Source organism: Ailuropoda melanoleuca, chromosome 6 (genome assembly GCF_002007445.2).
Source record: "Ailuropoda melanoleuca isolate Jingjing chromosome 6, ASM200744v2, whole genome shotgun sequence".
In the NCBI taxonomy this organism is placed as follows: Eukaryota; Metazoa; Chordata; class Mammalia; order Carnivora; family Ursidae; genus Ailuropoda; species Ailuropoda melanoleuca.
The window spans coordinates 96,363,743-96,467,372 of NC_048223.1; the positions used below are offsets into that span (position 1 = coordinate 96,363,743).

Genomic DNA, 103,630 nt, shown 5'->3' on the forward strand with positions numbered 1-103,630 from the left:
AGGACTTCTAGTACATGCTGAATAGCAGTGGTGATAGTACACATCCCTGCCCTGTTCCTGATCTTAGGGGAAAAGCTCTCAGTTTTCCCCATTGAGAATGATATTTGTTGTGGGCTTTTCATAGATGGCTCTTATGATATTGAGGTCTGTTCCCTCTATCCCTGCACTGTGAAAAGTTTTAATCAAGAAAGCATGCTGTACTTTGTCAGATGCTTTCCTGCATCTATCAAGAGGATCATATGGTTCTTGTTCTTTCTTTCATTAACGTAGTGTATCACATTGATTGATTTGCTGATGTTGAACCCACCTTGCAGCCCAGGAATAAATCTAACTTGGTCATGGTGAATAATCCTTTTAATGTACTATTGGATCCTATTGGCTAGTTTTTTGGTGAGAATTTTTGCATCATGTTCATCAGGGATATTGGTTTGTAATTCTCCTTTTTGACGGGTTCTTTGTTTGGTTTTAGGATCAAGGTAATGCTGGCCTCATAAAATGAGTTTGGAAGTTTTCCCTCCATTTCTATTTTTTGGAACAGTTTCAGAAGAATAGGTGTTAATTCTTCTTTAAATGTTTGATAGAATTCCCCTGGGAAGCTATCTGGTCCTGGGCTCTTTGTTGGGAGATTTTTGGTTACTGCTGCAATTTCCTTGCCAGTTATGGGTCCGTTCAGGTTTCCTGTTTCTTCCTGGTTCAGTTTTGGTGATTTATATGTCTCTAGGAATGCATCCATTTCTTCCAGATTGTCCGATTTGTTGGCATATAGTTGCTCATAATATTGTTTGTATTTCTTTGGTGTTGGTTTTGATCACTCCTCTTTCATTCATGCTTTTATTTATTTGGGCCCTTTCTCTTTCTTTTTGATAAGTCTGGCCAAGGGTTTATCAATCTTATGAATTCTTTCTAAAAACAAGCTTCTAGTTTTATTGATCTGTTCTACTATTCTTTTGGTTTCTATTTCATTGATTTCTGCTCTGATCTTTACTATTTGTCTTCTCCTGCTGGGTTTAGGCTTTACTTGCTGTACTTTCTCCAGCTCCATTAGGTGCAGTGTTAGGTTGTGTATTTGAGACTTTTCTTGTTTCTTGAGAAAGGCTTGTATTGCTATGTATCTTCCTCTTAGGACTGCCTTTGCTGCATCCCAAAGATTTTAACAGATGTGTTTTCATTTACACTTGTTTACATGAATTTTTAAAATTCTTCTTTAATTTCCTGGTTGACCCATTCATTCTTTAGTAGAATGCTCTTTAGCCTCCAAGTATTTGAGTTCTTTCCAACTTTCCTCTTGTGATTGAGTTTCAAAGCACTGTGGTCTGAAAATATGCAGGGAATGATCCCAATCTTTTGGTACCTGATTTATAATCCAGGATGTGATCTATTCTGGACAATGTTCCATGTGCACTCAAGAAGAATGTGTATTCCATTGCTTTAGGATGGAATGTTCTGAATATATCTGTGCGGTCCATCTGGTCCAGTGTGTCATTTAAAGCCCTTGTTTCCTTGTTGATCTTTTGCTTAGATGATCTGTCCATTTCAGTGAGGGAGGTGTTAAAGTCCCCTACTATTACTGTATTATTGTCAATGTGTTTCTTTGATTTTGTTATTAACTGGCTTATATAATTGGCAGCTCCCACATTAGGTGCATAAATATTTACAATTGTTAGATCTTCTTGGTGGATAGAACCTTTAAGTATGATACAGTGTCCTTCCTCATCTTTTATTATAGTCTTTGGTTTAAATCTCATTTGTCTGATATAAGGATTGCCACCTGAGCTTTCTTTTGATGTCCATTAGCATGGTAAATGGTTTTCCACCCCCTCACTTTAAATCTGGAGGTGTCTTTGGGTCTAAAATGAGTCTCTTGCATACAGCATATTGATGGGTCTTGTTTTTTTGTCCAATCTGATACCCCATGTCTTTTGATTGGGGCATTTAACCCATTTACATTCAGGGTAACTATTGAAAGATATGAATTTAGTGCCACTGTATTGCTTGTAAGGTGACTCTTACTGTATATTGTCTCTGTTCCTTTCTGGTCTATGTTACTTTTAGGCTCTCTCTTTGCTTAGAGGACCCCTTTCAATATTTCTTGTAGGGCTTGTTTAGTGATCCCAAATTCTGTTAGTTTCTGTTTGTCCTGGAAGCTTTTTACCTCTCCTTCTATTTTCAATGACAGCCTAGCTGGATATAGTATTCTTGACTGCATATTTTTCTCATTTAGTGCCTTTATAGATCATGCCAGTCCTTTCTGGCCTGCCAGGTCTCTGTGGATAGGTCTGCTGCCAATCAAATGTTTCTACTGTTGTAGGTTACAGACTTCCTGTCCTGAGCTGCTTTCAGGATTCTCTCTTTGTCTCCAGGATGTGCAAGTTTTACTATTAGATGTCAGGGTGTTTTCCTATTTTTATTGATTTTTAGGGGGGGTTCTCCGTGCCTCCTGGATTTTGATGCCTGTTTCCTTCCCCAAATTAGGAAGTTCTCCACTATAATTTGCTCTAATATACCTTCTTCACCTCTCTCTTTTTCTTCTTCTTCTGGGATCCCAATTACTCTAATATTGTTTCGCTTTATGGTATCACTTATCTCTCGAAATCTCCCCTCATGACCCACTAGTTGTTAATCTCTCTTTTTCTCAGCTTCTTTATTCTCCAACATTTGGTCTTCTATATCACTAATTCTCTCTTCTGCCTCATTTATCCTAGCACTTAGAGCCTCCTTTTTTTATTACAACTCATTAAAAGCCTTTTTGATTTCTACTTGGTTTGATTTTATTTCTCCAGAAAGGGATTCTCTAGTATCTTCTATGCTTTTTTCAAGCCCAGCTAGTATCTTTATAATAGTCATTCTGAACTCTAATTCAAATATCTTACTAATGTCCATGTTGATTAGATCCCTGGCAGTAAGTGCTGACTTTTGTTCTTTTTTTGAGGTGAGTTTTTCCGTTTTGTCATTTTGTCCCAAGAAGAATAGATGAATAAGAGAATAAAATGCTCAAAGGGTAACAACAACCCCAGAAAAATATACACTAAACAAATCAGAAGAGACCTGAAACCAGGGGGAAAGGAAAAAAAAAAAAAAGAATATGATCAGGCTGGTGAATAGCACAGAGGCACACACTAGATTTTGGGTGTATTTTGGTCTGTTAGAAGAAACTGCCTCCCAAAATTTTAGAGAAAGAAAAACATATATATACACACAAAAATAAGGGTAAATACAGTGTAAGGATGGAATATGACTGTAAAAATGAAAATTAAAAAAGATTTTAAAAAAAGAATTGATAAGAAGTTGGTTGAAAGGGGGGAGAAGAAAAATTAAAAAAAAGAAATAGAAAAAGAACGAAATAAAGAAAATTTAAAAAATTAACTTTGAAAGACTGAAGAATCATGGGGGAAAAGCCATGAATTCTATGTGCTATTCCCCTAGCGCTGGAGTTCAGCAGTTCTCATTGATCAGCAAACTTGGTCTTGGCTGGATGTCCTTGCTGATCTTCTGGGGAAGGGACCTGTTGCATGGATTCTGAAATGTCTTTGCCCCATGAGGAATTGCACCACCCTTGCAGATGGCCAGGCTAAGTAAGCTGCTCGGGTTTGCTCCCTGTGGCTTTGGTTCCCTGAAGGCTTTCTGCGCAGCTGTAGAGCATGAGAATAAAAAGGGTGGCCTCCCAATCTGTGGCCCTGGAGCTGAGAGCTAAGGTCCCCACGTCTCAGTGCGCCCTCAGAGAAAGGCGGCCAGTCACTCCTGTCTCCCTGGTCTCCAGCCACTCTCCATGTTCACCTGGTCTGTGACCCAACATTTCTAACTCTGGCACATGACCCTGTTTGGAGTCTCCAAACCCAGTAGATTCCTGCTCCACTCCTCCTGGGGAAAGAAGGGGAGTCTCCCCAGATCTGCCACTTATCGGGTCCCTGCTCAGAGAGTGAACCCGAGAGTACTGAGACCACACTGTCCCAGCAAAGGTCCCACCCCCCACTTAGCCACCAGCACGGACTTCTCAAAGTTCCGATTTTATGCTCCGCGGCTCTAGCACTTGCCAGCTGATGGTGACTCCCCCCTCTGCGGTCTATCTTCCCATGTATCGCCTCACATTCACTTCTCCCCACGTCTTACCTTGCAGAAAGTGGTCGCTTTTCTGTTCATAGAGTTGCTGCTATTCTTTTCTTCATTCTCTAGTTGAGTTCATAGGTGTTCGGAGTGGCTTGATAGCTCTCTGGCTGAATTCCTGGGGCCAGACGAACTTCAGGCTTGATAGCTCTCTGGCTGAATTCCTGGGGCCAGACGAACTTCAGGTCTCCTGCTCCTCCGCCATCTTGCTAGCCCTCTGCCTTCAGAAGTAATGTTTAGTAAACACTGGCTTTTGGTTTGTCCCAAATGAAACCCTATTTTGGGAGACAGAGCTGAGAAACTGCTCTAATAGGTTTCTCCTCTAGAAAAGCCTAGAAAGGAGATTAAGGGCAATGCACCAGAGTGGTCCCCGCCTCCCACATCCAGGTGATCATGCCTGTCAGGAGCCCCACAGGCCTGACAATGGGAGGCAAAACTATGGGTGGAGAATGACTCCCGGGTTTCCTCTTCAGCTTCTGGTGATGTTCATATGCTGCCTGTGTTTGCACGTGCCCTGCCCTGCCCTGGGGCACTTATGTCTGTCACTCAGTGTTTCTCTGTTGAATGACCAACCAGCTCCTCTGTGAATTCTGCTTGAGCCCCCAAGAGAGGCAGCTACTAACCCCAGTTATCTCCCACAACATTCTAAGAACCCTGTGAGTTACTCAGTGGTTTTAGATTTATCCGTGTTTTGTGAGTTTCCTTTTAGGACAAAGAAAACATATCATTTGGCAGAGTGTTTTTGAGTGGAAAGAAGGAAAAATGGATGGAATGATGAATGGATGGATGGGATGATGGATGGATGGATGGACCAACAGATGGACACCTGAGCTTTGAGGGACAATGGTTGCTGAAGCCAAATGCCACAAGGGGGCAGTGTGGAGCAGCTTCACAAGGTCTCCCCAGACTTCCACCAGACCCTGGCTGGTGAGGTTTCTAGAGCTTATTTCTTTCAATATTTTCATTTGAGAGAAGAAGTTGAGACCCGAGAGGGCGAAAGCTGTGCCCAGGGACACACAGCTCCTGAGCTGGGCTCCTGAGTGAGTCCAGCAGCTTCCTGTTACAGTAAGCCCATGCACCCAGCTCTCTGGGCTCCAATCGCCCCGATGCTGCTAAGCCTGTCGCAGCAGCTCTAGTTACCCTGCAGTCCTTGCCGGAACTGCCCATCGGCCGGCTGCTGCTGGTGACCCTGTGCCACATGGAGGAGACTTACCACTGAGTGCGCCATTCAGGGAGGGCCTACGGTGTCTTCCGGCCCTGCAGCGGGGCCCCTAATAAATACCCTCTTTCCTTGACATGTCTCTTTTGTCCTTTTGGACCTACATCACCTGGGCTTATATTTTCCAAGAAAGGAAGGTCCCCGTGCTCAGAACATGTCCTACACCATGGTTCTCCTCTCAAAATGTACGTCTTTTGTGTACCATGTCCTCTAGCCGCACTGCTTAATTTCCTCTATCTCTGGGGGTGGGGGAGGGGTTAGGTGTTGGGAAGAATGCTAGTATGGTGATAAAGCTCCCTCCCTCCCCTTCTGGCCATCCACACATTGTCACAGCAGGCTCCTGAGGTCCGTGCCTTAGATGGCAGAGGGAGATACCCAGAGTGCACACGAAACCTCAAATTTTCCTTTCTATTCATTCATTCATTCATTCATACATCTATTTAATTACTCAATTATTAAAAATATTTTTAAGCATCCACTCTGTCAGGTGCCGAAAAGAAACTCAATCTCACATTTATTATGCCCTTGGGCACTTATGTGCCAGGCACTGTGCTGAAGGCCTGACATTCACTATCTTTATACAAGCCTGTGAGGGAGATTATTATTATCCCCATTTTGCAGATGAGGAAACAGAGCTCTAGAGAAATGATGTCACTTGCCCAAGTGAGCTGCAGAGCCAGGAGTCAAGCCTTGGATTCTGCCACCCAAAGGGTCAGGCATTTCCGTTGAAGTTTCCTGTTGGGCTTGTGGTTTCTCATGCCCAGGACTCTCCCAGAGCCCACCCACAGCTCTGAAGGATTCTGTCATTATATATTAATACTCTGTGTGGGACCCAGGAGCACCTCAAAGCTGTGGCTTAGAGTAGAGCCCCTCCAGGGTCACTGGGATGGGAGTCAAAAACCTGAGTCTGGGGCGCCTGGGTGGCTCAGTCGTTGAGCGTCTGCCTTCAGCTCAGGGCGTGATCCTGGCGTTATGGGATCGAGCCCCGCATCAGGCTCCTCTGCTGGGAGCCTGCTTCTTCCTCTCCCACTCCCCCTGCTTGTGTTCCCTCTCTCTCTGGCTGTTTCTCTGTCAAATAAATAAAAATAAAATCTTTAAAAAAACAAAAAAAACCTGGGTCTGCTTGACTGGGGCCTAACAAGCCATGTGACCTGGACCCTCTCCTGTTGCCACACTGGGCCCTTTTCCTGCTTCATCTGTAAAATGGGGGACTGTATACCCCATGCAAACTATAGCATGTGCCCCAGAGAGCTGTGCTCAAGGTGAGATAAGAGCATGCACATGAAAGGAGGTCTTTTCTTGTACAATCCTGGTGTCCTTATTATCGCCTGGAGCTGGGCTGCTGCGCTTTGACTAGAGCGGTATTTCCTGGTTTTGGGGGCTGCACAGGTCAGGGTATTTTTTTGTTATAAATCTCCATAAGTCCCATAGGTTTGTTTCTTTTTTAAAATGACTGCCATAAACACTCTGTTCTAAAAGAAAAAGAAGTTTAACAAAAAGTAGGCAGGATATAACCTCCAATAAAAAGTGGATGTATTTAGCCTTGCAAAAGAAACTACGTGGTCTCTATTTTTCTCATTTCACTTTAGATCAGAAGAAACTGAAGCAAGGACTGGCCCCTGGGAGCCGTTGCCGGAGAGCATGCATGGTTTATAGGGGTGTCCTTCGGCCTTCCCAGGGCAGCGAGAGGCGCACTAACTACGTCATGGGGCAGTCATGTGCGTTGGGGAGCTGAAGGACAGAATAGAAGAATAATGTTCCAGGATATTTTTTAACGTGTAGTACAAAATAGCATGTGCAGCAGGGCCCCCAATTTGTAAAGTGCCTCTGTGCCTGCCCACAGCCTCAAATGCACAGGGAAAAAACCACCAGAAGACTATAGAGCAAAATCCCATGGGGTTGTCTCTGCATAGAAGAATAATGGCTGGGTTTATTTTCCCTGAGTGATTTCTTGCATTTTCCAAATCTTACTGTTTTGTAATCAGAAACATAAAGTAGCCAAAGGGGAAAAATGTGAGGCAAGACAAATTATGCCACATGCTGTGTGAGACGCTGGCCTCCTTGGAACCTGGAGAGTTTCAGCGAAGCCACATCCTGGACTGTAGGCCCTTCTGGACTTGCACTGGCACCGCTCACCTCCTGTCTTTGCTTCTCTCGGGCCTGGAGTCTGGCTTGCGGTAAGCGCCCCATCTGTGTGAGCTGAGCGGACCTCTTTCCTTACCAGGCTGGCCAGGGTGGCTCCTAGCCAAGAGGGGCCACGGAGGAAAGCTGCCACTTAAGTGGAGATGGGCCGTTCCTAAGCTGCTTTCCTTTCTGAGTTCAAACATTTGTGTTTGAAGCCTTTGATGGCAGCTCTCCTCAGAAGGCTGGAACAAGGTAACAACCAACATTCCTTTTAGGAGTGTAAGCTCCTATCTGAGAGGCAATCTGGCTGCCATTAAAATAAAGACAGGGTTGGAGGAGGATGGGCCTCTTCCCCTTGATTAGGTTTCTTGCTGACGAGCGACAGGAGTTACTTCTGGCTAATTTAAGCAAGCAAGAAATGCATTGGAAAGGCTTCTGGTAACTTCCACTTTGGACAGGAAGACTAGAGCCCACTGATAAAATGGGCAGGACCCAAGCCATTGGGACCACTGCTGAGGCCCCTGAGCCCTGTATCCTATACAGGCCTCAGTCTTATGATTCTGAGTCCAGACAGGTTCACTGTTGGGGTTCAGAGCGCAGGCCCTAGAGCCAGGCTGCCTGGTCTCAGATCACATTTACCAGGCCCTAAAGCAAATTCCATGACTTTTCTATGCTTCCGTTTCCACATCTGTAAGTTAGAGATAACAAAAGAACCAGCTGGCATTCGTTATCTTTTGCTGTGGAACAAATTACCCCCAAACCTAGTGGCTTATAACAATAAACATTTATTGCCTCAGTTTCTGTGGGTCAGGTATTCAAGAGCAGCTTAGCTGGGTGACAGCAGCTTAGCTGTCACACATTCTCCTGAGGCTCAGTCGCATGTAGGTTGGGGCCATAGTATCTGAAGGCTCACCTGGGGCTGGAAGATCTGTTTCCAAGAGGGCTCGCTCACGCGGCTGGCAAGTTGGTGCTAGCTGTTGGCAGGAGGCTTTACTTTCTCCCGAACTGGACTGCTCGAGGTTTCTCACAACGTGGTGGGTGCCTCCCCCCAGAGCAAGCGATACTGGAGAGAGAGCTGGACAGAAGGTATGTCCTCTGTACGACCTCACCCATGAAGTCACGTCACATTACTTCTGCTCTTGTCACTCATTAGATGAAAGTAAGTCCAGCCAGTGTGTGAAGGGAGGAAAAAGAGGCCCCACTTTTTGAAGGGAGCTGTATGAAAAGGCTGTAGCCATATTATAACCACCACAGTACCACATAGGATTGTTATGAGGATGAAATGAGTTAATTCTAGCAAGTGTTTAAAATAGTGCCTGGAATATGGTAATTACCACATAGGTGTTTGTACTACTACTCCTAGTAGTAGCGGTAGTGTTAGTATTCTCCCCTGCCCAGCCTGCCAGTCTGCCTGTCCTCATGGTCCTCCTTCAAAGTTACCTCAGAAGCGGAGGTGATCCTCCTGGCCTTATTGGCTCCCAAGTTCCCCTCAGGGAAGCAGGGCCTGCTTTAGAACTGGTCCCACCCTCTTCATCTGCCTCGGGAAGCAGTCGCCCTGGGACGCCAACAGTAGTGGTCCGGCCTCGCTGGTTAGCACAGTTGCCAACCCTCGCTTTCAGCTCCTCGGTTCTTCATGGGAGACACCGCAACAGGGGGCTTGCGGAAGTTCTCCAGGCAAATGATCAGCTCGGTGAGACACACACAGGGGGCCGTGTCCAGTTGGTCATAGGGGAGAGGGTGGCCTTCGAGGGCTTGGACGGAAACCACCAACAAGTGGGCAGGAAGGGCCAGCCAGAAGGACCCTTGCTGCCACAAAGCCCAGAGACGATGAGGCAGAGCCACAGCGAATTAACATGCGGGTGGTCCCCTGCACAGGATGCCCACCGGAGGGGCGTGTGTGAGGGCGGAAACCCCTGGTGCTGCTTGCCAAGCCCAGAGCCATGGCTGCATCGGCCCTGAGGCAGGGGCGCCTTTTCCTAACTGCTCAGAGCAGGCACTTCTCCTAATTTACATGCAGCACTGCACGTGCTGTGGTCAGGCCCCCAAACCTTGTGAAGGATCCCTGCCCTGGGCTCCAGTATGTGAAGAATTCACCACCGGGGGCTGAGGACTTGTCCCTCTTGGGTTTGGTGTTTTCACTTTCCGGTCTTTACTTGGACTTCCTTCTTTTGTCTGACAGGACCGACAGTGGAGAGGACGACAGGCCTGAGGCGCACAAAAGCAGCCGGCCTTTCCCAGGTGTGGCTTGCTCTCTGATGCCACCCCCCACCATTCCCTCCCCTGCCGTGCCCAGTGCCTTGTCTCCCTGGGAACTCCTGGGCCTCCTGGAAAAAGGAGCAGGAAGAGCCTTTCTCAGAGCACGAGGGGGCTTCCCTCCCCCTCCACCACAAACCCCCCCCACCCCCCGCCCCCGCCCGCCTGACTGAGGCTATCACTCAGTTGTGAATGTTCAGGGCAATTGGGTCTGGGGTGTGAACAACAGAGGCTGGAGGAAGACTTACATTTACACGGGGATAAATGCCCTTTGAATTCTGCTCTGGGGTAGATCCTACTTTTGCAGGAGCTACCCTGAGCTCTGCAAGGATTTGTGTCTCCCACCGGATATAGACAGGTAAACAGGCAGGTGACAGATGGTGGATAGACTACTCACAGGGAGGTTTGCAGAGGAAGCCATGGGCCAGTAAGCATTTTTAGGCAAACTTTATAAAATTTTTCCAAAGGAAAATTTAAAAAACCACATGCTGAAAAAGTCCTCTCCTCCTGTCTGGTTAAAAATATAAAATAAACAGGCACAGAAGTCATCCCTCCATGCGGTCTTCCCTTTAGCTCAAAAACTAGACTGTTTGTATTTACACTTGGTGGATCCTTGTCTCCCTTTCTATCATTTTATCTAGAGTGGAAGAAGCAAAGGAGCATGATAATAATAGTATTTTTTTAGCCTAAAACTCATTTTATTTTATTTTTTGAATTAAAGTAATATTGACTTATAACATGATATTAGCTTCAGGTGTCCAACATAATGGTTTGATATTTGCATACTTGGCCAAATGATCACCACTGTAAGTCTAGTTAACATCCATCAACCATACAGTTACAATCTTTTTTTCTTGTGATGGGAACTTTCAAGATCTGCTCTCTTAGCGACTTTCAAATATGCAATACAATATTGGTGACTCTAGTCACCATGTTGTACATGATATCCCTATGACTTACTTATTTTATAACTGGAAGCGTGTACTCTTGACTTCCTTCACTCATTTTACTCACTCCCCAAACCCCCTCCCCTCTGGTAACCACCAGTCTGTTCTCTGTGAGTTTTGTTTTGTTTTGCTCAGTTGTTTTGTTTTTTAGCGTCCACATATAAGTGAACTCATATGGTATTTGTCTTTCTCTGTCTGACTAATTTCACTTAGCATAATGCTCTCAAGTTCCATCCATGTTGTTGCAAATGTAAGATTTCATTCTTTATGGCTGAGAATTACTCCAGTGTGTGTGTGTGTGTGTCACATCTTCTTAATCGATTCATTCATTAATGGACACTTAGAATGTTTTCATATCTTGGCTATTATAAATGATGCTGCAGTGAACATAGGGGTGTATATATCTTTTCAAATTAGCATTTTAATTTTCTTCAGATAAATACTCAGAAGTGGAATTGCCAGATTACATGGTAGCTAGACTCACTAAGAAAAAAAGAGAGAGGGCTCAAAGAAATAAAACCAGAAACGAAAGAGAAGTGACAATTGATATCAAAAAAATACAAAGGATCATAGGAGACTACTATAAATGATTATATGTCAATGCATTGGACAACCTAGAAGAAATGGATAAATTCCTAGAAATACGCAGTTGTCTAAGACTGATTCATGAAGGAGTAGAAAATCTGAATAGACCAGTTACTAGTCAGGAGCTTGAATCAGTAATCAAAACCCACCTAACAAACAAAAGTCCAGGAACAGAAAGCTTCACCGGTGAATTCTACCAAACATTCAAAGATTTAATACCTATCTTTCTCAAACTCTTCCAAAAAATTGAAGAGGGAGGGAAAGCTTCCAAACTCATTTTACAAGGCCAGCATTATCCTGATACCAAAACCAGAGGAGGACACCACAAAAAAAGAAAATTGCAGGACATCATTCCTGAAGAACATAGATGCAAAAATCCTCAATAAAATATTAGCAAACCAAATTCAACAATAAATTAAAGGGATCATTCACCATGATCAAGTGGGATTTATTCCAGGGTTACAAGGATGGGTCAACATCCATAAATCAACCAATATGATTCACCACGTTAACAAAGCAAAGGATAAACATTATATGATCAGCTCAATGGACGCAGAAAAAGCACTTGACAAAATTCAACATCCATTTATGATTAAAAAAAAAAACTCTCAACAAAGTGGGTCTAGAGAGAATGTTCCTCAACATCATAAAAGCCATATATGACAAGCCCACAGCTAACATCATCCTCAATGGTGAAGAGCTGAAAGCTTTTCCTGTAATATCAGGAACGAGACAAGGATGCTCCCTCTTGCCACTTTTATTCAACATAGTATTGGAAGCCCTAGCCAGAAAAAAAGAAATAAAAGGCATCCAAATTGAAAAGAAGTAAAACTGTCACTACTTGCGGATGGCATTATTTTATACATAGAAAACCCTAAAGACTTCACCAAAAATGAGTGATAAAACTAATAAACAAATCCAATGAATTTGTGGGATACAAAATCAATAAAAAATAATCTCTTGTGTTTTTATGTACTAACAATGAAATATCAGAAGAGAAATTAAGAAAATAATCCCATTAACAATTACATCAAAAAGAATAAATTTTCTAGGAATAAATTTAACCAAGGAGATGAAAAACCTATATACACTGAAAACTATCAGACATTCATGAAGTAAATTGAAGAAGACAGAAATAAATGGAAAGGTAGTCATGCTCATGGATTGGAAGAATTACTATTGTTAAAATGTCCATATTACTCAAAGCAATCTACAGATTCAATATAATCTCTATCAAAATTCCAATGGCACATTTCAGAGAAATAGGACAAACAATCCTGAAATTTATATGGAACCACAAAAGACCCAAATAGCTAAAGCAATCTTGAGAAAAAAGGACAAAACTGGAGTCATCATGATTTCAAACTATATTACAAAGTTATAGTAATAATAGTAATTAACAACCATGAGCAATAAATACCGCTCTGACAATGAGGGCTCGGCCTGTAGCTGCCGACTGTTTTGATTATGAGGAACTTGTGAGGTCAATCCACCCTGACGACTTCACATCCTGTCGCGTGAACCAAGGGTACTTTATGGATGTCCACACCTGGGGCCAGAGCTCCAAGCAGAGTCTCACCCGTGGATTGGTTAAAGGGATTACACAGTCTTCGGAAAAAACCCCTACCAGGAAAATAATACCATTTCTGGCTTTTGCCACTAGATGGGACTTGACAACAGGTATCAATCAACAGGAAGAGGTACAGCCTGCTGGGCCCCTTCTGCCGCAGGGATCTTTAACCTCAACACTATTGGCATTTTGGGGCTGGACGACTCTCCGTTGTGTAACGTCCAGCAGCAGCCCTGGCCTCTGCCCTACCGACTGAATGCCAATGGCAACCCCCAAGTTGTGACCAGAAACGTCTCCCAATGTCTCTGCAGCCGCAGGGCGTGTGTGTGTGTGTGTGTGTGTGTGTGTGTGTGTGTGTGTGTGTGTGTGTGTGTGGTGGTGGTTAAGAGCAGGGGCCCTGGAGTCAGACCACTTAAATTTAACTCCCAGTGCTGGTGGCGACTTGATGAGCACCCAGCGATAAACAGAAAGGTAGGATGGCCACAGAATTTAACCTCCAAACCAGGGCATTTTGAGAGGGAAAGATAGTTTCCCTAATAATTTATAACCACTGTCTCAGCAAACAGTGGTGGGTGGTCAGTCCTTAAGTCCATAAACAGTGTTGAGCCCTGGACAACTAGTGTGCTAAGTGCTTTACGTGTAGGAACTTTGTTTAATCCCCTCAAGATCTGAGGAAACCAGTACTATTATTATACCCTTTTTTGTATATGGGAAGACTGAGACACTAGAAGCTATATATAGTCAGTATTCTTTTTTTTAAAAAAGATTTTATTTATTTATTTATTTATTTATTTATTTATTTATTTATTTTAATTTAAGAGAGAATGAGAGAGCATGAGCAGGGGGAAGGGCAGAGGGAGAGGGAGAAGCCAACTCCCGCTGAGCAGGGAGCCAGACCCCAGGACCCTGGGATCAGGACCTGAGCCGAAGGCAGACGCTTAATCGACTGAGTCACCCAGGTGCCCCAGTCAGGATTCTGATCTTGGCAGGCGACTTTCCAAGCCTATGTTCTTAGCCACGTGCCCACATGTCCTTGGGTGTCCAGGGAAACACAGGACTACTCAACATCCACTGGACTCCACATGAACCACTAGCTCTAGGTCGTTCAGTTTCAACCTGAAGCCCCCTTAAAAAGTTCAGTTTTCAGGGGTTACTGTGATAAAAAGCAGACACACATGAAAATCACTGTGGAGCAGGAAATGAGAGTAGCAGTGTCCAGTCTGATTCCCAGCTTTGTGGAGCTCAACAGGTGCACCCATCCCATTAGGTCACTACGTCTATTTAAGAATGAAACAGGGGCGCCTGGGTGGCACAGCGGTTAAGCGTCTGCCTTCGGCTTAGGGCGTGATCCCGGCGTTGTGGGATCGAGCCACATCAGGCTCCTCCACTGGGAGCCTGCTTCTTCCTCTCCCACTCCCCCTGCTTGTGTTCCCTCTCTCTCTGGCTGTCTCTATCTCTGTCAAAATAAATAAATAAAATTAAAAAAATTTAAAAAAAAAAAAAAAAAAGAATGAAACAAAACATTTTTTCATTCATATGTATTGTTCTTCCCAGATGGCTACTAAGCTCTTAGGACATAAAGTCTTACTAAGTCATTTGGACCCACCTGCTTGATAAATGAAACTGTCAGGGATTTCTTTTGGCCTGGGGGTGCCATGAAGGCAATGCAGAAGTAGAAAATTCGGGAAACTTTGCACTCACTGTTTTGCCATTGGAAGAACCTGGAGGGTAATGATGGAGAAGGATTTCCACCCCTGCCACCCCACCCTGCTCGCCCACTCTGGGAAAACCTATCCTGTCCCCATGACACACTAGCCATGCTAATGGAACCCACTCCCCTATCTCCACCAACCCTCTCTCTCTCCCTCCCATACACCCAGCTCTTTTCCCTCACACAAAGAATGGATATACTCTGACCCCAGACAGTTGCCAAATCCCATATGAGTTCCTTTCTTTCAGTCTCTTACCCCTTTTCAACAGTGTCAGGAAGCAAACTGGTTCTGTTTTACAACTTGAATTTCCTCAAGTTTCCAGTTGAACATCTTCCATGGACATGCAATCTACTCCTCAGGTCAGAGGTCACACTGTCAACCCATGACATAGTGATAAGCAGGCTGCATCTCCTGCCCAGACAGCACCTCAGGCTGGTGTGCCAAATCCCGAATAAATACACAGACAGAATGGGCCACTGGGAGAGGCCTAGGAGTATGGCAAAGGGGAGGGGGGTGGCGGGGGACGTGGCTGGCCAGGGAAGTAGTCACTGGGTCTAGGGCCACAATCACGTTTTTCATTCTCTAACTGCCTAATTGACTGTAACAGAAAACTAGACACTGTGGGGGTGGTAGAAAGATATGGAGCAGGGGACCTGGCTGTTATTACTAACCAGGTGCCACCTTGGACACATCACTTCTTGCTATGCCTCAGTTTCCTTATCTATAAAGGACTGGATTGCCCAGTGCTTCTCAAATTGGAGGGTCTGAAATACATTCACAGCCTGTGTGTCTGCCTCAAAATCTTGGAGTGCCTGTCTTTCTGGGGTGTCAAGCTTATTCAAGATTTTTGGGACCCCAGTCTTTTTACATGAAAGCATTTTTGCATCCTTGCTGGTTGCTCAGAATGCAAAATATACATACATTTTAATTATAGTAACTAATAACTGATGGCATTTCAGGAGCAATTACTATGTGCCAAGTGTTCATCTCTTTCTAGATCCTCACAATTACCCAATGAGGTATTTTAGTCCCATTTTATAGGTGAAAAAAACCTGGGGAATGGAGAAATAAAATAATCTAGCCAAGGTCACTTGTTACTAAGCAATGATAAAACAAAATATTCCCTCTCCCCTAGAAAGATCTGGGCCCATTGCAAAGTGCTTTGGAATCTACCCCCAGACCCATAGGACTTCTTTGATAAGCCTGAACAACACAGATCTCCAAAATGATCTCTGAAGTCCAGCTCGGACACTCCTAAATCAATTTTACTTAAATGGATGGATATGGGGCAACATACAGGATGCCCCTGGAGGATGGCAGAAGCTGGAGAAGCCCTGCAGAATTCCAGGGGATTCTCTAGGTGGGGTTTCCCAGCCCCTCAGGCGCTTCCCCAAGAGTAGAGGGCGTGAGGCCTGGGCACTGGCCACCGCCTAGCCCGGGTGTTTCCAGCGGCATCGCCTGGCACTTCCTCGTTCCCGCGCGCCCCAGGCTCAGCGCGCAACGCCCAGCGCCGGCGCTCCTGCGGCGGGAGGGGGCCAGAGGGGAGATGTCGCAACCGCCGCCCTCCCTCTTTCCCCGCCTTGGCGCTCAGTCGCCTCCCAGATGAGCGCGCTCGCAGACGGCTGCGGGCCGCCGGGCGCCGGGCATGTCCCCTGAGTGCGCGCAGGCGGCGGGCACTGGGTCCCCGCGCAGCCTGGAGCGGGCCAACCGCACCCGCTTCCCATTCTTCTCCGACGTCAAAGGTGACCACCGGCTAGTGCTGACCGCTGTGGAGACGGTGGTGCTGGGCCTCATCTTTGCGGTGTCGCTGTTGGGCAACGTGTGCGCCTTGGTGCTGGTGGCGCGCCGACGGCGCCGCGGCAACACCGCCTGCCTGGTGCTCAACCTTTTCTGCGCTGACCTGCTCTTCACCAGCGCCATCCCGCCCGTGCTGGCCGTGCGATGGACGGAGGCCTGGCTGCTGGGCCCGGTCGCCTGCCACCTGCTCTTCTACGTGATGAGCTTGAGCGGCAGCGTCACCATCCTCACCCTGGCGGCCGTCAGCCTGGAGCGCATGGTGTGCATCGTTCGCCTGCAGCGGGGCATGCGGGGCCTGGGGCGGCGGGCGAGGGCCCTGCTGCTGGCGCTCATCTGGGGCTACTCGGCGCTGGCCGCGCTGCCCCTCTGCGTCTTCTTCCGAGTCATCCCGCAGCGGCTTTCCGGCCAGGACCAGGTGAGTGCCGGGCTGTGCGCGCCAGGCAGGTGTCTGGGGAGGGCTGTCAGGCGGGGATCCCACGGAAACGGTGACCTGGGATAATGAGTATCCAAAACAATAGAGCAAAAATAGGCGATTTGTTGCATTTAATCGTTGTGACACTGTGCCCGGTGCTCTGAAGTTTTAGCTCGTAAATTTCACTGCAGCTACTAGGTCCCGTAAACGCCATCCATAAACTTGTAAATGGAGTTCCCCAAATGCCTGCAAAGTGCACTCTTTATATGGAGGGTAGTGAAATGTGCGGGGAGTTTAGGAGCCAACCAGATGGAACTTCGAAGATCCGGAATGGCTAATCGCATTCGTGTATACTGAAATCTGCTTTCTCTCAGGGTGCTACAGCACTATCACTAGCACCGCCGCTTCACGTATGAGGAAGCGAGGCACACAGAGGAATGACTTGCTCAGGGCATCTCATCCTCAGTGCGAGGCCGAGCTGAGATCGTGCTCAGTATTTTCAGAGCGGGCTGGGGAAGGGTCCTGCTTTGAGAACCTGCCCGTAGAGTCAGGGAGAAAGGGCATCGGAGACCCAGGGACCCCAGACCCAATGCTGCCACTAGGGGTGTCGTGATCCTCTCCCGGGGCCTCAGTTTTTCAAACTGCAAGAGGGAAGGCTTAGACTAGACCACAGGATCTCGCACGGGGAGCCTTGATGATGGGTGGCTTCAGGATATCCTGGGCGCTGGAATGTTCGGCAGATTCCGGAGGCTGGCAGATGAGCTTTATTATGAGCAGTGTGTTCAGGGTTGCCATTGGGTTCTTTGCGGGGGTGCATGACCTAAAAAAAAAGGGGGGGTTCTGCGGATAATTCATGACGTTGGCTCGGGTCCATTCCAGTTGGGCCGTCCAGAATCACGGTGCAGAATCGCGGTCCACATCTGTTCCTGTCGCTGTCCCACCGCGCTCTCGCAGAGTTTGTGCGCTGAGATTCAGTTAGGTCTGGGCACCTGGGGGCCGGCCTGGTGGAGGACAGTGGCCGGTGGTTCTGGGTATCATCCCAGTGTGCCAGGTTTTCTGTGCCTCGTGGGGAGCGACAGAGAAAGAACGGGAGTCTGTGCGCCCTCTACAAAGGAAAGCAGGAGTCCTGCTCTGGGCTCAACCTCTCCAAGGGTCAGCCCTAAGCTGGTTTTCCCACCCCCTCCCTTTCTTTACAACTCACTGATTTTCTGGCCTTATCAAAACCGTCACAAGCCACAGTCCCAAAGGGAGGCCTGCTCAGTGATCAGAAGGGAGTGAGAAGGTAGGCAGGCACAGGAATGAGATGTGACCTGGGGGAAGGCTTCCTGCTACGGAAGTGCACAGAGACTGAGCAGAGGATGCCCTCCTGGGTATGTGCTCTGGAGCATAGACACAGATGTGGGCTTCCCTGGGGGTCTCCCCAGATTGGTCTCTCACACAGGCCTTTTAATGGCGCTTGAGAAGTCTGCATCCCGTGCAAGAAGTATCTTTTGCTCGCTCTCTTTTTTTTTCTTTTTAACAAAAATCAGACCTAAAAGTCTCTTTCCTAATAGTTTATTTTTTGCGTGGAATACGTTGTGGGGTTTTTGTTTGATTGTTTTGTTTTGTTTTAAGGCCTTGAATGACTAATAGGCAGGAACCATGTCAGACCTGTGGCACTTGATCAAAGGACATGGAAGCCTGTGGCCATGCCCCCTCAAGTGGGGGCCAGGATGGCTGGGCTCAGCTGAGCTGGTGGGGTGCCATCTGCGTAGCAGACCAAGGACCCTAACCTAGTGGGCAGTCCTGTCCTCCTCAGCCCAGATGTACTTGAGAATCAAAGTGGGTCACTTACATGCTTCTAAAATAAGTGAAAGACCAGGCCTCACCCCAGACCCATTGGATCAGCTGGAGGCTAGGTTTTGCTAACAGTCTTTTGATTAAGTTATTCTCTCAAGATAAATAGTGTATCTGTATTTTTCATAGACCTTGAGGGACTTTTCCCCATTTTTTTTTCTTCCAGAAAAAAATGACACTCGGGAAATTAAAGATCAAATAGAATAGATCTTCAGGGTATCTTATGTTCCCAGACATGTACCTTGTGCCCCTCCCTTTTACAACTGTTTTAGGAACACTTAAACTTAACTGGCAAATGACACTGAAAAGGGCTCTTGTCCCTTCCCAGACTAAAACTGCTTGCCTACGTGGACACACGTGGTTGGTTGAGTGAGAAGGCCCTCGCTCTGATGGGGGAGTGTCCCTGTCTTGTCACTCTGTATCTTACCTCTGGTGGGGTGTCTGTGTGGTTGGAGCCCCCAGCAGCACTTCCAGGATGACCAGAGCTGAACTGAGAGGTGCTTCCATGGAGGCTTATGTTGTGGTGGCTTTCCCTCCGTCTCCCTTGAGGCGGGCATGCAGACCCCTCTTGTATTAACACGGAAACACCTCCTTGATCATAGAGCCTTTGGGGAGGGATTGGGCAAAGCCACTGGGAGAGCACATCAGAAGCACCTTGGAAGATTGAGGGCTAGCTGAATTGGCCACAGGAGCCCTCCTCCCTGAAATTAGTAGAGGTGGGGCAAGGGAGCTTGTCAGGAGAAAACCAGATGGTCCTTTCCCCATTGCATGCACCTGTCCATAAGCCATGGAACAGAAAAACTGCCCTGTTCCTCAAGGGCTGTGACCTGAGCATGTAGGAAACAACTAATTTTATAGGTGTGCAAACTGAGGCTCAGGGGTGGAAGACGTAAGCTGAAAACAATGAGGAACAGGGGCGAAAAAAGAGTGTGGCCATTAAAAAAAAGAGAGACAGGGAAGGATCTGGGCTAGACTGAACAGAGTCTCACATTTAAAATTAGCAAAAGCTTGTTTTCTTAATCCTCTATTCCCAGCTTCCTGTCTGTAGATTCTGCCCGCCCCTTCCTACTTGGACACTGAATATGGAGCTTTTGGACGGGGGACACTTTCCTACCCAAACCACCAGCTGAGGGAACTCACTAACCCCAAGCACACGCTGGCCGCGTCCTCTTGAGGAGCTCTGGCCAGGGAAACAGTGCCTCTCAGAGCTTTCTGACAATCTAGTGCTCCCCAGCTCCCCAACACAGGAACACAAGTACCTTTGTCCGTTTGGGCAGTGGGTGCCCCGCAGTCCAGGGTGACCAGCCTCCTTCAAACTTCCCTGCAGGGAGGATGAAATGATAGACATGCTAAAAATGCTAGATAATTTGGTATTCGGAGTGTGGGCTTTGGAGTCCAGTGTTCTGAGTCTGTGTCCCATCTCTGCCCTTTAGGAGCTGTGTGACAGGGGTGAGCGGTCCCCACCTCTCTGCCTTCCTTTCCTCATTTGCAGACTGGGCATGATGACAGGAGAGCCTTATAGGATTGCCATGGGGACTAGCGTTCAGTGAGCGGGCCAACACCTGGCACGTACACAGTTAAGCACACAGGAATTGCCAGCTATTATTAGTTTCCTTATCTTTGGTTATAAATATTTTAGACATTCTTTAAATAGTGTAATTCTGATTGCCATAAAATAATAGGTGGCCATTTTAAGAGGGTGGGCACATTCTAGCAACAGAGACATCTCAGCCAGGTCAACTCAGCCTGTTCCAACAGGATTCCTGCCTGTGTGTGCTGTGGCTCTGGCCGGGCGCTGACCCTCATCGGCAGCTTGGGGGGACTGTCCACCCCGGCCAGAATGTGCTGCCTATCCATTGCACAAACATTTACCGAGCACCCCTCCCCGCTGCCCTCACCATGAGTCACATGACCAAGACGGGGTCCTGTTCAAGGAGGCTCCCGTATCGACAAGGCAGATGGTCTCAGACCCTGGCCCGGTTTGTTTCTCACAGAAACCCTCCAAATAGGTATTCGTATGTTCATTTTCCAAAGAGGGAAATGCCTAAAGTCATGGAGCAGGGATGGAACCAGAATTTAGCTCTGTGTTTCTCCCCGTGCCTTTTCCCGCGACTTCGCACTTCCTTGGGAGCCCTCCGTCTTCCTGCTCTGCCTGCCCCGGTTTAATACCAGGCCGGAGTGCCGTCGTTTCTCTGCTGAGTGTGAGTCGGCTGAGGAGACAAACGCAGTTCGCCTGCTTTGTTACTCTTAGAGGATAGCTTTAAGATGTAAGAAAGTTCATCTCTTGCCTTGATATGTTCTTTTTTTTCTGTTGGGATGTTGGAGGACAAGGGGATATCCACCAGGATTCCCACTTCCTTTAAGTGATCTCGAAGTCTTCCATTTTGCTTGAATAGGCAGAACAGGGAGAATGATTTACAAAGGGATCCTCAGGGCTACTCCGAGAAGCATCATTAGAGAAGCCGACAGGAAACAGCTGGAATCAGGTGGCGTTTCAAATAAGTCAGCCAGGGTGGAGCGGGGTCCGTGTGGGAGCAGTGCCTACAAAGAGATGTCCCCATCCACAGGGGAGTCTTCTTAGAAGAGAATGGGTGAGAACTCAGCTGAGGGTGAAGATGAAAGGCAGTTGGCCAGATACGGATGTGGGGAACTGGAGGGACATTACAGGCAGAAGAAATAGCGCAGGGGTTGGCCAGACATGGTACTTGAAGGGGTGGTGGGGGCCAGCTGGAGAAGGGCCAGGTATGCCCCTTGAGGGAGTTTGGACTTATGAGGTGAGAGATGGCCTGGCCTGGGAGGGGTGCGCCAGAAAGAATGAGAATGTGTGTGTGCTGGATAGCTATTAGGGCAGAACTTAAAGGTTCCCTCTGAGTGGGGAAGGAAGAAGGAGACGGCAGAAAGCCCATACTCAGGTTGCTGGAAGCATAGGGAATGGTGACTCCATATCCTGAGTCAGTGATGGCAGGAGGTGGAGACTTCTGGGGTGGGACATCGGAGCTTGACATGCTTGTGAGACATCCTTCGGAGATGTCCTCGGGGCACAGGGGTCAGTCTGGGGTTCAGGAGAAGACAGGGCTGGAAAAAGCAGCATGTCTTGGAAAAGAAGCCACGGAAATGGATGAAATTGCCCAGGAGAGGTAGCGGTGGGGATGGGGATACAAGTCACACTTAGCCACACTTAACACCCTTGTATGTGGCCTCCTGCCTTCATCCATCCTGGTCCTGACACTGAGCTCCAGCATCCCCATTCTCCTGACTGAAGCCCCATCCCTCCAAGCACAGCAGATGCAACCCCTCCGGGATGCTGCTGTCCTCTGGGACTGTGCTCGCCTGTCCCTGGTAGCTCTGGGCACTGCGGCTTGCTGCCCTGTGTTGAAGTTCTTAGCGCGTCTCTCTCTCCCTGAGCACATCAGAGCCCTCTTGAGGGCAGGGGCCTCGCCTTGCCCATCCTCACGGTGGTGCAGCCACCAAGGCTCAAGCCAGTGAGTGGTTGAACAAAGCAATGAAAGAACAGTCGCTGGCTTGGCCAGCTCTGCTTTTGCAGCTCAGTAACAAAGCAGACCTAGACCTTTGGGTGTTCAATTTCCTTTTTAAAAGCAGGAAACATTTCAAATGTGCAGAAAAAGTATAGGGACTATTATAAGACTCAAGTCTCCACCTTCCAGAGCCGACTCCTGCCATGCTCCCTCCTAAGTCACAGCTCAGAAGAGAACACCTAGAATCAAAATAACTAAGTCAGAAGGATTTTCCCACAAAAACACAATTATAATAGCAGGCCAGCCCTTTGACTGTGGGCCTGGTGCCTGTAGTTAAAATTTTTAATGAGAATAAACACTGCACGTCACCAGGGTTACCATATAAAGCTTTCTAAAGAGCATATAAATCCATCAGTCAGTCCACACGGGCCAGCCGCACTGTCTCGTCGGCCGTGCACGGGGTTGCTGTGCAAAGTTCTTATCTTACTTCCTTATCACACTCCGGCCTGGCCCGAGTGTCACAAATCCAAAGGTAAAGGAGCGTCTTCATCAGAGTCATGAAATCGGGGGAACTTCCTGGATGAGTTCATTGTTTTTGTTGAAAAAAAAATAGCTGGTTAGGCTTGCTAAACGAGCATGGTAATCCATATTTCATGTTTGATCCTCATTTCTTTTAAAAATTGACTTTTATCGCCACTTTTTTCTCTTATAAAATAATATAGGCATATTCTAGAAAATTCAGATAAGCCAAAAGAACAAAAAGAACTTGAGTCCCACCTAGAAGCAGACACTTAATTTTCTGGAATGTATCCTTCCAATCTTTTGTCTACACGTATGTGTGTGGGGGGGTGCACAGGTGTGTATCTGTCCATTCACACTACACATTTTCTTCAGCAGCATGGGGCTAATACCTGAGGCGGAGTGTTTAGGGATCTACTTCTTTGCTCCTATTGTAGGGAGAACACCTGGCTCTATCATACCTTCTTCTACAAAATCGTGTTAAGCCTGGAGAGATTTTGGCAGACATTCTGGAGAAGGCTTCTGGAAAGAGGTGGAGGCCTTTGGGGTTTTTAAGAAACGGTTCTGGGATCTGTTTTTGTGCCCTCCCTGTACATTTTCCTATCTTAAGTATAGGAAACAGAGACCCAGGCACCTTCAGGACTGGAATCATCTCTTCTGATCATTGCTCCAGCATATTTGCTGGTCCATGTTGCCCCCCGGTGTAGTAGACTGAGGGCATGGTGGGCAGAGATCATCTCAAAATAATCACCACACTTCCAATCCTCAGAAGATCCTGAGAGACACACATTTCTTTCCAATCACCACAATGTAGAAAGATCTAATGCACTTTGTCCCCTCAGGTATGGAGGGATGAGGATGGAGGAACAAGTTTTTGGAATTATTAGTGCATGTGTGAGGCATCTAAACTAGACAGGAAAAGGAAGCAACATTCTCACCCCCCTTCAAGGTACAAATATGATTGAAGCATTCTTCCCTGCTTGACCTGCCTTAAGAGTTTTCTTGGTAGGTCCCCAGATTTCCTTCATAACCACTTAGCTCTCTGGGGAAGATATGATATGATTGAAAAGAGCTACACGTCTAGTGTCTTAGACTATTGCTTTAGGAAGATGTTTCTAAGCCTTGATTGTCTCCGCTGTGTCATGGGAAAAATAATAATATGTATTTCAATATGGTCGTTGTGAATGTTCAATGAGATAATGTATGTAAAGTGCTCCCTGGTATAGAATAAATGCTCAGTGAATATCAGATTTACTATTTCCTGTTAATACTGAACAGGAAAAGAAGTGCCTACTTGTTTGCATTTTGAATTTGAGCATCCCATTATGACATACGTGATAAAAGTTCTTTGCCCCTGCTTAGCGTAGCATTCCACAAATACTGGCTGAATGAATGAATGATGCTATAAATCATACCACTACAATTGGTTCAGATGCCTTGTCCACCAAAAGTCAATAATGTGCTCTTTTTTACACAGAATGTGCTCTTGAGAGTCTGTTCCGTGTGTTCAGAAGTGTTTAGGGCAGCTTGATTTCTAAGTAGTTTTGCTACTAGAGTCAAGCAGGCACGGGAACTTTGTGTTTGGGAGGAGAGACAGACAGACAGATCTCTTTTCATTGACCTATTTATTCTTTGGAGGAAATTGTTGCCGCAGCTCCTAGTAACTATATGATAAGGTCCCCACATGCTTCGAGGTTGGTAATTAGTGTCAAACACTCGAAATCAGCACAACATACTGACAGCAGCAAGGTCGCAAGCCAGGCCTTTCCGCCCCATGCCAGTGGTTTTCCATCTTGAAAGCTGGAGAATTGTGTGGGGCTGTCGCGTGTCCCTCTGCGGGAGAGACACGTGAGGATAGAGCTTCCAAGTCTGGGCCCCAGTATTGTCTTGGAGTAAGCCGCGGCTTTCTTCGATGCAGCTTGACGCGTTTTAGACGTTTGCACGGTCCCTAAATGAACCGTCAGTGCCTTAACGCAGTTTCTGGTGCCTTCAGCGGCCCCAGAACGACTGCACTGCAGCCTCGCCCCTGTGTTTACATGTCTGTGTGCAGTGTGTCACTTCCAATCTGTGTAACCTTTTAGGGCTGGGCTTGTCACCTGTAAAATGAAGGACTTGGCAGAGAAGGCTCAAGGGCTCTTGGCAGCTCTGTCCAGGGAAGTGGAAAGAGCACTGGGCCTGGAGTCATGCCCGGGAGCCAACCGCAGCTGTTACCAGCGTGTGACCCTGAGACCCCATTGTGTCTCCTGGAGAATGGGCATACTAGCTGTGGTTATTCTGCGGGTCAGAGAGAAATGGCTCGCAGGTGTTTGCGCGGGCAGGGGAAGGGATGTGGGGCGTTCATGTCTTCCTAGTTGCATCGTGGTCACACCCCAGTGTAACAGTGTTGGATACCCTCCTACTGGGACTGTGCTAAAGGCAAATAAGAAGCCACCATGGAAATGATGTTCTCTTCCTTTTTGTAACTAGGAAATTCTGATTTGCTCACTGGTTTGGCCCAACATTGCCGGAGAAATCTCCTGGGATGTGTTGTTCGCTACTTTGAACTTCTTGGTGCCAGGATTGCTCATTGTGACCAGCTACTCCAAAATCTTGCAGGTATGTGTGCTTTGAGCACCACAGCTGAACTCTACTTGGGCTGGGATGTGTCGGATGGAATCAGCCTTCCAGGTCGGAAGTTACATTAGAGTTCACGCCAGCCCAATCCTGGCTCCCTGCCCAGGCCCACCCCTCTGCAACACTGAGGGGAAGAGTTTGGTATTAAAAAAAAGAAGTTATATCTTTATGACTGTTATTAGTTTTATTATTTCGCTGATCACTAAAGTAATACAAAGCTCATTATAAAAAATTAAAGACATGTAGAAATGTATAAAACAGAAACCAAACATCTACTCCCATTGTTAACAGTTCAAAGTAAATTTTTCAGGTTATTTTTCTTATAAATTTACCTACATACATAACTTTAATGCTGTGTGTATACATGTATATATATAACACATATTTGACTGTATAAAATGGTCAAATATCAACCATATATCATGGTTCAACCCAATGTTTTTTTGTTTGTTTCAGAGTTGAGATAACACTATTTGTAGTTTTCTTTTTTGGCTTAACACTAGATTGCAATATCTTTCTATATTTGTTTTTATATCTCTGTCTCTTTATTTTTAATGGCTTGATGCTCTTCTGTCATACGAATATGACATAATTTATTTTATGGGCTTCTGGGTTGAGTCCATTGTTACCCCATTACAAACAGCAATAATAGTGATGGAGAATGTACACTTCTAAAAACTTTTTATTGAAGTATAATCTATATCCAGAAAAGCATACGCAGCATACAGGCACAGCTCACAAACTGACCACACTCCTAGAAGCTTCTCCCAGAAACAAAACGAGACACAGAACATTACCAGAAGCCCCCTCCCGTGACCTTCCCATTGCTACCCCACACTCCCGAGAAGATGCTTTTCAAAAGTGCGCTGAGCCAGGAAGTGATGTCCACCTTCGAAGTGAGTATGTGCAGGGACCCGGAAAGGGCCCCGTGGGCCTGGCTCCTGCCTCTTGACGCAGCCCGTTCACGAGGGCTCGGGCAAATGGCGTTTGTTCGTGCTCATCTCAGAAGGGTTACTGCAAAACCTTGGGTTTTTTTGAAGGTTTACAGTTATTGAATCTTGGTTTTGATTGCATATTAGAGGTCATCTGGCAAACGAACTTATTGAAGTGGGGCCCTGTAGGTCCTGCTTGCTATCTGGCCACTTTTATGGCCCTGTCTTTGTAACTGAGGATCTGTAAACTTCTTAGATGCTCAGAACCGAAAACCAAGCCAACCTCCATCCGGGTCTGCTAACCCTGGGTCCTGTGGGAGGTGGCCAGTCATGCTCTTCTCTAGACTCTTCCCCACCAGTTGACTTGTGACCCACTTAAGTAACACCCAGGCTGGGGCTTGTTCAAGGGTATGAAGCCAATTCAGGCCTGGAGTTAAGGTCTGTAACGTGTTTGTAGTGGGGGCCTGACATGTGTAAATGCTACGTCAGAATTAGCTGTTATGACCCTAAAAGAAAAAGAGTAAGGGGAAAAGGAAGATAAACTTAGAATGAATTCTTTAAAAAAATATTTAACAAATATTTATGTAGTATTGACAATGTGTCAGGAACGAATTCATTTAATCCTATCAAGAATGACAGATGAGGAAACCAATGCACAGAGAGGCTAAGTCACTTGCCCAAGATCACAGAGCACACAAGCAGCCAGATCAGGACTCACACTCAGGCAGAGTCCTCACACTTTAATTCCTCAGACGTTTATTAAGGATCTGCTCTATGCAACGTGTTGGTGGGGAGTGGAGATTGGTCAAGAGTGAGCAGGTCGCATTCTTGATCCAGAAGGAGCTTTAATCCTGGGAAAGGGAGGGAGAGACAGACAACGGCACTGCTGCTCAATGCGGTGAACCGCTGGTCCCCCGGATAGTGTGGCGCTGGGACTCACCGTGAAAACACCTGGCAAACTGTCAAGTGCTGCGCAGATGTCGGAAGTGAATGAGGGGAAGGAGAGAGAAGAACAAAGGGCTGTGAAAGGCAGACACGGAGACAAGAAAGGGGTCTTTTAATAACCTGGTTTTTGAGTCCTTGCTGTTTGGCCTTTGGCAAGATATTTACTTTCTCTGAACCTCAGCTCCCTCATCTGCAAAATGGCGATGGCTCGGTCAGTGTAGGATTGTTGGGGGACAGGTCAGGTAGCAGGGGACGAGTAAACTAGTTCTGTTGTGTGTTAGGCAAGGCTGGCCCTCTGACCCTTCTCTCAGAGCATGCTGGGGAAATGTACCATTGGGATTTTGAATAAGCTGCAGGGCCCAGATTTGGAGCAAGGCAAGAACAAGGAACGGACGCTAGAGCAGAGCTGGCTGGCTGGAGCGGGCCTCCTCCCTGGGTGGTTGCACTCCCGAGTCCCCAAGAGGTAACAAGGGCTCGGGTCCACCCCTTTGAACTTCACCTCAGACATCTCAGTCACCTTCTGAGGGAGGATTGACTTATCCCGCCCTCTTCCATCTTTTTCTCAGGCCAGGGCCCGAGGGCCCTGATGGAGTTGGGGGAGGTGTCCTTATATCCGTCTGCCTCTAAATTGCAGGTTGTCACTTTCCAGACCCATGGCCAGCCTTCAGTTCTTCCCCTCACAGACCCCAGGACAGCTCCTGGATGAAACAGAATATGTATCATGACTCACAGTTATGAAACGGTGCTCTGAGGGGTGACTAAAGACATCATTTAGATCCCATTGCTTCCTTCACACATCGGGCAAAAACTCAAAGCCTTCACCTTAAGACCCCATGTGATCTGGCGGCCCTCTCACCTCATTTCTTCCCCTCTCTTGTATCCACATTGGCTGTGGGACTGTTCCTCACACATGCCAAGACACGGCTGCCTCAGGGCCTTTACACCTGTGATTTCCTCTCCTGGATCTCTAGTCCCCCAATTTCTGTGTGGGCCACTCCCCCACTCCATAAGGTCTCTGCTCAAAAGGCTCTTCCCCAGAGACCCTTCTCATCATTCTCTAGTCCCTTATTGCCCTGATTTATTTCTCTTCAGTGCTTTTACAACCCCTGTCATATTCCGTTTTTGCATACTTGTTTGTAAAGCATCTGTTTTGCTCACTAGAACGCAAGGTCCATGAGGGCTGAGGCTTGGTTTTGTTTCCTGCTGTAGCTCCATGCCCAGCACAGAGCCTGGCTTATGCGTTGCAAACACTCACTAAATGAGTAAGACGCAAACTTTGGGTCACATTGAAAGGGCCTACAATAAATACCTTCTCCTTTTGGATAGCAGGAAAATCACTGAACGAAAAGGCCTAAGACCCAGATTTCAGTCCAAGCTTTATTACTGTGTGACCTTAGGCAAGTCATTTAACTACTGTGGGCCTCAGTTTTGTCTGGAGCTAGGTAGACCTCAATGGATTGTTTGATGCACTAAAATGAGAGTGTAGATATAATATTTCGAACAGGCTGCTAGACTTTAATTGGAAAGAAATCTAACATTGTGATTTTGAAAATCATGCTAACGACAATATAAGACTTTTAAAAAATTACTTTCCACCCCACGAGCCAAACTAACTACCGCTCATTTCCTGGGAGGACGGTGATGTTTGTCCTCACTTTGGACCCGTGGGTTTGCCAGGCGGGTAACTTGGAAGCAGGCAAGCTGCCAGGTGGATGGAGTGTCTGCATGGACCCTCATAGCTTGCGTCTCTCTCCCGCTGAAGGTACTCATAACTCAGAGACACTGGATCAGCTTTTCAGCGGAATTCTTCTGTCAAGAGAATAACTCTTTAAAATGAATTGAACGTCAGTGTTAATCAGCTATTTTCATAGAGACACAACCAGCAACTCCTCTGAAGCCATAAGACACATAACTCCACCTGCCACCCCTTCCCCTTCTTTCACCTGTCAGTACTGTCTCTGACTCAGTTTCCATGTATGGGCCTGAGAAGTGCCTCTTTAAAATCACCTTGATCTTGGATTCCCCTAAAGCAGATTCTCCCCTAAAGCACTCTCTAGAACTCCACGAGCTGTTAGATGTTAGAAAGGGGTCCATGATCACATGAGTTTGGGAAATGCTGATTAATCCATGTCAAGTGGGTTTCTTCACTGCAGGGCTTCTGAGAGGCTTCGTTACGCTAATGTCCTTTGAGGGTCTCCAACTCAGGAACAGAGGAGGCAGCACTGCTAGGTCTGACCACAGACCCCCTTTTCTCCCACAGAGCATCTCTCTGTACTGGTGTTCCGTGGATCTCTTTTGGGGAACACTGCTCTAACGTCCCTGCCCCGGGTGCCGGTTCTGCCCGACGCAAGGACGGAGAGCAGGCCTCAGCTGGGCTCTTTGCTTCCAGAGCTGCTCCACGAGCTCAGGGCAGGGGCCTTATTCACTGTTCTGCCTTCCCTCCTTCCTCTTTCCTCATGACTCCAGCATGCTATACATCGTCAGTGGAGATTTCCGATCAATACTTTCCCAGGGTAATCGTCTCCCAGTCACTCCCGAGTGCCTTCAATGAGGCTGTCCCTGCTAGCTGTCAGGGCTTGGTTTCCATCGTCACCCAGCAACCACTGCCACAGCAAGAAGCTTCTACCCCGTGCCAGCTTGTAGATTTCTGGCTCCCCTCCTTGTTCTCCATGTACATGCTAGAATGGAAAGCAGGTGGGCAGGGCTCCCTTCTTTCTTGCTGACTATCCAGCACCTGTCAGAGTACGTGGCACATGGTAGGGGCTCAGTAAATGTTTGCCGATGAGAGAGTGAGGGTCTAGTTTGAAGTTGGAAAACCCTCCCCTATCTCAGCGCGCACCTGAGAAACGAACTCCGTTTCAGCTAAACATGAACGTGTTAGGTAGTGAACGCGCAGCCCCCTCTCCACATCTGGCCCTCATTCCCCAGCTTCGGGGCCTGCTGGCTGGCGATGGAGTGGGAGGTGGGCCCTCTGGAGGTTGCTGATGGACCAAGCAGCCCCCAAGGGAGAGCCAGCCCCTTTGGCCCGAGCTGTGTCAGTGGGGATCCACCTCTCCCTGCGCCCACCCGTTGGCAACCACGGTGTGGAGGCACGGAGTGGCAAGGGTGTGAGGTGGAGAGATGTTTCCCCAGGGCCTTCAGACACTCACACGGGTGTGAAGTCCATGCCTCTCAAAAGGACAGCTTACAAAGTGACTCTTTTCAAAGAACTGGGAGAAAATCCCAAATCTGTTGTCCTGAATTAGTAGTCCCCATAGAGTCAGCAAGGACCACCTGGGAGTCTGTGGGAAGTACAGTTTTCTGGGCCCGCTCAGAGCCACAAAAGCGCATATCTGACGGTGGGCCCAGGCACTCGCCTGGTGACTCTGACATGGGGGCCATGGACCACACTCCTGGGAGCTTCATCCTCTCTCCCCGTAGCCCCACTGTGAAGAGCTCAGACACCTGCCCCTGAGATGTGCTTCCCCCCACCCTGGACCATGAGCCCTGAGCATGTTACCTCACCTCTCAGAGCCTCCATCTCTTGTCCCCAAAACGGGGCAATGACAGAACCTACCCCATAGGCCTGTTTAAAGGATTAAAGTTAACCCTCAAGTTAGTCGAGCATTGAATTTCTCCTAAAACACATGAAGCATTCTGCACCATGACAGAGACATTTTAAAGCCTGGGTAAAATTAACTAGTCTCGTCATCTAACGTGGGGAGGGGAGCAGCAAGGAGCCACACTGGATTATAATGAGCCCATTTTCTTCTCACTCCCTGAAAGTCATGGGAATCATGGGCAGAGGAAATGGCAGCATCAGTCAGTGCTAAAAACAGACCCAGCCACTTATCCACTCGGACCATGAGTCAGCCCATTTCTCTGTCTGCTCACAGTCACTGTCAGGCACTTGCTAGAGCCCCGGGCCGCAGAAGCCACAGGGCTGCCCAGCCCCCAGGGAGCCTGCAGTCTGCTGGCGGTCAGAGGTAGCCATGACGCATCAGCATTGACCACATGGCCGGCCACGTGGCAAGGGCCACATGAGTACCGAAACAAAGTGCTGCGGGGTGCCACGTGGGAGAAGAACCAAGAAACCTTCTCGGTGTTGCTGGCATTAGAGCTTGGAGTCATAGGTCAGGCAGAAGGATTTCCATTGGTGGAAATAATAGAGGGTAGGAAGGAACTAGTTTAAGATTAAAAGCGTGGACTGGAGTCAGACTGCCCGGGTTTGAAGCCCAGCTTCGTGACTGCTTAGCTGGGCACTGTTGGGCAACTTCCTCAACCCCTCTGAGCTTCAGTTTTCTCATCTGTAAAGTGGAGATCATCAAATAGCTCTGTCACAGAATTGTTGGGAGAATGTAAAGAGAAAAGTCAAGTGATATGTACAGGGCCTGGCACGTGCTCAATAAATAGGAATTTACATCAACATCACTCAAAAAATATGTGTAAGACACTGAATGAGGGACCCTAGACCCCTTTGCAGGGCAGTGTGGACAGCACAAACAATGAGGCTGCTATTGGAACCGTCCCTTAGGTGCCCACCCTGTGAGGGGACTGTCCCCTCTGTTGGTCATGGTGTCTGATCTTCATGTAGCTGGTAGTGGTGCCAACAGAGCCCACTGATTGGGGGATCATTCCCAAACGGCCCACACCCCAGGCATCGTGGGCCCTTCCCAGACCAGCTTCGTTTTCAGGCTGAGTCCTGGCAGCCCCGGTCCTAGCAATTGAGCAGCTCCAGTCTCCGCCGCCTTCCATTGCCCCCACCTCAGGGGCCTGTGGCAAGACTAGGATCCGTTTCAATTGCTCCTGTAAAGGAAAGGAACCAAGTGTGGGGGTTCAGTGCTCCCTTTCTGCCCAGACTGGCCACACCCTTGTGCCATCTCCCACTGCTCCCTCTGCCACCCAAGAACCTGGAGGGGAGGGGAAACAGACGAGTGTGTGTGCTGCCATTTCACCCAGTACCCCTCCCCTTAAAAAAGGTGAAATAAATAAAATTCCCATCAGTAGGGCCCTGGATAAATTCCGGGACAGCCCTACTGTGGAGCCTCTGCCACCACGGACAAGATGACAAGAACGAGGTGCCTTCTGTCTGGGCTGGCGTGCAGCGAGCACTGGTATCCACTGCTAAGTGAAGACAAAGAAGGGGGGAGCATGGGGTGCGTGGTGTGGTCCCATGTGTGTGCAGAGCCAACATGCAGAACTCTGTGTTCCCACGGCCGGGCACGCGTGTGATAGCAGAGCATTCCCACAAGGACATACAGGGCCCTGGTCCCCGCTCTCTTCCTGGGAGTGGAAATGGAGGGCACAGGAGGCCACAGGCCTTGTATCCTGAATTTGATCTGCTTCCGTATCACACTGGTTGAGTTTATACCTTGAACACATGCCGCTTTTATACAATTAGCTACTTACGTCTTTCAAAAAAAGAAATACTTGGGAAGATGTGTGGCTTAGTCGGTTTGTGCTGCCATCACAAAATGCCACAGACTGGGTGGCTTCTAAACGACAGAAGGGTCTTTGTCACAGTTGTGGAGGCTGGAAGTTGAAGGTGAGGGTGCCCAGCTCCAGGCTGCAGACTGCCCACTTCTCGCTGTCTTCCTGTGGTGGGAGGGCCAAGGGAGCTTCCCGAACGGCACTGTTCATGAGGGCTTGGTCCCCATAACCTGATCTCCTCCCAAAGACCCCACCTCCTAATGCCGCATCCTTGGGAGTGCCGAAACATTCCGCCATATGAACGTGGACCCTCGCCACGGGCATCTGCTCACAGATTTCTCTTCTAGACCATCCAGTGCAGCCTTTTCACTTCTGCATCAACTGTGTTACACTTCGGACGATTTTCTGCCTTATTTCCAGGGGGTCAGCCAGGTGCCCCATTTCCACAGAGCATTCTAAGTGCAGGCAGCTGTCAGGCCACTGAGACAGGTGCTCTGCACACCAAGTTCCAAAGCCGAATTGTCCCAGGGCAGCAGGGATGGCAGATTCCAATGCTGGAAGCTTTGCCCCTCCTAAGTCAGAACCCCTGCCATCCTGCCGTGAACTGTGGCTCTGGCTCTGCTTTGTGTTCCCGCAGATCACAAAGGCGTCAAGGAAGAGGCTCACAGTGAACCTGGCCTACTCGGAGAACCACCATATCCGCGTGTCCCAGCAGGACTTCCGGCTCTTCCGGACCCTCTTTCTGCTCATGATCTCCTTCTTCATTATGTGGAGCCCCATCATCATCACCATCCTCCTCATCTTGATCCAGAACTTCAAGCAAGACCTGGTCATCTGGCCATCCCTCTTCTTCTGGGTGGTGGCCTTCACGTTTGCCAACTCAGCCCTGAACCCCATTCTCTATAACATGTCACTGTTTAGGAATGAATGGAGGAGAATTTTTCACTGCTTCTTCTTCCCGGAAAAGGGAGCCATGTTTACAGATACGTCTGTCAGAAGAAATGATCTGTCTATTATTTCCAACTAATTAAATTTTCTCTGTAGGCAGAGTTTATCACCCTCTGGAAGGCCATGATATGTTTTCAAGGGGAGTTAATTTCCAGGACTATCACATCAGTGTAGCCTGCTTTAAGAAAATGTAACCTATGCAAGTACACACGTATGCACCAGTCAATTAAGGGGTGATCATTCAGTATAGCAATTTTACCCTTTACAAAAGGTTTTGCTATGGGACCCTTTTAAATATGAACTTTTCTCAGTAGTTTGTAATATGATTGAGTTTAATAAATTTTTATTTATAACTGTTCAGCAATCACATCTCTTACATGTAAAGCCACATCATGCTGGTTTCTAGAATGAGTCTTGGAAATGATCCAGGACCCAGATTTCTCCTTGAAGGGTCACAGCCATTCTAGGTACCACCCCCCACCCCCACCCCCGCCCTGGACATGCAAGGCCTCAATACCATTCACTAATGTCAAGAACACTTGAGGAATTTCCAAGGAATAATTAAAGGCGACTTTAGTTTCTCTTATAAGAAATGCCATGGACCCCTTTAGGAGAAGCCATGTTATGAAATCAGAGAGGAGATAGGATGATTCAAAACATCGAAAGTGAGAACACAAGAGATTCCCTCCACTAATCCACCTGTCAGGTCCCTCTTAAGCACATGCTGTGGCCAGACAGCCACAGCCCCTACCCTCATAGAGCTTATGTACCTTCTATTCGGGGGGGAGAAGCACTAAACAGAAATCAGTAGATAATATAAATAGAAGTCAGTAGAGAGTAGAGTGTCATCATGAAGAAAAAAGGACAGTCATGGCAATTTGGATGGGGTGGGGAGGGGTCTAGGAAGACCTCTCTGGGGGATGATATTTGTGCCAAAAGGGAAACTACAAGAAAGAGCCAACCACCTGAATCCAGGGGAGCAGGGCTTTGCAGACCTTGCCGACGCTGGCCCTGGTGCAAAGGGGCTGGTATACTTGTGGGACAGAAAGGAGTTTGGTGTCGGCAAAGCCAACTATCGACTGAGCTTCCTCCACGCTACAAACTGTCCTTGATGCCAGGACAGAGGGGTGACCCGCCGGAGCCAACCGACTGAAACCAGAGAACGTACAAGGCTGGACTGTGTAGGGTCTGGGACGCCACAAAGGAGTTTACTCTGTTCGTTGGGCAACCACTGGAGGTTTGTGATTGGAGACTGATGTGACCTAGTATGTGTCTTTAAATATGACTCTGGCTGCTGTGCAGAGACAAGACCCGTTAGGCGGCTGCTGAAGCAGGACAAGAGGGAAGTCAGAGGCGGGTGGTCTTAGGTGGAGGTTCTGAGAAACGATCTTGGAACTACTTGGGAAAGCAGAGCAAGCATGATTTACTGATGGACAGGATGTAGAACGTGGAGGAAAGAGAAGATTTGAGGGTGACTCTTGACAGTGGTTGGATGGCGGGGCAGGCCACAAAAATGGGAACGACTGGAAGAATGGCGGGTGGGAGAACCAGGAGTTTTGTTTGGGGCATATAAGTTTGAAATCCCAGCGAGATCCTAATGGAAAGTAGGCAGCTGGATGCAGGGATGTGGGACTTGGGCCCAAAGATACAATGCTAGGAGTCATCAGGTAGTGTTTACAGCTGTGTGGTTTTATGAAATACTCCTGGGACAAAGAGATGGGGTGAAGAAACCAGAGCCAAAGAGAAACTGTCACTTGGAGGCTGGACAATGACTGGAACGTGCAGCAGCTTGGGGCCTGGCACATAGTAGGGGCTCAATGAATCTTCATTGCAGAGTAAATCAGCGCCCCCATTGCCATTACTCACCAGGTTTCTTGAATAGCTTGCTTCTGAAGTAAGATTTATGGGGATCACAAGCTTGAGAACAAGAGGACAGGGATCTTGTTCATCTTTAGTTACTAGATTTGGTAAATGAAAGCTGTTTTGTGAGGTGATGTGTGGCTATGTGATGGGCGTCTGGGATCATCACACTGAGGCTGAAGAGTCTGGCTCTGACAGCCTGCTGTCAGGCATGAATGACAGGCAGAGCTTTCCCATATCCAGCTGCCTGTCTCCCCCCCCCCTTGCTGCTGGGAGAACAAAACACATCAAAGCGAAGGACCAGGGGGCCCTGGCTCCTTGATACGCCAGGTCCAAGGCAGCGATCTCTACATACATGCGCCCTTCCCCACTTCCCCACACATTTCACAGATGTCAGTCTGGCATCATGGCCAGGGTTGCACAGCTCCTAAGTGCTCTCACGGAATCCTCACGGCACCCCATCAGGCAGGTACTGTTTCCCCATAGTTCACAAGAGTGAGGCTCAGAGAAGCCACGTGAGCAGCTCCAATTCACACAACTAATATGTATCTGATCTTGATTCTGGCTTAAAACCAAGACTCTGGTACCAAAGCCTTGATGCCTTTTCCAGATAAAAACCTGAGGCTCCCGGGAGCTCCTGGGCAATGAAGGCAAATGGCTCTGCATGCGGTGACACACCGAGTTCGTGGGTGCCACTGATGGCACTGATGGTGTTCCTCTCTAGCCCCACCACTTCTATTCCCAGCTAGCCCTTTTCCCACACGCCAGTGGGAGGCACCATGATGTTCTCGTGGATCTGGTTTCTAGCGCCCCATCTCCTAACTCCCCCAGGGAAGTCCCCAGCCACCTCTCCCTCAACATTTTGGCCACACCTGAATTAACAAGTATATTAAGAGCTAGAGACCATGAAGGGCTGGGGGTGAGCCCACCATCCCACCTTCTTCATGGACTTGGGTCAACTGAGGCCTTGAGCTCACTGGCCTGGCCTAGCCAACACTCACCTCCTCTTTTGGCCTCCAGTGCCTTGGCCAAGCTTGTAGTTAAGACTTTTCTCAGTTAATGGGGAAGCCCCCCTTCCAGGAAGTCAGGAGAAGACACAGTCATTAATAATGGAGATTAGGAACCAGAATAGGCCAAAAGTCATGAAGAGCAGGGAGAGAAGAGCCCTTCCTAGTATATGAAAGTGCACCCCACCCAAACCATCTACAGGACTTGCCACGTTGACACAGACGCAGCACAAATAAAAACCCAGATCGCAGGAAATGGGTGACTATATTTTAATAAATCAAAGTCTGGAATCCTAAGCCTTAATTCCTCAGAAAATTCCAGGAAAGACAGTCATTTGAGTGCAAATTCACTTATCCCCACATATATTTTTAGGTGTACCGAGGTTCCGTGTTTGTGGAAGGGAGGGAAGCAGAGCAGGGCAAACTAAACTCCTAAGGTAAGATCGAGTTGAAGGCTGTGTGAATTAATGGGAACTTCTCCAGTGAAACTCCACGTTGCTACAAAATGCTGTGTTCTGCTCTACCGTCACAGTAACCTGAAATAGAGAAAACAGTCATTGAGGACAGAAAGATGGACCCAGTGTTCAATGCACACAGTGAATGTCGTGATGGCCTTAGGGCTTGGCTGTGTTCAGATATGTCTTGTAAGGTCACAGCTGGATGTGGCTGGGATTCATCGGCACCCTCCAGGCTCTTCCTGAAATCCTTTGAATCTCTCTGCGGGGAAGGGAGGGGCAGACAGCATAGGATCTGCTGTCTGAAAGTTTTCCTTTGCCTTAAGTTCGCCTCATTGCATTTCGAAGGATCGGGGGCACATCCTCCTATTTTGGGAAGTGGGGGCTAAATCACCCTGGCCTCAGCTGCTGTGTGGGTGGCTTCATAGAATGTTCACCATGTCACCAGCCAGTGGGTCACAGAAAACCTTGGCTAGCATCCAGCTTGGCTACCCATGGGAGATCTTGGGCAACCTGTGCCCTGCGTTTTCTCCTCGGTAGAATGTGGATAATGAGAGTATGTACTTCAAAAGGTTCTCTGAGGGTTGAGGGGGATAATGCAGGTAAACGGCGTGGCAAGGGGCCAGGCTGTGGTGAGATCCTTCCCCCACCCTACATTTAGGCTGTCCCCAGGATGAAGCATCAAAATCTTATTTTTTAATGTTTTTCTTTTGGGTTCATATCTGCCGGGTGTCATGTGGGCCAGCTAGTTAGATGATCAACGGAAAAGTTCAGTTTTGTTCTTTTTCTACATTTTAGCATTACCCTATTTAGATTTCGAAATTCAGTTTCCCGTGGGAGTGAGTGAGTGTCGTTTCAAAATAGACTGCACACTTTCCTCCAGAATGTTATTGGTTTTTTAAATCAAGATCCGACAAAGGTAACATCTATAAAAAGATTCAGTGGTTGTTCCAGGGAATCTCAAAAAACATAAGGGAGGAAACCCAGCTAGGCAACTTCATGGTTATTTAGTTCCATATGAGAAAAAGAGCATTTGTTGAAATGGCTCCGTTTTGAACTTTGCTATGGTGTTGTCTCTCTTTCACTTTTTACACCAATGGCCACGTTTGCTGCCCGGCCCTTCACTGGCACCACTGAATCTCTGAACAATATGAATTCAGTCAAAATGCTTTTTGGGGCAGTGTAGCCGGGGACAAAATCATGTGACCACAGGCCGGGCCTCGGGGAGCAGATAAAAAGGAAGAGCCTGTCCTCTGCAGCTTTACTTAATTAAAAGTGCCAGGGTTTTGGAAAAGGGCTTTTTCCCTATTCCTTCTGAAACAGTACCGCAAAAGGTCTGGTCAAGAAGGAACAAGATGGGGATGCCTGGGTGTCTCAGTCAGTTAAGCCTCTGCCTTTGGCTCGGGTCATGATCGCCGGGTGCTGGGATGAGTACCGCATCGGGCTCCCTGCTAACAGGGAGCCTGCTTCTTCCCCCACCCTTCCCCCTTGCTCATGATCTCTCTCTCACTCTCTCTCAAATAAATGAATAAAATCTTTTAAAAAATTTAAAAGAAGGCCCGAGATGGGTCCCCTGGGGCTTCTCAGACTCCCTGTTGCCTCCCACACGCGGATGAAATGCGTGTCCTTGACTCACCGTTGTGGACGATGAGCCTGTACTGCCTGGACAGGCACAGCTCCTCCTGCCTCTGCCGCACGATCTTCTGCGCTTCCGGCGGAAGGCCGTTGGGGTCGCGGGAAAACACGAAGGAGTAGCTGTCAGCGCAGGTACCGTCGAGGTTCAGGAGGCGGCAGGAGTACTGCACGGCGTACGTGTCGTAGTCCGTGTCGATGATCCAGTGGTCATCGTCTGCAAGCCAGAAAGCCGCGGAGCCAATGCCTCTCCCTCGGCAGGCTCCGGTGTCAGGGAAACACCAGGCTCAAGAAACCAGCGCCTTCCTGAAACTGGTTTCATTTCTTTAGGAAGCAGGAGACTACAGAGAATTCTGATGGCGTCCATAAAATTGGGAGGACAAGAAAGGACCTTGTTCTCCTTCACAGAAAAGAATGCTGGCGTGGGGGGGGGGGAAGGGTGGGGAGAGATCTCATTCACTTCAATGATTCTCTTTCACCCTGACAATAAATGTGCTAGTATCTGTCCAAAGAACCACCAAGAATGTGAGCCCACCAAAACCATAAAATACACCTTTCTACTGTTATCTTCTCCATCTATTCTCCACCAATATCTGTGCCTTTGTGGCTGACGTCAGATGGCCACCAGCTTCGGGCCCTGTGTCCCCTCGATCCGCTGGGGGATGCCACTCAGATGGTCAGCCTCACGGCTACTCTGCTCCAGCCTAATTCTGGCTTAGTAACCCGACTCCCTTCCCCGCGCTGGCACAGGAGAGTAGTTTTTGTGCCCAGGGTACAAGAGGTCCACCCTCTGACATTACATACTCTTTCTCAGAGCTTATACTTTCCAGATCTCCCCAGACAGACGCAGAGCTGAGCCCCTGAAGAATTAGGATTTCATTTATTGCTGCAGCGGGAGATAAGCCAGGAAGAAGTATACGCAAAGGTGGTATAAACATCATCAAAGGCAGGATGAGAAATAATAAGAATGTACGTTGGAGAGATTTGCCCTGGAGAAACAACAATGTTTAAGTGTAGCCAAACACCTTAAACTTGGCAAAAAGTGGAACATCTCTACATAATTTAATGTTCTCATTGACACGGAACCATGGCGAGGACTTTCTGAGCACGTAATTATGTATCAGTCACCATGTAGACAGGTTCCATGTTTTCGTGATTATTCCCCACACCTCCCCAAAAGTGCATGCCGCTATTTCTATCTTACTGATGAGGAAACTGAGGCACAGAGAACTAAATAATCTACTCAAGATCACAGGAGCTGGACAGAACGAGAGCCCACATGCCTAACGTCTCCACCACACTATCTCAGCGCGGTAGGTAGGGTGGGGAGAGAGGGGACAAGAAACAAAACGCCTCTATGCTTCTATCTCACGCCCAGGCCATGTAGTTGGTGATGATCTCTGCTCTACGTTGGTTCCATGGGGGAGGAATCCAGAGGAACCCAGGTTCCCCAGCATCAGAGAGCATAAGGGAAGCCTCTCTTGCCCACCCTAAGTCACCTCTCGGCTCTGAGAACCCATGGAGTGCCATCCGAGGAGGAGGTTCAGCCTGAACTCGGGTCTGCAGGACAGCTGCGCAGGAGCAGGCCCTGGAGCCCCTGTTCGGCCCCCCGGGCTCTCCAGGAGGAAGAATGAGCCAGCACTGCACCTCCCAGGCTTTCCCACAGGAGAGTGTCGGAGGCCAGAGCTGAGGGTGCCCAGACATATGACTGCTCAGTTATGCATCAGACGGGCCAGGAGCAGAAGCCATGGGACCGCCTGCTGGACCTCACCCTAACCACCAGCTCCCCTCACAGGCTCCCGAGCCTCTGGGCAGTCTTCCTCCTCTGCAAGTAAAGTCATTTCTTCCCTGGTGGTGGGGCTCAGTGTGTCCGTCGGAGGCGCCCCAGCAGCCTAACCCCTCAGACACACATGCACTCTTCTTTGAAATGTCACCCCAATTCACAATCGAGGCAGCTGTTAGCTCAGCCAATCTGCAGCTTAATTTCCTTTTTCCAAGACTGTTGCCAGAAGCGAACTCTGACATAAGAACTAAGTAACTTTCAATGCTTGGTTTTAAGAAAATTGACTACCGTTCTTGACTTTAAAAGAAAGGCTTAAGCTGGTTTGGTTTACCTCCAGACTCTTTCTGGCTAAATAGTTCAAAGACAACGAAGAATTTAAATCCTAACCATCTTCACTAGACATTCTCTCCTGAGACTAGAGATGAACTGCCTGAGCGCCACTCGAAAGAATGAACTTGGTCCTTCAAACTCCAAATTCTTTGGATTGAATGATCTCGAGCAGTTTCTTAAGCTTCATTGTGCAGAGGAGCAATCCTAAGGACTACAGTAAACCTACAGACTCTGGGGCCCCACCCCAAGACTTTCCGATTCAGTAAGTCTGGGTTTGGGCTCACAAATCTACACTTTTAATAAGCAACCAGCTGATCTAGTTGTAGGGGGTCCAGGGACCCCGGCTTCAAGAAACTGCTGTAGACAATCGGGCCCACATTATTTAGCCTGCAAAGGCCCTTTTACCTGCAGAGGGACAGACTTCGTCTGGAAGACAGACAAAGGACAGTCTTTGTCCTGGTCTTTCAGGAGAGGCCCAAAACAGTGATGATCAAAGCTGGTATTCTCTGAGCACATCTTATGCATCAGGCTAAGCATTTTTCATGCATTACCTTAATGAGTCCTCCCAACAATCATAGGAAACAGAGACTATTCTTTGTCCCCATTCCACAGCTCAGGAAATCAAAGCTCAGAGAGGCTAGTCAATGGTGAAACCTGTATTCAACTGAGATCCATTGTCGGTGGCATTCCTTAACCCCTGAGACGTCCTGTGTGCTGCTGGTAGAGCTAGAGTAGAAGGCCAGTACAGAGCATGCCCCGGGCTGGGGCAGCAAGCCATGTCCGAGTCTGCTGAAATTTAATATGTAACTGCGGAAATCTATTACACTTAATTTTCAAATAATATGACCGCACACTCAGTGAGCATTTGCTCCTGAGTTATTTTCTCTGCCTAAGCGTACCTTGTTTTAAACACAGCTGTTTGGTGAAAGGCAGCGTGTGTAGAAGGGGAGAGACCAACAATGCAGGCCACTCTCTGAGGCCTCAGACCCTCCTGACCAAGTCAGCGTTTAGTGCCAGACCGAGGTCAAGGAAGAAAGAAACCGGCACGAGAAAAAAAAGCAGGAGTTTGTAGACGCCCCCCACCCCCTCCCCCCAAGCACAGAAAACACATAAGGTAGAAGCACCAAATCATAGTTTGTGGGCTACTTAGAAAACAGAGGGACAGCTCATGCCCTTTCTCATGCCCTGGGCAAAGAGGTGTCATGTAGGGTCGCTAAGTAGCCACATGGCCCTGGGCTAGTCACTTCACTAATAGAGACCTCAGTTTCTTCACTTGGCAAATGAGAGGCTTGAACTCCTGGGGGTCTCTGTGGGACCTCTCATCCCGTGCACAGAAGATAAAATATGATTTTGTGCCTGGGAGAAAATGAAGCCCTCATAATACACACTTACAGAGGACCCATGTCTCAGACCCTGCTCTAACTCTCCGCAGGCTAACTCACGGCATCCTCGTAAGACAGCTCCACGAGGCAGGCGCCACGATCACCTCCTTCGCAGAGGAGGAGACTGAGGCACAGAGAGGATAAGGAGCACACCCGAGTTCCCACAGCTAGCGGGTCGAGTTAGGATCTGAACTCAGGCAGTCTGACTTGAGCCCCATGTGCGCGGCCACCACGCAGTACTGCTGCTTTCTGAAAGGGGACCTCACAAGGGGTTTAAATCTGAGGCTTCTGTGTTGTAGCCATCCCGCTGAATATCTGCAGCCATCACTTTCAAGATTTCAATAGTTTGGGGTTTCTTTTTTTCCCTCCAAATGAAATCCTGGATAGACTCTCAACCTACCAGAGGTAAAAGCAAAACTAATCTGGTTTGGTAGGGGGAGGAGGAGAAAAGAAGCAAACCCCACCTCCTCATTGGATCCCTTCCCACCCTTCCCAAATACACTACCCATAGAACCCTAGTCCTCTCAGGAGTGCATCTGAAAATGCATCCGAGCATTATGTGTTTACATTTACTAAAAATCAGTACACTTGTACCCCCAGTATTGATTTTTGTAATTCGTTATCAGAAAAGCTTACTTTTCACACTAAATGAATCATTCTAGCAAGTTTTGCTACATTATTTGAAATAATTTTTACTACTTACCTGGGAGTTGGAACACCTGGCTTTTGACACTGGCTCCCACAAATTTGTATGACCATGGGCAAATCGCTACCTTCTCTTGGTCTCAGTTTATTCATCTGTATATTGAACCCCCATCATACAGTTAATTCTCCATCTCTAAGATCCCATGATGTGTCCCCCCGGCCTGCGTTATTCTCTAGGTACCAAAGAGATTCCAGATTTGAAACTTAAGAGAAATGGAAAGAAAGTAGAAAGGGCATGTAAATGTTGTGTCCTTCTGATCAGCCCGAATTGCAAGATGCTTTTCTGAGCATCTACAACATCCTGTCCCCCATCTGAATTTCAATGCTTAGAAGAAGGGAAGAGGTCAGCGGCACCCAGAACACTATGACTGGCTCAGTATCCCAGCATCTGCAAGTAGGTCAACCGGGAGTGAGCCAACCCTGTGCACAAGGCTCCCTCCCTCCTTGGATGAGGGTCTCCCGGCCTCTGCTGGGGGTCCCCGAGTAATCAAGCTGTCCCAGGGATTCAACCCAATGAAATGGAAGAAATACAAAACCAGGTTGAGTGGTGGTGATGTGGGATGGGTCTTGGGGAGGTGGGATGTTTGAGCATGGAGAAGACACACCTTGGCACAGTGGCTGGACATGAAAATGGCAGGAGGTCACCTGACAAGCCCAAAGTCCCTTTGAGCTTGGGCCAGGTTTTTGGAGCTGAAGGTGAAAGGTGGGCTGGGAGGAGGCCTCACTAGTCCCAGTCTAACCTCCTTAACCTCAGGCCCTGCTGAGGAATCCTGCCACGCTCAGACCATTCTTTTCCAGGCTGCCACTGGAGAAGAAACCCAGCAATTTGGTCAGGAATGGCCCCCATCCCCAGAGGCGGTTCCACGGAACTGACTACTCACTTCCTTTCTGGAGAAAGGACGCTACGCCCCAATACTTCATCTTGAACTTAGCAGAGTCCTCGGTGTCTGTGAAGGTGCCCACCATGTCTGCGCACACGTCCCAGTTACTGCAAAAGCCAAAGAGATTCTGAGCCAGGCTGGCAAAGGGCTTCCTCCCTCCATCCCACCCCGATGCTCCCCTCCCTCTCCAGTCTGGGTTTGGTGCTCAGCTGGGGGTTGGGGAGTGGGGGGGCTCTGACTTCAAAAGACGGACTCGGCCCTTGGCCGTTGCGCTCATCTGGCCATTCTCATCCACAGAGAACTCGGCGATGATGTTGTCCTGCAGAAAGAGGCCCTCGGGGTCCTTCTTGGCCATGGCGTACCAGGTCCCGGAGAACTGCGAAAGAGGTGAGCGCAGGGTTTGGGGGGCCCGGCGTGCAAGGCCGGCCGCCGGTAAGGGAAACCGCGGGGGACCGGGAACCGCGGCCACCCGGCCACCCGGCGGAGCTGCGCGCAAGCCTGGCCGCGGCGTCGGGCGCGCGTGGAGCCAGGGAAGCGAGCGCGCCGCGGGGGCCGCCGGGCCGCTTTATAGCCGGGGCGGGAGGGGGTCGCGCTTTCGTAACGGCCGGGGTGAAAGACCGAGGGGAGGCGCCGGCCGGCCGGCCAGCGCTTGCATAACGCGCCCTGACTCACCTCCGCCCGGGCGCAGGGAGGGTTCCTTTGGGCGGGAGCCGCACCTCCAGGGCCGCCGCGGGCGGTGGAGCTGCCGCGCGGGGTGGCCTCGGCCGAGCCCAGCTCCCCACGGCGCCGAGCCGCGGGAACAAGCCCTGGCCTGCTCACCTGGCGCTCGTGCCAGCGGCCGCCAGCTGCGGCCTGGGGTGGCCTCGGGGCCCCCGGCTGCTCTGGCTGGAGGCGCGAGTCGGCCTGGCGCGAGGACCGCGGCCTCCCAGAGAGAGGGGACCTGTGATGCTGGCCGGTGCCTGAGCGCCCGCGCCCCAGCCCTGCCAGATTGGCCTCTCTGCCCTCTGAGGGCCAGTTGTGCAGGGGGTTGGGAATATTTCGGCCAAGTAGTTTTTCATTTTATAAAGGATGTATTTTACTCTCTTTCAGGAGAGTTGTGGTACCTTCTGGGTCAATATTTGTTCTTTAGTTTCAACATCTTTAGAAGCATTAAAACCCTCCCTGTTAAATATTCTCCAGAAACGCAGCGTGGTCAGAGCAGGAAATACTTTAGCAACCTCAATGGTCGCCTCCTTGCTCTGTGGCACTTCGCTCAAACCACCTGGAAGCACCTCTATCAATTGTTTATGACGCAATGTGTTTGCAAAGCCATAGTGGAGTTTTGTTTTGTTTTCAAGACAGCTACCGTGAGTTCACTGAGGAGCGGACAAAAGCGGGAAGGTGAACAAAATTCTATAGTCAATGGCCGATTGAGTCAAAACGCTGTGACTAGTTTTGTTGTTTTGCCTACTTGATGGTACAATTTACTGACCATGTCATTCAGAGTTACAGTCCTCTAATCGATCAAAGAAGTCACAAGATGCAGCTTTTGACTGAATGGCCATCACCAGTATGACAAAGAAGTAGGTACCTTCCTATAACTCTTTGGACATGTACCTGTCTGGTTCTCTGCTTCCACTTGCCACTTCCTTCCATTCCTGCTTCCCAGTTGAGTCTTTAGGGTGTCTCTGGGGTGCCAAGGATGGTGCATTTAACTCCTTCCTGCCCCAGAGCTAGGAAAGCCCTGTTTCTGGCCAACCAGCTAACTGGTTAGGCCAGTTTGACCCAGGATGTATAATCCCAAATAGCTCCTATAAGAGCTGCTCCTGCAGGGACCATGTGTGGGGAGGCGTCCATGCACCCTGGGTGGGAAATGACTGTAGGGCATCTTTCTCCTGTCCAGTGCTTAGATTCCCTCCTCGACATTCCAGAATGCAAAAGACCTTCCAGCTTCTTCTCCAACACATCCAGTAATGGAGGGAGAACTCCTGGCTGAGCCTAATTGCCTTTGGACAGTTATTACAGCCAGAAAATTTCTCCCAATAGCCCCATCCCTTTCATCTGTTTCTTCTAGAACATATTCTGATGGTCCTTGCACATACTACATGAATGTTGAATGAATGTAGGGAACTTCAGTGCTTTGTTATGCAGATTGGTTTTGCAGCAACATATGTGTTCATTTGTGTGTTAGATGCATAAGAGGGGCTGTAACTGTTTCTCCTTCTTTTAATGATAAATCGTGAACCTTGGTGTCCCAGATACCAGCAAAGAAAAACAGTTTATTTTGGCATTCTCTCTCGAATTTCTTCATGATTACAAATAGGTGAATACAGGTCAACTTATGTTTTTAACTTCAGTGCTTTGAAATTTGTCCTCATAAAATAATTTTTCAAATACGCATATATATATATTACAGGAAAAAATGTTCACAGTGATTACCTCCACGTGATAGAATTGAGGACATTTGATTTGTACTTTTTGTACTTTCCAAATTTTCCTACAGTGAAACTGTTTAATCAGGAAACAAAACAAATATTCTCGTTGCAAACATTTTTCTTTTTCTAGCAATAAGATTATGTTTTAAATCACATCTTAATGGATGTAATTGTAATTGTATATAATATACAAAAAAGTTCATTTTCTGCCATACTTCACGACCAGACCATGATTCATTCATCTTGTTATCTTCCCCTCCTCCCAACTTTTCCATGAGATTTATCGAGACTTGCACTTACTAGGTGCTCAATAATAGATATTGACTTAATATGTTTTATTGAAATTAATCATGTTAGGTAAACTTCATAAAATATTTATTTAAAAAGATTTGGCCAGAGGTCATTGTTCCTAAAATATAATTTCTCGGGGGGTGCCTGAGTGGCTCAATTGGTTAAGCATTTGCCTTCAGCTCAGGTCATGATCCTGGGGTCCTGGGATCGAACCCCATGTTTGGCTCCCTGCTTCTCCTTCTCCCTCTGCCTCTTCTCCTGATCATGCTCTCTCTCTCGCTCACTCACTCTCTCTCAAATAAATAAATCAATAATCTTAAAAATATATAATTTCTCAGAATTTAGCACTTGTAGCAGAGGTGGCTAGCTAGTCTTCCACCAAAAAATTCGTATTCCTCTTCCTTGGTGTAGAGTTTTGGGAAGAGAATTTTCTGCCAGAGGGCACCTCCCCACTTCCTGTAGCTCTATAAAGCCCCATGCCTAAGGCCGGTGGATGGAATGTGGACAAAAGTGCTGTGTGTCTCTCCCAGACAGGACTTGTAAAAGCTGCTCGACCAATTAGCCTTGCTGTCCCTCTTCTCTCATCTGCCAGCTGGTGGAGCCTCCATCCACCTGGGACCCCACCAGCAACTAACTTTCTGTGAATGAAAAATAAACTTCCACTGGATGAAGCTGCTGTGATTTTGAGGGGGCTACCTGTAAGAGAAGCCAGTGCAGCCTTAACGAATACAGCAGCAAGCGAGTCCGCGGCTCCTGGGAAAGAGGGAAAGATGTGTTACCATAATTGAGAGAAGAGCTATGGCAAGAACTTTATGTCCTTGCCCTCGTAAAAATGAAACGTTTCAAACCAGCTCCATTTTGTGCAAACTGACATCTACATCCACATCCTGACAGAGAGGCCAAAGAAAATGAAAAACAAGGAAATGGGGTAGCATTTATCTTCTGACTACATTTAAAAGATGCCAAAATAATTGGTGGGAAAATGAAAAGATTATTCGACCAACTTTTTCAGGTACAAAGAGTCAAACTAATATTTTCAGTAAGGTTTCTTTTAGTGGCTACAGAGCCATCAGTCAGGGTCTTCAATTTAGGGGAAAATCCCGTGGATCCTGCCAAGGGAGTTATTTCTGAGACATTGGGTCACACCCAACAATTAGGTGTGCGCAGAGGTTCCTGTGAGCAGATATGAAGGTGAAAGAGCCCACTTGCACTTGGCTGCCGGGATGTGCCTGAAACCCCTACCTTTAGGGGGTGCCTTTGGGTGATGAGTAATGGTAGGAACGGAGAATCTGGCTAAGGCGGAGCCGACGCAAGACCTTGTTAGATTTGCGTTGGTGCCTCAACCTCAGGCGCTGTGGTTTGGCCATTATATAAGCATAGCCTCCTGCAGAAACGGTTAACTGCAGTGGAAAATGTTAGCAATGATAGAGCTAGGTGTTACACGTGTTTATTAGTAGGGTAGACTGCTGAAAAATGTAAACCTGCTAAGCAGAAAGTATAAGGAAGAGAAACCATTCTTTGGTACATCTGTGGTACATCTGGCTTTTTAAAAAAGATTTATTTCTTTGAGAGAGAGAGAGTGCCCAAGGGGAGGGGGAGAGGGAGAGAGAAACCCAGGCAGACTCTGCGCTGAGCCCAGAGCCCAGAGCCTGGAGCGTGACATGGGGCACAATCTCACAACCCTGAGACTGTGATCTGAACCGAAACTAGGAGTGGGACACTCAACTGACTGTGCCACCCAGGTGCCCCTCTGTAGGCTTTTAAGAAGAGTTCCTGGAATTTTTATTTAACTTTTTAAAAAGTTGGTGTTTAATAACTTTTTCTGATATGTATATATTTTTTCTGATATATATATATGTATGTATATACATATATACACATATATGTATTTTTTCTGATATATATATTTAATTCCTTAAAGGAAATGTCTTTGTATATTCCCCTAGAGCAGCTAATATGATGTTTTGTGCTCCTCACGTGTACCCTTTTTAATATAATCCTATTTAAACTGGCAGTTTTGGGGTAGGTCACTATTACTAGCTGTGTGACCTTGAGCTAGTTACTTAATTTCTCTGTGCTTTGCTTTTTTGCCTGTAAAGTAAAGACAGTAATAGTACCCACAGCTCATTGGGTTATTGCAAGAATTAAATGAGATAATATGTGTAAGTGTCTTAGAAGAGTACCTGGCACAGATTATACATTATAATATTAGCTGTTCTTATGATCACTAATTTTATTATCAATACCTTGTGGCTTATTTTTTTTAATTTTATTTATTTATTCGACAGAGATAGAGACAGCCAGCGAGAGAGGGAACACAAGCAGGGCGAGTGGGAGAGGAAAAAGCAGGCTCCCAGCGGAGGAGCCTGATGTGGGGCTCCATCCCATAACTCTGGGATCACGCCCTGAGCCGAAGGCAGACGCTTAACTGCTGTGCCACCCAGGCGCCCCAATACATTGTGGCTTATATTTCTAAAAATATTCTGAGTAAATGGAATGGAGTTTTCACATTGACCTGGTTATTGTTTCAGAGTTGTTTTATCTAAATAAATGATAATCAATGTCTGCAATATTTTAGAAATGCTGACATAAAAATTAAACAGCGAAGTTCAATAAAGTCAATACATGTAATATTAGAATTTCATTCTAAGTGGTCTGTTGGGTAATTTTAAAAAATATATTATTCTTTTCTTACATTTGTTTTTTGTCAGTGCCTCAGACTGACCAGCCAGTAAGAGACACAAAGGTCTTGTGAGCACAGGCCAGAGATTCTGCGAGGACCACTCCCAGGAAGAAGGGCAGTGGAGACAAAGGGACTCAGTCAAACACAAGAGAAGGAGAGAGAGATTTGTATTCATGCTCCAAGGCAGACTTCCAATATTTCCCTTTAAAAAAATCTCTGTCTTTATAAAATGTCATGCAGTAGGCAAAGTGGTCACCAGTTATCCCTCTGTCTTGCTCGCTTTCTCTAACAAATCAATTGCCTACTCCTGTCAATTTTGCCTAGAATTAGGTCTCACATTTGCCCCTTCTTTTTTCATTCCCAAGTGATTTCACCTGTAGCCTATGAAAATAACCTAAAAAGCTTTGTTTATGAATGCATGAATTTATTACATAAATGATGTGTGTTCATTGTAGATACTTGAGAAAAATCAGATAAGCAAAAGAGAAGAAAAAAATTAATGCATTGAATCTCATCACTTTGGAATAATCACTGTTACCATGTTGGTACACACACCTCCATGTATGTGTATATACGCGGAATCGTATTGCAAAACTATCTAACCATTTACTGCATATCATAAATATTTCTTCATATTAATAAATACAGTTTGCTATTCTGTGGATAAAACGCTACTTATTTACCCAACCTCCTATTGTTGAAAATCTAGGCTCTTTCTGCTCTTTTACTTTAATAATTGTACTTTTGATGAACACCCTGGTAACTGCATTAATCACCTACAGTCTTAATTATTTCTGCAGGATAAATTCATAAAAGCAGAATTGCAGGGTCAAAGCCTATACACAGTTTTAAGGTATTTGATATTGAACCAAATGCAATATAGCCTCTTAATCTGTACCCCTATGTCCAGTATTTATTTTCTCCAATTCATCTTTCTAAGCACTACCAGGTAAATTTTGTAGAAAAGGACCCTTATAATGTTTTTTCCTTCCCCCAAAACTTTCCAGGGTTCAAAATCCTCAGCCTAGCTTCTGAAGCTCCTGTAATCTGAGCCCAACCCACCTTTTCAGAGTCATCCCTCACTCTTCCTCCTGTTACTCTACACCCCATGCTATTGCTCCTACTGTTACTACCACCTGGAACGCACTCGATTCCCCCCCCCCATCTTACCCATTCTCGATATGATCCCTTTTCTGAACTCTCATAGCTCTGTGTATGTACCTCCCTTTCGGCATTTATCATATTCTGTTCCACGCTTCATGGCTCTTCATGTACTGCTCTCATCTCCCTTCTCCACAAGTGCTTGTGAAACTGGAACCAAGACTTATGCCTCCCCGGCATCCCCGGAGGACAAGTGTCACAGTCAGGATTGACTGGGCTGTGCTGTAGTAACAGACCACCCTCATCTCTGAGAGGCTAAAAACAAGAAAGGTTTCATTCTCACTCATGCTACGTGTCCATCTCAGGTCAGTAGGAGGCTCTGTTCCAGGACATCCTCACTTGGAATCAGGAGACCCCTCTATCTCGAACAGGTGTGGCAGAGGGGAGAATGGAGAGCCCGGGGTCTTATGCTGGCAATTAATCGTTCTTACCTGGAAGAGCCATTTATGACCATAACCCAGAGGCGAAGGCCATCACGTGACCTTACCAGAGGAGGAGGGCAGAAAAGAAGAATCTTCCCCTGTAAGTAGGAAGAGAAGAGAATCAGATGAGGGGGAACATGAAGAAGCTAATATGGCCGCTTGTTTATAATGGACAATCAATAGGCATGTGTTGAGAAATGAGCAAATCACGAATCTAGAAGTAGTTACAAAAACAAAAGAATGGCAACAATAATAGAGCATGTTTCATTTTTAAATTAATTTTCATTTTGGTAAGTAGAGGAATGATAATAGCTATGGATATTTTGTTTTTCCTATTAAGTATATAGCTGCATATGGAATACAGATACGTGTTTTTTTCTCTCTCTGTGTACGAGGGAAGCATGGATTTGGGGAATTGTGAGCACACAACGTACTTTTTGTAGAGGCTGGAGCTGTGCCATGGTCACACAAAATAGCTGGGTAGGAAGTGTCCCAAACTGTGTTGGAATGTGATGGTCCCATGGGAGGGGTGACGGGCTGACTCAACCCCTTTCTCTCAGGAGATAAGTCTCTGCATTATTCTAATTATAACGAGATGCTAATAGGATGATATGCAGTTAATAGTACTCTGAGGAGGACCATCCTGAGACTACACTGAGTGAGAGAGGAAGGCACAAGAAAGGGTATGTGCGTGGCAGGGCTCTCGAGGTGGCAAGTGGACTCAACCATGTAAGAAGCTCAACAGACGCTGATTTGAGTTCAGTTCCCCTGGGAAAACTGTGTTCCCACGAAGAACCTCTTGTTTACTGACCAAGAACCTGCAACCTCCTCGGATCTCTTTTTCTTTTCTGATAAGACTATTATCATTCTATCAAGGTAAGCTTTACGTTTAGCAAAGCAAATGAAACCCACAGGATTGCTATCTCTGAGGTGGACTTAACTGTGGGTCTAACAGGAACTTTTAGAGGCCCTGTAACATGTGTTCATTCAAGAGAATCTGCCACAAAGTTTGCAGTTTTATTGAAATGCTTAGAAGTCCTTGACAAAGTTTGAAATCAGCATTTAAATATTCAAGGAAATTGGTTCATGAAATGTGTTGTTTGACTTATTAGTTGTATAATAGTGTTTAAATATTTGGGAAAGTGTGCTTAATTGATGTAAAAGCTTAATAAACTAAACATTAAACACAACTAAGTAGCAGTAAGTGTTTTTCCACACCTAACCTCCCCGCGAGACGTTAGAGATCCTAGCAACAAACAAGACAGCTTTTATCCACTAGATTTAACAGACTGTATCTTGGAGCAAAAATACATGAGGCTGGCCATTACTATTCAAAACAAAATCCAAACTAATATGCACGGCAGGAAGACCCAGTTAGCAGGTGCATGGGCCACCTTTTACAATCATGTCTTTTGATAAGGATTATTGTTTACGTTGTGGCTTGATTAGGCTTGGATCACGGGCAAATGTTTTGCCATGTTCACCTTTCTAGAACAAAATTAAGGTTTGTTCCTTTAAAACATTCCCGAGGTCAAGCTTTTAAATGAGGAGAATTGAGAGACGAAGGTTTTAGAAAAAGTAGGCCAGGCAACTTGGATGAACATAGGACTTTTAAGAGAAGGAAAGATTAATATTCCATTTTACGTTGCACTGACCTTAAACCCTTCCATCTCCCCCAAATGTTCATTAAAGTTGCCATATAAATAAGCAGACACTTCCAAGGGCTAATAGTTTCACTTCATATAGCTATCATGAAAAAATGAGTCAAAGTGTCAATTGATGCTAATGTCTTGTCATTGATGGGTACAACGATGATTCTCCTTGCTGTGGACCGCAGCCCATGTTCAGTGATTTTTCTGGAATAGTCACCTCGACTTGCCACTTGCCTGGCTGATCTAAGATGTTCTGAGGATTCTCTGAGGACTTATGAGCTAAGAATGCTTGGGGATTTCATGTCCTGAAGAACTCTTTAATCCTGTGCTCCCTGAATCCTGCTCTAAGCCAGACCTTCTGTCACAGCCCAAGAGTTACCGGCAGTTTTTTTGAAAGCTCTGCTAAGCAACCATCATGCTCCATCGTTGAGGGATCCTGTGAGGTGCCAGACAGGGTTTTCTCAGTGACTGTGGCCAGGATGTAGTTCCTTCTGGGCATTCCGTCCCAGGTGGTGCTCTGAGGGTCTCCCTTCCTGAACCAGAGCAGCGAAGCAAGCCACACCATGAGTGAGATCAACCAAGAGGCCGTGGAGAAATATCTGGAGGACCACCCTGAGTTTGCCAAGGAGTACTTCGCCAAGAGGCTGGGGGAGGCCCCGGGGCCCAGCGGGACGCTGTCACCAGCCGAGGAGTGGGCCGTGTGTGCTGAGCTGCTGCTGGCCGTGCAGGAGGAGGCGGCCAGCACTGAGCCCACGATGCACCGGGCCCTGCAGAAGCTGGCGCAGCTGCTGCAGGCCGACCGCTGCAGCCTTTTTGCCTGCCGGGCCCGCAACGGCACGCCCGAGGTGGCCTCCCGGCTGCTCGACATCACCCCCACCTCCAGGTTTGAGGACAGCCTGGTGGTCCCCGACAGAGAAGTTGTGTTTCCGTTGGACATTGGGATAGTGGGTTGGGTTGCTCACACGAAGAAAGCCGTTAATGTCCCAGATGTGCGAAAGGTAGGTGGCTTTATGACAGTGGGGCTGACCGGATGTCTTGGTAGGGTCGTGAAAGAGCCAGTGAGAAAGAGAGCTGGGAGCCAGGGGCCAGGCTGCGGCATCGGTTTGGCAGTAACTTGAGGAGTAGGGGGGAGAGGATCCCCTAGGCCGAGGGCTGCCAGGTTTAGCAAATTAAAAATATAAGATGTTCAGTTCAAGTTGGATTTGAGCCAAACAATGAGTAAGTTTTTAATGTGTGTCCCTTATAATGTTTGGCATTTTATCGGGTAAACTTACCCGGGCCTGGTATATCCCATACCTGCTCCCTTATGCATCCTCCCTGCTCTGGGAACTTTCCTTCTGAACAGCATGGCAAAGCGTCCCACACTGGTGAGGGCAGCAAGGTGCCTGATGCTGGGACTTGTGAGCTGCTCCCCACACCTGTCACTCACAACCCTTTGAGGTCACTCAGTTCTCTGGGGTGGACTGGCTCATAAATGGATTCTTTCACTTACAGACCAAACGTGCAGAAAGAACGAATAATAAAGTTCATTGAAAGTTCAGATGTTCACATTTGGATTGTAAAAAATGTAAATTCAGCTGGTAAGTGCAATCGTCCCAACCCCCCATAAGTCAGCTCTGTCGAGAATCAACTCCAATTGCACAGTGTGCTGCTGAAATTAACAGCGTACCGCACAAACACAAGGTGTGGTTATACGCTTTTACAAACAACAACAACAATAAAAGAATCATTCTTCTTAGCACCACAAGGCTTGTTCATTGAAAAAAATATATAAAATGTAAATAAACAAGAAGGAGGAAATGTAAATCCCTCATAATTGCTCTGCTCATCAGTAACCACAGGTAGCAGCCTGGGGTTCTCCCGCTAACTTTTTTCCTACACGCATGTCCCTGACTATGGTTTGCTGCTAACCGAAAGGGGAGCAGCAGCTTATGATGGAACGGGGTTGATGGGGAGTGGTCCCTGAAATGCTTTCTGCTCTCCGTGCCAAGGTTTACTGGCCACTGATGAATGGGGGCAGCTGGCGGCAGGAGGCTAATCCCCTACATGCCTCCGGAAGCTGATTACAGGAGGAGGGCCACACAGATCCAGAAGGCACAGAAGTCATCAAACATTAGCAACACTCTGCAAACAAGCCCAGCACACCCCTCCGGTGCAAGGGTTGCTATCCGCCACCCCAGAGTCCTCAGTCCTTTCTGATGCCTGCCTTCAGGGAGCTCAAGCTAGTTTCAGGTAGCTTCTTTCGCTGACTGCGGCTGCTCCCATGACTGGACTGATTTGTCCCCTTAAGGCAAAATTCCCCAGACACCAATTAGGAGGCGATGCCCACATACCCTGAGGTTTTCTCACGGGAGAATGCTTCTTGCCAGTCCCTGAGCAAGGCCATCTCCAAAATTACTAGGACTTCACGCTTAAGAAAGTGACATGCAAAGTTTTTTTGAAAAAAAATTGTTTAAAGAGATGGGTAAAATGATTTCTGTTGTCCTGCATTATCAATGAGCCCAGTTCGCATGTTGAACAGAGAACGATAGCAGAGAGCTGCTGGAAAGAGCAGGTGGCCTTGGTGTCTTGCTGTCCATGGTGAGCGTCACTGTGTGGACAGAGCAGTAAATGGAGAAGGGCAGGGGGCCACATTTTCCCCTTGCCTTTTTTCCTAAGGACTCCTGGCTGTTACGGATGGGATGGAGAAGTGTTAAGCTGAAGACAGACACCGTCCTCAGCTCAGAGGGGAGACAAGGGCCTCATTTGCTTTCCATTTCTACTGCTTCAAAGCATTTTTTCTTATGGAGAGATGAGTGGTACTTTTCAACTCCAAATGCACATTGAAATCGAATCCAGAGCATTTAAAAAAATACGATCTGAGACTCAATAGACCAATACACCAGACTCTCAGGGGTTGGAAGGCAGGCAATAGTACTTTGTACTGTATGGTGACTAACATAATGTAATAAAAAATATTATTATTAAAAAATAAATAAAATAAAATAATAAAATAAAAAGCTCCCCAGGTGATTCTAAAATGCAGTCAATATTGAAAACCATGGTGTGTTGGGTGAGCAGATGCAGGAGGAAAAATTGGATTTCAGAGCAACCAGGGGCTCCTCCGGGAGTCTTGAACTGACTGTTCCCCTTGGGCAGACAGGAAGCTGAGGTCACAGGGGCTGCACCTCTCCTAGAGTCCATAGTATGGTCAGTGAGTGAGAAGGGGTGGGACTAGACAGGGTGTCCTGGCTTGGTGTCTAGCACTCTTTCCACCCTCCACCTACCTCCATATCCCTGCAATTTTGCCAGACTTGAATCGCTATGGTAAAATCTGCAAAGAGGAAGAAGATGGAAACTGATATTTTAATGAAATTTCTACTAATTCTTATCTTCTCGTTGTATTTGACAATTTATAAAGCATTTTCACATTCTTTTTTTTTTTTTAAAGATTTTATTTATTTATTTGACAGAGATAGAGACAGCCAGTGAGAGAGGGAACACAAGCAGGGGGAGAGGGAGAGGAAGAAGCAGGCTCATAATGGAGGAGCCTGATGTGGGGGCTCGATCCCACAATGCCGGGATCACGCCCTGAGCCGAAGGCAGACGCTTAACCGCTGTGCCACCCAGGCGCCCCGCATTTTCACATTCTTAATCTCATTTGATTCTGGCAAAAACCCTGTGAGGAAGGAGGGACCATATTTTTATTTCCATCCCCAAATGGAAGAATCTTGTCAAGGTCAGTCAGGCAGGATGTGGTGGGTCCAGGACCATAACTTGGATCTTCTGAGGCCTCCCCCTTTTACCACACCACTGACCACATGTGGCTTCTCTCTGGTTGGCAATGTGGGCACAGGAGGAGTTCTCGAACCTAGACGAAGAGGTAGAGCCGGATGTCCCTGACCTTGGGGGTCCAGGAAGGTGACAGCAGGGAAGACACATGGTGTATGGTGAGACCTCTGGCGGCAGAGAGACCTCAGCGCAGATGCGGGTTTGAGACTAGGTAACTGTGTGATAGATTGCATTTCCGCACCTGAGACATGGAGGCAAATAAATATACAGATTAAATGAGCATAAAGAGCCTGACTCCTAGTAGGTGCTCAGTAAATGACAACTATGATAACATATTTATGCCAAGGGGTGTTTGGGGGCTGGGTGCAGGTGGCCAAAAAAAGGGTCACTGATTGTCACCTGTTTTTAAAACAGGGAAACTTTTAATAACAGGAAACTGAGAGATATCCTCCTCAGGTTAATTATTTCTTTTTCTATTGGGAAAACCACTGATTAACTCCATGGGTGGTTCTTGTTCTAACTGTGGTTTACAAGAAAGCCATGGGAGAAGTCCTAAGTTTTCAATAATTAACAGAGTGCCTCTAGCTCCTATTCCTCTCTCCTCTCTCTTCCTTCCCTTCTGTCTTTCTGACTCCTGGTGTCAAGGGACCAAGTGGTCCTTAATCAGAATCTAACAATGCTGAGACTAGATGAGGGACCCGGTCAGTCTGTTGCTGTACACAATGTTCTCCAGATGTCTTCAGTGGCTTCTTTGAAGGACTACCCAGGGGAGTTTGTGAATCCGAGAACTATAGGAATTGCTCAAGCAAACTTCACTAGGGATTGTTTGAGCTAGTGAACCAGAAAGCCGCACCTCACCTGCCCTGTCATCTGATGGATGGTTTTATGTAGGGCTTTCAGATACAACAATAAGCAAGCGTTACATTTTGAAATGTATATCGTTTTCTCAAAACAGCCAAATGAACTTAGGGATATTTCCTTGTGTTTAGAATCTAGAATAAAATAGCCTTAAGCTTTGAAGCTGCTGGTGAAATGTGTTTGCAAAGAAACACACCTGCCTGACCATCCTGTGTGTGTGCATCTGATCTGGTATTTTGATTACCCATGTAGTGGCCAAGATTGCTGTGTCAATGAAGGTGATCACAACCCATAATGGGTAACAGATTAGCAGGAAAATAGAATGCGAGCTGGCTTGGGCAAGCAGTGGATGAAGAGAAAGAACCTAACAAAGTTTGGAGACATCCTGGCCTGAGAGGGAAGATGTTACCAGAGGCAGAGAGGATGGGAGATCACGTGGTTAGGAAAGAAATGTGTCTCTTGAAGGGGGGGGAGTGGGGGAGGGGCAGAGACTGGCCCTCAGGCAAACGTGTGCTTCCGGGCCTAGGAGGCCTACAACCACGAAGAGCATCCAGGTTCTTCAGTGGTTAGGGCTGGTTATAAAAGTTAGGGTTAGAAGCAGAATGGTCATTGCAGAAGAGATCTACTTCTCATCCAGGAAGGCCCAATAAACTCGCAGGTGTCTCTTCCCAGGTATTTTTGAGCACCTACCATGTGTCAGATGCTTTTCTAAGTGCTCTACCCATACTATATTAATCTCCGTGTCGGGGACTCTAGACAGCCCATAATATCAGGGCTCCTATTTCCACAAAGTCTAAGTAGCACCAGGATCACAAAGCTGGTGAACCAGGGTCTGGTTTCAGCCAGAGAACTCTGACTCCAGAGCCTTCTTCAACATTAGGCAATGCGGCCTCCTAAGCAAATAGTCGGTTTGTGTGGGTCCACGCTGGGAAAGGTAGAAAAGAGATCTGGGATGAGGGACTGCGTCTGACTCCCTTAGCCTCTCCCCGTTCCTAAGGGATCCTCCAGAGGAGTGATTCACTCCCTAGAGTACAGATTCCTGGGGAAGACGGATCCTACTCTCGGAGGTCAGGGTTCGGTGGGTCTGCCGGGAGGTCTGCCAATCTGCGTTGGTCTGCGGGGCTTTGTGAGGCACAGCCCAGGTCTGCTGCTCTGAGCTGAGCTGAGTTCTATTGACCAAGGAGCCCTGCTCCCTGGGTGAGATTCTGGCCCCGAAGTCGAACACCAGAGGACTCCCACATTTTTAATTTTGGAAACTGAACAGAGTCCAGCTTTCAGGGGTTTGTGCTAATCTCAGAGGCACCATCAACACAAGGAAATGAAAATAATACAACCTATGAAAGGAAAACCCTGTTAACTTTGGCCAGTGAGTCTCAGAATCAGGCTGAAAATTTAGTTCCTACCAAAGGAGACTCAGTTCAAAGACGAGATAGTATGAACCATAGAAGGCTGCGTCTACACCCATCTGGAGCGGGCGGTCCTCTAGCTTACAGCTAATAAGAACCGCTGTCCTTGACCCTCTGAAGCTCTTCCATTTAGGGACCTTGCCACACTCATCATTCTGCCCTAACCATGGAAGGTTAGGGTATTAGAATCATCTCTCATCTACTGCAAGAGGCTTGTGTCTGGGAAGATCCACTTCCTCTCTCCTACGGAGAGAGAGGGAAAGAAACATGCATGAAAGACGTTAGCTTGGTAGAACATTAAGAACTGATAAGCATCTTATCAGTGAGGATGCTCTCACACATGACCAGTGGAAGTAAGATTTCCAATCTTTCATGAAAGTAATCTGTGTAAATAAAAACTGCATGCACATGTGGATTCAGCAAAAGAGATTCCACCTCGGGGAATCCATCACATAAAAATGAAAGCCAGCATGGTTAGCACAGCATTGTTTTCAGTGGGGAAAACTATAAGCAGACTAAATGGAGAATGGTTGAGCTGACCATGGGCTCCCACGCTGCAGTATTGTGCAGGAATCTAGAGGCTGAGTTCACACCCATATGCACGGGTCTGGAGGGAAGTCCATAAAGTATTGTTATATGATGAAAATATTGTGTGAATTAGAAAATGAAATTTATAAAAAAGGAAAAACTTTCATCCAAGAATTAGAGAAAGGCATACAAGGAGACATACCGGGGCGCCCAGGTGGCTCAGTCCATTAAGCATCTGACTCTTAGTTTCGGCTCAGGTCACCATCTCAGGGTCCTGGGATGGAGCCTTGGGTTGCTCCCTAATCAGCAAGGAGTCTGCTTGTCCCCCCTCTCTCTGCCCCTCCTCCTATGCTCTCTCTCTCTCTCTCAAATAAATAAATAAATAAATAAGCAAATACATCTCTAAAAAAGAAGGGGGAGAAAGGAGACCTACCAAGCTGTTAACACTGGTTCCCTCAAGTAAGCGAGATTAGAAGGAGCTTGAGGAGTCATTAATTTTTTCTTCATGTTATGATGTACCAGTTGTCTGGTATCATGCAGATTTTACTCCCATAATTAGAAAGAAGAGCTCTGTGGCCTACACCTGTAATCCCAGCTGTGTGCTCTCCCAGCACACCTTCTGTCCCCCGTCTCCTCTTAGCATCTCACTTTCCTCTTGGCCAAGACATCACCTCTTTTCTCCTGGCCCTACCTCAGCCTCGCCTAGATAGGCCATAGCTCAGGTGGGAGATGCTCGTCCTGAAACCGGTGAGTTCATTCTGTGCAACTGTAAGATGGGAGTGTGGGCGGGACCGCTGTCTTGGGGCCCTGGTTATCTGTCCAAATGGCTTGGACTGGAGAGAATGGTCTGTTGCCATTCCTAGACCTACACTCCGTGCTTCTGTCTGCTTTGGCAAACGTGTGAATGTGTCTTTCAGAACAGCCATTTTTCTGACTTCATGGACAAACAAACTGGGTATGTCACAAAGAACCTGCTGGCAACTCCGATCGTGATGGGCAAGGAGGTTCTCGCCGTGGTTATGGCAGTTAACAAAGTAAACGCATCTGAATTTTCCAAACAGGATGAGGAGGTAATGCTGACCCTGAGCATCTAGTCAGAGGCTCAGGAAATTTATTTGTGGTTTAATGGAGAGAAAGATATCTCAGCTAATTTGTTTTTCTCTGCTTCCTATAGGTCTTTTGCAAATACCTCAACTTTGTTTCTGTCATCCTAAAGCTTCATCATACCAACTACCTGTACAGTATTGAATCCCGAAGAAGCCAGGTAATGGGAAGGTGACATTCATCACTCCATGCTTTCCTGTTCTGACAAAGGGACCCAGAGGCAACAAGCCCAGTCCCCTCCTATCACTCTCGGGGGTGTAAGCACTTTACATGGAGCCGATTCTCAGACTTTAGTCCTCCTGTCTTCTCATGGTCTGCCCCTGCCTCCCACCCCCACATCCCTGCTCCTCCATCTGTGGGTACAACTGGCTTGCCTCGTCCTTGTCCTGGGTAGCCATGGTTTCTTCTGTGAGATAATTATAGTGCCTACCCTAGTAGTTGTAGATAGTGGTTGTGACTATCAAATAATCCTTCCATGAATTCATCCACACAAAGCTCTCAGCAGCTCCTGGTACATATCGAAGCTATTAATTTGAGGAGCAAATCACTCTTCTGAAGTCTGCTGTCTCCTTGAGCCGGAGGGATAAGGAACAACATTGGTAACCAGGGTACCTCAGGCTGGGCCACTCTGGGGACGTCAGTTTCTTCATCTGTATAATGGTGGGAGAGGGGTGGGGATGGAGGGCTTCCAAAGTTCCCTCCTATCCAACTGTCCAGATAAGGTTACCTCTGAGTAGCTCACGACGGGTGGAAGGAGGCATATGCTGTCTCCCCAGCAGGGGAGCAGCAGGAGCCAGCCCACCAATACTGGACCCTCTGCCCAGGGACCGTCTCTGCTTCCAGTGTGTGGTCACTTGCCCTTTGACATGGGGACCAGTCATGGCATACCGTTTTCAGAGACCTTCGCCCTTGCACAGGTCTACTCTTCATCCTACTCAGAGAATCTGAGTAGTTTGTCAGACACGCACCACTTCAGAAGTGAAATTGCATTGCTCAGTGATGTCTATTCTTTTTATTAGAGGCACCTCCTCCTTTCTTTTGGCTAATGCTCTACCTCTTCACCATGTGTTTTGTTCTGAGTGTTTTCTCTTTAATCCCTCCTTTCAGATCCTCATGTGGTCAGCCAACAAAGTATTTGAAGAGCTCACAGATGTGGAGCGCCAGTTTCACAAAGCACTCTACACAGTTAGAACATACCTGAATTGTGAGCGGTACTCCATCGGACTGCTGGACATGACCAAGGAGAAGGTCCTTGTCACTCCATACATTCTGTCTCCCCTCAAATCATCTATACAACACCCATCACATGACATGTAATCCGTTAAAAAATGGATACTATTCACGCACAATATATAATGTTCATTTTTCATCTTGTTTCATTAATTTGGTTGGAGCTCTCCCAGCTCAACATAAGTAATGAATATGGTATCATTTGTATTTCTTCTTCTCCATGTGAATGGAAGTTATTTTTTCAGAGTAACTGTTCTGGGCGGATAAGCACAGGACCAGGTGTCGGGAGAGCTGGGCTCTGATCTGGCTCTGGGACTTGGTGGTTGAGTGTGTTGATTTGGGTGCTTTTGGCTGCAAGGAACATAACACCCAGTAAGTAACAGCAAAACAAGAAGTCCCAAGATCGGGCAGTTCTAAGGCTGGTCCCTTCAGACCTCAGCCCCGTCATCAAGGTCCCAGGGGCTTGCTGTTTTCCCCTGGCCTGGTCTCTGCCATCTGCAGCAAGTTGGCGAGGTCTCCTCTTGGGGGTGGCAAGATGGCACTTGCAGCTCAAGGTGTGGCACACAGGATGGAACTGGGAGGCACCTCCTGCAAATGTCACTTCCATTGCCTTTCATCCAAGGGACGCCCTTCCCCAGAAGCACCTCCGCAGACTTCTCCTCCTTCTCTGCTGTCCAGGACTGGCCATGTGCCTGCCCTCAAACTAATCCCAGGCACCTTGTATAGGCCACTCAGGGGCTGTGCAGGCCCTTCTGCCCTGGGAAAATGACCACTTGATACCTAATAAAATTGGGGTCTGTTAGAGAGGAAGAGGGGAGAATAGATGTTGGGTAAGGCAGCCCCACTGTTGGCCCCTCTGTGTGACCTTGGCCAAGCCTCTTAACCTACTTAGATTTAGTTTAATTATGTATAAAAGAGTTGCTAGCTATTGAGTCCTTTTACCTATGTGTCAAGGTAGGTGCTCTGTCTGTATTGTTCATTTAATCCTCACAATCACCCTACAATATAAATTCTACTATTATCCCTGTTGCACAGATGACAAAGGCAAAGTGACTTGTTCACCGTCTCAAGTTCGTAAGCAGTGTTGCTGGGAATTAGAGGTCTTTTTCAGCTCTAAAATTCCAGAATTCTAAATTAACATAAAATATGCAAAGCCATGAAACTCATAGAAGATATAGTAGGTCACGGAACAGTTTGTTTGATGATGATTAAATATAATTGCTTCCAGGAATTCTATGATGAATGGCCAATCAAGCTTGGAGAAGTCGAGCCTTATAAAGGTCCGAAGACCCCGGATGGCAGAGTAAGTGCAAACCTCTTCCTCAATGATGCATGTGCATGGTACAGAGTGCCAAAACCAGAAAGGAAAGAGCATCAGCCTGAGACGCCCTGGATTCTAGTCCTCTAAGTTTCTGGAAGACCTCGGAGTAGTAGAAAGAGCGCTGGACAAGGAGTTTGAGGTTCAAGTCTCAGCTCTGCCCAAGCCAGCTGGATGGCCCTTGCCTAAACTCAGTGTTTAACCTCTCAGTTTCCTTTTCTGTATAGCTGGGTTTGGTGAATCAGTAGTTCTCAAGAGGGAGGGACACATCAGAGCCGCCTGGCTAACTTTTTGAGCACCCTGTGCCCAGGCCCTCCTTCAAACCAGCTAGATTGGAAACTCCAGGGATGGGTCAGATTAGATTTACTTTCCCCCTTGACAGCAAGCTTCAGAGGGCAGGAACAATGTCTCACCACCATATTCCCAGCACACAGGAAAGCGAGGGTACTGGGATGGAATGTGTCCAGGCCTCAGGTTCTTCATCTGCCCAAAGAAGTAGAGAGACTAGTTCTCAAGTCCCTCCCAGCTTTGACGAGTACCCGCTAAATCCTGTTTCCGAGGCACCTGTTCCGAGATCAGCCAGTGCTGGGAGGTGGGAAGTGGTTATTGCACAGCGGGGAAGGGAACACATTGACCGAGGCTGAGAAATTACATGCTTTGTTCTACTACGGTTATCAGTCAGGTGTTTCTGGACAATAGAAAGGGATCAATTAAAAGTTAAACAAGATTCCTTTGAAAACTGTCTGGATAAATTCAACTTTTAAAATTTAGCTCAACAGGCTTGTTCATGTCGATAAACAGCCACTGTGTTTCTAGTCGTACTGCCAGCTTGCAATCAGGACATGAGTAATTTGGTGGTAGTTATGCAGAGCAAGATGGTTAGGAAATAAGATACAATTAAATGAGCTTTAAAGTATACGTTCACTGATGAAAAATGTTTTCTTCGGGAAATAAGATTGTTCTCATAATCTCTTTCCTCTTAGGAAGTCATCTTTTATAAAATCATCGATTACATTTTACATGGAAAAGAAGAGATCAAAGTGATTCCGTGAGTACTGTCCTGAGGCAGCAGGAGTTGCCATTTTGTTTTTGCGCACGTTGCATTTCTCTGTATGGCAATGATTCTCTTTTTTCTAATCTTCCTCAAGGACACCTCCCGCAGACCACTGGACTCTCGTTAGTGGGTTGCCAACATATGTTGCTGAAAATGGATTTGTAAGTTACCGAACACATTCAAATCTTGAATAGTACTGGATGAAACTCTTATTAGCTAGGGGATGGGAATAGTTGTGAAGGTAAAATGCAGGGGGTAAGAATGACATGCCTGGACAGGACATGGGAGAGAGGAATCTTGGTAGTTGAAAGAAGGTTAACTATAGACTTCCAAGCTCTACACAAAAATATTTAGCCAACATGAGAAAGATCCATCCGTTCCCCCCAACTCCTTATTCAGTCATCATGCAAATTTCAGACGTCCTTTGAAAGTCTGTCACTATGATTCGTGTTGGGTTTAATTTGATCTCAAGTCTAGTTACCTTGATCAAGACTTTTGAAGCATGAGAAATTACTGACAAAAGACAAAAATGTGTGAATGGAGAACTTTGCCACTGATGGCCATGCAAAATGAGTGAGTTGATAAAGGAAGTGAGGAGTTATGTCCTGGTAAGGGTAGGGTGAGGTGGACAGAGAGCAGTCCAGGTCTGGTGAAGAGAGGTCAGGTGTGTGTAGACAACAAACAAGAGCTCGCTGGTAGGTCCCATAGGTCCCCAGGCCCGAGAACTAGAGTCACCACAGCTTTCCCACTCCACCTCTATCATTCTTTCTCACCCTCTGCCATCCTCTCCTTCCTTCTCATGGCGGATTTCTCTCCCTTGTTGGGCTTCTTTACCATCTGTGTCATCTTTTGGCATCAAGATTCCTCCCTGCAAGAGAGTTCAATGCTTCCAACATTTCTCTGTGTTGGCATTTTCCTATCTTCCCCTTTACAAATACAAGTTTCTGTAATGTATTTATAGCACTTATTTGCATATTTGGTTTTTCTTTAGTGTTGGCCTTGTGTTTTTGGCAGTGTTCATTCATCTTCATTATTTAGTAAATGGGCATATAAATTATAGTGACTAACAGAGTCACTCAAGGGTCAGAGGGAGGGGGAAACAAAACCTAGGTTAGCTCCTGTGTTCCTTTACTGTCACAAATTAGTCCCTGCTTAGTGTGAAAATTGCTGGGTTTGGAATGGGAGCAGAGTAAGGAAAATTCTGGATGTGGCTGCGGGATCTTCATATGTCAGGCAGCTTTACTTTGGGTTTTCCAGGAGGCCTCAACTCTGGGCTCACTGGTTAGAGGACCAGGGGGCCTCAAACAGGTGACATGATCCCTTTTTCTAGTCTAGAGACATGCCAAAAGGGAAGAAAAGAAAAAGAAGAGAAAAAAACAAGCTTATTTCTTTTAAGATAAACAGCAGTATGTACTAACAAATATCATGTTTTTAAAACTGATCCAAAATAATGGAAGTGTTTTCTTAAATGTTGTTCCTGACTTAGTAGTAATGACCATAACATTCCAATTCATTCCTGAGTCCACAGATACCACAACTTTTCAGCCACGGTACATCACCAGATTGTTTGACCATTGGCCCCCATCCTTGGTTTCCTGGCAGGCCACCTACTAGACCCCTGTTTGGAGCTTTTATCAAATTCGATATGGCCAAAGCTGCCGTGGCCAGTGTGGAGGGATTTATGACCCGACTTTTAAGTACCTATTCTCTCTCTTCCTGGGGAAACAGGTCTTCCCCCCAGAATCAATTTGGACAAAGCAAAGGTGTCAAAAGCCAATTCATTGGATGGCTAATCTGCCAACTCATCAACTTGCCATGTAAACAGGTTGCCAAGGGATGGATTCCTGAAGCAGGGGAGGGTTTTCCCCAGGTTTTGGTTCTAGCACAGATGCCCCGCATAGGCTGCACTGCTGCCTTTCACATTTCAGCTCCTGCCCTGGGCCCCAGCCCTGCTCTGTTGGTAGCCCAGGACTGGTGGCAAACTCTTGTGAATCTAGTTTAAGGTATTTCTCACCAAAGTGCTCATTAGGCAAATTGGCATTCCCAAAGTGGGAATTGATTTTCAGAGAGTTGAGCTTGAGCCATTTCCTGGGACTCCATAGTTAGGGCGAACATACATCCCAGTTTGCCTGGGCCAGCTTCCATGTACACCTGTTGTGCTGGAGTTATTAACAGTCCTTCCTTTCACGCCCAAAGGCGTCACCCTATACGATGTACTTACAAGAGGCAGGACTTACTAAAAATATATTTTGTGTTTAGCACAGGATTTTCTCAAATTTAACATTATTGACATTTGGGGTCAGACGATTCTTTGTGGGGTGGGGGATGGGGCGACTATGCCACACATTGTAGGCTGTTCAGCAGCATCACCCTACCAGAGGCTGCACACCACCTGCCTGGGAACCCCTAGTCTAAGGGATGGTATCAACCATTTCAGCAGACTCATCCAGCAATGCATTCCCGGGGACCTGCTGTAATATGCAGGGCACTCTGGTGAAGAGGGCAAGAGGCTATGACTCAAGAGCCCTGGGTGCCTTGACTCAGTCTTGCCTTGGGCAAATCTCTTGGCGAATCCTTGACCTTGGGCAAATCCCCTGACCTCTCTGGGTGTTAACACTCACATTTGTAAAATAAGATTATTGACCTAATTATTTAATAAATGGGCCTGCGAGGATTTCTGAATTATTTTCTAGATAAAAATGATTTGCAATTTTAATCATAATTATTTGTGCACCTATCCAATGTTGAAACTTCTCTTTTTAGCTTTTTAAAATATTTCCCTCAATCTTTTCCCAGGTTGGAGAGAGAGAGTAAAGGCATGCATTAGGGCGAGCTGTCACATAAGTCCCTAAACTGGACTTCTCTGGACTCAGGGGACACGTGCACAGAGTTCTCATTGAGCAAGTACACCCCAGTTCTGAATAGGACACAACAGGCACCATGTTAATGATTTCTCAGATATTAAAAATGAGGATTAGGCACATTTGTAGAATTGGAGGCACTAAATACAGGATTGAGCCAAGCAGGAATCATGAAGACATTGAACTGTGAGAGAGAGAAAGAGAGAGAAGCAAGGATTTCTGAATACTGAGATAAAACCTTGGCCTCTAGGACCTTGACCCATCTGTACACATTCTCCAGAGGCCTTAAAAGTATGGATGGAAACCGACACTGTTGGTAGAAATGTCAGAAAAGAGGACTAAGGTACTTTTTGCTTCTTTAAAACACACCTGAAGGACATTCAACCACGAATTCATGTAATTTGTTCAGATTAGATCATAAAATTAATGGGCGGCACACAATTCCTTCAATTCTTTGGCTGTGTATGCTAACGAAAATTTTGAAAGCCTTGCACTATTGCTTTATAAGAGTAGCACAAAATGGGGCGCCTGGGTGGCACAGCGGTTAAGCGTCTGCCTTCAGCTCAGGGCGTGATCCTGGCGTTCTGATCGAGCCCCACATCAGGCTCTTCCGCTATGAGCCTGCTTCTTCCTCTCCCACTCCCCCTGCTTGTGTTCCCTCTCTCGCTGGCTGTCTCTATCTCTGTCAAATAAATAAATAAAATCTTTAAAAAAAAAAAAAGAGTAGCACAAAAATAGCGAATGTGGCTCAACCACCGTGGGTTGTGAGCACTAACCCTGGGCCGGAGGGGCTGCGAGCTGAGGCGGCAGGTGCAGAAGGCTGCCGATCCCCGCTCACCAGAGTGTTAGAGTTTCAGGGATTTTATGAGCAAGTTGTTAAAATGTCAGCAGCCTGACATCCCCCATGATGGGAGTATTGGTGCCATGGAAGTGGGCAGATCTTACAAATAAGGGCCTTCCCTGCCCCTCGCCAGGAGAGCTGGTAACACCAACACCCTCGCTCTGACTCCACATCGAGCTGCCTCCCATGATTTTGAACAAAGTCTCTTAACCTCTTTGAGCTTCTATTTCCTCATCTTTAAAAGAAGAAGCTCAAGCTTAATGATTAAAGTTCCTTCCAACTTTAAAATGTTATGATTTTAAGTATCTACTGTAATTTTGGTGGAAAGAAAGATATAGCATTTTATTAAGACCCATTTGTGGATATGATCTGACATACAGATAATTAAAAATTACCAAAAATGGAATGATTTCTTGTCCTTATGGATGAGAGCAATAGCTTCTGAACTTAGTACTTCAAGTGAATTTAGTACTCTCAAAGTGACTACTTACCTTGGTGCACCGAAATCTACCTGGCTGCTTCTTCCTGCCCCTCAGCCACCTTCTTGCAACTCAGATCCCACATCCAAAAAAAAAGAGGAAGAAAGAATGAAAGAAAGGAGATAGAAAGAAAATAAAGGAAAAAAGAAAGCAAGAAAAACAAAGAAAAAAGAAAAGAAACAGAGAGAGACAGAGGAAGGGAGGAGGGGAGGGAGGGAGGGAAGGAGGGGAACCGAGCCCTCCCAGCGTCACTGCCACACCTGCCCCAGCAGCACAGTCTTCGGCTCAGCTTCCTCCTCTCCTTGGTCTGAACAGCAAGTTGTTTTGAATTTGGAAGAAGAATCTTTAGAGGCTGGGAGTAGGAAAGAGCAAAGATTGTGCTAAATGACATGCAATGACTTAATTAACAGAAGAGAACCTCAATGTGTGGTTAACAAATTTGGCCCAGCCAAGGTTCCGTGGGAATAACTTGCCTGCGAGCCATGGAGAGCTGCAGAGGAAACCCTCACTTCCGATGCATTCTTTCCTATGTCTGCTTTGTGGGTTCATGGTTCCACCACGTGATATTTTAGGACTTTCATGTCCTCTTGCTTTGCAGATATGTAACATGCTGAATGCTCCTGCAGATGAGTACTTCACATTTCAGGTAACTTTGCCCTCAGCCAGGCCTTGCCCATCACCACCCCCCGCCCCGCCGGCCCCCAACCCCAGAGTCTGCCTTGTGCTCACGTGGCCAGGAGGAACACACTCAAGGCTTATGTCCCATTCACCCTGGCTGGGCCAGTGCCACCAAGTAGCAGATTTTTCAGGGAAGGGAGAACAGGTGAGGGAAGGAGGGGGGTGAGAGAAGGAGACAGGGTGTTTGTCATCCCAGCATTTGGGGTGGGGGGGTCCCTGCCACTTTTCCATTCTTTCCCACTCCTGGTCATCCAGGGCTTAAAACAGCACCTGGCACATCACAGGTGCTCAGTAAGTGTTCTTTGCATGAGTGATCAGCTGTATACATACTACCACCTGGATTCGGCCCTTTGGTATTGGAAAAGAAAAACTATTGGGTCCTTGGGGGCCTCTCCTGCTGTCAGACTCTTGGTTTTATCTTTCCTCCTGCAACATCCAGGGATCCCTCTCCCCATCTGTCCCCTCTGCGTTCCCCCCCGCCCCCGCACCTGACTGCTGGGGAGAAACTGGCATGTGTCTCTGCAGCCTCTCCTTTTCTGCCTTCTGGCCTGTTTTGTGTCCTGTTTTAACCAACATCCAGTTAGAACCCTGGTTCCGATCAGGAATAGAGACAGCCCTCCCCGTGAGGGCCATTGGAGCCTGGCTTCCTGTCTCACCCAGACACACACACAGAGCCCCATCTCCGCCTGATGGAGAAGCGGGCCTCCTGTGGCCCGAGGGCTGTATGAGCAGCAGCAGTCTCAAGCCGCAAGCAAGCCTAGGCGCACTTGCTTAGTTTCCTGGAAGGTTTCCCTCCCATCTTCCTGCTCATCCCTCTGCTCACCCACATGAAAAACACACAAACACCATATGGCACCTTTGCTCCAGCTCCCCGCTCCTTGCAGCCAGAGCCTCATTGACCATGCCCTGCTGGCCCTGACCCTGACCTTTTATGGCAGTTGTGTGCTGGGAAAGAAGGCACAGGGAGAAAAATAGGGGGACAAGCACTTTCTAAAGTGTCTGCCCTTCAACAGCTGTTGTCTGACTGGGGAGGGAAGGGAGCTGACCCAGGAGACCTGGGGCTGTGCTCTGAGGTTTGAGGACAGCCACAGGTGGCTCCAGTGGCCCTGGCTGCCAGGAGGCTGCGGACCTGCCTGGGGTAAACCTCCAGCCCATAGGAATTTCCCAGCTCTCCAAGAAACACCAGTGTGGTGCCCGTGAACATGTGCTTCTTGGGTCTCTGATGGTGGGAGGGATGACCGTGAAACAGCTGCTGGGCTGGGAAATCCACTGTCATCTGAGCACAGGGCTACTTCTGGTGGGCCGCTCCCAGTCTCGGGCTGAGCCCGGCAGGGATACTGAGGCAGGTGCATCACTGGGAGACACCAGCTCCTCCTGCCGCAACACTGGCCCCAGGAATCCCCAATAGTCTGCGAACTCTGACAATGGCATTGTGGTCTAAGATACTGCCCTACACTCTCCACCCTTAGCCCCTCTGTCCTTAGCCCGGGTCAGGACTGAATCCTGATGGTGTTCTCAGCCTCCTCAGGCCCCCTCCCAGCTTCCTCACAGACACCACCCCTGGGGATCAGTCCACAGAGCAGACTCAGGGTAGGGTGGCTCCCCTCCCCCGGCCTCCACCTCTCTCTCGGCCTACCCACTTTCTCTCTGCCTGCTCGTGCCCCACCTCTATTCTTATTAGTCCCTTTTGTACCTGGGAAGTTTAATGGAAAAACCACCGATCCAAAGTGAACTATGGTCAGAGCAAACTGCAAAGGCAATGGTTCTCAAACTATGTTCCTCAGGGGGCCTGATGTATTAGCTTTCTATTGCTGCCATAACAAATTACCACTCATGCACAGCTGTGTTATCTTACAGTTCTGGAGTCAGACGTCCGTGATGGGTCACACTGGGCTAAAATCAAGGTGTTGGCAGGACTGTGTTCCTTTCTAGAGGCCGTAGGGGAGAACCCATCTCCTCTTCTTTTCTGACTTCTAGAAGCTACCTGCATTCCTTGGCTCATGGCTCCCTGACATCTTCAAAGCCAGCAATGACATCACCCTGACCTTGCTTCTGTTGTCTTCTTCACTAATTCTCACTCTCTCTTTTCCACTTACAAGGATCCTAATAATTACATTGGATCCACCTGGAAAATTTAGGATAATTTCCCTATCTTAAGGGCAGCTGATGAGCAACTTGAATTCCATCTGCCACTCAATGCCCCTTTGCTATGTAAAGTAACATATCCACAGGCTCTAGGATTTGGATGTAGACAACTTCAGGGTAACTCCTTGAAGCGGATGATGGGGTTCTTCCTTTACATCAATTAAAGTGATATTTAATTCACAGGGGAAAAAAATACATACAGTTTTTGTCCTATTAATGTTTCTTAAATCTTAAGTTCCTTCTACCACTTTTTTGTCAACGACCTCTGACTAACTTAGTAATAGCAAAACACATGAACATGAACAGGCAACAAATGAATATTTACCGATGGGGCGCCTGGCTGGCTCAGTCGTTAAGCGTCTGCCTTCGGCTCAGGGCGTGATCCCAGAGTCCTGGGAGCCTGCTTCTTCCTCTCGCACTCCCCCTGCCTGTGTTCCCTCTCTCGCTGGCTGTCTCTGTCAAATAAATAAATAAAATCTTAAAAAAAAATGAATATTTACCAAAAACTGAGAAATAGTCACTAAAGCTTGTTTTGGAAGCTTTTACAAATATACAGGGTGCTTATGGCTGTGAAGCTATTTTGCACACAGGTAATATATTTTCTGCAATTGATTTTGTCCCTAGTCCACATGGCAGTATACGTATAGAAACATTTCACAGTATTTTCTGAGGATAAAGACTTGAGAACCACTGTGTGCTGATTTTTTCCCAAAGCTTTGACATTAGGGACACATAAGTTGAGGTTTGGTTTCTCTGCTTTTCACTCCCAAGTATAAAGATGAATCCTTCAACTAATAAACAGCTGTTTCCTGAGCACCTGTCCCACGCCCCACACTGTCCCATCACTTGTGCAGAGCTCAACAGTGTGTGAGATGCTCTTCGGCAAGATTAGACTATAGCCTCACAAACAAAAATCAACAACTCCAAAGCATTTGGAAATTATCTAGCTGCTCACTTGTGTGCTCTAGGCTCTAAGTGCTGATAGAATTCTGAAAGAGAGACGTTTCTTATGGGTGAGAAAGGTGAGAGAAGGCTTCACAGGAGAGGCAAGACAGCCTGGGCCTCTGAGGCTTGGCTAATGATGCTGCAGGAAGCAGAAGGAAGAATAGCACGGTGTGCTGAGCACTTGGCTACCTTTGCCTTGCTCAGACCGTGTGGGTGCCACACCACGGATCTCAGGTGTCAGAGGACATCAGAATGACCTGGGGAGCTTATTTGAGATGCACATCCCAAAATTATGAAACAAGCTTAAACCAAAAAGTCTGTTGCACATTGTCCTCGGGCCACACTTTAAGAAACTGCCCTAGACTTCTGTGTCTGTATCCTCCACTAGAATCTTACTATCTGGAGGTTAGGGCCTGTGGTTTTTTCCCACTTTGTAGCCCCAGCAACTAGCCCAGGCACATCCCAGGGACTCGACAGACGTTCACTCAGTGGAGCAGCACCCCAGAACAGAAGCCTGTTTCGAGGGATCGGCCAGGAAAACAGAAACCACACTAAGTATTTCAACAGAGAGAATTTATTTTTATTTTTTTTTATTAATTTTATTTTATTATATTATGTTAATCACCATACAGTACATCCCCAGATCGATGTAAAGTTTGATGCTTCATTAGTTGCGTATAACACCCAGTGCACCATGCAATACGTGCCCTCCTTACTACCCATCACCAGTCTATCCCCTTCCCCCACCCCCTCCCCTCTGAAGTCTTCAGTTTGTTTCTCATAGTCCATAGTCTCTCATGTTTCATTCCCCCTTCTGATTACCCCCCTTTTCTTTATCCCTTTCTTCCCCTACCGATCATCCTAGTTCTTATGTTCCATAGATGAGAGAAATCATATGATAATTGTCTTTCTCTGCTTGACTTATTTCACTTAGCATTATCTCCTCCAGTGCCGTCCATGTTGCAGCAAATGTTGAGAATTCGTTCTTTCTGATAGCTGAGTAATATTCCATTGTATATATGGACCACAGCTTCTTAATCCAGTCATCTGTTGAAGGGCATCTCGGCTCCTTCCATGATTTGGCTATTGTGGACAATGCAGCTATGAACATTGGGGTGCATATGGCCCTTCTCTTTACTACGTCTGTATCTTTGGGGTAAACACCCAGTAGTGCAATGGCTGGGTCATAGGGTAGTTTCAATTTTTAACTTTTTAAGGGACCTCCACACTGTTTTCCATAGTGGCTGTACCAACTTGCATTCCCACCAACAATGAGAATTTAATATGAGGAATTAGCTCAACAGGTGTTGGGGGACAGAAAAAGTGACTAGGGAGCACTGAGGTAATATAGAGGTAAGTGCTGGGGGGGGCAATGAGAAGAGGTTAGGGTTGTGACAATGCAGACGCTTGGTTCTAGGACACTTAATCATATGTGCTAGAATATTTTTATGGCTATATAGTCCTAGTCACGTTCTGACACAGTGTGGAATTGTGCATCTGACAGAGAGATTAGATTATACTTTCTTTAAAGGTAGCCTACGTTGGGGGGAAGGTGGTGAGAGGGTAGCTAAGGGAAGACTTGGGGTGCTGTGTTAATCCTGTATCTCAATTCTGGGGGGTGCACATAGCTACACGTGTGATGAATTTGCACAGAAACACACACACACACACGCATGCATGCACAGATAAGTACACATGCATGTAGTGAAATCTGAGGGAGATCCATGGATTGTATCAATCTCTATTTCCTGGATTTGAAGTGCACTACGGTTACACAAGCTGTTCCCACTGGGGAAATTGGGTGAAGGGTACATACCACTTCTCTGTACGTTTCTTCTGCAACATCCTGTGAATCTATAGTTATTTCAAAATTAAAAGTCAAAACGTAATCTGAATGTCCTTATTGTTTGTAGAAAGGACCTGTAGATGAAACTGGTTGGGTCATTAAAAATGTCTTATCCCTGCCTATTGTCAACAAGAAAGAAGATATTGTGGGAGTAGCTACATTTTATAACAGGAAAGATGGAAAACCTTTCGATGAGTATGATGAACACATTACTGAGGTAAGTGCAATTATAAAATAATGGAGGTAAATGAGATTCATGAAACAATGGAGGCAGCGTAATTATTTGTTACTCTGGAGGGATATTGTTGAAGGGCAATTAAGGCATGAGTCACACATGGTTGTGGTCAATATGTGCCCATTGTGTCACTTCTGTTTCCTGACGTCTGTAGACTGCAACATTTTCTTCCCAAGATTGAACTTTGGCTTAATCAAAATTCTTCACAATATGAGGAAACCAGAAAGAAGGTTTCTATCTCCTTTCCCCACCCCTTCTATTCCTTGTCATTCTTGCTGTCACCCCCAATCCTCTGAGTTTCAGGCTGTGCATTGTTCTACTGGTTATTTGTAAGTTCTCTCCTCTAATAAAGTATTTACGGTGTGTGGTGCATTTTGAAAAGCAAGGCTTTAGCCAGTTTTATTGTCTGGAGCTGATTATTAGTATATTTTTTCTTAGTTTGAAATAAGAAGGTGGGCTGTTGATGGTGGGAAGGTGATTGATGGATAGAAAAGAATGCAGATGGTTGCCTCCTAATCAATTTTTCAATTGTAGAGAATTGAATCACATTTTATCCATTTCAGACTCTCACACAATTTCTTGGATGGTCTCTTTTAAATACTGATACCTATGATAAAATGAATAAACTAGAAAACAGAAAGGACATAGCTCAGGAAATGCTCATGAGCCAGACCAAAGCCACTCCTGATGAAATCAAGTCTATTCTGGTAAGTGGAGAATTCAGTTCTGTGGACATTAGGTGGCATCTAAGCACAGCTTCTGGAATTTGCTTAATTACCTAGAGGTCTGACAAATGAGAATAGGTTTAGTCCTGGGCTAAGGAGGAGGAGACAAAGAAGGAAGTTTTGGGGAGGACCTGGGTGGCCCAGCAGACCCAGAGACTTATTAGACTTCTCGGCTGCTTGGTTGGAATAGCACTCTGCTTTAAAAATTTTTTTAAATATATTTTAAAAACAGCTCCTGGATCAGTAGGAGCTAGAGGAGTGACATCTAGATTCAAGTGTGTTAGTAAGGAAAAAATATTTCCAGGAAGGGAAATGTACCAGGCAGCTATTGCCACATAATGCCGCATAACAACTATAACATCTCAGTGGTGTATGAACATCTGTCTCTTACTCAGGCATTGGTGGGTTGGCCAGGCTTCAACTGATTCTTAGCTGGGCTTGGCTCTAAGCTGTGAGTTTGGTTTGCTCTATGCATGTATCATCCTTCTTGACAAGCAGCTATCTGAGAAGTATTCTTCTCATGGTGATGTCAGATGTGCAAGAGAGTAAGCCCAAGTGTGCAAGCGCATTTCACATCTTCACTAGCGTCACATTCATTAAAAGTCTCATTGACCAAATGTGGCCAAGACCAATATCATGGATGATGGGGAAGCAAGTAGATATTTATTAACAATGTTCTAATCACCACCACATGAAGGGAAAATATCACACACCCACTATCTATTCCTTTTATTTCCCTAGTTTTCAGAGTGTGTGTGTAGGTGTAGTTTTCTTGGGGTGTTTGGTTTTTTTTTTTCCTTTCTTTTTTCTGGTTTTGGTTTTCCTGAGTGGTTTGAAGGTTAAGAGAAATTTTATTTGACAGTTTGTGATGTTAAAAATGAGAAAATCTGGGGAGGGTGAAGGGAAATTGCTATAAACTCATAGAAAAATAAATGAAAAAATAGAAAAACTCACAGAAAAACAAATTTTTCTCTCTTTCTTGCCTACATACAAACAACTCACATTTCTCTCTCTGTCTCCCTCTATGACAGTCACTGTTACGTTTCACATTTTTCGGAATAAAGAAATCAATTATATTAGGGTTTTTTAGGGGGGGAGTAAATTCTTCATAATAATGCTATAGGTCTTCTTTGTATCTAGAATACTTCTTTGCATAGAACTCATTACAGCATATTTTTAAATCATTTAAACCAATTTTAAGAGTAGAGGAGTCAGAAATTTACTTTATGGGAATTTCACACCTCGACTGCTTTTACATTTTAGAAAATTAAAGAGAAGTTAAATATAGATGTAATTGAAGACTGTGAAGAAAAACAACTTGTCACAATTTTGGTAAGTGTTTTACTTCTATCCTTAACACCTTTTAAATAAAATATATTAGGATTCATGTTCTCATTTCTCAAGTAAGTGTTGAATTTCCTCTTCTCTGGCACCTTTAAAGGCTAAAAAGAAAAGAGATTTCTTATAAAGAGTGATCTTCTGGTTCTCTGCATTTCTTTCTCCTTGTCTCCTACAGTCCAATCCACAAAGATAATTTAGAATCAGAAACCAGACTTCCATGTAAGGGAATGCAGGCACAGACTCTAATGATATCACGGCCTCATTTATTTTAATAGTTTGGGATTGCACCACGATCACCCCAGAAGACACGACAAAACTACGGTAGAACATAGACACTCCGAGGCACAACTGTCCTCTGCCAGTTCTGGCTCCTTCCTTCTGGAACTTGGAGGAATGCAGCGCTTTCCTACTGTTGTCATTAGGCTACCCCTTTCATTTCAAGTAGAAATAACTTCTCTTCCGGTTATTAATCCTATATTTGGTTCTAGGTAGTTTTGCTCTAAGCTTCTTTGCCAGAGACATCTTTGCTGAAGCATTTCAGGGCAAACATTTTCGCCGCATAACTGATTGGTTTGTAGGGCAATTTTGCAGGTAAAAGATAAAAAAAAATAACTTGTTAAGTCTCCTCTATTCATTGATGAATCAGCTGCCTTCTGCAGAGTTAATCTATTGAAGCTAGTTGTCACTTTGGTTTCATTTCTCCATTGATAAAACTCTCATTCTTATGTAAACCTCAGCTAGCCCTCCTAGTGGTCTATGCAGTGACAAGTAGACGAGGTGGGGTCTTAAAATAGTGGATGATGACAACTCGGTATACAGACCTGCTAGAAAGTACGGTGATAAACCTCGCTGGAAGTGTGGACTAGAGTGTGGAGTCAGACTGCACGCCAGACGACCCAGGACATGGGAGCACACCAGTTCCAGCACCGGAGTCTCAGTTACAAACGCATTAGTGTTACAGCGTTCGCGTTTCTTCCACGTTTCCCATGTAACTTTGGTACATCTACCAGCAGACGTGGGACAATCTGCCAGGAACAAACAATGGTGTGGAAGGCTTTCACAACACAGTACAAAGCTCTGTTACAAATACGCATCCTAGCATTTGGAAACTGATGCCCCTCTTAATGAAGGAAGAAATTTTAGTGAAAAAAGAAAGTGTGATGCCAAAGGAGGAGATAAATCAACAAGTAAATATATTTATATTACTCTGAATGAAAGGCTTCAAAGACAAGTGCACAGAATAAAATCAGTTATTTGCACCGTGTTGCCATCAATCTACCCTGTACGTTTTAAATATTTTCAAATATTTTTTATTTTGCAGTAAAGTGTCTTTCATTTTGTTATTCATTTTTTTGTGTGTTTCATCACATCCTTTTTTATTTTTTTAAGTAGGCTCCATGCCTAGCATGGGGCCCAACACAGGCCTTGAACTCATGACCCTGAAATCAAGACCTGAGCTGAGATCAGAGTAGGATGCTTAACCTAAGCCTCCCAGGCGCCCCTCATTACACCCTTTTTAATGAATGTCCCTCTCTTATTTTTTGTGATTTTATTTTTTACAACAAAAATTGCCAATTCGTTATGTGGCAAAAATATTTGCAACGAAAACGTTTGCAGTGAAAATGCAAACATGGTAAGTGGAGATCATAATTTTTGGAGAACCTCTCTGAAATATGTGATTGTTTTTTGAGTTCCTAAGTTTAATGCAGTAATGATTTGGGACGAGCCTGGAGCAGATATTATATTCAAACAGGCTGTGTCTTTGTCAAGCTACTGGTTCTTTGCCCATTTTATTGCTTCTCCAGCGTCAGGTCCTTTGTCCACTTAACTGGAGACCTCGTGAATTTCTACAGTGTCATGGATGCCAATGGCAGTTTTGTTTTACAAGGAGGACTGAGGCAGCCTGCGCTGATGCAGGTTAAGGAGGTGAGGCAAGTCCTCCCTACCTTCCCTCCTTTCTGAGACATTTCAGGAGGCCCTGCAGCTCATGATTACCACACCGGAGATCCGGAGAGGACTTCCCACAGAAGGACCTCGGTCAGTTGTCCTTAATTCTGTGTTGTTCATTCAGTCGGTAGTTTCCAAGGCGCACTCTACCATCCAGAGCACAAAAGGTAGCCCAGCCGGGTCTGATCTGGCTCAAGAAGCCCTGTTCATTAAACAGATAAAATATAGGCAATGACACGGCCCCGCATGGACGAGTTCCCCAAGTGTGAGCACCAAAGGCCCAGGGGAGGCCAAGGGCCTGCTTCTACTCATGGACCGTGGTAGATGGGAGCTGTGCCAAGGAGGCTGGATGGGACAGGATTTGTCTGGCCAGAAGTTGAAGATGGGGGCTTGGGGACAACAGGAGGGCAGAAGGGGAAGCAAGACAGTACAGACCAGGACATGGAGACACAAGAGAGCACTGAGGCCAGCTGCTGTGAGTAGAGGGGAGGAGCCCTGGCAGGCAGCAAGACCAGGACGGCCCGGCTCACGGGGACCTGGGAAGAGGCCTGCTCATGTGCCCAGGGGATCCTTCTGGGAGCAGTTGGAGCAAGCCAGCCTCGACAGGTGCCATCAGAGCCACTTCATAGCTGAGTGGGATGGCACTCGCTCCCAACTGCCCTCATCGCAGCTTAGCTGTGTGGTTGCTGCGGAAAGGAGAAAACTGGCCTGTGGGTGCCCAGGGTTCCTATTTATCAGACCAACTAAAAGCCTTTATTTTTATTGACCCTCTGTACCACAGATTTTAAAATGGCTATTCTTCAAAACCTATAATTTTGGTACTAAACTGCTCTTTAATTGGTTTGCCTGTTACTGCAAATGGGGCCTGGGAGTCATACTTCTGAGAACTTCTTTGATTTCCTGCTAAAATGCACATTTACACTTTGGTGTGACCGAGCCTTTAGTGCATTAAAATCATTTTCACATCTTATCTTCACTCTGCAAACTGCAGGGCTGAGACAACCTCCAGCAGGGAGTCTGTGTGGTGCGGGGTACTCCCCACCACAGCCCATTACCCTTCTGCCACTCTGATTTGTCAAAGATGTGCTTATTGTCTGTCTCTCCCCACAAGAATGCATGTTTCAGGGGCAGTGATAGTGTCTGCTTTATTCATCCATAATGCCTGCAACACAGATAGGAACCGATAAATGTCTGTTGAATGAATAAATGATAATGAGAGAAAAAGAAGAACCTACATGGACAAGGAACCTGGGAGGGTTTGGAGAGAGAAAGGTGACAAGAAGGAGTAGCAAAGGACATAGGCAGGTCCTATGAGAAATGGAGGAAGGGGTTTTGTGAACTGAATCTCCGTTAATTCTCTGTGATGCAGGCAGATGAATAAGCATTGCTTTTCAGTTAACACAGCAAAGACAAAAGTGTTAGTATTGTTATTCCCATTTCACGGATGAGAACACTGAGGCTTGTTCAGTCTGGGAGATGCAGCCAATCTGAACCCAGAACTGAAGGCTAGTCTCTTGGCTCCAAACCATTGTTTTGCAGATGAAAAAATCATCTCTGCCTAAAGTGACCAGTCTGAGACTAGCACGGTGAGAAGGAATCACAAGAGGACTCAGGGAGCCCTGAGGAGGGGAGAGAAGGAGAGGGAGAGGGACCAGCCCAGACTCAGGGCTTAGGAGATGAGAAACCATAATTCTGCTTAAAGCAGCCATCTACCATTCGGCATTGAAATTTGTGTAAAATAGAGCATGAACTATTCCCCCCGGGAAACCTTAAAGTTGCTGAGGGACGTGGCTTAGCACAGTGTGAAGGACTTGGGACGGGCTCAGTAAATACCCATTGGACCGAATTGCTCCTGCGTGCGCATCTGGTGGACCCGCATAGGTCTTGCTAGCTTCTCCTCCTGGAGCTTTTTCTCCTCCGGTGGGATGGTCTCCTCCCTGCCTTTTACCAAATCAGCTGAATCCACATCCTTCCAGAATCTCTCTTCCTCAAATTCCCCCTCCAGCCTGCCTTCAATTTCTGCCCCCAGCCCTGGGCCCTGGATGTTATGCTCTGTAAGCATTCTAAGCTCTTACCTTTCAATGATCTATTTTTTAGAACCATTTCAAATAAGCTAAGGTCCCTAAGGACAAGATCCATATTTTCATTTCCCTGGGCATGTCAATCGTCATGTGCCGAGTTCACTGTTTTATCTACAGTCCTCAATCCTAACGAGGTGTGGGGTGAATGAGGTGTCATTCATTCCACAGACATTTCCCAAGCACCCCCTGGGCACAGGCCCTGAGGACGCTGGGAGCCACAGTGAATAAGACACGATCCCATGTGGTGTGGCCCACAGTCAACCGAGCGGTTAAAGAACATGATAGGAATGAATTAAGCGATCATTTACTATTCACTGAGTATTTCTGGAAGAGGAGAAAAGAGAAGTCAGGTACTGAAAATGGGTCAGGCTGCTGCAATGAAACATTTTCTTTAGCATCAGAGAAAGAAAACAGCTCCTGGGGATGGATTCGGAATTGAATTCCATCACTCAGAAAGTTTCTTAATATAGCTGAGTGTCAGTGTCACCATCTGGAAACTGCGGACAGTGGTGCAGGCTTGCTGTGAGGACCAGCCCGGGGCCGGGCACACAGAGGCCTGGGGCATCGCATGTGGTGCCCTTTCATGGTAATTCTGCTTTACGCCCCATGTGGGATAGGGGAGACCAGAGGGGGAAGAGGCATGTGATCCAAAGCAGTCCGTCCTTGTCTCCACAGAAAGAGGAGCTGCCAGACCCGCAGGTGGTGGACCTGTACGAATTCCGTTTCAGCGACTTCCCCATCACAGAGCACGAACTGATCAAGTGCGGGCTGCGGCTGTTTTTTGAAATCAATGTGGTGGAGAAATTCAAAGTACCAGTCGAGGTCAGATAGCATTTAATTGAAAGTATTGTGTGATGCGGTTGCTGTCTTTGCCTGTATTTCCTGTGGTTCAAAAGACTAACTTCCCTTTGGGTTTTCAATGATTATTCACTTTGTAAATATATCAGCTTAAACCCTGTAAACAGGGTCGACCTATCTTTTTAGATAAGATGGTCACAGACCTTCTAACCTTTAGAATTCGATTCCAAAGTCTGAACGGTGCTGTCTTGTTTGGGCGGCAGGTTCTGACCAGGTGGATGTACACGGTGAGGAAAGGGTACCGCTCCATCACCTACCACAACTGGCGGCACGGCTTCAATGTGGGCCAGACCATGTTCACTCTGCTCATGGTAGGTACAGAGAGTGGCAGACTGCTGGAAACCTGCACACTTCCCTCACGAGAGTGATGACAAGTGGACATGGTCCATGGTTTTAGATCAGTAACTTTGGAATTCGTGGACATGATCCTCTAAACCCCAAACTCCCCTATAGATGATGCCAGGGAACTTGGGTATCCCTGGGCATGTGGCTGGATGAGCACCGTGGCATTCACATACTCACCTCCTTGAAGGAAACGTCAGGTACTTGCTGGGTTTCGTAACTGCCGGGAATGAGCTGCAATACCCAGGAAGTAAAGCCAGCTTGCTCTGAACACACGGCAGGTCATCTTCTCCTTTGCAGGCAGGACTCAGTGCCCTTGCTCAGTGGTATATTCAATATATACATATCTATTTTTTAGACAGGAAGATTAAAGAAATACTATACGGATCTCGAAGCCTTCGCCATGCTCGCTGCTGCCTTCTGCCATGACATCGACCACAGAGGCACCAATAATTTGTATCAGATGAAGTAAGTGGACACGTACTGATGACGTTTGAAGGTGCCTCAGGAGAGAAGAGAACTTGTCTCTGTCTCCCTGTCAGCTCTTTTTCATCAGGTTTAGGAATCTCAGGGCCACGTTCTGTTCCTTCAGAACTTCAGCCCTCATGATAATGTCTGCTCTTTCTCCCTGGATGCTTGCAGCCCTGCAACCCCCTTCCCCCAAGGTTTTCATTTCCAGATGTGCCCTGCCTTATTCATAAATGCCTTTACTCCTCCTTTCTTCAACTTGGTTAGGCAGAGTATGGAATTCATATATGAAAGTGCGCTGGCCTTGGGCTTACACGCATACACACCTGTGGAACACCTTCCCCCACCCCAGCTCAAGCCAGAGGGCGTTCCTTCCTGAGCTCACTCCCCTTCCCTCCCCTGGTTCCTCTGTGGCTCCTGAGCTCTCCTGCAGCTGGCTTGGCAAATTATCCTCACTGCTTCCTTCCCCTCCTGCCCCGACCGAGGGCAACAAGGAGGGTGCAGGTTCTCAGTTCAGACAGATGTGGGTTCACTGGGTTCACAAGTTATTTACACTTTGTCAGCCTTGACTTCCTCATCTGGAAAGCAAGAATTGTAATAGTGGTACCTAACAAGTCAGGTCGTTGTAAAGATTAAATGAGATCATGCATATAAAGCATTTGGCTTATGGTAGCCTCTGGGAAATAATTATTATGATGTCACTGACACTCTTCAAAATTCATCAGCAATGCCCATGGCCAGCTGAGCTCCTTGATTGTGGCTTTTAAGCTGCTCTGACTTAAACACACTGTGTCCTCATCTCTGATACACTACCTACCCCTCTCCAGAGGCACTAGGCAGTTTAGAGAGAACAAGCTTTGAAGTCTTGGTTTGTGGGGTCCAACCACTTCCTGATTGGGGGAGCTTAGGGCAAGTCACTTGGTCTCTTTGAGATTCCGTTTGTGAACCATAGAAGGGGCATAATATCTACCTCTGAAAGACTGTTGTGGGAATCAAATGAAATTACATTTATATGAAACTATATAGTAAGTGCTCAAGAAAGATCTACTCAATGAGAGAAAAACACCTTGTGAATGGTGACTTCTCACCTTCAGCAACTCTACCTGTGGGTCTTTGTCTTGAAGAGAGGATTGGCACCGTGGCTTTGGGCAAGGGATGGCTTCCTTGCCAGAGATTCTGGCCTACGTTGGCCATTCTGCACTTCTGCACCCAGGCTCCTGACAGTGGCTGGGTTCCCATCCTCTCTTCTGATTCCTGGTGCAGGAGGCACCTCAGCCCCAAAGCAGCTCACATTTATTGAGCACCTATCATGTGTTGACCCACGCTAAGACCTTGGCACTCATCGTCTCCTTTAATCCTCGCAGCACTCCTGCATGGGAGCTACTATCACCTCCTTCTTTTACTGAGGAAGAAACAAGCTCAGAAAGGTGAAGTCCAGCTTGCCAAATTGGATGTGGCATCTGGCCTCCAGGAAGGATGCAGCCACCTCTGAGGTCTCTGCTCTGGCTGGGCACGTGGGGTCTGTGTGTGTCCCCCTGTCCATCCATCAGTTAGGGGGCACACTGAACGTCTCCTGCCATTTCTCTCTGTAGACTAGACAGCAGGAATATGTGGCCATGGAAGGACTAGGACCCGTGTATGGGTTTCCCCGGTGTAGGCACCTTAGCACAAGTGTCCTTGGTTCTGACATCTCTGCTATAACACCATGATCATACACAGTCTTGCTGCACACAGTCCATCAGTAGTGATGCCCGCTGAGGCTCTTCACATCCCTATTGTTCTGGAAGAATTGCTCAGGAGTCCACAGAGATATGGAGACATGACATTGGCAAAAGCAGTCGATGAAAATGTTGAATGAAACACAGTTATCATTCTTACATCGATGGTGACAAGTCAGGTTGCCATGGAGTGTGATGTGAAACAGCAGAGGACACACAGGACCCTGCTTCCTGGCTGGACCTTGTGCCTGTGATCTGATTACTTGTCTCCAAAATGTCCGGCCCCATTGGTTCTGGTTTCCACCCTTATCTGCCAGCCTTAGACTACCCTCTGATGATACCTTAAAAACCTTGCCATTTTCAGATTCCTATTATTACCTCCAGTTCTCCTGTTCTCTTTGTTTCCTTCACTTTTCCAGCCAGTTTGGTTTTTGCTTCACGCGTGTCTATACTTACTGATTCCTTCGTTCCTTTCACCCCCTTTCCTCATTTAGTTTTTCAGCCTTCTTGTCTTTCTGCCTCTTTACTCCCCTCCATCTCGTCCCTGAAGAAATGCCATTATCGGGACAAAACTATGAGGAAAGTTAGAATGTATCTCATCCCCCATCCGATGCAGGCTTCTCCTTGACTGCCTTCCTCCCGACGTCCTTGAGTCCACATTTGGTTTCCCCTAATGGCCCACACGGCACACCGCTCTACCTTTAGATGATTCTGATGGTTGGATGTTCTCCATGACACCAAACTGAAATTGGTCTCCCAATCACATCTGCTTGTCCCGGTCAGGTCTCTCTCTGGAGCTGCTAGAATATGTATAATTTCTCAACCACAGGCCATTCCTTCATATTAAAGGGAATTATCATTTCCCCCTCCTCCTTTCCTGGTTGAACACATCCAGCTGTTTAAACCATTTCATATATAACAGTTTCCACACATGTCATTTTATCTGCTATCCTTCTGTGAATCCAGTCTAGTGTTTTTATGCTATTCTTGAAATGCAGGACTTAGGGTTTAACACAATAATCCAGACAGGATCTGAAGTGGTTTATATTTCATCTTAATTAAATTTCATCTTCTTCATTCTTCATTTCACTCTTAATTGAAATTGCCATTTGTCACATTCTGTCAGCCAATGGATTCGTTATTTTTTTCCAGTTTTTAATCATTGGAAAATCAGTCATGATTTCCATTAATATTCATTCAAGTCACTGATAAAATTATGCATTAGGACAAGAGCGAGGGCAAAGTTTTGGGGCCCAGAGCTGGAAACCTACTCCCAGGGTTGAAGACAGTCAATTAAGTACACTCATTGGGCTCTGCTTCCCGCCTGTGTGAGTGTACACACTCCCTGTTCCAGCACTTACTGCAGATATCCTGAGGTGTCCTGTCAACTGCCTTGCTGAAATCCAGACACAGGGGCTCCATGGCCTTCTGCTCCCACCAGCCCCGTCACGGAAGGGTCCATAACGTTAACCTGGCCTCATGTTCTCCTTCTAAACCGTCTCTGGGATTTCCTAATGATTATTCTGTAAGTGCTCACAAACTCCGAAACAGTTTAAACTGTTTCAGAGATAAAGGTCAATCTTCTTGTTCTGTCATCTACAGATCGTGTCATTTTCTGCTTCTTACATTTTAGGATAAAATTTACTTGTATCCAGTCTTCAATCACCTCCTCCACCACCTCAAAATTCTCCAGGGAGTACTGACAAAGTATTCGAGGGGAAGGCCTCGAAAATAAAAGGTAGAAAGAGGAAGTGATGGAGAGAGGCTGAGGCCAAAGGCCTACACAGGTAGTTTGAAGACTTTGTTATAGAAATATGGAACAAATAAATAATTTTAAGAAAGGAAGAAGTCAGACCTTCTTGTGTCTTTTTGAATACTGCCATTTTGGAGTCTAGGTCAGTTCTTGTGAGGGAAAGCCCTCAATTTGGATTTTCCCAGTGGTTTCCTGATGATTCAGGGTAAACATTTTTGGTGGGAATTCAGCATGGGTGATGCCCTTCTCAGCACATCAGGAGGCCCATGATAACAATTTGTCCCATTATTTATGAGGTTTAGTTAAATTATTTATGGGCACTATGCAGGAGATCTCTTTATGTAAAGGTACATTTTCTCCTTTGTATTAATAAGTAATCCGGGAGGTATTACTCTGATACTGGGTGTATCTCTAAATCCCCAGAAATCTTTCTTGACTGATGTTTTTAAACCTAAAGGAATTAAAGACACCATTCTTTTCTGACTGGGATTGAACTTTAATTAATGTTTTTAATCTCCAGCACTGACATAGAAGAGGTATTTAAATATGTGCTAAAATTATGATCAATTATCATATTGCTCAGACATAGTCTGATTGTTCCCTAACTAGATCATGTGGATTACCAGACTTGTTAGTGACCTGTTACTATCTCCTCTACTCCCTAAAGGTCTGTTCTTTCTCAAATGAGATGAACCTTCTCTACTAAAGCTGTCACCCCTAACTCTGACTTCTTCCTTACTTAAAATTATTTATTCGTTCCATATTTCTGTAATAAAGTCTTCAAACTACCTGTGTAGGCCTTTGGCCTCAGTCTCTCTCCATCACTTCCTCTTTCTACCTTTTATTTTCAAGGGCTTCCCCTTCCACAAACAGAAAGATTTGAAGGAAGATTGGGCACCCAAGACTACAGTCCCCACTTACAGAAAGCTGTGACCTAACCATTAACAAATGGGAAGTTTAATTTAAAATGTATGTCCCTGTCTTGGAGGAGGAAAGAAATGATCACTTAATAATCATTTTTATTTTGGTTCCTAGAAAGTCTTTTTTAAAAATTTATTTATTTATTTATTTGAGAGAGAGACTGAGAGAGAGCCTGAGAGTGGGGTCAGGGGCGGAGGGAGAAGCAGACTCCCCACTGAGCAGGGAGCCCAACGCGGGGCTCCATCCCAGGACCCTGGGATCATGACCTGAGCCAAAGGCAGATGTTTAACTGACCGAGCCACCCAGGTGCCCCAGTTCCTGGAAATTCTTTATAAACCCTTTCCACACAAATGATCTGTGGGCTTTCAAGAGGTTTGTTCCACATTCTGGGAGTCACAGGCCAGCGCCATAAGCTCCAGGGAGCCTAAAGATTTTAAACTTAAAGATGCAGGGGATGAACCAAACTTCCTAATTTAAATAATTCACTCATTTTATGCATTCAACAAATAAGGTTTTTTAAAGAATTTTTTTTAAAGAGCGTATTCTCATGTTCCAAATCTAAAAAATTGGTCCCAGTATGTTACTTGCAACCATTTCACAGGCATTAGAGGAGAGGAAGAAGGAAGAAATGGAAAACGTCCTCAGAGAGTAAAGACTCTATACTGTACGGACTTACGTGTAACCTCTAAGTAGCTAAACACCTGGCATATCCTCTTCCTCCTAGATCCACGTCTCCATTAGCAAAGCTTCATGGATCTTCCATTTTGGAGAGGCACCACCTGGAGTACAGTAAGACTCTTCTGCAGGATGAGGTACGTGAGCCTTTCTCCGGTGCAGCTCAGAAGCTCTGGATCAAAGCACTAACTCTCGAGTTATGGCAGTTGGCAGTCTATAGCCTTATGGAAGCCAATTGCTAGAAATGGCTATTTTGCAAGAGTTTTGAACAACCAGGTTGGAAAGAGCTGAGATAGAAAAGCGCCATGGAAAGTCAAAAAATCTCTGTGGGTCTGTGGAGAAAGAAGAAAAAGGTTATGGTGGATGTGAGAGGGCCCTGTGCATCCTAAGATATATATATATATATATGGAAAGGGGAAAGGAGGCTACATAGCCAATGATTTCTTATTCATGGGGCATGCCCAGTGAGGCTTTGTCTGTATCTTTAAGGAAGTCAAGTTTTGGTAGCAGAGCTAAGCATGAAATCAGGATATAAGACAGAAACAGACAACTGCCATTGGAGAGGCACTGGTAATGCTCTGAGATTCTAGAAGGAGATGTCTAGGTGGGATCAGGGACAGCTCTGTGCAGGAAGTGGCTTGAACTTAGTCTTGAATTCACTTTGATTTGTACATGTCATGTACTACTAACATTCCATAGGAGGCTGTCATTCTTCTTCCTTTTATCAATTTTATTTAAAGGGTATATAGGCTTGTGGAAAAATTGTGGATATATAATTTAGTTATACTTTAAAAAAAATCTCGTGAGAGGGGCGCCTGGGTGGCACAGCGGTTAAGCGTCTGCCTTCGGCTCAGGGCGTGATCCCGGCGTTATGGGATCGAGCCCCACATCAGGCTCCTCCGCTGTGAGCCTGCTTCTTCCTCTCCCACTCCCCCTGCTTGTGTTCCCTCTCTGCTGGCTGTCTCTATCTCTGTCGAATAAATAAATAAATAAATAAAATCTTAAAAAAAAAAATCTCGTGAGAAATTTCCAAGCCAAAACTGATTAAAATGATGGAGAGAAACACTTTTGTCATAGCAGAGAACTTGCTGAGAGTCACACGTGCTCAGTTGGGAGAAATAAGCCCTCTGGGGTGTGGAGCTTTTCTCAGTTTCTGTAACAATCCTTTATTAAAGGCTCAGGGAAGGAACATACAGAAATATGCTCAAGCCAGAGATAACACTAAATTCTCCCAAGTAATGTAAAGCCAAGTGGGGAAACTTGTAAGGCAGAGTGACCAGACAGAAAGGTGGAAAAAGGAAAAAAAAAAAAAAACAACCAAACTTGAGTGTTTTTAATAGCATATAATTGATGCCGCACCCAGACAGGGGGACCCAGACTGAGTGCATCAGATTTCAAGGGGACGGGGTGCACAGGCTGTTAAAAACAGTTCCTGGGCTTCATTTTGCTCTTACTGACAGGGCTTTCTGGGATTTTGGCCCAGGAATTTGCATTTTAATTTTTTTTTAAGATTTTATTTATTTGAGAGAAAGAGAGAGTGAGAGAGAGCATGAGCAGGGGGTTGCCGGGGGAGGAGCAGAGGGAGAGGGAGAAGCAGGCTCCCTGACAAGCAGGGAGCTGGATGCAGGACTCAATCCCAGGACCCTGGGATCATGACCTGAGCTGAAGGCAGATGCTTAACTGACTGAGCCACCCAGGCACCCCATGCATTTTTAATGAGAATGGTAACTCTGGTGTACAGCCAGAAACTCTCCCCGCAGTAGGGTTTATAACGTAAAAATGGTGATATTAACTGTTCTATGAAAATTGAAAGGAGTGGAATTGAAAGTCATTCAGGAAGACAAGGGTAAATTGCTGTTACTAATTTGCTATGAGTCTTTGTTGGGACAATCTTATATTTTTGAGTAAGAATTTTCTCTACTTTTTTATAATCAGTGCTGTCACTGAGTATGTGACACCACAACAAGCAGGTTGTGTCGAATATAATTTATTATTTAATTTTACATGTCCCCACTAAAGCAAAATACATTTTAAGAACTTCAGCCAAGGGGCGCCTGGGTGGCTCAGTCGGTTAAACATCTGCCTTTGGCTTGGATCATGATCCCAGGGTTCTGGGACTGAGTCCCAGGTTGGGCTCCCTGCTTGGCCGGAGCCTGTTTCTTCCTCTGACTACCGCTCCCCTTGCTGTGCTCTCTATCTCTCTGCCAAATAAATAAATAAAATCTTTAAAAAAAAAAAAAAAGAACGTCAATCAAGTGTTTAAATGCTTAACATGGGTGGGGGCAGGGGTCCTTGTATCTCATATGGTTTTCTGGAATTTAAAGGTTTACAATAGACTTGTGGTTTTCCATCTTAATTTTTTAAATGTTATTTACTCTGGAGTCTGAAACTGGTTTTGATGGCTATATAAAGCCTTATTATTCTTTCTAAAAAGTCATACTGCATCTCAGTAATCCATACCACCTTGGCAAGGACCTGTCTACAATGCTATCCAACCTGTTAATTGCAGAACTACAAGGCCTGTAAATAGAGTCGCTAGGCAATGCAATCACAGAGCTTTTTATGAGCAGGCAAATGGAACGCTAAAGAAAAATGAAATTTTTAGCCATCAGATGTTCTTTTTACACTTTTGGGAGACAATGTTGTTCTTTTATTTACTTTTTTTGTAAAAAGAAAACATTTGCATTAAAAGTATGTAAATAAGAGAAATCCTCATGATTTTTATGATGATTTTGACATTTTGTGGTCATTACTCAGACATTTTGTTTTGCATATTATGAAGCTTTGAATTAAAATCCCCTTATGCCTTAGAAGAGTGGGATTCACTGTTCTGAGGATTAAGAACCACCTGTATTCTAAACCAGACCAGAAGTCCACTCTTTCACCTGAGTGAACAGGTGGAAAACTTGCTAGTCAAATTTGTAAGAGTATAAATTTTAATGCCATCATGTATTGTAGAAACAACAAAATGAATTTCTCAGCTTAACTAACAGAACCCTGTTACTATTTATCCAAAACACATCTTTACAGAGTTTATGATAATTCTATTTATGCTTTCTCATACCAACCCCATCCTAAATAAAGGAGTGAAGAAGCAATGAAATATCACGTGTATGGTCCCAGCGAGCCACGAACACGTTACCAATCTCTCCTAATGTGTGTTGCAGGCACCACACTGAAGGCTAGAACAGCCTGTACTTTCTCAGTCCTCACCTCACCTGAAAGCCCTACTCGGGATGAATTGGAGTCATTCTTACCTATTTTGGAGTACTACTCAGAATTGATATGTTTACTGCCATTTTGATAGTAGGCGAGAACAAACAGAGACTCTTTCTGTGGGCTAGTGGGAGCAGCTGAGCACACCGGGGCCCCACTGGAGTCAGCTGGGAAATAGGCCTCCTCTCTTTCTCTGGTGCACCTGTTCCCACCTCAGGTGTTCAGCGCAGTCCTCGGGAAAACAAATGGAATATTGCATATGTATGTTTTTAAAATCAATGACTTCATAGTGGTTGTAAAAATTACACTTGCCAATATAAAAACTCAAGGACAGGGAAACATTCAAAAACAAATATAAAAAAGTTATTTCAAATCTTATCACTCAAAAAATAGCTATTTCATTACCACCTGATGAACTTCATTGTGGCCACCCTGTGAGTACACAGGCAGGATGCAAACAATTTTAGAAAAGTGGGATCATAATATCCAAGCTTTTTTTTTTAAAGGTCAGAGTTATGTTTTTAAAATCAGCTTTATTGACGTAAATATGTGTACAATAAGCTGCATCCCTTCAATGTGCACAATGATATGAGTTTATATAATTTTATATACCTTGGAAACCACCACCACAATCAAGATATAGAACATTTCTATCACCCCAAACCATTCCTCATGCCCCTTTGCAATGCATGCCTCTCTGCTCCCAGCCCTAGAGAACCGTTGAAATGCTTTAAGTCACTATAAATTAATTGGATTTTTGTAGATTTTATATAAATGCAATTATACAAGTACTCTTTCATGCTGGCTTCTTTCACACAAAGCAATAATTTTGAGATGTGTCTGCGTTGTATATACCAGTGATTCATTCCTTTTCATTGCTGACTAGTTTTCCATTTATCTTTATGCAATTTCATTTGAATTGAATGGAAGAAACATTTTGGAAATGGAAGGAATTGCAGAACTTTAGACACTGCATCTTTAAGCAAGAGATACTAGCTCTTAAAGCTAGTTCATTTGTATAATGAACAAACGACTATGATACATTGTGAAAAACTATAGCTCAGCATTTAGAATTTTGATATTTTTAGACTATATGTATTAACTTTATACTGTTAACTCACTGCTGTGCAACATGAGCCAATGAAAATACCTCTCCTTCTTCCCACATCTTCACCTGTTTTGTAATGTGTTTATTAGTAGTAGTATTTTTTTACCATTATCAGTATTTATAAAATTCACATGTTGCTTGATAATTTCCACAACTGTTTATCCTTTTTTTTAAAGTTTTTATTTAAATTCCAGTTAGTTCACATACAGTGAAATACTCGTTTCAGGTGTACAATTTAGTGATTCAACACAGGTGCTCATCAGGACAAGTGCACTCCTTAATCCCTACCCCCTATCTCCCCTGTGTCCCCATCCCCTTCCCCTCCGGTAACTTAACTGTCAGACTGCTCTCTGTAGTTAAGAGTCTGTTTCTTGTTTACCTCTCTTTTTCCCCCCCATGATTGTTTGTTTTGTTTCTTAAATTCCACATACAAGTGAAATCATATGGTATTTGTCTTTCTCTGACTTTTTTCACTTAGCATAATACTTCCTAGCTCCAACACAATTGTTTATTCTTAATTCTACTTTTAAATGGGCCCAATACTTACAATCAGTCCTTTCACTATGGCTTCTCCATTCCTGTGTATTTTATTTTGACTCACATCTTGATTGGCTAGATTTTTGTTAAATGGTAGTTTTTCCAAGAGAGGTTAATCTAAGTACATACTTAAGAATACCTGTTTGTTACATTTGTTTTTGAAGATCAGTTTGGCGGGATGTAAAGTTCTTGCATCACGCTTTTTCTCAGAAATTGGAGGACATTGCTTCACTGTCTTTTGGCATTGCAGTGTTGCCGTGAAGAGCTGTATATGGCCAGTCTTTTTGTTATTGGAGATTCCAAAAATACAAAAAAAAAAAAAAAAGGTTAGAGAAAAAGAAAATAGGAGTACTGGAAAAATAAAACTAAGATGAAGCATAGTAAAGGTCCAAAATGTATACGGAGAGAGGTATAAGACATGGGCCCTAAATTTGGTCAAGAGCTTTCTGGTCACTAATATAAAACAGAAGCAGGATCTTTCATATGAATCTATATCCACAGGTTATAAAGAAACCACTTAGAAGCTCTTCTTTTAAGATGCTTAGATATGAAAGAAAAGAGAAAATGAAAAGAATATAGAATTAAGACAGGGTTTTTCAATTAGGAGACATGGCCATGTTTTTAGAGGAAAGTGAAAATGAGCAAGAAGTGATGCCTGGGTGGCTCAGTCAGTTAAGCATCTGCCTTCTGCTCAGGTCATGATCCCAGGGTCCTGGGATCAAGGCAGGGAACCTGCTTGTCCCTCTCCCTCCGCCTGCTGCTCCCTCTGCTTGGGTTCTCTCTCTCTCTGTCAAATAAATAAATAAAGTCTTTAAAAAGAAAATGAGTGAGAAAAAAAGAATGTGATTCAGGTCTATATATGTATTTCATAACTGTCAACTTCATTTGGCAAAACCACTATACATCTGTCCTTTGGCCTGTATGCCCAAAATGATCTATTTGGAATAAAAGACCTTTTGCAAAATGATACATATTGTTACAGGAGTATTAACTCAGTGTAGTTTGTTGTTTAAAATAATGTAATCATTAAAATGACACATACTGGAATATGAGAGCTTTTAAAAACCACTCCCAAATTTACTCTCATTTTCTAGAACACCATGAAGTTGATCCATATATGAGGAGATTATATTAGTCGGAAACTCTTTGAAGAAAGGTCTAGTATTTTTGTAAAATATAATTGCAAGAAAACATTTTAAGAGCAACTTGAGAGGATTTCATTATTTTTTTCCGATATGTACGTGAGCACTAGTGTAACTTATAGTTTCTGAAAGTTTTCCAGCAATTTCTATGATTACTCTAAAATTATCAGGTGGATAATTCAGCATATCTAACAATTGGATGTATCAGATATTCTTTATTAAAACTCCTCAATTAATACCAGCAAAATTTAAATCTATTGTTATATTTATAAATGATCCTGGAGAAAACACTTTTATTTATTCCCCAAACTTGTACACTGATTACATGAATATTTGCTAATAAGATCTATTTTTATAGCTTAAATGACCTTACTCAAAGTAGAGGGGTAACTTAATCCAAGAGAGAAAGCTGAAAGCAAAAGAAGTGAGAAAGTCCTAGTTTTTCTTCTATACTAATTATCTTTATTTTGTTAGGCATAGTTTGGTTTGTTTGTTGAATCAAAGGCAAATTAACGATTGTACTTTATTGTAATTTTTTTTAACTAACAGTCCCATTTATGTGAATTTTTATCTTACAGAGTTTAAATATCTTCCAAAACCTAAATAAACGCCAGTTTGAAACAGTTATTCATTTGTTTGAAGTTGCAATAATAGCAACTGACCTGGCTTTATATTTCAAGTAAGTACAGAACTCCCTTACACTCTGTGTGCTTCTGCCTTACATAAATGACCTGTGGCATTCAAGTTAAAAGGCATCTCTTCACACACACATTTATTCACTTCCCTTTCGGATCACCAGTAGAATACCCTCAAGGGACTAGACATCTGAAAACATATTTTAAAAAACTAACCCCCTAATGTCAATTAGTTTGTTATCTGAAGAACTCTGAATTGAAGAATGTAGGCAGGGTTGGTGCAATGTCAGAAGAGTGATGCCACAAAGCCTCATGCAGCAACTTTTTTCCTGGTGGATGCATCATGGTCCAGGGTCTGATATTTAGAGTTGCAGGTCAGACATTTGATTCTGCTGGAGTCTGGGAGCTAAAAAATCTTGGCCCTACTGATGCACATTAACCAAACTTAGATAATTCTGAGTCACATACAGCAGAGCTCTAGCCTATTTATAATAATAATAACCAAGGAGACCAGACACTCCAAGCTTCTGACCATTTTCTTGTCAGTGAACTATAAAGTTGTTGGTGAAAATGGATTAGAACAAGGTGAACTAGTTATAATATCTGAATCTTTAATGACTTAGATGGGTAGTATCAAATTGTGCCTCTCTGATCCTTCTTACTTAAAAATTTAGTTATTTAATAGTTCAAAGATGAAGACAGATACTTGGAATAATATAATTGATATCCAAATATCCATAACCCAGATCCAACAAATTTTGCCACAGCCATCCTAGAGCTTTTTTTTTTTTTTTATGGAAAACTAATGCAATTGAGGCATCCCATCCCACTCCATGAAAAGCCCCTCCCTTCTCCCTCACAGATACAATCATTCTGATGTTGATGTGTACTTGTCCTTTCCATCCATGTTTTTATATTGTTAAGTGTATTTTAAAATTGTCCATAAATGGTATCCCACTGTACGTACTTTTCTACAACTTGCTTTTTCATGTAATATTATGTTTTAAAGATTAACTTTGGTGGTAAACGAAGATCCAGTTCACTAGTTTTAACTGTATATTCAGCCGTTCTTCTACATATGGGCATTTAGATCATTTCCAACTTTTCATTATTGTTTACAAAGCTGTATTGTATATCCTTGTATGCATGTGAGTTTCTCTAACGTACATACCTAGAAATGGGATCACTATAGGGTTTGCCAATCTTCAGTCTTAATACTACATTGCAAAACTGCACTTCTGAGTAGTTTTCCCAATTTAAATTCCCACCAGCAGTGTGCAAGAGTTCCTTTTTTTTTTTTTAAAGATTTTATTTATTTGACAGAGAGAGAGACAGCCAGCGAGAGAGGGAACACAAGCAGGGGGAGTGGGAGAGGAAGAAGCAGGCTCCCAGTGGAGGAGCCTGATGTGGGGCTCGATCCCAGGACTCCGGGATCACGCCCTGAGCTGAAGGCAGATGCTTAACTGCTGTGCCACCCAGGCGCCCCGCAAGAGCTTCTTTTATCCCATATCTGGACTACCCTTGATCTGGGCACACTTACATCTATTCACTTATTTATCTTGTCAATTTGAGTAGAGATGGTATCTTATTGTTGTTCAAATTTGTATTTTCCTTTTTACCAGTGAGGTTGAGCATCTTTTCATGTATTTTAGGTTCTAATTCTTTGTTGGTTTTATGCTTTTATCATCATTTTTTATCTCATCACAGCCTGTGGCCTTTATGTTTGTTTTGTCATGTTACTTTGTCACGTTACTCTTAGTTTTAAGGTATTCAATGTTTTAATGTAGTCAAACTTACCATTTTTTTCCCCTTTTGTGGCTTGTGGTTTTTCTGTCTTAAACCTTTTCTATGCCAAGGTTAACAGCCATTCCTTGTTCTCTTCTCCCCTGACCCCTTAGATCCACTATGTAGACATCTGATACAAAGTAGGAACATGAAATCTGAAAAGCACATATTAAAGATACTTTTTATCTCTGGTCTTTTTATCTCTGGTCTTAGTTTTATGCTAAAACTGTTGCACAGCTATATCTTTTTTAGGAAGAGAACAATGTTTCAAAAAATTGTTGATGCCTGTGAAAAAATGGAAACTGAAGAAGAGGCCATCAAATATGTAACCATCGATCCAACCAAAAAAGAGGTTATCATGTGAGTAGTCAGAATTTTATTCCTCTTTTGGTGAAAAACCCTTATTTTGTATATCTTTCTATTTTAACAATGGTTGTTTTCTCCCAAGGGCAATGATGATGACTGCATGTGACTTGTCAGCTATAACCAAACCCTGGGAGGTACAAAGTCAGGCGAGTACAGTTGTTTTCTTTTCTGTCACATGCAGAGGTGCTATCTAGATCCCATGTAAGAGCAAACGTGAAGGTTCTGGCAATCTTGGAATTTTGTTATAGCTAGCAATTATGTGACTATATATTTTGTAAGCTATAATCTTTCATTACCCTGGAACAAACATCAGTTTATATTTAAAAAGAAAAAAGAAACTTGAGAAGTTAAGACAAAAATAAAATGTTCTCTGTTGGATTTCTGCTAATGAAGAATGGCAACTAGCTTTCAAGAGCTCAGAACTGTCAATAAGACAATAGGTCATTTCGTTAGGCCCCAGAACAAGGCAAAGAGAAGGGATCTTAGAAAGAAAATGCTTTTTGCAAAGAATTATTTACCATTGAACAGACTGCAAAAAGTTTATATACAATTATTCAGGGAATGTCTGAGTTTTTAATAAAGGAGATAAATCGGCACAAGACAGAGATGAATCATTAGTGCGTTCCTCTATCAAGGGTGGTTTTGCTCCTACAACCTCTTCTTCCCTGTGTTGTCAGTAATTAAAACGCACTGTCGATAGTGAGTTCATATTGAAGGTTGCCTTCCCCAGTTCTTTGCCAGCCTTGGGGAGTGAGAGTCGGGAGTCACTAGTTTACTACTGGATTTCTTACTAACTGGATGAAAGAAGCTTCTCTTTTTCCCTCGGTAACTTGTAGGAAAATCCTAGGCAGAAGAGAGGCCAGAATTCACTGGGTTCAACTATAATTGTGGGTTACATGAATAAAGATAGAATAATTGGAGCCATCAAATTCCAAACCAAACATTTGTGCTCCTTCCACCCTGCCGTGCCTGTTCTTCCTTTATTCTTTATCTGCATGATCACCCAGGCCAGAAACCTGGGGCCTCCTGTGAAGTTCACCTCCCTATTCCTGTCTGTCCTTCTGGCTACAGCCTCAGGTCAGATTTATACCCTCTTTCATCACCGTGATGGTAGCAGGATCCTCCCCAGTGATCCTCCCTTATCCTCAACTATCCAGCCCTCCTCAGAGCTGCTGCTGGGATTATTTATAAGTAGAGCTCTGCTCAGCCACTCTGCTTAAAAGCCTTCTAAACTCCCCACGGCCAGAGGTTTCCCAGCTTTCTTTTAAAAAAGAAGTAAAGTCCGTCCTCCCCATTCCCCCGCCACAAAAAGCTGTACAAACATCACTTTATATGAAAGAAAAAAACAATGTTACCTTAGCTTAAATCGCTTTTGGGGCCTTCTTGCTTGGGCTGCTAGTGCTCTTTAGTGCAGGAATAAGAATCCAGGAATAAGAATCACTGGTCTAGAGAATCAAACTTCCCAGCAAATGGCCTGTAACTACCTGTCCTTACACTCACCAGATTATTTCCTGGCACTCTCTTCCACTCACCGTCTCTCACTCTAAGCTCTGGATGCTCAATTTTATCTCTGCTGATAGTCTTCCCCTCCTCTTTATCTGAAAAGCCACTGTTCATGCTTGATCCAACATAAATGCAAGCTCCTTTATGAAACTCATCTTTACTTCCTTCTCCTTCATCCCCAGCACGTCATCCTACTACGGTCACAGCCCTTATCCACATGGTTTACGTAACTGTCTCTACGAGACTGGAAGCATCTTAAAGAAAAAGGTTACATCTGATTCCTCCTGGCAAGCCTGGTTCATGCCAATATAAGGCATAAGGCAGCTAGCGGATATTCATTAAACTTAATATTGGGTTTTTAAAAGCTATATAAATTTACCCTCAAATATCCTCACACTGTAATCAAGTAAAGTTGTGTTCTAATCTGTGCGCATGCGTCTATATGCAGCTATGCTAGAAGCTAACAGGTAAGCAGGACAAGTGGAGATGTGTGGGAAGTTTCAGAGCTTGAAGCAAAATGTAGCAGAATTAAACATCCTCCCATCTCCCCTTCTTATGGTTGAGAGGTGGCGGCAACAGCAAATAGGAGATAGGTGCTCCCAGAATGTGCCTAGAATGCTGAAGTGGCAAGAGAAATTTCTCCTTCCCGTTTCAATATAATCTGTAGATGACATCTTTTTAAAGTTTTTTTTTAAGATTTATTTATTTGAGAGAGAGAGAGTACATGTGAGCAGGGGGAGGGGCAGAGGAGAGGCAGAGAGAGAATCTCAAGCAGACTTCCTTCTGAGTGTGGAGCCCAACACTGGGCTCGATCCCATAACCCTGAGACCATGACCAGAGCCGAAATTGAGAATCGGACGCTTAACCGACTGGGCCACCCAGGTACCATCTTTCCAAAACCAAAAAGCACATGATGTGACAACACCTCAAGCATTAATATAAATGCTATCCTTAAATGTCACTCGTACTAATAAAATGCAAATTCTCTGTGAATGAACCAGTTTCATGAACCAAGTCTTCTTCTTATTTGCAGGTAGCACTTCTAGTTGCAAATGAATTTTGGGAACAAGGAGATCTGGAAAGGACCGTGCTGCAGCAACAGCCTATTGTAAAGACCCTGACACAAAAATGCACTATTTATTACAAATTATTGATACAAATCAGTCTCTTTTGTTCACTGAGTCTTAGAAAACTATCCTTAAAGAATTTATTTCTCTTTCCAGCCTATGATGGACAGAAACAAAAAAGATGAACTACCCAAACTTCAAGTTGGATTTATTGATTTTGTCTGTACTTTTGTATATAAGGTACGTAAACAAATTGAATGAAATGCATAATCATCTGGAGATGAGGATTTTTCTTTCAAAGTGTTATCAAAATCAAAAGTCACCCACTTGGAAAGCCATTAGGGGTATCCTTGTTTCTCCAAAGTAGCTTGAGGAATTATCCTAATCTCATTCAGGGGTGGAAGAAAAACTAGAACTCAGACATGAGCACATTGAACAGACCAGATCTACTCAGAAAACAGCACCCCTCTTCCCTGTTTCCACAGCATTAAGCTCATCCTAGCAGCTCTGAGCACTGTGACAACTCCTTATAGCTCCTTCTCTGCATATGAAAATCAACTATACAATTTAAATAGTTTCTGACCTAAAATTCTCTCTAGGAGTTCTCACGCTTTCATAAAGAAATCACACCAATGCTGAATGGTCTTCAGAACAACAGAGTAGAATGGAAATCCCTAGCTGATGAGTATGATGCAAAGATGAAGGTGCTTGAAGAGGAGGTGAAAAAGCAGGAAGAAGGAAACGTGACCACAAAAGGTTAGATGGAATCTGGTTTTGCTTGTTGTAAAGTAGCCAGGAGTCAGGCTGAGCTTAATCTCACATGACAAAACAGTAAGAAGTAAATGCAAACAGGAAGCTTGCTTTTCAAGTAATTATAATAAATCAATTAGTGCTTTTCAGATATCCACCCCCCCCACACACAACAAGATCTTATGAATAATTCCAGGAGGAATTGGCTGGTCCCGTTGAAGTCCTTGAAGCTGGGGCTAGGGCTAGGCTTCTTCATCCACTCTAGTATGTGGCTCCTGAGTACCTCTGCAGAATACTGAGATTTTAGAAATATAAAAGCCATAGAATCAGTGGGATCAGGGTTAGGTGAGAAAAAAATTTTAGTCCTAACATTTTGTGTTAGCTGTTACTTTGGGTAACTTGCTTAACCTCTCTGAGCTCAGTATTCTTCTCTATATAATGATAAAATTTTACAGACCTCAAGCCTCCCTTCCAGACTTAAGGAAGCCCCACATGAAAGCAAAGCTGGCCAGCTGAATGGGATGACTTGACGGGTATTCCAAGACTGGCTGTGCCTCAAATATCCCCATATAGTGGTTTTTCCTCATGAAACTTCTACTCCTGAAGTCACCCTGTTGGTTTAACATTATCTTCAGAAAGCCACTGTTAAGATGCTTAGGATCAACTATGAGTTTACTAGATGACTCAAATGTCATCTTGAAATGGAATGCTAATGTCATGACTTCATATTTTGTCTTGAGGGTTCAGCACTTAAAAGATTCTGTAATAAATTTTTATTGTTTAACCAAGAAATCATCTCTGTCTGGCAGAGCTTTGTAAAACAAACAAAAATACAACATTCCTTTTAGGTGGTTCTATTGTGTTTACTGGTATTTTTTTTAAAATTCATGGAGGGAAGAAGTATTTTGCTTAAAAGGTTAAGGATGTCCTTCAATAGAATAAAAACAGGAGTTTGACTTTTTGATATCCACTCACCAGTGTATTTATTGGATGTATGTATTCATCAGAAAGATGCTTATGCTAACTCTGAAGATGGGAGGCTTCGGCTAAGCCAGGAAAAGAGGAGAGGTTGGGGAGGAAGGGGAAGAACCAGAACATGCACAAAGGCCTTGAAGTGGAAATAAGCTTGGTGCAACTGAAGAACGGAAAAACTAGTGTAGCCGAGTCTAGAGAGCAAGCAGGGCAAAGTGCAGGATAAACCTGGTAAGGCGGTTTTGCAGGACACTGCTGCCTTAAAGGCCTTGCTTGAGGATTTGTCCTCTAGAGGAGCAAGGGGAAATCATTAAAGGGATTTAGATGGAAAAGCAATAACCTGATTTGCACTTCAAAAAGATAACAAAAGTGGTAAATTTTACTATGCAAGTGGAAAACAAAGGTATTTCTTAGTACAATTAAATTTAATCCTTATCTCAATTTTATGATGAACGGGGTATCAGGTTCTATAAGTGGCTCCTAACATTTTTTTACTATTCAGTATATCGGATCTAGATCTTCTACCTTTATTTGCATAAAATATTACTTCTGAACTTTCTTCCCGCTACCCTGAGTCTCTGTGAACTAAAAACATTATTTTGTATCTTTAGGCAACAAGCTTTGTGCCTGGCACAAAGCAACAACTCAGATTCCCAGATTGTGCAGTTCAGTGGTTTGCTTGAGAAACAGATGTTAATTGTTAATTGGTTAATCATTTATAAGATTCTGTTTTTTTAAATGGATCAACTCTGAACATGAATTCAAGTTTTTAAATGGTCAAACCCCCAGTACTTGTTAAAAGTTAAAACAATTAACTAGCTATAAAGTTGATACTAACATCATGTGAGTGTTAGAATAAAAACACTGTGTCCGCGGATTCCCCATGCTACTGCTTTTCTCCTTTTTACTAGCCACAGAAGATTCAGGAGGTGGCAGTGATGACAAAAAGTCCAAAACATGTCTCATGTTATAATATAATCCAACGGTTGAAATTTCAAGTATCGTGTCTACTTTTGAAGAAAAACAGAAGAAACAAAAGAGCTTCAGCAAACTTCATTCAGCACACCATCGACTTACAGAGTAAGAGGATCTTCAGATACACCACCTTTGTGACCACCAAAAGAAAATATATTGCTAGCCTGAAAACCCTGAGGGTAAAATAAAGTTCAACAAAAGTGCAAAATTTAAGACGGAAATAAGTGCATTTTTGGTGCCAATTTGTTTTAAATTAAAAATATATAATCCTGAAACCAGTCACCAATTCTTTTTTTAAAGTTCTTATTAATAGTATTCATTTACGAGGGCTACCATAACAAAATACCAGACTGAGTGGCTTAAACCACAGAAATTTATTTTCTTATAGTTCTGGAAGCTAGAAGTCCAAGATCAAGGTGTTGGCAAGGTTGGTTTCTTATGAGGCTTCTCCCCTTGCTTGTAGATGGCCATCTTCTCTCCTTCTACCCTCACAGTCTTCTGTCTTGTGTGTCTGTGTCCTAATCTCTTCTTATAAGGACATAATCATATTGGATTAGGGCCCATTCATATGATCTCATTTTACCCTAATTAACTCTTTAAATACCTTATCTCCAAATATAGTCACATTCTGAGGCACGGGGGGTTGAATTTCAACATGAATTGGGGGGAGGATACAATTCAGCCCATAACATTAATAATCATGATTCATACCTCCAATTCCTTCCTGAACTAAAAATCTCTCATTTACACATCTTGAGAGTAAATACACTATAGAATTTATAATGTCTGTTAAGTACTATACACAAAACAAGTAATAGGATGTCAAACGTTATCCCATCTGAAATGCTTATCATCTTTTCCTCTACTTTTTATCCTTGATAATGGAAGGGTGAGGACCACACTGCTTTTGGCAGTTTACATGTCTTTGTCCATCCCATCCCTGTCCTCAAGTCTGAACGTAATTATTTTATGTATAACTAAGAATATTTTTAAGTATTTCCTTCTTCTCATTGAAAGAATAATCAGTTTATAAGACATTCCCTGGATAATCCTAATGTAAATTAAATCAGCTAATAAATGTTATGCATTATTAAGAAGCATGTGATTTGATTTTGCAAGAATTTTACTATCAAAAGCTAAGTTTAGAGGAACTTCAACAGAGATTATTAAAAAAAAAAAAATTACTAGAACCATCTACCAGGCATTATAAATACTGTTTTGTCAGGAGAAACCAAGGACAATCAACTACTACTACCTGGGGCATGTTTGGACATCAGAGAAATTTAGGATTTCTTCCTTTACTTATCTACGATCATAAACCAAATAATAACAATTATGCCACAGATTTTCTTACCAAAAGGTATCTAAATTTTAATGAATCAAATTGACAAACTATGAACCTCATGTGTTTTGTTATACAGAAGATGCTGTTCAATTTTAAGCAGCCAAGAAAAAAAAAATCACCATTTATTGTATGTTTACAAGTAAACATGATAAGATTTGGAATCATAGGATTGTTACTTTCAGAATGTAAGGTCTGTGAGAGGAAAGATTTTTGTCTGTTTTCATCTGTTTTGTTCCTAACTCTATCCTGGCACCTAGAAAGAGAGTAGTGCCTGGTACAAGGTAGGTTCTCAGTGAATATGAACGAATATTTTGAATAAATGTCATAACAAACAGGTATAAATGAAGAGTGCCTGTAAGTTAATAAAATATCTGTGGGGGGAACCTCATTCAATATATACATGCATATGAGTGTTGTCGATCAAGTCATTACCTTAAGTGATACATGTGTACCTTATCTCCATTACTTAAAATAATTTTGAAACTCCACTCTTAGGATTATTTTAGAAACTGCCTAAGAAACTCTTCCTTTAGGGGTGCCTGGGTGGCTCAGTCGGTTAAGTGTCTGCCTTCAGCTCAGGTCATGATCCCAGAAAGCCCCCACCTCAGCCCTGCTCAGTGGGGAATCTGTTTCTCCCTCTGTCCCTCCCCCTGCTCATGTTCTTTCTAATATATAAATAAAATCTTAAAAAAAGAAACAAACTCTTCCTTTAGCTTTATGTAATTTTGGACCCCAAATTATCAGCTCAAACAACTTCCCCTCCTCGTTCACTAGAAAGCAAACTGAGGAGCAGATATGTGTTGCCATTGAAGGTCTGCAAAAATAGGAACTTTGCTTAAGAGCAAGTAGAAGAAAGCTTAACTTCATATCCCAAACACTGGTCCACTGAACACTACTGACTGCACTATAGCCAAATATGAGACAGGTCTGTTGGAGAATTAATCTTTAAACTCATGATCTTGAGGCCTTTTCAAAGACTCCTTAAAAACAGGACTTCAATTATGTATGAATGGATTAAGTGTTGATTATATATAAATGATCTAAATTTACTAATGAACCTAATGTCTCTTAACCGTACTTGTAATACCAAATATATGGATCTATTTTTAAAAAAGTCTAGTTTTTCTAGTTATCATTTAATTTTATAGGAATTTTATTTTCTGATGATCACTAAACTATGAATATATTTTTATAATAAACATGTTTTATCTATCTATCTATATATATATACTAATATCGGTTTGCCGCTGGACATTTCAACACTTTTTCCTTAGAAACCAAGACTCCTTTTTATTTACTATAAGTAGTGAGATTTAAAAAAAAATACAATTTCTTTAAAAAAATAAGGGGATTTAAAAATTATGTTCAACATTAACAAACCAATACTGATTTATAGTTTTTCGCAGTTTAGAAATGACTGCATAATTATTTTCTAGATAGTTCCTTTGTATCAACATCCAGCATAGTGCCTCATATATAATAGAAGCCTGATATTTGAATTAATGAAGAACAACTATTTAATAAAAGGAAAGTCTCTGATACTAACCATTTAAAAATAAAACATTAAACTATTCTGCAATTTAAAGCCAATCATTCCATGTGTAAATGTCATTTAAAAAAGTATATCTTAACAAAATAACTGAAATGCTATGATTGTTTTCTACAGGTCCTCTCTTCACTAAATCATGCATCTTCTTATCCATCTCTTTGCTCTTTACAAAAATGGGTTCAAACCTTTTTAAAAAAATCAATAAATCCATTTGAAAATTTGATGAAAACTATGGACCCTCTCTCCCCATAAATACATAATCACAGAAGTTTACACACAGATTCTAGGAGTACTTAGATCTCTGAGGGGTATGATCAGCAAACTAAGAAGTTACATTTTATAATATATCCTGGCATATAAGTATATCCATATTTGTGTGACTGTACCTTAGATAAGCTCTAGCACATACTATTACTCAGTTAAATTATCTTATTAGAGAATCTCTCTGTTGGAGAGTCAACTTTTGTGAACCTAATCTACTGTTTTAGACTTCTGG

General features: G+C 45.1%; 3 protein-coding genes and 1 long non-coding RNA gene across 4 annotated transcripts; 2 read left to right on the top strand and 2 right to left on the bottom strand.

The window, feature by feature from the left end:
- Positions 1–16,114: 16,114 nt before the first annotated feature.
- On the top strand, positions 16,115–33,731 carry FFAR4 (free fatty acid receptor 4). The gene is made up of 3 exons (XM_002916099.4): positions 16,115–16,723; positions 25,018–25,146; positions 33,088–33,731. Exons 1-3 carry the CDS (start codon positions 16,157–16,159, stop codon positions 33,475–33,477), a joined length of 1,086 nt encoding a protein of 361 aa, XP_002916145.1. The 5' UTR covers positions 16,115–16,156; the 3' UTR covers positions 33,478–33,731.
- Positions 33,732–36,521: 2,790 nt separating this feature from the next.
- Positions 36,522–52,555, bottom strand: RBP4 (retinol binding protein 4). The gene is made up of 6 exons (XM_034663609.1): positions 52,436–52,555; positions 44,253–44,437; positions 43,673–43,996; positions 43,434–43,540; positions 38,357–38,569; positions 36,522–36,801 (listed from the first exon to the last, which is right to left on the bottom strand). Exons 1-6 carry the CDS (start codon positions 52,553–52,555, stop codon positions 36,764–36,766), a joined length of 987 nt encoding a protein of 328 aa, XP_034519500.1. The 3' UTR covers positions 36,522–36,763.
- A 64-nt stretch (positions 52,556–52,619) lies between these two features.
- Positions 52,620–100,316, top strand: PDE6C (phosphodiesterase 6C). Its single transcript, XM_002916098.4, has 22 exons — positions 52,620–53,054; positions 59,537–59,689; positions 59,794–59,883; positions 60,831–60,971; positions 62,182–62,256; positions 63,255–63,319; positions 63,420–63,486; positions 68,105–68,152; positions 73,188–73,337; positions 73,919–74,062; positions 75,344–75,412; positions 80,125–80,271; positions 80,511–80,618; positions 81,008–81,117; positions 86,234–86,321; positions 92,766–92,866; positions 94,860–94,967; positions 95,056–95,119; positions 97,510–97,584; positions 97,700–97,783; positions 98,143–98,299; positions 100,177–100,316. The coding sequence occupies exons 1-22, from the start codon at positions 52,620–52,622 to the stop codon at positions 100,236–100,238; spliced, it is 2,541 nt and encodes an 846-aa protein (XP_002916144.2). The 3' UTR covers positions 100,239–100,316.
- On the bottom strand, positions 86,391–91,325 carry LOC109489125. Its single transcript, XR_004626220.1, has 3 exons — positions 91,185–91,325; positions 89,442–89,632; positions 86,391–86,516 (listed from the first exon to the last, which is right to left on the bottom strand). It is a non-coding gene; the product is annotated as an uncharacterized LOC109489125 (long non-coding RNA).
- Positions 100,317–103,630: the final 3,314 nt, after the last annotated feature.

Bases quoted from the DNA above. Each gene is read 5' to 3' on its own strand.
- PDE6C (XM_002916098.4), top strand. From the start codon at position 52,620: ATGAGTGAGATCAACCAAGAGGCCGTGGAGAAATATCTGGAGGACCAC. The intron at 63,320-63,419 runs GTGAGTACTGTC...ATCTTCCTCAAG, and splicing joins GAAGAGATCAAAGTGATTCC to GACACCTCCCGCAGACCACT. The intron at 63,487-68,104 runs GTAAGTTACCGA...CTTGCTTTGCAG, and splicing joins ATGTTGCTGAAAATGGATTT to ATATGTAACATGCTGAATGC.
- RBP4 (XM_034663609.1), bottom strand. From the start codon at position 52,555: ATGCCCAGAAGGAACTACATCCTGGCCACAGTCACTGAGAAAACCCTG. The intron at 43,997-44,252 runs GTGAGCAGGCCA...CCGGCTATAAAG, and splicing joins GCCGCTGGCACGAGCGCCAG to CGGCCCGGCGGCCCCCGCGG. The intron at 38,570-43,433 runs GTGAGTAGTCAG...TCTGGCTTGCAG, and splicing joins GTCCTTTCTCCAGAAAGGAA to ACGATGACCACTGGATCATC.
- FFAR4 (XM_002916099.4), top strand. From the start codon at position 16,157: ATGTCCCCTGAGTGCGCGCAGGCGGCGGGCACTGGGTCCCCGCGCAGC. The intron at 16,724-25,017 runs GTGAGTGCCGGG...TTTTGTAACTAG, and splicing joins GGCTTTCCGGCCAGGACCAG to GAAATTCTGATTTGCTCACT. The intron at 25,147-33,087 runs GTATGTGTGCTT...GTGTTCCCGCAG, and splicing joins GCTACTCCAAAATCTTGCAG to ATCACAAAGGCGTCAAGGAA.